At 41.0% G+C, this 103,942-nt stretch overlaps 4 protein-coding genes and 1 long non-coding RNA gene across 23 annotated transcripts in view; 2 read left to right on the top strand and 3 right to left on the bottom strand.

Moving 5' to 3' along the window:
* Window positions 1-3,615: 3,615 nt before the first annotated feature.
* Window positions 3,616-29,881, bottom strand: git2a (G protein-coupled receptor kinase interacting ArfGAP 2a). 13 transcript variants are annotated; one of them, XM_031818149.1, is made up of 22 exons: window positions 29,690-29,881; window positions 20,550-20,683; window positions 20,313-20,425; window positions 19,893-19,998; window positions 19,715-19,801; window positions 19,255-19,385; window positions 19,003-19,097; window positions 18,731-18,776; window positions 18,238-18,243; window positions 18,099-18,150; window positions 17,889-17,961; window positions 17,532-17,629; window positions 17,127-17,238; window positions 16,836-16,975; window positions 16,564-16,713; window positions 13,593-13,865; window positions 10,195-10,281; window positions 6,486-6,568; window positions 6,090-6,281; window positions 5,589-5,714; window positions 4,650-4,713; window positions 3,616-4,449 (listed from the first exon to the last, which is right to left on the bottom strand). In XM_031818149.1, exons 3-22 carry the CDS (start codon window positions 20,423-20,425, stop codon window positions 4,237-4,239), a joined length of 2,247 nt encoding a protein of 748 aa, XP_031674009.1. In that variant the 5' UTR covers window positions 20,550-20,683; window positions 29,690-29,881; the 3' UTR covers window positions 3,616-4,236. The 13 variants fall into 13 exon arrangements, 12 of the variants coding, with proteins under 12 accessions (XP_031674009.1, XP_031673987.1, XP_020324363.1 ...); XM_031818127.1 differs by lacking the exon at window positions 29,690-29,881 and adding an exon at window positions 28,335-28,954; XM_020468774.2 differs by lacking the exons at window positions 18,238-18,243; window positions 29,690-29,881 and adding an exon at window positions 28,335-28,969.
* LOC109876399 (ankyrin repeat domain-containing protein 13A-like) lies at window positions 29,188-63,058 on the top strand. Of its 3 annotated transcripts, none has more exons than XM_020468823.2 (15): window positions 29,188-29,647; window positions 39,125-39,260; window positions 51,448-51,572; window positions 51,686-51,731; window positions 51,825-51,968; window positions 52,109-52,298; window positions 54,996-55,062; window positions 57,074-57,155; window positions 57,460-57,521; window positions 57,726-57,856; window positions 58,267-58,424; window positions 58,784-58,921; window positions 59,309-59,481; window positions 59,736-59,800; window positions 60,476-63,058. In XM_020468823.2, exons 1-15 carry the CDS (start codon window positions 29,549-29,551, stop codon window positions 60,678-60,680), a joined length of 1,821 nt encoding a protein of 606 aa, XP_020324412.1. In that variant the 5' UTR covers window positions 29,188-29,548; the 3' UTR covers window positions 60,681-63,058. The 3 variants fall into 3 exon arrangements, with proteins under 3 accessions (XP_020324412.1, XP_020324417.1, XP_031674027.1); XM_020468828.2 differs by having other exon boundaries at window positions 29,375-29,647; window positions 60,479-63,058; XM_031818167.1 differs by lacking the exon at window positions 29,188-29,647 and adding an exon at window positions 35,798-35,821.
* A 1,754-nt stretch (window positions 63,059-64,812) lies between these two features.
* Window positions 64,813-68,113, bottom strand: LOC116365707 (uncharacterized). The gene is made up of 2 exons (XR_004208147.1): window positions 65,878-68,113; window positions 64,813-65,581 (listed from the first exon to the last, which is right to left on the bottom strand). It is a non-coding gene; the product is annotated as an uncharacterized LOC116365707 (long non-coding RNA).
* Window positions 68,114-69,951: 1,838 nt separating this feature from the next.
* Window positions 69,952-88,054, bottom strand: LOC109871524 (sodium-dependent serotonin transporter). Its single transcript, XM_020462415.2, has 13 exons — window positions 87,753-88,054; window positions 86,142-86,276; window positions 85,589-85,808; window positions 84,793-84,931; window positions 84,384-84,518; window positions 78,498-78,601; window positions 76,946-77,073; window positions 76,636-76,748; window positions 76,393-76,524; window positions 76,051-76,150; window positions 75,510-75,610; window positions 72,714-72,881; window positions 69,952-70,280 (listed from the first exon to the last, which is right to left on the bottom strand). Exons 1-13 carry the CDS (start codon window positions 87,973-87,975, stop codon window positions 70,197-70,199), a joined length of 1,782 nt encoding a protein of 593 aa, XP_020318004.1. The 5' UTR covers window positions 87,976-88,054; the 3' UTR covers window positions 69,952-70,196.
* Window positions 88,055-98,066: 10,012 nt separating this feature from the next.
* The window catches only part of LOC109876418 (small G protein signaling modulator 1), a 71,996-nt gene continuing 66,120 nt past the window's right edge, over window positions 98,067-103,942 (top strand). For 3 of the 5 annotated variants that reach the window (XM_031818168.1, XM_031818169.1, XM_031818170.1), the window contains exons 1-2: window positions 98,067-98,180; window positions 98,307-98,347. In XM_031818168.1, the coding sequence (XP_031674028.1) occupies window positions 98,174-98,180; window positions 98,307-98,347 (48 nt within the window). In that variant the 5' untranslated portion in view covers window positions 98,067-98,173. The remainder of the gene's footprint in view (window positions 98,181-98,306; window positions 98,348-103,942) is intronic. The other 2 variants (XM_020468838.2, XM_020468845.2) reach the window with 1 other exon arrangement.

Genomic DNA, 103,942 nt, shown 5'->3' on the forward strand with positions numbered 1-103,942 from the left:
TGACCATGTCTTAAAGTAATAATGGACTGTCGTTTCTCTTTGCTTATTTGAGCTGTTCTTGCCATAATATGGACTTGGTCTTTTACCAAATAGGGTTATCTTCTGTATACCACTCCTACCTTGTCACAATACAACTGATTGGCTCAAACGCATTGAGGAAATAAATTGCACAAATTAACTTAACAAAGCACACCTGTTAATTGAAATATATTCCAGGTGACCTCATGAAGCTGGTTGAGAGAATGCCAAGTGTGCACAAAGCTGTAAACAAGGCAAAGGGTGGCTACTTTGAAGAATCTCAAATATAAAATATATTTTGATTTGTTTAACACTTTTTTGGTTACATGATTCCATATGTGTTATTTCATAGTTGATGTCATCACTATTATTCTACAATGTAGAAAATAGTAAAAATAAAGGAAAACCGTGTAATTAGTTGTGTCCAAACGTTTGACTGGTAGTGTGTGTATATATTCCCCAGAGCAAAATAAATATCTAAAAAAGAAACGTCCTCTCACTGTCAACTGTGTTTATTTTCAGCAAACTTAACATTGGTAAATATTTGTATGAACATAACAAGCTTCAACAACTGAGACAAACTGAACAAATTCCACAGAAATTGAATAATGTGTCCCTGGGGGGGGGGGGGGGTCAAAATCAAAGTAACAGTCAGTATTTGGTGTGGCCACCAGCTGCATTAAGGACTGCACCAGATTTGCCCGTTCTTGCTGTGAGATGTTACCCCACTTGCCCACCAAGGCATCTGCAAGTTCCCAAGTTCACATTTCTGGGTGGAATGGCCCTAGCCCTCACCCTCCGATCCAACAGGTCCCAGACGTGCTCAATGGTATTGAGATCTGGGCTCTTTGCTAGCCATGGCAGAACACTGACATTCCTGTCTTGCAGGAAATCACACACAGTATGGCTGGTGGCATTGTCATGCTGGAGGGTCATGTCAGGATGAGCCTGCAGGAAGGGTAACACATGAGGGAGGATGTCTTCCTTGTAACACACAGCGTTAAGATGACAAGAAGATGCTGACCCTCCACCTCCAAATCGATCCCGCTCCAGAGTACAGGCCTCGGTGTAGCGCTTCTACAATAAACGCAAATCCGACCATCATCCCTGGTGAGACAAAACCGCGACACGTCAGAGAAGAGCACTTCTTGCCAGTCCTGTCTGGTCCAGCGACGGTGGGCTTGTGCCCATAGGCGACGATGTTGCCGGTGATGTCTGGTGAGGACCTGCCTTACTACAGGCCTACAAGCCCTCAGTCCAGTCTCAGCCTATTGTGGACAGTCTGAGCACCGATGGGATTGTGCGTTCCTAGTGTAACTCGGGCAGTTGTTGTTGCCATCCTGTACCTGTTCCGCAGGTGTGCTGTTCGGATGTATTGCTCCGGTGCAGGTGTTGCACGTGGTCTGCCACTGCGAGGACGATCAGCTGTCCGTCCTGTCTCCCTGTAGCGCTGTCTTAGGCGTCTCACAGTAAGGACATTGCAATTTATTGCCCTGGCCACATCTGCAGTCCTCATGCCTCCTTGCAGCATGCCTAAGGCACGTTCACGCAGATGAGCAGGGACTCTGGGCATCTTTCTTTTTGTGTTTTTCCAGAGTCAGTAGAAAGGCCTCTTTAGTGTCGTTAGTTTTTGTAACTGTGACCTTCATTGCCTACCGTCTGTAAGCTGTTAGTGTCTTAACGACCATTCCACAGGTGCATGTTCATTCATTGTTTATGGTTCATTGAACAAGCATGGGAAACAAGAGTTTAAACCCTTGAAGAGCTGTGAAGTTATTTGGATTTTTACAAATTATCTTTGAAAGACAGGGTCCTGAAAAAGGGATGTTTCTTTTTTTGCTGAGTTTATATACAGTACCAGTCAAAGGTTTGGACACAACTACTCATTACAGGGTTTTTCTGGAGTGGGGGGGGGGGGGAAATTAAACCACCCATGGGCCACCAGTTGGGGAACCCTTTGTTACAGTATAATGATATTACGTAGCGCCAATGTGTGTAACATATGTCATTCACTAATAACAGCATTATGGCTTAATCATAGCTTTCACAACATTCTCAACCACGTGCAATACTACACTGCTCAAAAAAATAAAGGGAACACTCCAAGTCAATCACACTTCTGTGAAATCAAACTGTCCACTTAGGAAGCAACACTGATTGACAATAAATTTCACATGCTGTTGTGCAAATGGAATAGACAACAGGTGGAAATTATAGCAAGACACCACCAATAAAGGAGTGGATCTGCAGGTGGTGACCACAGACCACTTCTCAGTTCCTATGCTTCCTGGCTGATGTTTTGGTCACTTTTGAATGCTGGCGGTGCTTTCACTCTAGTGGTAGCATGAGACGGAGTCTACAACCCACACAAGTGGCTCAGGTAGTGCAGCTCATCCAGGATGGCACATCAATGCGAGCTGTGTGGCAAGAAGGTTTGCTGTGTCTGTCAGCGTAGTGTCCAGAGCATGGAGGCGCTACCAGGAGACAGGCCAGTACATCAGGAGACGTGGAGGAGGCCGTAGGAGGGCAACAACCCAGCAGCAGGATCGCTACCTCCACCTTTGTGCAAGGAGGAGCAGGAGGAGCACTGCCAGAGCCCTGCAAAATGACCTCCAGCAGGCCACAAATGTGCATGTCTGCTCAAACGGTCAGAAACAGACTCCATGAGGGTGGTATGAGGGCCCGACGTCCACAGGTGGGGGTTGTGCTTACAGCCCAACACCATGCAGGACGTTTGGCATTTGCCAGAGAACACCAAGATTGGCAAATTCGCCACTGGCGCCCTGTGCTCTTCACAGATGAAAGCAGGTTCACACTGAGCACATGTGACAGACATGACAGTCTGGAGATGCCGTGGAGAACGTTCTGCTGCCTGCAACATCCTCCAGCATGACCGGGTTGGCGGTGGGTCAGTCATGGTGTGGGGTGGCATTTCTTTGGGGGGGCCGCACAGCCCTCCATGTGCTCGCCAGAGGTAGCCTGACTGCCATTAGGTACCGAGATGAGTTCCTCAGACCCCTTGTGAGACCATATGCTGGTGCGGTTGGCCCTGGGTTCCTCCTAATGCAAGACAATGCTAGACCTCATGTGGCTGGAGTGTGTCAGCAGTTCCTGCAAGAGGAAGGCATTGATGCTATGGACTGGCCCGCCCGTTCCCCAGACCTGAATCCAATTGAGCACATCTGGGACATCATGTCTCACTCCATCCACCAACGCTACGTTGCACCACAGACTGTCCAGGAGTTGGCGGATGCTTTAGTCCAGGTCTGGGAGGAGATCCCTCAGGAGACCATCCGCCACCTCATCAGGAGCATGCCCAGGCGTTGTAGGGAGGTCATACAGGCACGTGGAGGCCACACACACACTACTGAGCCTCATTTTGACTTGTTTTAAGGACATTACATCAAAGTTGGATCAGCCTGTAGTGTGGTTTTCCACATTAATTTTGAGTGTGACTCCAAATCCAGACCTCCATGGGTTGATAAATCTGATTTCCATTGATAATTTGTGTGTGATTTTGTTGTCAGCGCATTCAACTATGTAAAGAAAAAAGTATTTAATAAGAATATTTCATTCATTCAGATCTAGGATGTGTTCTTTTAGTGTTCCCTTTATTTTTTTTGAGCAGTGTATAGCTGGACTGGGGACCGCCGGTTTGACACTCCTGGTTCAGATAAGGAGCATCAAAGTGGATGACAAGCCTTTTTTAAGGAGGGTATAGGCGATAGTTGGGAGTAAAACATTTCTTTGTGGGCGAGGAAGACATATCTAGAACCACAAAAAAAAAAATATATCAAGAAGTGCGGTTTAGAAACTGCACATTAGCGACGAAGGATCTCCACAATCATCTTGTCAGTATCTGGCTGTACTGTAGATTCCTGAAGTAGCTCACGACAAATCAAGTCCATAGAAATAAATCTACTAGTACAGCCTCTCCCTTGCAGTTAGTAGAGCTCCGGACACTTTCCCATAGCTCAAGTTAAGTTGTCTTTTTGTCCCAATGTTTTAACTTCAACACTCTTTATAATTGCGTACATTTGTCTTTAAATAAAAAATGACATGCAAATATCACATACACATTAAAAACAGGAAATAAAAGATTTTTTTTTTTTTATGTATCATTTTTTACAACAAAGTTAAAGGATGAACAATACGTGGAGACATTTCGGGCCTTCAGATATCTAAAAGGCCTGCGACAGGCGGCAGTGGTTAGAATGGTCAGTTGCTGTTCTCCTTGGTGGTAATGGTGACAAGCTGCTTGGCCGCCTTGGCGATGTCATAGGCACACTGGATAACCTGCTGGGTGACCAGCTGCATGTCAGGCCCTGGACCTCCCTCTGGGGGCACTGCCTTCTGACACTCTCCCTGGAGCCGGAAGGCGCTGGACGTCAACAGGCGCAGGGGACCTCGCACTGTCTCCGAACGTGGTCTCTGAAAGTTGAGATGAGGTTACAGGTAACCAATACAGGGTTCATCACAACACACAATCAAACTTTATTTCTATACCACATTTCTTAGAGGATTCAATTCAAATTGATAAACATAAAATACAAGGTGAGGGGAAAAAAGGGTTGAAAGGCCTTTGCGTGTGTGTGTGTGTGATGGTACCATGGACCGTTCAGTGAGCTTACCTTGGGAAAGAGGGCAGCCATTTCCGTCACAGCCACATGTATTCTTTCAGAGCAGGGTATAAAGCTTTAAGAGGGAAGCATCAGGAGGAGAGAGGTTAATAAGACAGACTTTTCATGTCATTATTTCATAGAGAGAAAAAAGAAAAAAACTTATATTAAAATGTTTTGCAATCCCAAAACAACCATTTTCAAAACAAGACAGATCTGAGTTTTTAGTCTAGGTGAAGAGGCAAAACACAATTCAACACTCAGAGCTACATGCTGAAAAGCAAACTGCAGTCCATTCTCCGTGCTTGGCTAATCTATTATGCTATTCCAAATATTGCATTCTGACACGGTCAAACTGCAGCTGCCATAATTACCGTAGCCTGGGTGCCAATCAGTTTCTGCACTGAGTAGTTGGCAAGAGAGCAGAAACAGATTGGTACCCAGGCTATAAATCATGGGTAATATAGACAGGAATGAGGGATTAGAGCTGATTATGTGTGATGAACTATCAGCTATGACAAAAAATATATATATATATATATAATTGCTCATTTGGATATTACACCATTCCCTAACATAAACACATATAGAAATAATCGTATAAAGTTGATTAGCCCTCTTATCTAATTTAGATGGACTACTAAATATTCAACGGAATACCAACTAAACACATCATTGGTACCTTGAATATCAAAAGTTTAGTTTTGAGGTAGTGGTGTTTGTACTGATGTTTGCAATGGAAGAAATGAAGAGAGTAGGTGAGTGAGTTCTTTAGGATCAGCCTTACACACTAACGCCTAGCAGGCCACACATAGCAAAAGGAGAGAATCAGTCAGAATTGGGCAACGGAGCAGGGGTAGGCAAGACAGAGAAGGTGTGTAAGAGAAGGTGTGAGGGAGAGGGAAATGAGACACTGTGCCTGAGAAGCAGGGGCAGAGGCCAGTAAAGTACCAGGCGGCAGGATCAAGGGAGCGCAGGTTGAGGGGCTGCAGGGGAGAGGGGGCCTTCTCGGCCCAGGGCACCAGGCTGCTGAAACAGCCTAGACTGTGCCTGAGCCGGCGGACACCCTCACAAGGTCTGCTTACAGGAATGGAGGGGGAGAGACCAGAGGACCACAACACCCTCGAAATAATGACACGCAAGAGAGGACACGGAGTGGGAGAACACAGAAAAAGACAGAGGTGAAATCATAGAGGGAATAATAAAAACACTGAACTGAGAACACACAAAATGCAGAGCTCCAGTAAACAAATCAGTGACAGTGGCGGAACTCAATAATCTAGGAAGTGGAGGTACTTTGATGAATACACAATAGAGAATTGGTGAAGCTGTGATGAATTCTGTTAGACAGAAAAAGCCTAGTTTTATCTCAATAAAGATAGTTACAACATAGGAGTTATATTTAATTAGTTTTTTCGGTGTTGAGCTCATGACCTGCCACTTCTTCCTCACCTGTCGTGCTTGTTCTCCTGTGCAGCGCGGAGCAGATCCTGGATGTTCTTGGTGATCTGCTCTGTCTTGCGAATGACATCCTCGGTGCTGGGGAGCGCAGAGTCTGGCTCGGCTTCAAGATCATCCAGTTCAGGGATGGAGCTGCCCTCCCCAAGCCAGCCACTGCTCCTAAGCCTCCCCCTCCTGCCCACACTGCCAGGGGGGGGAGAGACAGGGAAATTAATGATGTTACTACAATCTCTGCACCCTTACATCCAGACCTAACTTTCACCACCTGATGTGTAACACTGGAAGCAGTGGCAACTTTGAAGGGACAATTTAAAATCTGACAGTGCTTTGTGTGGCTTGTATCAGTGAATTCGCTGTCTGTGCACACAGAAGTGTGTGTGTTCCTACCCTGAGTCCTCCAACTCAGAGTCATTGGTTGTGTTGTCATAGTCACCGTCTGACATGCTGCTCTGTTTCTCCATCTTGGAGGCCTAACATGAGAGGGAGAGAAAGGAGAGTAAAACAAATTGTCACTGTGACAAATACCAATGAAATTGCAAGCAAGAAATGCCAATACATCATACAAAATAGTTACATCATACCTAGGCCTAAATGTAAATAGAAACTTTGAGAGAAATTTTCTTAAACAGTTTCACTAACAACTTACAGTATAGTATGTATGGCAGTGACAAATTGAATGAACTAAAACCATGGGAAAGAAACAAAGACGACAATGCATAAAACAAGTCAACATCGAAAGCAAAACAGAGCAGCCTTTTGAATTTCATTGCCAGGGTTAGTAAAAAGAGGTTATCCGGGGTTCAAAACTGTTTTAGGTTTCATATTGAGGGCAAAAAAACTATCCAAATTGGTAACATTTGCAAATTCAATGTCGATAGGCTACTGTAATAGAAACCACACTGGACAAATGGAATGGTTGGTTGATTGATTGGTACCATGCCAAGTTGGGATGCTAGGCTTGACCAATGTCAATGAAAACCTTTGAACTGCTGCTGGTAAAAGTCGGAGACTCGTAGACAATATTAAAACTAACAAAGTAATAGCCTAAACCATGGCAGGGAATGAAGGGCCAAATGTAGTCCAGGAAAAGCTTCAAACACTGCCGTGCTGGCTGCACCCTTTTTAAAATGCACACTCCAAGACAGATGAAGTCAGGGAATGACTGGATATCTATCAGACAAACAACCTCCAATGAATTACATCAGAACCATGATCCATTCTTTTCCAGAGCTCCGATCCAAGACTTTCATTCAGAGTCATAACTTTCATGACATCATGACATCATGGAATCAAGGTTCTGATTAATTTGGGTCAAAAGCTTAAAAGCTGCACTGTGTCATCGACTGAGGCGATGCTGATGGAGGTACTGGTTAACAAATGTATCTGACCATTTAAAGTCAACTGTGCTCAATACTCGATACTACGTGCTCCATCCAGCCTGTAAGCATTGTGTGCTGCGTCACAAGACTGGTGGATAATAGCTTTACTCTAGTATCAGATTGGAAGCTTGGGCGCACAGCACTGATCCTGCACGTCGCGTCCTTGCACATTCCTCGCTCTTTCAGCAGAGAAGAGAAACTATGTAGAAGCAGTGAGTTTCAAAGAAAAGAGCAGAGACAAACACCCAAAGGGGGACACAGGCCACATACAATAGTTACATACCCTTTCCAGCCTAGCCCAATAGACCCGATCAAAAAACATCCTCTTCCTGTCTGCAGGGCAAGATGCCACAGCCCACACAAACACAATACAGCAAACTGCTGAAAGTGGGGTTAGCTTGTACAAGTGTTTTGTCAATTTCTTTACCACTGGGTTTGAAGTTTTGCACATTGGTCAGTCAAAGGCCCTGTCCAGAAATAACCCCTAGCCCTTATGCACCTGTGGAGATCTGAGAGCTTCCCCTTGCCCACTGATAGGTTAGATAGAATTGTTAACATATTGCTTAAACCTTCACCAGATCTCCACAAGTGTCTAGGGGGTAGGGGCTAAGGGCTGTTTGCTTCTGAACAGGTCCCACCTCTTGGTGCGGGACAGACTCCTGGATAACCGGTGAGTTTAGATGTTACTAGAGGCGAGGGAGGGCATGCTGGATGACGTTTACTGGGCAACGGCCATGTGCTGGTTAGAGGGAGAAAAGAGGTCATCAAGTTTAAAAGTATTGCAAAATATTAGCTTGGAATGTGGAAGGAATTTGCATTAGGAATGAGGAATTTGGGAAAATTCTCAATAGGCTGACTTCAACTGGCAACTGGTCTCACAAACCTTTGCATTGAGATGGGTGTGTGATCTTGGCACATAGTGCTGCTTCATTGAAAACCCTCTAGCTGATTGTAACAGGCATGATGAGGACAGTGATCGTGGAGATGTATGGGTGGTTGTGGTGGAGATTATATATACACACACACAAAAGTATGTGGACACCCCTTCAAATTAGTGATTTCTGATATTTCAGCCACACCAGTTGCTGAATCGAGCACACAGCCACATTTTCTCCATAGACAAAAAAAATTGGCAGTACAATGGCCTTACTGAAGAGCTCAGTGACTTCAACGTGGTACAGTCATAAGATGCTACATTTCCAACAAATCAGTTTGTCAAATTTCTGCCCTGTGAGAGCTGTCCTGGTCAACTGTATGGGCTGTTATTGTGAAGTGGAAATGTCTAGAAGCAACAACGGCTCAGACGGAAAGTGGTAGGCCACACAAGCTAACAGAATGGGAACGCAGAGTCCTGAAGCTCGTAAAAAACTATCCGTCTTCGGTTGCAACACTCACTACCGAGTTCCAAACTGCCTCTGGAAGCAAAGACAGCTGTTTGTCGGGAGCTTCATGAAATGGGTTTTCATGGCCGAGCAGCCGCACACAAGCCTAAGATCACCATGCACAACGCCAAGCGTTGGCTGGAATGGTGTAAAGCCTGACGCCATTGGACTCTGGAGCAGTGGAAACACGTTCAGTGATGAATCACGCTTCATCATCTGGCAGTCCGACGGACGAATCTGGGTTTAGCGGATGCCAGGAGAACGCTACTTGCCTAATGCATAGTGCCAACTGTAAAGTGGAGGTGGAATAATGGAATAATGGTCTGGGGATATTTTTCATGGTTCAGGCTAGGCCCCTTAGTTCCAGTGAAGGGAAATCTTAAAGCTACAGCATACAATGACATTCTAGACGATTCTGTGCTTCCAATTTTGTGTCAACAGTTTGGAGAAGGCCCTTTCCTGTTCCAGCGTGCACAAAGCGAGGTTCATATATAAATGGTTTGTCAAGATCGGTGTGGAAGAACTTGACTGGCCTGCATAGAACCCTGACCTCCACCCCATCGAACACCTTTGGGATGAATTGGAACGCTGACTGCGAGAAAGACCTAACCGCCCAACATCAGTTCCCGACCTCACTAATGCTCGTGGCTGAATGGAAGCAAGTCCCCACAGCAATGTTCCAACATCTAGTTTTTTTAAATGTTATTTTACCTTTATTTAACTAGGCAAGTCAGTTAAGAACAAATTCTTATTTTCAATGACGGCCTAGGAACAGTGGGTTAACTGCCTGTTCAGGGGCAGAACGACAGATTTGTACCTTGTCAGCTCGGGGGTTTGAACTTGCAACCTTCCGGTTACTAGTCCAATGCTCTAACCACTAGGCTACCCTTCACAGAAGAGTGGAGGCTGTATAGCAGCAAATGGGGGACCAACTCCATATTAATGCCCATGATTTTGGAATGAGATGTTCGACAAGCAGGTGTCCACATACTTTTGATCATGTAGTGTGGTGGTGGTAGAGATACTTCACACAAGCTCTGTGAAGCACAAGAAGTAAGAATGCTCTGACTTCTGCAGTGGCGGGCATCGTAGACGTCACCAGGACCCTGAAAGCCAGGTCCTGGTGACGTCCCTGGAGACCTATGGGTGGTGGTGGTGCTAGAGATATGTATGAGTGGTGAAACGAAGGCAGCCCATGGGGTGGTGGCTTGGCTCATGCAACAGGACAGGTAGGGAGGAAGCAGCATATGAAGGACAAAAGGAGGGAGGGAGGACAAGGGCTCCCAATGGATTTGCTGTGTCAAGAGGCATGGACCAAGTGAGGAGGTACTTAACCCTTTGAGCACTTTCGTCTCGTGACCAGGACAGGGTGGATGGGAAGGAGGGGAGGGATGAAGAGGTCACAAAAGCACCCCTTCCCATCTAGAAAGGGGTTCAAATTATATGTAAAAATTAAAATAAGAATTGTTAGTGCTCCCATGAACAAAGACTTCATGCAAGTAACAGTGTTTGGGAGTACTAAAATACATTTTTAATAAAAACAATCTTTAAGAAACCAAAATCAAAGTAAGAATGAAGAAAACCATAAAATGTGATGATAAACGAGAATGCATGACAAGAAATGTGACTTGAATAACTGCATTACAATCATTGCCATGTTGGATCTGGGAATACTGGACCTCATCCCATACCTAGAACATTTTAAACATCTAGACAATGAACATATTCTACCTTTTGTACTATGCAGTATCAGATTGTTTCATAGCAATATTGAAAGGGGCATTCCGGGATTCGAAAAACAACAAGGCAGTCACTCCACCACTTGTTTTTGTAAACACCTGAGTGGTGGGGCTAGATAAATGCAACCATTATAAAATCCATAGACAGAAGAGGTAAAAAGTATAGTTTTAACCATGTTCTGCAGCTACAGGCTACAGCAGGGGTATTCAAATCTTACCCTACGAAGTCTGGAGTACTGCTGGTTTTCTGTTCTACCTAAACATTACAATTGCACCCACCAGGTGTCCCAGGTCTAAATCAGTCCCTGATTACAAGGGATGAATGGAAAAAAGCAGTGGAACTGGCTTCGAGGGGTAGATTTATAATTACATTGTTCACAAACAATGGAGGAAAGCAAACTTATATTTTGGGTTCTGATAGAGTAGGACACGAAAATTTGCTCCTACAGACAGTGAGTCACGTGGCTGTGGCTCGCTATATAAAGCAGGCAGACCGGCATCAACACTTTCAATTACTATTCGATTGAATGTTAGAATGACAAAAACGAGTGACCTAAGCGACCGAGCTTGATATGATCGTTGGTGCCAGAGGCGCCGGATCCAGTTTCTCATAAACAGCCGTCCTCCTGAGCTTGTTATGCACGACAGTGTCTAGGGTTTACAGAGAATGGTGCAACAAATAAAAAACATCCAGTCAGCGGCAGTCCTGTGGGCGAAAACAGCTCGTTGATGAGATCGAAAGGAGAATGGCAAGAACCAGGCGGGCCACAAACCAACAAATAACCGCGCAGTACAACAGTCGTGTGCAGAAACGGCATCTCAGAACGCACAACTCGTCGATCCTTGTCACGGATGGGCTATTGCATCAGACGACCACACCGGGTTCCACACCTATCAGCTAGAAACAAGAAAAAGCGTCTCCAGTGGGCAAGCGATCACCAACACCAGACAATTGAGGAGTGGAAAAACATTGCCTGGAACATGACAGTGAGTAGAGCATCTTTAGGATGAGATGGAACAGGCTGTTCACAGCATGAATGTACCGTTGTCGAATCTGCAGCAACTGCATGATGCCATCCCGTCAGCATGGACCAACATCCCTGTGGAACGTTCCAGACACCTTGTAGAATGCCCCAAAGAATTCAGTCTGTTCTGGAGGCAAAGGGGGGTTTGACCTGGTACTAGATGGGTGTACCTAAAATCATCCAGTGAGTGTAGATGTACCAATCCCGGAATGCCCCTCAAAATACCAGAACAGTTTAGTTCAATTACAAAAACACCAAATTCCTTTTGTTTAAAAATGAATTTATACACACCAGGATTTAGAACCATTAATTGATGTTAGTTCAAGGGTTCAAACTTGTTATTGCCCGCCGACCCCATTTCAATATAAATAAAGTGTTGTAACCAACGGCCAATGTGAATTTCATTTATTTATTGGGGGTATGACAATCTATTGCAAATCTGTCTGACACTATTTTTGACAGTATCTCAAGCTGAAGGTTTGAAGAGACTGAAATGCATCAGAAAGGTAGTTCAGAAGATCATAATGATTTTTTAATGGTCTTCTGTGTAGAAAAGAACACCATCATTGATGACGTTCTTCTCCCCCCTTCTGTTTTAGTGCTTGGTCTTGTGCACTTGTTTTAATAAAGATTGTGGGCATTGTAGAGGGAAACAGAAGACATGAGTTTTATCTTTCAGTGACAGGGTCATAATATATTGTAGCTTAAACAGTTCAAACGGGAGGGCCATATTTGTAGGCAGAAAACAAAAACCGCTCTGTTTATTACAACCATATCTAGCGACTACTGGAGGTTACTGACGTAAACCCAGTTCTATCAACCAAGCGCGAGTTTCTCTCACGACCCCATTTTCAAATCACCACATGAGGTCACGAGCCTAGTTTGGGAAATTCTGTGTTAGTTTGTCATGGAGACATAAAAAAATAAAAAAACTCTGAACATTTTTTTATGGGATGTTAATGTTTAATGCTTATTTGAAATGACATACAAACCTTCCAAATATTTCAGATTGAAATTAAAATAACAAGTGTGATTCTGACATCTTTCATATTGTCTGAGACAATGTTTGAACAGAGAGTACTCCAATGGTCCTGTTCGAATACCTTAAAATGCACCCACCACAGATCTAACGCACTAAGATTTCTGAAAGCAATTGAGTGGAAATGTTTTCACATATCTACGCACCTATAGATCTGTGATTATCTTAAAGGGATAGTTCACCCAAATTACAAAATTATACATTAGTTTCCTTACCCTGTAAGCAGTCTATGGACAAGGTATGACAGCAATCCATGCTTTGTTTTTGATTTGTTATGGTACCAATATCAGCATTTTTTTTGCACCATTTTCAAATCTATGAGCTTCACAATCAATTTTAGATTATTTCGGATGATACAGATATGTTAATACCGGTACCATGACTTGAATAAGATTTGTGACACAAATGCTAACACATTAGCATTTGGAAACAGTGCCAGGGAAACTAAACCAAAGCATTGATTGCTGTCATACATTGTCCATAGACTGCTTATAGGTAAGAAAACCAATATATAATTTTGGTGAACTATCCCTTTAAGGAAGGGAGAAGATGGATGCATTCTAAAAGGTCTTGGAACACGGCCCAGGAAACACTGTGTAAACCAACAGCCCAGAGAAGAATCGTATGAGACTGCAGGCATTCAGAGCAGACACAGAGTTGAGACTAGCTGCCTGTGACCTGTGTGCTTGACATTGTATTGGCTGATTATCACTATCAGGTTCAAGATGCCAAATAACTGCTACCAGCAAACACTACAGTACACCAAAGAAAAACAGAAAAATAAATTAAAAGCAGAAATGAAAACGGAAGAGAAAACATTTTTTTAAAAGGCTGCAGGAAAAGAGAATGAGAAATGGTTGAGGAAACGACAAGAAGATGGAGATGGGAGAGCGAATGGCAAAGGAGGCTGGCTGCGGGATATTTACTTACATGAGGTGGGAGGAAGGGTTGCAGGGTGGGGATACCCTCCTCTGGGTAGGGGGTCTCCCCCTTGGGGAGGTAGGGCTTCAGGCCCGAGCCAGTCTCATAAATAGACATGGACATGGGCCGGCTGGCCCGCGCTGACTGCCGGCGCTTCATGGCCGAGGGGCTGGAGGAAGGAGGGTCAGTGTACTCTGACCCACTGCTGATGGGGACCTGATAGATATGGGTGGTTGGGCCCTGTCGCCTGAGAGACGTGTTCTCGCTTTGCAGAGAATGCAGCTGGAAGAGACGGGTCAGCAAATACACTAAAAGGGCGCTTTTCTTATCAGCAAGCAAGGTGTTTAAGTTTTCTAGCTTTAACGCATGCTTTATTCTCCACGGGGCAAATCCTAACTTTCACTTAAGTTGAATTTCACTTGTCATGAATTGATGTCAATGGGAGACTAAGTGAAAGTTAAGATTGCCCCCATTTCTCTACTTCTAAATGGTTGATTTCCGGTGTTGGGAACCGTCAGCATCAATCTGTACTAAGCGAAGTCCAATGTTATATGCTACTAATGTCTTTATAACATGCTAATTAACATAGTTAATCTTCTTGTTAATCATGTCCCCCCCTGGTGTTACCCATGCTAGGCATTCAAAAAACTCCACTCAAATCACAGCAAGAGGTAAGAGAAAGCAGAAAGGGCACCAGGCAAGCCAGACAGTTCAGATAGCTTCAGTCTCTGTCTGAGATGATTGATAGATAAGATATGAGAACCAGGGACAAACATTGTGTGTCAGGGATGCCCAGACATTGGCAGAGAGGCATCCAGAAAATACAAAGACCCTGTTAGATCTTGATAGTCAAAGAGATATGACCCCATCAGTGTTCTCCATCTTGTGCAATTGCATTATCTGGTTCATAGAGTTGGAAAGAGGGCACCCCCCCACTTTTCCATTATTGCTCCTGTGACAGCACGAGGAGCATCACTTACTGGTTGATTCTGAATGGTCCGATAGCTAGCAACAATGACAAGAATTTGACTTGTGGGGAAACGTAGGTGTCTCATTTCAGCTTGTATCTGGTTAGTGATACCATGTCTTGCTTTTAGGTGTTTTGACTGATATCATGGCTATGCGAATATGGATAGAATTTGCTAGCTAGCTAACCAACAACTGTAACAATGTATTTGCGAGACAACAAGTGCTCATTGTGCAAAAGTATTTATGTTTTCAATAAACATTTGGAGACTAAATATTAGTTTACATGTTGTCAACAGTCTAAGCCAACCCCATCTGTTTTGCCCCATAGTTGCACACGCATGGGTATTGTTGCTAAACAACCAACCCGTCTACAGTGGGCTCTCAATTTTAAAGTAGTACATTTCTTATTCTTCTACTTCTATGAGTTTACTAGTGGCTCATAAACAAAATGAAGAGATGCATACCGCCACCTACCGTGCTGGAATTTATATAGTCTGAACAGGCATAAACCCAAGTTTGGTGATTTACTGCCACCTGCCGTGCTGGAATGTTTTCTCAGGAGTAAAATTCATTGGCTGATCCCTCCTACTGACCTGGATGGAATTCTGTGATCCAATTGAACCCATAGGAAGTCCCACCCAGTTGACTAGTTTAAAACAGTGTAAGACCTCAATGACGCTGCACATTCCAAAACAGGCTTTTGCAAGTGCGCGCTCTATCCAACTCTATGGTCTGGTTGAAATCTAATGCAGGGTGAAGTGTGCCATTTCATTCATAGAGGGCAAGGGGGAAGTTCTCTGACAGCTAAGACAGAGTATCCAATCAGTTAAAACAATGCCAGCCCACATAGCTAAATCACATACTGTACACGTCCACCACTGAGGAATACCAGTTTGGCTTGTACCGTTTGTCCCATAGAACAATAGTATTCACGACCCAGGGCAAAGTAGTTCAAAGCCACGATCCGGAGCCTGTATGGCTGCTGTGGCTACAAAAACAGCTATTCAAAACAGCTCACTACCTTGTAAAGGCATTTCCCATCTTTCTATGGTTTCTCAAATCGCTCCTTTTAAAGGCCGTTTGTCACACCATCTACACTTTTTAGGTCGACAGGCGGCTGTTGATTAGAGGAAATTATAGTTTGGTCTATTCCAAATCAAGTGGTGGGACTGCTGTTGAGCTGAAACAAACTCCGGATTGTGGGATTTAGTATGATACATTATTGGGGTCATAGAGGTAGGGAAGACTCCAGGTTAGAGCAAAACATTCTGTTAACACCCACTATGGAGCTGAACTCTGGCAGTGACTGTACTCCTGGGCTGTAAATAATATTTACCACAGAGGAACAATGGGACCTTTTCGTTTGACAAGGTAAATGTTGCACCCGTGTAAAAGTAAGACCGGTGTGATCTCACACCTTCAAGTGGACAATTCTGATGAGCAAACTTTTTTTTTTAAAGTGTAAAAACAAAAACCCTTATTAAAAATGACCAATGCTATGCTTACTATGTTAGTCACTGTGGGAATGACGAGGGGATGGAAACTCACAGTGCGAGTGATGTCATGCTGATTACTTGAGCATGCCTGTTAGTCATACCATATGAAATAACATGGGTTTTACTGTATCATACACTGTATCCAGGGGAGGAGGGATATGGTTTTCCACAATGCAGTGGCGCAAGAATGCATCTCTTTAACACAAGTTAAAAAATAAAAATAATATGTCAAGCTATAGAAGCCATTGTCTGAACATGGACTGAAACATGCTGTCCCAAACGGTGGAGCAAGAGGGAGAGTCTTGCCTTGCAGGAGAACCTCCCCAGCAGTCTGGTGGTTACTGGTTAGGACCCTCATAAGAAGGGTGGGCAGGTTACTGCATGGGGGAGGGACCAGAGCTCGGCTGACCAACCACAGTGCCGCCCCGAGTCCAGCCCTCCATCTCATCGGCCAAGAGGTGGACGGACCGGTGGTGTTAGTGATCTGATTGGTGGATCTCTGCAGTGGGTGGTACCTTTTTCTGCATCAGTCGCAGTTCGCCACTTAAGTTGCTGTTGACCTTCATCAGCTGCTTGATCTTGGCCTCCGAGGCAGACAGGGCGTGCTTCACCTCCAGGAACTCCTGCACCGTGACAGGTCCGTCTGACAGGTCCGAGTCCAGACTCTGTAGAGGAAAAAGTCAGCGATTGAAAAGCCAGACTGCAGGTGCTCAATTTCAGTATTACATACAGTCCTGTACTTGAAATCCTTTACTTGGTTTGCGTGCAATGCCATCGCGTTAGTTACCTTGGTCCGGTCCTTGCCCGAGGGTGGCTCCTGATCCGTGTCCTCGTCAGAGGCCACACTGTCGTAGTCCGGCTGGTCATTGTCCAGACCCTCACTGCCGCGCCGGATGCTCACGCTTTTTAGGATAAGTTCAACGTTTTCTGTAACCACAAAGCAGCAAATGAGAAAATAAATAAATAAATGGGGCACCTTTCTCATTTCATCAAAATAACACAATTTTGATTGCATGCGTGTGTGAGCCATGTGCGTGTGAGAGAGAGGTAGTAGATCCATTATTGTCCAGTACTCTACCTTTGGGACTCATCGTAGAGTTTCCCAGCTGTCGACGCTTCGCGTCACTTAATATGTCGATGACAAGTGTTGCAAATTCATGTGCATTGAATCTCGCAAGTTTTTGCCGTCCCTGGAGAAAGAAATATTATACATAATGTATCCTTTCCTATTGCATCTGATGACATTTCCTGATTTATTTATTTTATTTACTTACTTGTTTGACATCTTACTGTATTGTTAGGACCTGGTAATATAAGCATTTTGCTGCACCCACTATAACATCTGCTAAACGGTGTACGCGAACAATAAACTTTCATTTGAAACTGAGAGAACCGGTCATATTTAAAGGGAGGGAGAAAAACAGAGGGGAGAATATACAGTTGAAACAAAAGTATCTATATCCACAGTATGCAGCAGGCTTGCCTGGTTTCGTGTTGATGAGTACTCTGGGTTCACAGGAAGGAAAGGCACGACGGTGGTGTCTGTCACCAGCGTGCTGTGGTTCTGTGTCGCCAGCCATACTGTGCAGAACATAGGGGTGTTGCATCAGGGCCATGTTTATTAGGAAACGTAAACAGAAAACTTTTTGCAACAGGAAACAAAAAATGCCTGTTTCTTATTGGATAAGTCAAGGTAGTCCCTCCCAGTTTCAGTCGGTTTTCTTCAGTTTGTTGCCTAATGAACACCATCAAGATGTTTAACTGGACATGGTGGACTAAATGCTAAGAAACATGCACCGATGTTACTCCACATCACTGTCGGTCCCTCAGTGTGTCTTACCTGCATCCGTCTCCCGTCTGTCCACCTCGTCATACACGTCCATTGCCAGCTCCTCAAACAAATGATTACTGAGCTGAAATGAAATTTGTGTTATGTGAGAACTTGTTCTGGTTTGATTTCTATGATATGCTTTGGTTACATTATATGAGTCTCTATGCATTATGTACTGTATGATATTACAATCAAAACCTGAATGACTAGAACACTTACAGACTGGAGTTTCTTCTTGGCTGCCTTTGCCAGTTCTGATAATTCTAAACTGCTATAGATGGAACAAAATACATCTGCTTAGCCTCTGATTTAGAATGGGAGGGAAAATGGTCAAACCTCATTATGATCAAATACTTACATGTTCCTTATCCATCAAACGAGAGCAATACAAAAAGAGAACATGCTTCATTTGAGTTCAAATACCAGAACTATGCTATGCTATTTTTCTCATGTATGCATTATTATAACAATGATTTTGTTGTTTTAACTATGAAACAACTGCTTTAACCTATTTCCTGTCATGCTTGTTACAAAAAGCCACAGAACATGTCCTGGCAGGCCCAAGAGTTGGATTGCACGGTCAAAGAAACAGCTCATGGTTTCTTAATATTATTTATATATATATATCAAATAAAAAAAATATATATATATTTAAATGTATTTTTTATCTAAGAATGATCCCCATAAATTGATATATTTCATTAGTCTGGTCCCAGATCTGTTTAAGCTTTTTTGACAAATCCTCTGGTTGTCATTTGGCATGACAACAAACATAGGGGTTGGCTATACAGCACAAACAGTCTGGGACCAGAATAGTATATTATGCATTGACCTACACAATGCTTCCTTACCTGTCGGCCATCTGTGGGACGATGAAGTGTTGGCCATTTTTATGATCTGAAAGCAAGCACGGACATAATATGGATTGTTGTGATTTGAACTCATGGGAGTTACCGTATGTGATGTTGAGTAACCCCCGAAACTAGGCTGCAAACATTGAGTGTGTTGATTTAGCAGGCAAAAAACAATGCTATGTTTTAACTGAAGCTGACAGAGGTTTGGAAAAATGGACACACAAGGCTTGCAGCCTAGCTTGAGAAGGCGAAGGACTCTCGTCACTTACCAGGCTTTCTTCCACAGAGATAGAAAGCCAGTCTGTCGGTAAGTTCATACTGAATCTCCACCAGCCTATCAGCCAGGTCATGGTAGCCAGCTTGCCTGAGAAACACACGAGAGAAACCAGTTATGCCTCTTCTTACCCATAACAGCCAGCCTGGTAGCAAAGCCACACTCTTTTTTATTTATGACTTGGATAAAATAAGTTTGATATTCTGAATGGTGAACTATCCCTTTAAAAGGCTGGATGCTGCAGTACCTTGCATAGTCAATGGGAGTCTTGGCGCTGGTGTCGGGGGCGCCGGGGTCGGCCCCGTAGACTGTCAGCAGCTCGGCCTGAAACACCTGGCCTGCCTTGGCAGCCACATGCAGCGGCGTATTCCCTTTTTCCTGAAGGAAAGGTAAGACACCACCCATATGTGAACAATTAAAACTAGGAAGAAAGAAAGACTTCAACACATAGATAGGGTGTGAGAAAGGGTAAGGGCCTGTTCACACTGCTTGTGGCATAAACACTACGCCACAAAAGGTTAAACCTATGAAAATAATTCCTTTTTGGAATGTTTTTTTTTTCCACAAGCAGTGTTCTATTAAGTTGCTCTTGTACCTGTGAGCAAAACAGTAATACTGGTAGTAAACATGTAGTATTAACATGCTGTTAAGGATATGTTTAGAAGCGGGATAGGGGAGAAATGAGATGAGTGATCAGAGAGTCTTACTGGGTGAAAGAAGTTGGCCTGGGCTCCCAGAGAGAGTAACCTCAGACATGTCTCCAAGTTACCAGTTCGGACACTGGAGTGAAGTTGCTGAGAGAAAATAAAATCAACATCTATTAGTAAAATATTGCTCATTCAAGCCAAATAAACCTTCATTAGCACAGAGTGGCCGAGATCTCACCTTGCTTAAGTCCTTGGCAGTGAAGCTGTCGTCATCTCGACAAGGCATCCGGTGGACAAAAGCCAGCATTTGGTATTTGGCCTTTATGAACTCTGTCTTATTTGGGCTATGGGAATGACAAAAAGAAGAGGGGGTAAACAGCAGAGAAATGGAATTAAGAGCCTCGTGGGAGGATATCCAGCACTTCAATTTCAAGCAACACTCACTCTTAGGTTCCCAATACCCTTGTCACGCTATCGTGCTGACCCAAACCAGCACTTTGGGGAATGTGTAACCAGGTCAATGCAGTTTAGCATGGTTCGTATCAGCTCAGTAGTGTGAAAAGGGTACTAGGGCAACTGGGCCAAATGCCCCTCCTTCACTTGTGAATAAGTGTACACTCCTGGCTCACTAAGCAGCCATCAAACACTCATGACTCACTGCACTTTGTCCTGAGGGTTGGCCTTGCGTTTCCCACTCATCACAGACGCTGGGTCCAGTAGAGAGTGTTCCCATATCGAATTTGCACTGTTGTTGTATAACATCTGAACCATCTGAATAAAAGACAAAGATATGATCAATTAAACAAAACATACCAACAGTCTGTTCTATCACAAAAGCAGAAAAGGGGATAGCTTGGACCACAGTAAAGGGGTGTGTGTGTGTTGGGGATCTTACCTGTAACTGTGTAGGAGCCCATGGTGTGTGGGTCAGGTGACGCACTTGGGAGCTGTGTCTGCCCAGACTCCTATGAACACTACAGCACTCGTCGCAGATCAACACGCCCCTGTTCACAGAAGCCCAACGAGGCTCTAAGCATAAAGGAAACAAATACATACCTACAGTAAATACATACATACATACAGTGGGGAGAACAAGTATTTGATAACCTGCAAAATCGGCAGTGTTTCCTACTTACAAAGCATGTAGAGGTCTGTAATTTTTATCATAGGTACACTTCAACTGTTAGAATCTAAAGAAAAAACCCAGAAAATCACATTGTATGATTTTAAGTCATTAATTTGCATTTTATTGGATGACATAAGTATTTGATCACCTACCAACCAGTAAAAATTCCGGCTCTCACAGACCTGTTAGTTTTTCTTTAAGAAGCCCTCCTGTTCTCCACTCATTACCTGTATTAATTGCACCTGTTTGAACTCATTACCTGTATAAAAAGACACCTATACACACACTCAATCAAACAGACTCCAACCTCTCCACAATGGCCAAGACCAGAGGGCTGTGTAAGGACATCAGGGATAAAATTGTAGACCTGCACATGGCTGGGATGGGCTACAGGACAATAGGCAAGCAGCTTGGTGAGAAGGCAACAACTGTTGGCGCAATTATTAGAAAATTGCTGAAGTTCAAGACGACGGTCAATCACCCTCGGTCTGGGGCTCCATGCAAGATCTCACCTCGTGGGGCATCAATGATCATGAGGAAGGTGAGGGATCAGCCCAGAACTACACGGCAGGACCTGGTCAATGACCTGAAGAGAGCTGGGACCACAGTCTCAAAGAAAACCATTAGTAACACACTACGCCGTCATGGATTAAAATCCTGCAGCGCACGCAAGGTCCCCCTGCTCAAACCAGCGCATGTCCAGGCCCGTCTGAAGTTTGCCAATGACCATCTGGATGATCCAGAGGAGGAATGGGAGAAGGTCATGTGGTCTGATGAGACAAAAATAGAGCTTTTTGGTCTAAACTCCACTCGCCGTGTTTGGAAGAAGAAGGATGAGTACAACCCCATTAATTACTTAAAAATCATACAATGTGATTTTCTGGATTTTTGTTTTTGATTCCGTCTCTCACAGTTGAAGTGTACCTATGATAAAAATTACAAACCTCTAGATGCTTTGCAAGTAGGAAAACCTGCAAAATAGGCAGTGTATCAAATACTTGTTGACCCCACTATACATACACCTGAATATTTCACCAACTCAATTGCAAAGCCTCATTTGACTTTTGTTCATTCATTTGTAATACCATGTAGTTGAATACACTGAGAAGGACCTGTGGGTGAAAATGCACTGACACAGTGCTTGTCTGATTCTCATCCTAGCCTACAGCTTAATGATCACTCATTACAACTGCCACTTTTCATATCATCTAGAGGCTACATCAGCAGTCACTGTTTGAAATCAAGCCAACACTTACACGGCTTTCCTTGGTTACTGGCACCTTCCTCATGACTGGGCTTTTCCATTGCTCCTCACATTCATTATTCAAATCTCTGGCATGCTGCCTTTGGCAGCCAGGCCACTTCACTTTTCACTCAGCTGCAAACACACTCTGGCCCCAGCCTCTCCATTCTGGTGGCATCCCAGTTGGGCTACACTGACAAGACAGCCGGCCCAGATACACCCTTGGAATCTATATGCCTGAACTGATCCTGCCTGAACGGATCCTGCCTGTAGATAAAGGAAACCCTATTGAGGCTAACATGGAGACAACTTCAGGGCCCATTATTCTGATAGCACTAACTTCTATTGACAGACTTTTTTCAAAGCTGTCACATAATTACAACGCAAGTCATATAAGAAATAGCAAATAGCTCCTACAGGCTAAACTGTCCATTTAGGTAGTGAAGTTATGCAGAGCGCAAAGTGGAAGTTGAACCACACATGTCCTCTTTCACTAGCTAACGTCCGTCTAAACAGCCACAAAATATGTGCACATTACAGGATTGTGCACTCCACCGAGCAACGTCTTGGGATGGTAGTCTCATTCTAGGCTCATGATGGGGGTGAGCATGAGAGATTCATCATAGATCACGCAGACCTTCAAAGAGAACCGCTAACTGCAGAGAGAACTGAAACTTATTTGAACTTGCACACCGTGCTGCTGGTAAAGTAACAGCAAACACCCAGAGAGAGGAAGGGACAGGCCTACTGAGACAGACTGTATACAAACCATGGAGCAAGACATCACTCACTTTGTCTCATCAAAACACAACAACGGCAGTATTAAGGGATGTTAGATTTCTGTATTTTCAGCAGCAGTCTCTTCCCTAGTTTAATTTCAAGGTGTGATGCAAATTACACCAAAACATAGGCTAATCTGAACCCACTTTGTCAATTGAAACCAACAGGCCAGCTCTTAAGGCAGGGGGCAACAGATGTACCATGAGGACTGCCTTAATGCCCCTGACCTGCATTCTCCTCACCATGTGACCCGATAAGCACAAGGAGAGAAGTGATCTGCTGATCATTATTTCCAGTCAGAGAATACTCTGTTTTCAACAACTGAGCCCTGGAGTCAGAACTAAGTAGGCTAGGCTGTGTTCTTCTAAACCCTCATTTATAATGTTTGAGTTGGTTGAGACTTGAGTAGATGTTCACGCCCCCTGGGTAACTTGCTCTTTCACTTCAAAATAGATATATGCAGAACCTTCAGTCAAGAATTCTGGCGAGTACTGCAATGAATGTCTAAATACAGTATCGGTGTCAACAGTGTGTTAGCTTAAACACTATGTGGCATTTCATTGAGATGCATGCTGCTAGCTCATGTTACTGACCAACTTACAATTACTCACTATTGGACGGGAGCGTCATAACATCTAAAATGACTACATTTCACTGACAAACTTACCAACATATAGGTTAACTAACAAACAAAATTGCAACTCATCAGAGAAGCAAATTGCAAAACTGGTCGACTGGGTGACTGCCACTCTGAAATGATGAGTGACAGTGGGGTTGTCACGTCTCTCTGGCGACAGCTGAAATGTGTGTTGGGGCTGCAGACCAGTCAGGCTCCTGCACCTGGTGTACCGTTCTGCGTCTCTTCCTCTTCCTGCCGAGTGAGATCTGGGTGCTGAGAAGCCCACCCTTTCGTCAACAAGTGTAAAGTGCTGCTAAATTAAAACGCACGTCTGTACCCGCTAAAAATATTCAGACCCCAACAACAACTGGTAACAGCCCCACAGAGGGGCAGTCCAGGCCAACTGGTGTCAGGAGGGAGGGACATTAACACATTTTTAGTAGGACTGAAAGGGAAAGGGATATAGGAAAATGCAGAAATGGATATAATGAAGTACAATGAGTGGTAAGATACATTGGGTATGGGCTAGCCTACTTCAGAATGGCTCTAGGCTACTACAGGGCAATTCCATGATAAGAGAATGATACTTAGACTCCGATTTGTCACTTTAAAATGTGTGTCAAACAAAAATCAATGATTGCAAAGTTAAACAAACCGTACAACTTTATGCACATGGACAACTTTGAACAATTTCAACTGAACATTTTACAAAAACAGATTTCCTTGAAGAATAGTGTAGGTACACGGTCTCAGCATAATTCTGTAACTGTAGAATTGCCCTACAGCTTAACCATCGTTCCCAAGTTTAATTGCTAGAGAGCCGGCTGGAGGACGAGATTACATACAGCTAGGCCTACTTATTGTCACAATAAATTAGGCTAGGCCTATTTACTAAGTAGGCTTTTCAATATTATTCTAACCAAGCAGCATTCTTCTTTTAACTTGGCACATCAACAACTGACAAAATGACAATAGAAAGCCCCATCTACCACTATTTGTTTGAGAAACATTTCAGGAAAAAGTGCACATGCTTTAAGCCTAAACAGATTTAAAACTGTGAGAGAGTCTAATGTGTACTATGTACTGATAGAACTTAAATCAGCAGTGGAGGAAGAGGCACAATAAAGATGTGGAACATTTTATACAAAATCAAATACAATAGCCACAATTCTCACTGCATCCTCAGCAACTAGTCAATTCAGTCAACATCCTGTTTTTCTTCCTATGCTAATTGGACAACATCATTCCAGTACGAAACGGACTAAACATTATCCAAAACGGCCCCTCACGACGCAGCACTGAAGCCATTACTCTCTCACAGAGAAACAGCATGGTACATGTTTTCTACTCCATTTCGGATGAGCTCTAAGGGTGTTTTCACATATAGTCCTCCAAAATAACAGATCTCAGTCCTCTTTAAAAAGAGAACTCTGGAGTAAAAAAAAAAATTAAAAGCAAAAATAACTTCGTTATTGTTGTATTCACACTGCCCATGCCATTGAATGAGGACTCAACTCTTCTGCCAGTTCACTTCACCCATTTTGTGGTCTCAGTCCTCTTTGCATTCACAATGCTACATTCAGAAAGGAACCAAGATCATTTTACAACATTCACTCAATGCACTCTGGGTTTTCACAAACTGCAGGACAAGCCATTCCATCAGAACATGTTATCTAGACACCTACTTACATTTTGGAAGTTAATAGATTGCATTTAGTTAAAATATGACATAATAATTGTAATCAGAAGATACCAATAATATTTACATTTTGATAGTAACAAAATAAAATAGGCCTATCAGAAGAATAACTGCAGATTAAATAATGCTGTAATTGAAAATTGTACACCCAATGTAGACTACTGCCCCTAACATAGAATTCAGCTAGAATTGATTTTGTACCCAATGGTATGATTCTCACCAAATATGTTGTCGTCCTCACACTATTCAAACCCCACAATCCAATAAACAATTTATGAAGCTCTCTTAGCCGATAGAACAAATATTGAAAACAATGAATCTGAACTGAAAACACTACAAATATTTGTTATTTATTTCTGTGCATCCAAAAAGGGGACACATTTTTTCCCACAAACCTGCACATCTTCTCTCGTTTGAGGAACCAATGTGAGGGGTTATGGCAGGGGAAACGGTGTTGCATTGGGGAGCGGTGTGTTCACATTGCCCTAAAAAAAGGAAACCGGACTACTAAATTCAAGTGAACTAAACTCAGACCACCTCTCAAGATGGTCTCAGTTCAGTTTGCTTTGTGGCCTCTTGAGGGATCTGAGTTCCTTTAGAGTGCTCACACACTGCACAGAAAATTAATAGAACTGCACAGAGTTCACAAAAATGATTTGAAAGGGACCAAGTGTGAAAGCACCCTAAATTGTTAGGATATTGTAATTATTCTATAAGATAACAATGTATGGTATTTGTAATGGATTGTTTTGTTTACTAACCACTGATAAAGAGAGCCTCTGAGTGAAGAGACAACACCATCAATCTTAATTTTTTAAATAAAAATGTCACCTTTATTTACCTAGGCAAGCCAGTTAAGAACAAATTCATATTTACAACGACGGCATACATCGGCCAAACCCTGACGATGCTGAGCCAATTGTGTGCCGCCCTCTGGGACTCACAAACACAGCAGGTTGTTATACAACCTTGTAATCTCAGGTTGACAGTTGGTTAATTTCCCCCAAAATGAACAGCAGAGATTGTAACTATAGGACCCAACCAGTTCAGATGTGGAAGAAGCGCACACCTGGTCTGATCTTCTACTCATCATCATGAGTTTTGACAACTTAAAAAGGTATTCAGCGATATGATGTAAATGCAGAAAATAAACAGCATAGTGTGTCAACTTCCGCAACAGAGTTGAGGCTCAACTTCTCCCCTGTGTTGGTCCAGTGGCTACCACGCTGTAACAGCATGTGTGTGAGTGAAGTCTTGCATCTCGCTCAGCTCAATAACTGCAGTGCTGCTTGTGACAACATCCTTTTGTGGAGTCTACCTTTAAGTTGTCAAAACTCATTCCGGAAAGGCAATAAAAACAGAAGCACCTCTATCCAGGATTTCCCAAACTCAGTCCCTCAGCTTTTTCAGTTCAGCCCACACATATTCTAAAGAATTGAGGTCAGGGCTTTGTGATGGCCACTACAATACCTTGACTTTGTTGTCCTTAAGCCATTTTGCCACAACTTTGGAAGTACACTTGGGGTCATTGTCCATTTGGAAGACCCATTTGCGACCCATCTTCAACTTCCTGACTGATGTTCTGAGATGTAGCTTCAATACATCTACATAATTTTCTTACGTCATGATGCCATCTATTTTGTGAAGTGCACCAGTCCCGCCTGCAGCAAAGCACCCCCACAACATGATGCTGCCACCCCTGTGCTTCACGGCGGGATGTTGTTCTTCGGCTTGCAAGCCTCCCCCTTTTTCCTCCAAACATAAAGATGGTCATTATGGCCAAACAGTTATATTTTTGTTTCATCACACCAGAAGTCATTTCCCCAAAAAATTATCTTTGTCCTCATGTGCAGTTGCAAACCGTAGTCTGTCTTTTTTATGGCAGTTTTGGAGCAGGCTAACCTTTCAGGTTATGTCGACATTGGACTCGTTTTACTGTGGATGTTTCCTCCAACATCTTCACAAGGTCCTTTGCTGTCATTTTGGGATTGATTTGCACTTTTCCCACCAAACTATGTTCAACTCTAGGAGACAAAACGCGTCTCCATCCTGAGCGGTATGACGACTGCGTGGCCCCATGGTGTTTATACTTGCGTACTATTGTTTGTACAGATGAACGTGGTACCTTCAGGCATTTGGAAATTGCTCTCATGGATGAACCAAACGTGTGGAGGTCTACGTTTTTTTTCTTTCTGAGGTCTTGGCTGATTTCTTTTGATTTTCTCATGATGTCAAGCAAAGAGGCACAGAGTTTGAAGGTAGGCCTTGAAATACATCCACAGGTACACCTCTAAATTACTCAAATGATGTCAATTAGCCTATCAGAAGCTTCTAAAGCCATGAATCCTTTCTGGAATTTTCCAAGCTGTTTAAAAGGCACAGTCAACTTAGTGTATGTAAACTTCTGACCCACTGGAATTGTGACACAGTGAATTATAAGTGAAATAATATGTCTGTAAGCAATAGTTGGAAAAATTATTTGTGTCATGCTCAAGGTAGATGTCCTAACAAACTTGCCAAAACTATAGTTTGTTAACAAAGACATTTGTAGAGTGGTTCTAAAACGAGTTTTAATGACTCCAACCTAAGTGTATGTAAACTTCCAACTTCAACTGTACCTTGGCAGATGATCAAAAAAGAGGTCTATATTCAAATTTACACAGACTAAAGACAATGGTCTGTGTGACACTTAAAACTTCAACTGATAATCACATCAAATACATTGTCATTGCAGCAACACTTTGATATGATATCCTCTTTGAAATGATTATGCCTGTAAAATAAAAAATAAAAATTGCATTGGAATAACCACACCATGATGACATCATGCAAAGACTTGCATGACTCATGCACGGACTCAGGAGATGGCTCTGTGCATTATTGTACATCCAATGAACCAGCAGTAACTACATGTTACACTGTAGTTGACAACGTTGGCTACATAGGGGAAGACACTGCTTGTAACAAAACTGAAGGCCACAGCTGCCAACAACTCAACTGTCCTAGGTACCTAGTTTATCTGACCTAATATCACGCTTAATTTGAGCTCATATACGTGCCAGCTACATAAACCAACACATCAGTCTATGTAACTAGTTATAGCTAAATCTATTAGCCATATTAATACTTGACAGGTATTCTGCCTGGATTATGTATGGTTTGGCTAACCACAGCTAGCTACTCACATTTGATCAGTAACGTTAAGTGACTTACCTGGCACACTGCAATCCGCGCATAGCTCACTATTCCTTAATCGTTTAGACATCCTTGCAGAGATAAAAATGTCAATGAAATCGGTGAGTCTGTTTATTTACTCATTAAAAAATATATACAGATCAGTTTGGCAAGGAGCAAATAGGAAGTACAAAGACAAGCTGGTTCCTCTATTTAGTTTCTTGCTCCAACAACGCTACCGTACCGCTAAATTAATTATGTTAGCAGCTTGCACACAACAAGCAGCTGCGATTGTCACGACGGAAACTCTTGCCACTAGTCTGTAACAGCTAGAGAGGTAGAGGCGAGATGCTCTTTGCGTTAGCCGAGCCAGCTCGTCAAAGTCACTCTGGAATTACGAAATGTATCCAACGTGGACAGCAGCAATACACTACGTAAAAATTATGTCTAATTCGGTGGCTGACAGAACGCAAACCGCTAGTGGATGGTGTAGCTACGGGGTGAACTACCTGTACACAATGTAAAATGGTCAGCCAAACGACTAGCTAGGTAGCTAGCTACTGACATCACTTTAATTAAACAAGTTGAGCAAACTAGCCAGCCGTCTGCCAGATATGTGCGCTAGCTACACTGAGCTATAATAAGAAGGCTAACGAGTTGTTGTTGTGTGAAAGGGATGTGACGTCTATGGTAAACGAGATTGGGGGAATTGTGTAATTGATTTGCAGTTTAATTACGCAACATGCAACACTTACAATATTAAAGTATATTTCTATATTTACCATACTAAATCAAATTATATTTACGAAAAATGATTTGGCACAAATGAGTAAAGACCTGCTTGCCCTGGCCATAGCGTAAATGGTCACGTCCTTGCTTGGAACAATCCATTTTTCAAGAAGGGGACTATATTATTAGTAAATATTGAACTTAACTTTTTTTTATTTCAGAAATATATACCTGTACTTATATTTATTCTGAAAAATAGTTAAATATTGGTATTTATCCTCTGCCAAAATTGGTTTGTAGAACAAAGTTTATTTCAAACACCCCTATCACAATAGTCTCAACTTGACACTTCCTTGTTTTTCGAAAGTTTTATTTTGTAGAAGTTGGCTAGCAAAATTTGACATGAGTCCTGACGGAATATGGAGATGACTTGATTCATATTTCTTCAACTTGAACGTTTAGCTTAGGTTGTCCATGGCTGTAAATATACGCTAGCTACATTTAGAAGTTCGAAGTAGGGGAAGATGTTATCCGCGGTCAACGAAGATTTTAGGATGAAGTTTCCACTACATTCATTGGTCTGGGAAAATGATTACAGGAATTTGGAAAACGAGTCAACAAAGGTATGTCAACATGTGGACACTGAGCTAGCTACAACTACTCACCTTTTTCTAGCTACATCTCTATCTGCTTCAAAATGGCTGAAACCAGCGTTAGCTACTTGGCTAACTTCTTGCTAGTTACCGGCGTTAGCTGCTTGGCTTGACATGCATGACCATACCATTTGACTGGTCTAATTCCAATTATATCCGTTCACAGAATGCCATGTTGCAACAATGATCGAGATGATACACGTGTATTTTAACATAACTAACTAGTCAGCCTTCTAGCGAATACGTTCCACTTTGCATGGGCTATTAACTGGTGTTCGACACGACACCAGGGGTGTGTTCATTAGTCGCAGACCGTTAACGGAAACCGTTTAATTTAGGATCCAAAGATTATGGAAATACTGACAAGATACATGTCTCTCCGCACTAACAATCGGAGTCGTTGTCCACAAAGCGGCACGGTGGGCTGTCTGTCTCTCCTTTATTTGGATTGGTGGATACATCTCATTATTGTAATCTGTTTATGAATATTCGATGGGGTTGTTGACGTCAACTGCCTGTATTGAATGGAGAGAGATGCTATGCTACAGGGAGGTACCGGCTTCCTTAAAGCAAGGTGTAATATCTTTGATTCCCGACGCTAATAAGGATAGTCTTTATATAGACAACTGGAGGCCCATAGCATTTCAATAATGATGAAAAATGATTTGTATTTGCTAAGAGGATGAAACAAGGCTTATATCATATAATTGATGAAGAACAATCTGGTTTTATGCATGGTCGACACATTAGTCATAACATCAGGTTGATCTTAGATATGATTGACTATAATGACCTCATCCTTGATGATAGTTTTCTTATGTTTGTTGATTTTTATAAAGCCTTTGACACTGTAGAACATGAGTTTATGGTCAAAGCAATAACTTTTTTGCGGTTTGGTAATTTTTTTTAAGCACTCCCAACTTTATATAGTGCTTGTACTAGCTCTGTGAAATTAGCTCACGGGACATCCCGTGGCATTAGGCAGGGCTGCCCAATTAGTCCATTTTTTTTATTGGTTACTCAAATCATGGCTCTTCATATCAAGAAAGGGAATTTTCAAGGTGTTTCACCACTTGGCAAGGAATTTAAACTATGTCAACTGGCTCATGACACCACCATTTTTTTGGAGAGACAGGAATGAGGTTTCTAAAGCAGTTTCCTGTATTGAAGACTTTTCCATAGTTTCAGGTTTGAAAATTAATATCAATAAATCAGTCTTATTTCCACTCCAAGGACTGTGTTTTACAGGAAGTATATGGTATCCCAATTAAAGATAAGGTGACTTATCTTGTAATTGTTGTATGCAAGGATGAAAAACAAAGGAGTGAATTAAACTTTAACCCCATTATTGAGAAAACAAAGAAGAAATTGAACCTCTGGTTAATGAGAGATATGTCAAAAATTGTAAAGGACTGAGAAGATTGTTTTATAATTTTATTTGGAGGAACAAGCCTCACTATCTACGGAAAGATATTCTCAGTATTACCCAAGAACAAGGAGGTCTTGAGGTTTTATATTTCAAATTTTCCGGGATGTCATGTGTCCCACTTTTTATTTAACCTTTATTTAACTAGGCATGTCAGTTAAGAACAAATTGTTATTTACAATGATGGCCTAGCCCGGCCAAACCCTCCCCTAACCTGGACGACGCTGGGCCAATTGTGCGCCATGGAGTGGCCCACTGGCTTAGACCGATGCGCCACTCGGTCCCACTTATATCGGTACAGTCGTAAAAACATAATTTGATTGACATCCATACAAAACTTATTGCTTGGTTGGCAAAAGAATGAAAAAAAAGCCACATGCTGGACGGAGACAGATTCTGTCAAGTTGGTCCTTTCTTTTCCTCTTCCTCTCCTGGTGTAATGATAACACCAAAAACTTACAAAACGTTTCTATTGGACAGGTTTAGCAAAGAGGGCGGGACCTACCTGAATGTGTCCAATATAAACACTTGTTTTTGTTGCTTGGGCTAATGATTACACCCCAGAACTTGTCCAATAGTAGGCAGGGCAAACTCATTTTTGTGATCTCGGGTCTACACTGAACAAAAATTTGAAAGCAATATGTGAAGTGTTGGTCCCATGTTTCATTAGCTGTTCCATATGCACAAAAGTCTTCTTTCTCTTAATTTGTTGATAATCCTCTTAGTGAGCATTGCCAAAATATTCCATCCACCCGACAGCTGTGGCATATCAAGAAGCTGATTAAACAGCATGATCATTACACATCTTGTTCTGGGGACAATAAAAGGTCACTCTAAAATGTGCAGTTTTGTCACACATCACAATGCCTGCCACATATGTCTCAAGTTTTGAGGGAGTGTGTAATTGGCATGCTGACTGCAGCCATATCCACCAGAGCTGTTGCCAAATAAATGAATGTTAATTCAGTAAAATCTTTGAAATTGTTCACTGTTCACCAAAATAAATAACTAGCAGCATGTTTTTAGACTCATTCAGTAGTTTTGACCTGATTTAAGTACAATACAATTGGAAATTAATGTTGAAAGTTCAATTTATATTCCTAAAATGTAATAAAAAATGTATGCCGTCTCCTTCCTGTTGACAAGACATTTGGATAAATAGCCCAATGTCAACTGTTTTAAAGTGCCCAAATTAATGACTAATATGCAGAAACGAATTGTTTTATATATTGAAAACCTTTTTGTATATTGAAAACATAAACATAAAATGTACTATCTACACATACAGTGCCTTCAGAAAGTATTCATATCCCTTGACTTATTACACATTTTGTTGTTACAACCTGAAATCAAAATGGATTAAATCAACAGACAAAAAAATTCACCTGTTATATAATACACAATACCCCATAATGTCAAAGTGAAAACTTGTTTTTAGACATTTTTGCAAATGTATTGAAAAATTAATTGCAAAAATAACTCATCTTCATAACTATTCACATCCTGAGTCAATGCATGTTAAAATCATATTTGGCAGCGATTACAGCGGTGAGTCTTTTGGGGTAAGTCTCCAAAAGCTTTGCACACCTGGATTGTACAATATTTGCCCATTATTCTTCAAATTATTATTCCAGTTCTGTCAAGTTGGTTTTTGATCATTGCAAGATATTCTCTTTCAAGTCTTGCCATAGATTTTCATGCAGATTTAAGTCAAAACTGTAACTCGGCCACTTAGGAACATTCACTGTCTTCTTGGTAAGCAACTCCAGTGTAGATTTGGCCTTGTGTTTTAGGCAATTGTCCTGCTGAAAGGACTTGCCCAGTGTCTGGTGGAAAGCAGACTGAAACGATTTTATCCTGGAAAAACTCCCCAGTCCTTAACTATTAAAAGCATACCCATAACATGGTGCACTATGCTTGAAAATATGGAGAGTGGTACTCAGTAATGTGTTGTGTTGTATTAGATATGACCCAAACATAACACTTTGTATTCGGGACAAAAAGTTAATTGCTTTGCAAGATTTTTTTGCATTATTAACTTGCCTTGCTCCAAACAGGATAAATATTTTTTGAAATATTCTGTACAGGCTTCCTTCTCTTCGCTCTGTCAATTAAGGTTAGTATTGTGGAGTAACAACAATGTTGTTGATCCATCCTCAGTTTTATCCTATCACAGCCATTAACCTATGTACAGTACCAGTCAACAGTTTGGACACACCTTCTAATTCAAAGGTTTTTCTTAATTTTTTATATTTTCTACATTGTAGAATAATAGTGAAGACATCAACACTATGAAATAACACCTATGGAATCATGTAGTAACCAAATAAGTGTTAAACAAATCTAAATATATTTTATATTTTTCAAAGTAGCCACCCTTCCTTGATGACAGCTTTACACAATCTTGGCATTCTCTCAACCAGCTTCACCTGGAATGATTTTTCAACAGTGTTGAAGGAGTTCCCACATATGCTGAGCAATTGATGGCTGCTTTTCATTCACTCTGCGGTCCAACACATCCCTAACCATCACAATTGGGTTGAGGTTGGGTGATTGTGGAGGCCAGGTCATCTGATGCAGCACTCCATCACTCTCCTTCTTTGTCAAATAGCCCTTACACAGCCTGGAGGTGTGTTGGGTCATTGACCTGTTGAAAAACAAATGATAGTTCCACTAAACGCAAACCAGATGGGATGGCTTATTGCTGCAGAATGCTGTGGTAGCCATGCTTGTTAAGTGTGCCTTGAATTCTAAATAAAGCACTGACAGTGTCACCAGCAAAGCACCCCAACACCATCACACCTCCTCCTCCACCTCCTCCAGATATCATCTGTTCACCTTCTCTGCGTCTCACTAAGACACTGCGGTTGGAACCAAAAATCTCAAATTTGGACAAATGTCCATTGCTCGTGTTTCTTGGCCCAAGCAATTCTCTTCTTATTGGTGTCCTTTAGTAGTGGTTTCTTTTCAGCAATTCAACCATGAATGCGAGATTCACACAGTCTCTTCTGAACAGTTGATGTTGAGATCTGTCTGTTGCTTGAACTCTGTGAATCATTCATTTGGGCTGCAATTTCTGAGGTTAGTAACTCTAATGAATTATCCTATGCAGCAGAGGTAACTCAGAGTCTTTCCTGTGGTGGTCCTCATGAGAGCCAGTTTCATCATAAAGCTTGATGGTTTTTGCGACTGCACTTGAAGAAACTTTAAAAGTTCTTGGAATGTTCCGGATTGACTGACCTTCATGTCTTAAAGTAATGATGGACTACTTAAAGTAATGTTGTTTCTCTTTGCTTATTTGAGCTGTTCTTGCCATAATATGGACTTGGTATTTTACCAAATAGGGCTATCTTCTGTGTACCACCCCTACCTAGTCACAACATAACTGATTGGCTCGATCTCATTAAAAAGGAAAGAAATTCCACAAATGAACTTTTAACAAGGCACACCTGTTAATTGAAATGCATTCCAGGTGACTACCTCATGAAGCTGGTTGAGAGAATGCCAATCATGTGCAAAGCTTTCATCAAGGCAAAGGATGGCTACTTTGAAGAATCTCAAATTTAAAATATTTGATTTGGATAACACTTTTTTTTGGTTACTACATGTTTCCATATGTGTTATTTCATAGTTTTGCTGTCTTCACTATTATTCTAGAATGTAGAAAATAGTACAAATAAAGGAAAAACCCTTAAGTGAGTAGGCGTGTCCAAACTTTTGACTGATACTGTAACTGTTTTAAAGTCCCCATTGGTCTCATGGTGAAATCCCTGAGCGTGTCCTTTCTCCCTGGCAACTGAGTTAGGAAGTATGCCTGTAACTTTTTAGTGGCTGGGTTTTATTGATCCGCCATCCAAAGTCTATTTAATAACTTCACCATGCTCAAAGGGATATTCAGTGTCTGCTTTTTTTATTTTAACCCATCTACCAATATGTGCCCTTCTTTGCGAGCCATTGGCAAACCTCCCTAGTCATTGTGGTTGAATCTGTGTTTGAAATTCACTGCTCGACTGAGAGACCTTACAGGTAATTGTGTGTGTGTGTGGGGGGTACAGAGTTGAGGTAGTCATTCAAAAATCATGTTAAACACTATTATTGCACACAGAGTGAGTCCATGCAATGTAATAAGTGACTTGTTAAGCACAATTTTTACTCCAGAACTTATTTAGGTTTGCCATAACAAAAGGGTTGGATACTTATTGACTGAAGACATTTCAGATTTGTATTTTTAATTCATTTGTATTAATAAAAAAAAAAACATAATTCCACTTTGACATTATGGGGTGTTGTGTGTAGGCCAGTGACCAAAAATCTGAATATAACCCATTTTAAATTTGGGCTATTTTTTTAAAGTTACGCCGACAGCGTCATTGCGTTTTGGTACACCAGAATTACATTCATTTCCAATGAAACGTTGCGTTTGCCTTGCAGCATTGCATTGCAGAGGCAGTTGCAGTGCGTTCGGTGTTGTGCAAACAGATGGGCTGTGTACAGCTGCAGTGATCGGTTAGCTGCTCAGATAGCTGATATTTAAAGTTAGTGAGGGAAATGTAAGTGTCCAGCTTCAGCGATTTTTGCAATTCGTTCCAGTCACTCACAGCAGAGAACTGGAAGGAAAGGCGGCCAAAAGAGGTGCTGGCTTTGGGGATGACCAGTGAGATATACCTGCTGGAGCGCGTGCTACGGATGGGTGTTGTTATCGTGACCAGTGAGCTGAGGTAAGGCGGAGCTTTACCTAGCATAGACTTATAGATAACATGGAGCCAGTGAGTCTGACGACGAATATGTAGCGAGGGCCAGCCGACTAGAGCATACAGTTCGCAGTGGTGGGTGGTATAAGGGGCTTTGGTAACAAAATGGATGACATTGTGATAGGCTGCATCCAGTTTGCTGAGTAGAGTATTGGAAGCTATTTTGTAGATGACATCGCTGAAGTCGAGGATCGGTAGGATAGTCAGTTTTACTAGGGTAAGTTTGGCGGCGTGAGTGAAGGAGGCTTTGTTGCGAAATAGAAAGTCAATTCTAGATTTGATTTTGGATTGGAGATGTTTGATATGAGTCTGGAAAGAGAGTTTACAGTCTAGCCAGACACCTAGGTATTTGTAGTTGTCCACATATTCTAGGTCAGAACCGTCCAGAGTAAAATAACTATTTTATGATTTTGAAGTTTAAAATATTGGGAAGTTTTCCTTTAAGTGACAGTTGGACTGTCAAATCTGTGTATTGGTGTGTGGCCAGCGACTTTTATAGACCACTTTCTGTGTTTGCAAACATTGCCGCACAGGGGCGATGCTCGCAAGTTGGTGGCAGAGCACTGGGGAGTTCTTATAGAATGGCAGCAAAAAAAGCCTCTATTTGCATGTTGCTTTTGAGTGCATTTCACACATTTTGGATTAAAATAGGATTTTAAGGCTTGATATAATGTAATATAATGTCTGTCATCGCAAATCAACTGCATTATACTTTTTTTTAAACTTCAGCTTCAACCAGTAAAATGCTACAGCCTGTGTCAATGAGCGTTAGCATTCTAGCTAACAATGGCTGCATCCAAAATAGTTATTTTGCTAGATCACAACCTAGTATAATAGCGACTGTTCAAGCAAGAATCAAAACATAGTTGTAAGCATATGAGAACCCAAAATACACTACTGTTCAGAAGTTTGGGGTCACTTAGAAATGTCCTTGTTTTTGAAAGAAAGGCAAAAAAAAAAGTCCAATAAAATTACGTTTCTTGGCAATTTCTCACATGGAATAGCCTTCATTTCTCAGAACAAGAACAGACTGACGAGTTTCAGAAGAAAGTCCTTTGTTTCTGGCCATTTTGAGCCTCTAATCGAACCCACAAATGCTGATGCTCCAGATACTCAACTAGTCTAAAGAATGCCAGTTTTATTGCTTATTTAACAGCACAACAGTTTCAGCTGTGCTAACATAATTGCAAAAGACCTCTACTCCTATGTAGATATTCCATAAACAAATCAGTCGTTTCCAGCTACAATAGTCAAAACAAGGACATTTCTAAGTGGCCCCAAACCTTTGAATGGTAGTGTAGTTATTTTGTTTAGAAGTAATACAATCGTAAATCTAGGTTGTTGAATGGGCGCAGATGGCGATGGCTATCTTACTGCAGCCAAGAGTCTGTGCGTGACGTCAGTGTGTTGTATACTGGAAAGGGGTCCATAAAGAGTTCGCCCCGAATTGTCCGTGCCATTTGAGAGTTAGAACCCATAGTTAATTTTCTATTTCTATTATTTTTGGGAAGTATAGAAATAGTGCACATAGAATATATATATATACCCCTTCCTAGACTTGCTTTCAATGAGTGACAGATCTATAACTAATTTTTCTATGTGAATTTGGTGGGTCGCCCAAAAAGTTACATATTGCAGCTAATGAGAGACTCAGCGAAATGATGTTAGCAAGAGAACCACAAATATCGAGATGAGTGAAATGCAAGACTTAGCTCTCACAGTCACATGGTATCTGTGCATGTGCAAGGGATCACATCACGCTGTTCACAGCAAGGTAGACAGGGCCCAAAAACGACAGAGAAGTTGAGCCTTGTGTTTCAATGCTCTTAGTTGTTGCGGAAATTGACCCACTATGCTGTTTACTTTCTGCATTTATGTCATAACACGGAGTCCTTTAAGCACTCAATCTTATGTCATCTTGATGAGTAATTCCTCTAAATGTTTCAACCGGACACTCTAGACTAAAGCCTCCATAGTGTCTGTGCAGCAACTTGAATGTTTGACGTCCCTACCAATAGAAACTCTCGATCTCATTGCAAAATATTTTCCATTTGGTGTAGGGATGGGCATTTTTAAATGATTTCAGTATTCAAATAATATGATATTTTTTCGGATAACCGGATAGTTGAAATACTTGGGGTAAACTTCAATGGAGCCTTGCTCACACAACTGAGAGATGGAGTCGGTGCGCTGGTGGGGGAGGGGCGAGAGAGGAGCAGGGGCCTGTGTGTGACAGTATGTGTGTGGCACAGCACGAGAGAAAGTAGCCAAACTGACTCGCTACTTAGACAAACTTGTTGCTGCCATAGATTATCTATCATACCATCAGGTAGTGCCTGTCTTGACTGCATCAAATAATTTGTAAAGCAGCTAGTTAACTACAGTAGCCAGCTAAGTTAGCCAGCTAGCTAAAATAATAAAGCTAATTGAGACTATTTTGCAGCGCTCCCCAGTCCTTGTCCACAACAACTCAATCAGTGGAGGCTGGTGGGAAGAGCTATAGGATGACAGGAATGTAGTGGTATCAAACATATGGAAATCACATGTTTGAATCAGTTCCGCTTATCCCATTCCAGCTATTACAATGAGCCCATCCTTCAATTGCTCCGCCCACCAGCCTCCACTGAACTCCATTCATATGAAACAACAGCCTATCTGTTGGTTGATCATTGTAGCATACCGACATAGGCTCACTTATAAAACGGTCATAAGGCTGTTTTATTAAAATATTGAATGTAATGGTCTATTGCTGTAAACTGTGTAGCAATATCACATAGATCATTTAATTTTAGACAAATCCTTTAAAAAATATATATTATAGGCCTTTCTTTTCACAAAATGAATACTCTTCCAAGTAATCAAATATTAATATCCATTCAGATATTCCAATAAGCGTGCCCATCCCTAGTTTAGAGTAAACCATTTCCGTTGCAAAACATTTTGCTACCGACTAATGAATACACCCCAGGTACCCACTGATTCTTGAAGAATAGAAACGCCTCAAGCTTATAACTGTCTTTCCCTATCATAACCCAAATATATGGTGGTTTTACTCCATTGGAATGGTTTGTTTTTGTTGGCAGTTGAGTCTTTAACAGGCATTGTATCTATAGCTTCCAGCATAGAATTAGGAATGAGAAAGCTAGCTAATCATTTTAAAGGATCTCTATGGCTTCCAGTGTGTATGATGTCGATCTGATGTGCAATTCTCTTTAGGTAGCTAGGCTATTTGTTTTTGAAGGCATTGCAGTGTTTGTTTCTTTCTTTCAGAATGACATTGAGGCTGTGGATCCCAGGGGAAGGACACCACTCCACTTGGCTGTGTCGCTGGGACACCTGGAGTCAGTGAGAGTGCTTCTAAGACATGGTGCAGAAGTTACCAAAGAGAACAACAATAATTGGACAGGTTAGGCTGTTCTCCATCACAAGCTACAATTGTCCAAATGTAATTGTGTATTGTTAATATTATGAATTCTGCATGCTATTTACATTTCCTTCAGAAAGTATTCACACACCTTGACTTTGTCAACATTTTGTTGTGTTACAGCCTAAATTTAAAATTGATTAAATTGAGATTTGTGTCACTGACCTACCCACAATACCCCATAATGTCTAAATGGAATTATATTTGTAGACATTTTTTACATTTATTTTAAATTGAATATTCGAAACATACAATATACTTGCAGTGAAGCCGCTCAATAACTACATCATACCAGTCATCCAACAGATTCCCATTCAGAGTGACACACTGAAGCATCCAGGGTCAATGCCCTGCTCAAGGGCATGTTGACCGATCTACCACCAGGCCAAAAAACGTGAACTCGAACCCTCCAAGATCGACTGACCCGGTCTTGGAGTAATTGACTGACCCGGTCTCTCCAGATCTCCTAACAGTACTATTTCTAGGGTCAATTTTAGATCAATGCTATGCATTTTCAGCCATTCCTGAACCTGAGACCAGAAACAGGCTACCTGTGGGCAATACCAAAATAAATGGTCTATTGATTCTGTATCCTCACACCAAAATCTGCAGAGCTTCGATGATTTTATGCCCCAAACATTTTGTTGGTGGCAAGAATTCTATATAATAATTTTAGCTGAAAATCACAAAGTCTTGAATCTTGCATTTTTATATATCAACTCATACACCCTGTACCAAGGAATTGGTACATCAAAAGTCTCTTCCCAACTATTTTGCAATCTGTATGGCACAGTTGTCAACATCCTGGTCCTGAAATTAAAGTGGTATACTTTCCTTTTTATGATATTTTTATTCCTCCGCCAGTTTTGATCCTTTATATTGGGCAGACAGACCAGTTCACTACCTCCTCCCGCTGCCACCCATCACCCAATGCTGTAGTCAATTGGTTATACTCTTGGATTGAGCAGACCTTTCCGTACAATTCTGATAAAGGACATATCTCTACCATTCCAATTTACAATGTCATTTAAGAACAAAATACTCTTTTCAAACATCTTTCCCATGAATACAGGCCATAATATTTGGTGTACTATTTGTTCTATCTTTTCAGGGTAATGAAATTGTACCCAGCTCTGCAATGCTTGTTTGAAAAAGAGAGATACTTTGAAAGAAGTATCATTTTCAATTAATCGAAAATGATACATGGCAATCTGCACAAAGGCAAAAAGGCCATTTTTAAACAATGGATGAGCTTTTCTTAGTAATCTACTTAACCATTTAGCGTTCAAATAAAACTTTTGAATGAGTGAAGCTTTTAGAGAGAGGTTTAGTGCTTTTTATAGTTAATAATCTCAACTCACCCAATTCATATTCATTATATAGATAGGCACGTTTTATTTTGTCTAGTTTAACGTCCCAGATAAAGCAAAATACTTTTTGCTCATATGATTTGCATGAAACTAATCAGGAGTAGGCTGTTGCTGGTATTTTCATGATCTATTATTTCTAGTAGTTGTCGTATATTATCTCTAATATATCGTCCATGTAAAACAAAACCTGTCTGATCAGGATGAACAATACCTGGTAAGACCCTTTTAATTCTGAGTGCTATGCATTTTGCTAGTATTTTTTTGCATCACAACATTTAAGCGTAAGGGGCCTCCAGTTTTTTAGATAGACTGGGTCTTTATATTTTCCATCTGGGTCTTGTTTTAATAATAGAGAAATCAGACCTTCCTGCTGAGTACCTGACAGACTACCATTTCTATAGGAGTAGTTAAAACAGTCTAACAATGGAGCTTTTAGTACAGTGGGGCAAAAAAGTATTTAGTCTGCCACCAATTGTGCAAGTTCTCCCACTTAAAAAGATGAGAGGCCTGTAATTTTGATCATAGGTAGTACACTTCAACTATGACAGACAAAATTAGAAAAAAAATCCAGAAAATCACATTGTAGGATTTTTTATGAATTTATTTGCAAATGATGGTGGAAAGTTAGTATTTGGTCAATAACAAAAGTTTCTCAATACTTTGTTATATACCCTTTGTTGGCAATGACAGAGGTCAAACACTTTCTGTAAGTCTTCACAAGGTTTTCAAACACTGTTGCTGGTATTTTGGCCCATTCCTCCATGCAGATCTCCTCTAGAGCAGTGATGTTTTGGGGCTGTTGCTGGGCAACACAGACTTTCAACTCCCTCCAAATATTTTCTATGGGGTTGAGATCTGGAGACTGGCTAGGCCACTCCAGGACCTTGAAATGCTTCTTACGAAGCCACTCCTTCGTTGCCCGGGCGGTGTGTTTGGGGATCATTGTCATGCTGAAAGACCCAGTCACGTTTCATCTTCAATGCCCTTGCTGATGGAAGGAGGTTTTCACTCAAAATCTCACGATACATGGCTCCATTCATTCTTTCCTTTACACGGATCAGTAGTCCTGGTCCCTTTGCAGAAAAACAGCCCTAAAAGATGATGTTTCCACCCCCATGCTTCACAGTAGGTATGGTGTTCTTTGGATGCAACTCGGCATTCTTTGTCCTCCAAACACGACAAGTTGAGTTTTTACCAAAAAGTTATATTTTGGTTTCATCTGACCATATGACATTCTCCCAATCTTCTTCTGGATCATCCAAATGCTCTCTATCTAGCAAACTTCAGACGGGCCTGGAAATGTACTGGCTTAAGCAGGGGGACATGTCTGGCACTGCAGGATTTGAGTCCCTGGCGGCGTAGTGTGTTAATGATGGTAGGCTTTGTTACTTTGGTCCCAGCTCTCTGTAGGTCATTCACTAGGTCCCCCGGTGTGATTCTTGGATCTTGTGATCATTTTGACCCCATGGGGTGAGATCTTGCGTGGAGCCCCAGATCGTGTGAGATTATCAGTGGTCTTGTATGTCTTCCATTTCCTAATAATTGCTCCCACAGTTGATTTATTCAAGCCAAGCTGCTTACCTATTGCAGATTCAGTCTTCCCAGCCTGGTGCAAGTCTACAATTTTGTTTCTGGTGTCCTTTGACAGCTCTTTGGTCTTGGCCATAGTGGAGTTTGGAGTGTGACTGTTTGAGGTTGTGGACAGGTGTCTTTTATACTGATAACAAGTTCAAACAGGTGCCATTTAATACAGGTAACGAGTGGAGGACAGGGGAGCCTCTTAAAGAAGAAGTTACAGGTCTGTGAGAGCCAGAAATGTTGCTTGTTTGTAGGTGACCAAATGCTTATTTTCCACCATAATTTGCTAATAAATTCATAAAAAAATCCTACAATGTGATTTTCTGGATTTTTTTATTTTAATTTTGTCTGTCATAGTTGAAGTGTACCTATGATGAAAATTACAGGCCTATCTCATCTTTTTAAGTGGGAGAACATGCACAATTGGTGGCTGACTAAATACTTTTTTCCCCCACTGTATATCAAAAAATACTAGTATATCAAGCCCTGGGGTTTTTCCAGACTGAAAGGATTTAATAGCCTCAAAGTTCTTCCTCTCTAATTTGGCCTTCGCACAGATCTTTCTGTACATGTTAATTTTCCATTTTTTTAATATTATTTGGAAATAATTCCTTACCATAATCTTCATTCAGTGAGAAAGGATGAGATGGAAAGAGAACATCTGCCTAAAATAATTAGCTTCCTCTTTTAAAATATAATTCAGAGAATCATAGATGACTCCGTCTTCAGTAACGTGTTTCTGCAAATTCTTTTTGCGTTCCTGTATTGGAGATTCAGGAAGAATTTTGCATTTATCTCCATATTCCATCCAGTTTGCTTTATTTTTGTAATAGATTACATTAGATCGTTCTTGAATAAATTCCTCAAGTTCTTTTTGTTTTTCCTCTAACTTATTTTGTATCTCTGTAATATTGTTTTTATTGCTATCTACCTGTACTATTAGTTCATGAATTTCCCTCCCTCTTTAGCCAGAAACTGCTTGTTTATTATTTATGAATATTCAATTGAATGACCCCTGAAGGTACATTTTAAAGGTATCCCAAACAATAAGGGGATTTGCTGAACCTATATTATACTGGAAAAATTCAGTTATAAATGATTTTGTCTTAGTTAAAAATAAGTTGTCCGCCAGTAAACTTTGATTCCATTTTCAATATCCCCGTCCATGTGGAAAATCTATAAGAGTTATGTGAATGCCAATTAGATGATGAGCCGATCACATTCTGTCTCCTATTAAAACTTTTTTAACCTTTGATGCATGAGAGAAAGAGACAAGAAAGTAGTCCAGATGACTAGCTTGATTAAGTCTCCTCCATGTATATCTCAATAGGTCGGATTTTTTTGTCTCCAAATATCCACTATTTCTAATGTGTCCATAATATTTGTGATTTCCTTAACCTCTTAGTGATCTTCTCAGTGAAATAGCAGTGCGCCAAATTCAAAAACAGAAATACTCATAATAATAATTCATAAATCATACAAGGATATACATGGATTTAAAGATAAACTTCTTGTTAATAACCTCTTAAAGCTAGGGGGCACTTTTTATTTTTTGAAAAATAATGTTCCCAAAGTAAACGGCCTATTTCTCAGGACCAGATGCTAGAATATGCATATAATTGACCGATTTAGGATAGAAAACTCTAAAGTTTCCAAAACTGTCAAAATATTGTCTTTGAGTATAACAGAACTGATATTGCAGGCGAAACCCAGAGAAAAATCAAAAAAGGAAGTGGCCCCTATTTTGAAAACTCCATGTCCATGTTCCATAGCCTCCCAATTGCTCCATTTAAAGGAATATCAACCAGATTCCTTTTCCTATCGCTTCCTCAAGGTGTCAACAGTCTTCAGACATAGTTTCAGGCTTTTATTTTGAAAAATTATCCAGAACGATAACATCGCGTCCAGTGGTCACATGAGTTTTGCTCACGCAACAGAGTTTGGATAGGTATTGCTTTTCCCTCTCCTACTGTGAAAGACATTTGTGGTTGATATATTATTGATTATATATTTTAAAAACAACCTGAGGATTGATTATAAAAAACGTTTGACATGTTTCTGTGGACATTACGAATATTATTTGGAATTTGTCTGCGTTGTCGTGACCGCTCTTTCCTGTGGATTTCTGAACATAATGCGCCACACAAACGGAGGTATTTTGGATATAAAAATAATCTTTATGGAAGAAAAGGAACGTTTGTTGTGTAACTGGGAGTCTCGTGAATGAAAACATCCGAAGATCAAAGGTAAACGATTAATTTGATTGCTTTTCTGATTTTCGTGACCAAGCGACCTGATGCTAAGTGTACTTAATGTTTTGTCATGCGATCGATAAACTTACAAACGCTTGGATTGCCTTCGCTGTAATGCATAATTTCAAAATCTGAGACGACAGGTGGATTAACATAAGGCTAAGCTGTGTTTTGCAATATTGCATATTATTTGACTGAGGCGCTATGCTATTCAACGGTTGCTGATGACAATTATCCCGCTTAACTTCTTGCCTCGAGCAATCCCGTATCTGGGAGCGTAATCATAGCCTCAAGCTCATTACCATAACGCAACGTTAACTATTCATGAAAATCGCAAATGAAATGAAATAAATATATTGGCTCACAAGCTTAGCCTTTTGTTAACAACACTGTCATCTCAGATTTTCAAAATATGCTTTTCAACCATAGCTACACAAGCATTTGTGTAAGAGTATTGATAGCTAGCATAGCATTAAGCCTAGCATTCAGCAGGCAACATTTTCACAAAAACAAGAAAAGCATTCAAATAAAATAATTTACCTTTGAAGAACTTCAGATGTTTTCAATGAGGAGACTCTCAGTTAGATAGCAAATGTTCAGTTTTTCCAAAAATATTATTTGTGTAGGAGAAATCGCTCCGTTTTGTTCATCACGTTTGGCTAAGAAAACCCCCTGAAAATTAATTCATTACAACGCCAAACTTTTTTTCCAAATTAACTCCATAATATCGACAGAAACATGGCAAACGTTGTTTAGAATCAATCCTCAAGGTGTTTTCACATATCTATTCGATGATAAATCATTCGTGGCAGTTTGGTTTCTCCTCTGAACCAAATGGAAAAATGCACGCAGCTGGAGATTACGCAATAATTTTGATGGAGGACACCAAGCGGGCACCTGGTAAATGTCTCTTATGGTCAATCTTCCAATGATATGCCTACAAATACGTCACAATGCTGCAGACACCTTGGGGAAACGACAGAAAGTGTAGGCTCATTCCTGGCGCATTCACAGCCATATAAGGAGACATTGGAACACAGCGCCTTCAAAATCTGGGACAATTCCTGTTTGAAATTTCATCTTGGTTTCGCCTGTAGCATCATTTCTGTGGCACTCACAGATAATATCTTTGCAGTTTTGGAAACATTGGAGTGTTTTCTTTCCAAAGCTGTCAATTATATGCATAGTCGAGCATCTTTTCGTGACAAAATATCTTGTTTAAAATGGGAATGTTTTTTTATCCAAAAATTAAAAGAGCGCCCCCTATATCGAAGAAGTTAAGGGATGGGTAGCGTCAAGAAGTTAATCCAGCCACAGTGTCAGATTTCAAAAAGGCTTTACGGTGAAAGCAAACCATGCTATTATCTGAGGATAGCACCCCATCAAACATACACATGAAAATCGTAATTCAACCCGCCAGGCACAACACAAAAGTCAGAAATAACATATAATGCATGCCTTACCTTTGAAGATCTTCTTCTGTTGGCACTCCAATATGTCCATTAAACATCACAAATGGTCCTTTTGTTCGATAAATTCTGCCGTTATATATCCAAAATGTCTATTTATTTGGCGCGTATGATTCAGAAAATACACCGGTTACAACTCCCACAACATTTCTACACATTATCTAATTAGTTACCTGTAAACTTGATCCAAACATTTCAAACAACTTTCCTAATCCAACTTTAGGTATTTTTAAACGTAAGTAATCGATAAAATTTAAGACGGAATAAATTGTGTTCAATACCGGAGGAAAACCACAACAGTACACTTCACCCGACCCTCGTTCTGGACAGCCCTACTTCTTCATTTCTCAAAGGAAAAACATCAACCAATTTCTAAAGACTGTTGACATCTTGTGGAAGTGATAGGATCTGCAAGCAACTGCCTTAGAATTCTAGATTTCCATTGAAAAGAGAATGACCCAAAAAAAAGATTCCTGGATGGTTTGTCCTCGGATTGCGAAATAAGTTCTGTTATACTCAGACATCATTCAAACAGTTTTAGAAACTTCAGAGTGTTTTCTATCCAAATCTACTAATAATATGCATATCCTAGTTTCTGGGCCTGAGTTGCAGGCAGTTTACTTTGGGCATCCGGATGGGGAAATAGTGCCCCCTAGCCTTAAGAAGTTTAAGGGCACGGTGATGATAGTTTGTAGAGTGATGACCTTTACAGTCCATTGAGGTACTTAACACTGTGTTATAGTCTCCTACCATAATGATTAGATAATTTGTTGCCTGTAAGTTCAATAAATTGTTATAAATGTTTTTGAAGAAGTGTGGATCATCCTGATTTGGACCATATAGATTAATGAGATAAATCTCTTTTTTGTCCACTTTCATATTCAAAAGGATCCAACTTCCTTGCGAATCATTCCTGACTATTTGCACATTCAGATCAACATTTTTCTTAATGAATATCACACCCTTCGAGTTCATTTGTCCATGACAGAAAATTATTTCACCACCCTATTCCTTTTTCCACGCTACTTCATCTAAGGATGTAGAGTGAGTTTCCTGTAAACAGTATATGCTATATTCCTTTTAGCCATGTAAAGACTGATCTTCTTTTTTTATAATCTGCTAAACCATTACATTTTATAACTGGCTATACTTATTTCACCCCTTACCATAACTAGATACTATTCTCAGTCTAAATGGACCATAATTAGTGCTTGTAAAGTTACTGCCATCAGAGGTATTATGAAGGTTAAACTAGAGCTTTCAAATATCTGATATTTAGAATTCAAGAAATAGGTTCTAGCTATATTTGTTTTATTCCCTTGCCTGTGAGCCAATGCCACAGATGTTAGAAAATTGAGACAAGATATTATGTGTGTAGCCAATCTGAGTAGGTTGAAGTGTATGATATTGGATGTGATATAGTGAGAGTGTATACGATGTCTGTATAAGAGTAAGACCATAATGTGTGATGCCCAAATAAATAATAACTCTGCCAATTTGCATGGTTGAGTGTCTGTGTGTAACATGTAGTGCATATAGCCTTAATATTCATAATGATAATTGTAATCCATATTGTATCACAATCATAGTTACATTATAATTACCTTTAACATAATTGAAAAAACATCCCAGTATTTCCATAGCAATTGACGTTTCACATGATCATGAGAGACCTTGCATTACTCTAGAGATGGCCTCACTACAGTACAAATGTATTCCGTACAATATGTTATTATTCCCCAATGCTCCTATTCTGATATCTTCCCCTTGCTTGTTGTAAACATATAGAAACTTGTAGACAAATACAAAAAAAGATAGACAAACAATAAACACGTTCAATTATCAAACAATTCTCGACAATAGAGAGTGAGAGAAGAGAGCGAGATTAGGTGTGTGTGTGTGTGTATGTATGTGTCCGTAAGTCCGTATGTGTAAGCAAGCATGTAATTGAGTGTATGTGTTCATATCCACTTCATAATGTTCAGATATTTTCACAGTTCCCATACCTTCTTTTCGTAACCTGAAGTCCCTGTAGAATTTAGTACAGCCACAGTGTTATGGAGCTGTCCCGGAATAGCTGTCCATCTCTAAAGAGTTTGTCCACAATAATAAAGGCACGCCTACCATCCTCCCTTTGTTGTCTTTGTACCGGATACAGTCTCTTACGACGTTCGTTTATCTCCCTTGGAAATTGGTCATTGAGACTAAATTTGGTCCCTTCAAGCTCCCTTCCCCTGCTTTTGATCAGCTCCTTTTGTTGGTAGTGTTCAAATTTTCCCAGCCGTAAAGGCTACCCGCATTGTGGAATCCTTAGCAACAAAATTTTGGTTCGGATTAAAATCGATTTAATGAAAATGTTTTAATATTAACAACAAAGTGTACAATGTTCTGTTGCGCGCTCTGATGATGTATCTAATTTTTTACAAATTAAGGAAAAGCTGAAATGTCTTGAGTCAATAAATATTAAACCCCTTTCTTATGGCAAGCCTAAATTAGTTCAGTAGTAAACATGTGCTTAACAAGTCACTTGATAAGTTGCATGGACTCACTCTATGTGCAATAATAGTGTTTAACCAGATTTTTGAATGACTACCTCAAATCTGTACCCCACACATACAATGATCTGTAAGGTGTGGTGGTTAATTTCTTTACTATCAAATGAGGAGAGACAAACGTATCACACAAGTCAGAGTTATACTTAAACTGAATCTTTTATTCACTTATTAATAAGGGAGCAGGTCAATACAACGGAGACATATAAAGTGAATCGATTGAGTGCTCTACGATAATGATGGCTAGTCGACAATACAAGATCAAATGACTTGTTGAGATCCCCGAGACAAAAGTACAAAGGTATTTTATAGCCAAGATACACCCCTTTCAACCTACTTACATGAAGAACAACAGATATATAGAATGAGTCACAAGGTTAAGATGTGTATGAAAGATGCCTGTAATACATATCAGACAGTATCTTTCATTGTATCGTGAACCAGTATCTGTCCCTCCGACTCCATACTGGAACCATCTCTCCCTGGTACGGTATAGAACAGAAACATTAACTCATGCTCTGGAATGCTCTTTAGGTTTTATCACTCAAAAGACATTGTAAATCTCTTGTCAGTGTTATCTCCCAGAGGCCCATCCTCAGTAGAACACACACACAATAGTTAAGAATACTCTATTCTGTTGCATAAAACAACCATTTGATGCAGTAAAAGTATTATAACATAGTCTTGCAATTTTGCTCTCACAAAGGTCCCTCAGTCGAGTAGTGAATTTCAAACACAGTTTCAACCACAAAGGCAAGGGGGGCTTTCTAGTGCCTCGCAAAGAAGGATACCTATTGGTAGATAGTTTTTTTAAACCTAAGAAAACAGACATTGAATATCCCTTTGAGCATGGTGAAGTTATTAATTACACTTTGGATGGTTTATCAATACACCCATTCACTACAAAGATACAGGCGTGATTCCTAACTCAGCTGCCAGAGAGGAATGAAACCGCTCTGGGATTTCAGAGGCCAATGACTTTAAAACAGTTATTTAGTTTAATGGCTATGATAGGAGTATCAACAACATTGTAGTTACTCAATAATACTAACCTAAATGACAGAGTGAAAAAAAGGAAGCCTATAGAGATTTTTTTTTAAAGAATAATGTGCAAATATTGTACAATCGAGGTGTATTTGTATTTATTGTGGGTCCCCATTAGCCAAGGGAGCAGCTACTCTTCCTGAGGTCCAGCAAAATTTAAAACATGACATTACATTTCACAACACATTAAGTGTGGGCCCTCAGGCCACTACTCTACTACCACTACTCTACAACACAAAATCCATGTGTACGTCTGTGTATAGTGCGTATGCTATTGTGTGTGCGTGTGTGTGTGTGTGTCTTTCACAGTCTCCACTGTATCAGAAGGTGTCTTTTTTTAATCTGTTTTTTAAATCTGATTTTACTGATTGCATGAGTTACTTTATGTGGAATAGAGTTCCATGTAGTCATGGCTCTATGTGGTACTGTGCACCTCCCATAGTCTGTTCTGGACTTGAGGATTGTGAAGAGACCTTTGGTGGCATGTCTTGTGGTGTATGCATAGGTGTCTGAGCTGTGGGCTAGTAGTTTGAACAGACAACTCAGTGCATTCAATATGGCAATACTTCTCACAAATACAAGTAGTGATTAAGTCGATCTCTCCTCTACTTTGAGCCAGGAGAGATTGACATACATATAATTTATGTTAGCGCTCCGTGTACATTTAAGGGTCCGCCGTGCTGCCCTGTTCTGGGACAATTGTCATTTTCTTAAGTCCCTCTTTGTGGCATCTGACCACACAATTAGACCGTAGTCCAGGTCCAGGCCTGTAGGACCTGCCTTGTTGATAGCGTTGTTAAGAAGATAAAGCAGCGCTTTATTATGGACAGACCTCTCCCCATTTTAGTTACTGTTGTATCATCATGTTTTGACCAGGACAGTTTACAATCCAGGGTTACTCCAAGTAGTTTAATTGCCTCAACTTGCTCAATTTCTACATTATTCATTACAAGATTTAGTTGAGGTTTAATGGAATGATTTGTCCGAAATACAATGCTTTTAGTTTTTGAAAAATGTAGGATTTATTTATTGCCATCCATCCTGAAACTGACTGAAGCTCTTTTAAGTGATTTCACTTGCTGTGGTAGCTGACGTATATAGTGTTGTGTCATCAGCATACATGGACAGACAGGCTTTACTCCGTGCTAGTGGCAGGTCGATAGTAAAGATTGAAAAAAGTAAGGGGCCTAGACAGCTTCCCTAGGGAATGCCTGACTCTACCTGGATTATGTTAGAGAAGCTTCCATTAAAGAACCTCTATGTTCTGTTAGACAGGTAACTCTCGATCCAAAATATAGCAGGGAATGTAAAGCCATAACACCTATGTTTTTCCAGCAGCAGATTATGATTGATAATGTCAAAAGCTGCACTGATGTCTAACAAAACAGCTCCCACAATATTTTTTATTATCAATTTCTCTCAGCCAATCAGTCATTTGTGTAAGTGTCGTACATGTTGAATGCCCTTCCCCATAAGCGTGCTAAAATCCTCTGTTATTCATTTGTTTACTGTGAAATAGCATTGTATCTGGTCAAACACAGTTTACTAAGGGTTGGTAATAGTCCGATTGGTCGGCTTTTTGAACCTGTAAAGGGTTCTTTGCTATTCTTGGGTAGCGGAATGACTTGCTTCCCTCCAGGCCTGAGGGCACACACTTTCCTATTAGGCTTAAATTGAAGAGATGGCGAATAGGAGTGGCAATATCGTCCGCTATCATCCTCAGTAATTTTTCATCTAAGTTGTCAGACCCAGGTGGCTTGTCATTGTTGATAGACAACAATAATTATTTCACCTCTTCCACACTCACTTGGCCAAAACAATTATTTGTTTTGAATACATTTGTCATCACAGAAGTGTGGTATATGTTTAAATTAACTTCTCATCATAAACATGTTTGTGTGTAGTGCTGCAGGAGGCGGTCAGCACTGGTGACCCAGAGATGGTTCAGCTTGTGCTCCAGAGGAGAGACTACCTCAAAGCCTCTACAGCCCTGGGAGGAGTACCTGAGCTTCTGAGCAAGATCCGTGAGGTGTTCTCTCTCTCTCTCTCTGTTTGCTCCCCTCTCTGAAATGTTTTTCACTCATGCATTTAAATTAAAAAAATGTAAAGCTGTAAACTCATGCCTCTTTCCAAATCCCCCAGTCCCCAGATTTCTACATGGAAATGAAATGGGAGTTCACAAGTTGGAGTAAGTTCTAGTTGATAAACCCCCCCATTTGAATGTGCCATGTGTGGATGTTTGAGACTTTGTTGTTTATGTTGCTTTCCCATCTGTTCCCAGTCCCCCTCGTATCCCGGGTTTGTCCTAGTGATGTGTGTCGGATCTGGAAGAGCGGAGCCAGCTTACGAGTGGACGCCACCCTGCTGGGCTTCGAGAACATGACTTGGATCAGAGGTCGTCGGAGCTACATCTTCAGAGGAGATGGTGAGTCCCCTTTTCCCTGAGTAAGGCTTTCCCACAACAGCGTTCTACTGACCACTATTTCAGCAGGCCGTCTCATCTTTTACCTCGTCTTTTACTCTGTTGGCGTATGTTTCACAGTGTGTGCTTGTGCCCATTGGCAGATACCTGGACTGAGTTGTTGGAGGTGAACCATGACGAAGAGGTGGTGGACACGGACCGCTTTGACATCTCCCGGGAAATAGAGGATGTAACACTGAACTCTATGCAACCTGCCGTACAGGAAGTGGCCAAGCGGCTAACCACGCCCATCGTCAACACTTTTCTGGACACCAGGCACATTGCTTTTGAGAGGTAAGATCCAAACCGTACTACACTTATCTTGTTTTTCTATTGTGTCATATTCAGTTGAAGTCGGAAGTTTACATACACTTAGGTTGGAGTCATTAAAACCTGTTTTTCAACCACTCCACAAATTGCTTGTTAACCTTTCTAGGGTAGAGGTGGAACGGTAGCGTCCCACCTGGCCAACATCCAGTGAAATTGCAGAGTGAGACATTCAAAAATACTAAATTCAAATATTTAACGTTCTTGAAAAGATATGTGTTATACATCAAAATAAAGCTTAACTTCTTGTTAATCCAGCCGCCGTAATAATTTATAGTTAAAACGAGAGGCTGCCTGGATCTTTAATTTAAAGACCCTTGCACCCTTCGGTCTCAACGTAGACTTTGATCTGAAGCCATTCTTGTGATTATTGTGACTTTTCCATTGTAATTGTTTGTAAACTTGTGTAGTCAAATTAATCTATGATCGTATGCTATTCATTTGTTGTTTGTATGCTGTTCTTTGTATGACATTTTAATATTTGATTATTAACCAATGATATTAGGCCACTCTTGGCCATGATTACAGACACCTGTGTCTTTTGACACTATATACACAAGTCATCCCGCAGTGTTTGTGATTATACCCTGATGAAGACAGCTTGGCTGTCGAAACGTTGGTAATGACATTTTTGCATCTGAGCTCCTAGAGCGGCTCTCTTTTATTTTCAAGGCACTCCAAAAGGTCCCAATTACATCACAAATGGTCCTTTTGTTCGATAATGTCCTTCTTTATATCCATAAAAACTCAGTTTAGCTGGCACGCTTCAGTCAATAATCCACCCATTTTCCCTCCATCAAAATGCATACAAAATTAATCCCAAACGTTACTAATAAACTTTTCCAAACAAGTCAAACAACGATGATAATCAAACCTTTAAGTATCCTAATATGCAAATAAACTATAAAATTTAAGACTGAGAATCGTTATTGTCTTCACCGGAGAAAAATACCAAAGAACGCGCATTCTTCCACGCGCTTGGAAACACTATAGCCAAAATGGAAGCCACCTAGAAAAACTACAATTTCTGGGTAATTTTTCCAAAAACCAGCCTGAAACTCTTTCTAAAGACTGTTGACATCTAGTAGAAGCCCTAGGAACTGCAATCTGGGAGGACTTGGCCTTATAATTAAAGTAATAGCCATTGAAAAAAGTGATAAGCTGACATTTTTTTTTAGGGAGGGGGGGGGTTGTCCTCGGGGTTTCGCCTGCCATATCAGTTCTGTTATACTCACAGACATTATTTTAACAGTTTTAGAGTGTTTTCTATCCAAATCTCCCAATTATATGCATATCCTAGCTTCTGGGCTTGTGTAACAGGCAGTTTACTTTGGGCACGCTTTTCATCCGGAGGTGAAAATAATGCCCCCTGCCCCAGAGAGGTTTAACAAACTATAGTTCTGGCAAGTCGGTTAAGACATCTACTTTGTGCATAACACAAGTCATTTTTCCAACAATTGTTTACAGACAGATTATTTCACTTATAATTCACTGTATTACAATTCCAGTGGGTCAGAAGTTGACATACACTAAGTTGGCTGTGCCTCTAAACAGCTTCCAGAAAGGATGTCATTGCTTTAGAAGCTTCTGATAGGCAAATTGACATCATTTGAGTCAATTGGAGGTGTCAATTGTAGACCTCCACAAGTCTGGTTCATCCTTGGGAGCAATTTCCAAAGGTACCACGTTCATCTGTACAAACAATAGTACACAAGTATAAACACCATGGGACCACGCAGCCGTCATACCTCTCAGGAAGGAGACGCATTCTGTCTCCTAGAGAAGAACGTACTTTGGTGCAAAAAGTGCAAATCAATCCCAGAACAACAGTAAAGGACCTTGTGAAGATGCTGGAGGAAACAGGTACAAAATACTATATCCACAGTAAAAGGAGTCCTATATCGACATAACCTGAAAGGCTGCTCAGCAAGGAAGAAGCCACTGCTCCAAAACCACCATAAAAAAGCCAGGCTACGGTTTGCAACTGCACATGGGGACAAAGATTGTACTTTTTGGAGAAATGTCCTCTGGTCTGATGAAACAAAAATAGAACTGTTTGGCCATAATGACCATCCTTATGTTTGTAGGAAAAAGGGGGAGGCTTGCAAGCCGAAGAACACCAACCCAACCGTGAAGCACTGGGGTGGCAGCATCATTTTGAGCTCTGACCTCAATCTCATAGAAGATGTGTGGGCGGAAATGAAAAAGTGTGTGCGAGCAAGGAGGCCTACAAGCCTGACTCAGTTACACCAGCTCTGTCAGTAGGAATGGGACAAAATTCAACCAACTTATTGTGGGAAGCTTGTGGAAGGCTACCCGAAACGTCTGACCCAAGTTAAACAATTTAAAGGCATTGCTACCAAATACTAATTGAGTGTATGTAAACTTCTGACCCACTGGGAATGTGATGAAAGAAATAAAAGCTGAAAATAATTAATCTCTCTACTAGTATTCTGACATTTTTTAAATAAAGTGGTGATCCTAACTGACCTAAGACAGGGAATTCTTACTAGGATTAAATGTCAGGAATTGTGAAAAACTGAGTTTAAGTGTATTTGGCTAAGGTGTATGTAAACTTTCGACTTCAACTGTAAGTCTTCGTTGAAGGACAAGTAAACTTGTACAGGGTTTTATAGTAACAGGACTCCAAATTGTTTTCCACAGAAATAAGTCTGGGATTTGGGGTTGGAGGAGTGACAAAACGGAAGTTGTCAGTGGTTTCGAGGCTAAGGTTCGTGCATTTATTATAACATTCTTGCCCTGTTAATGTTTAATTATTTTGTTGCTTGTCTAGGTTTACTGACCTTACACAAGTTCCTTTCTTTGAAGCTGCAATGAAATCAAATCAAACTATTTGTCACATGCCCCGAATACAACAAGTGTAGACTTTAACGTGAAATGCTTACTTACAAGCCCTTAACCAACAGTGCAGTTCAAGAAGAGTTAAATGATTTACCAAATAGACTAAAATAAAAAGTAATAATAAAAAGTAATACAATAAGAAAAACAATAACGAGGCTATATACAGGTGACACCGGTATCGAGTCAGTGTGCGCGGGTGTACCGGTTAGTTTAGGTAATTTGTACATGTAGGTGGGTGTGAAGTGAGTATGCATAGATAATGAACAGCGAGTAGCAGGAGTGTACAAAAGGGAGGGGGGTCAATGTAAATTGTCCAGTGCGATTTTGATTAATTGTTCAGCAGCTTCTTATGGGGATAGAAGCTGTTGAGGAGCCTTTTTGTCCTAGACTTGGCGCTCTGGTACCACTTGCAGTGCGGTAGCAGAGAAAACAGTCTATAACTTGGGTGACTGGAGTCTCTGACAATTTTATGGGCTTTCCTCTAACACCGCCTATTGTATAGGTCCTGGATGGTAGGAAGCTTGGCCCCAGTGATGTACTGGGCTGTTCGCACTACCCTCTGTAGTGCTTTACGGTCAGATGCTGAGCAGTTGCCATACCAGGCGGTGATGCAACCAGACAGGATGCTCTCGATGGTGCAGCTGTTGAACCTTTTGAGGATCTGGGAACCCATGACAAATCTTTTCAGTCTCCTGAGGGGGAGAAGGTTTTGTTGTACCCTCTTCATGATTGTCTTGGTATGTTTGGACCATGATAACTCGTTGGTGATGTGGACATCAAGGAACTTGAAACTCTTGACCCACTCCACTACAGCCCTGTCGATGTTAATGGCGGCCTGTTCGGCCTGCCTTTTCCTGTAGTACACAATCAGCTCCTTTGTCTTGCTCACATTGAGGGAGAGGTTGGTGTACTGGCACCACACTGTCAGTTCTCTGACCTCCTCCATATAGGGCCATCTCATCTTTGTCGGTGATCAGGCCTTCCACTGTTGTGTCATCAGCAAACTTAATGATGGTGTTGGAGTCGTGTTTGGCCACACAGTCGTGGGTGAACAGGGAATACAGGAGGGGATTAAGTACACACCCCTGAGGGGCCCCAGTGTTAAGGATCAGTGTGGCAGACGTGTTGTTGCCTACTCTTACCACCTGGGGGCAGCCCATCAGGAAGTCCAGGATCCAGATGCAGAGGGAGGTGTTTAGTCCCAGAGTCCTTAGCTTAGTGATGAGCTTCTTGGGCACTATGGTGTTGAATGCTGAGCTGTAGTCAATGAACAGCATTCTCACATAGGTGTTCCTTTTTTCCAGGTGAGAAAGGGCAGTGTGGAGTGCGATTGGGATTGCATCATCTGTGGATCTGTTGGGGCGGTATGCGAATTGGAGTGGGTCTAGGATGTCCGGGAGGATGCTGTTGATCAGCAGTAGAAACAATAACAAAGCATACTCCCCACCCCTGTTTTGGTAAAAGGCTGAGGGATGATGCTGGAGAAATGTAACTGGATCTCATATTCATAGACCAAGCTATAGATGTGTTGGACTGACCATCCATGATATCAAAATGATAGTTTTAACCATGTTTTGGGGCTATATAGTGTTTGTTTACATATAAATATTTGTGTAAAACAAGCTTATACTTTGGGTTCTGATGGGGTACGACAGTTGAACTATGCTCATTAGTAATTTTAAAGTTATATTCTTCAAGAATCAATGGGTACATATCATTCATTTACAAATCCCAAAATTGATGTAGCAACTGCTGATTGCCCCTTTAATTTGACAATATCTATAGTAGATTTAAAGGCTCAGTAGTGTTATTTCCTTGTAGCAGTAAAGGGAAGAATAGTATGCTGTATACTGCATGAGTTGTTTTTCTTTTCATTGCAGGTTTTCACTGTGAACAATGTAAATGTGGTGATCCGGACGAGGACGGAGCATCTCACCGATGAGGAGAAAGCTAGAATAAAAAGTAAACACTCTATAATTCCTCTAGGTGGAGGTAGAGAGACATAACAACAGTTAGATTGTGTCTGAAATGGCCCCCTATCCCTATATAATGCACTACTTCTGGTCTACGAGAGATGGTCCTCATCTCAATGTTTAATAAGCTGCGTCTTTAGTCCCTTTAGTCAGCTACACTGTCACAGTTATAATAACCCAGAGGTGGTACACAGACCCTAAATGGCCTGGCTCAGTTTAGGAGCAGACTTGTTGGAGACCAGCGCTGTGTCTGACACACAACGCATGGTCTCTTCTTTTTTTTTGTCTTCTAGGTGAGAGGAATGTTCTGGAGTCTCTTCTTGGGACTGTGGAGCAGCAGATCAGTGCTCAAGGGGTAAGAGATCAGTAGACCAGGATTTAAGGTTATGGAGGATTATCTAATTGTTTTATTACTTAGCTACATAAACAGAATTTTACTTGCCTTTTTGACTTCAATAAGAACGCTTCGTCTTGGTTCATGTTTGCTTCAATGAGAACACTCAACTTGGTTTGTAATGGGTTCAATAAAAACACTAAACTCTGTTCATATTGTGGATAGGACCTCACTCTGGAGTACGCAACACCCACCAACCCCACCGCTATCACACCAGAGGAGTACTTTGACCCTGAGTTTGACCTTGAAGACAGAGACATTGGCCGGCCCATTGAACTCACCATCCGAACCCAGAAGTAAGAAAATGATGCTGCTAAGCAAGGCTTTTTCATTAATATTCATGTCATCAGAAGTCTTGATTGTTTTTATAATGGTTTCCCTCAGTTCATATGAAGGTGTTGGTGTCTAGGTTTTAGCATAAGAGTGGTTGTATTGAGATGGGACTACATTGCAGTTCAGTTGAACTACAAAACATCAGATCTACAAATCACCCTGCATCCCAAATAACTACTCATGATGTGATTAAGATTAGTCATTCTTTACATCCCCTTGCGCAAACAGATTCTTAGGCATCAAAACAAAAAAAATTGACTGAAACAGGGAGAGACGACCTGAACTTGTCCAATAAGAAACACATGTTTTTGTTTTCCATTGCAAAAAGTATTGCTACGGTGTGCACTAATGAATATGACCCTGATATGTCCAGGTTCAAGGGCACATTGTGGATGAGCGAGGAACACCCTCTCTCCCTGGTGGAGCAGGTCACCCCTATCATCGATCTCATGGCCCGGACCAGCAGCCACTTCGCCCGGCTACGGGATTTTGTCACCCTCAAGTTCCCTCCGGGGTTCCCTGTAAAAATAGGTACAGTTAATCCTCTGTGGAAGAGTGAAGAAATTAGAATGTTTACACAAAATGCTTGTGCGACTTAGCTCATTCAAACACTAAAGATCTGGGGCTGACTGAATCGAGCATCTCAGAGGAGTGCTGATCTAGGATCAGGTACCCCTTTTCATGTAATCTTATTCTATGTGAACTATAAAGCAAAACTGACCCTAAATCAGCACTCATACTCTGACACGCTTGATAAATACGGCCCCTGATTGAGAAACTGCACACACATATACTCACCAAGTACCACTATGAAAGGCTCACCATAGAGGCATTTGCTTTTAAATAACGGGATGCATAAAGGTTATACGTCGTTGTTTCCTCTCACACAGAGATTCCCCTGTTCCACGTGCTCAATGCTCGCATTTCATTTGGTGGTGTCAACAAATGCAGTACGTGCGAACCCCTGGACACGCCACCCTTGGCTGCCACGCCCACACCCTCGGAGGAGGACGGCGGTGAAGCTGCAGGTAGGCACACTCATTCCGCTGACCTGGGTGAAGTGACCACGGCATTCATTCCCATGGGTTATTATGAACACATTTCTCAAATTAATTTCTTCAGTTGCTTCTGACAGCTGAACAACAAGTAGGAATGTTTGGCGGCGGGTAGCCTAGCGGTTAAGAGCGTTGGGCCAGTAACCGAAAGTTTGCTGGTTCGAATCCCAAAGCCGACTAGGTGAAAACTTTGTTGACGTGTCCTTGTACAATGCCCTTAACCCTAATTGCTTCTGCAAGTCGCTCTGGATAAGAGTGTCTGCTAAGTGTATGTAAATGTATCTATATCAATTTCATTAGAAATGTCGATATTGACAGCTTACCAATAATAACAACATTCTCTATTTCTGTTCCCTCCAGTTCCCCCTCTATTCCAGGTGTGTCCCTCTGTATTTGAGGTGCCTGCACACTACCGCCACAGAGGAGGAGGGGGCAGCAGCCGCCACATGCCCGTATCCAACCACGACGAGGAGCTACTGCAGTACGCCATCCACCAGAGTTTGCTGGAGTCCGGTGGTGGAGACCCGGAACAGGTCTGAGACGCCACACACACACACACGCCACACACACTCCTCGTCAGGTCCTCTTGCTCTCACGGACTCCTCCGCCTCACTTCTCATCTTTTTTTACCTGGGATCTGTGTCTGTTCAGGAGGCCACAATATTACAAAGCAGATTGTGTAGAACTGATATTATAGGGAATTATGTCCGTTACATTTATACCAGTTCTATCTGCGACGTGCCAAGCATTTTACCTTACCTACTCCACCCTTAATTTTGTCCTCTAGGAAGTGACCTGGGAAGATGCCAATGGGGACCTCACGGACCCTATTCTCAGTAGCCAGAGTGACAGGTAAATCAAATTGTATTGTGTGTGTGTGTGTGTGTGTGTGTGTGTGTGTGTGTGTGTGTGTGTGTGTGTGTGTGTGTGTGTGTGTGTGTGTGTGTGTGTGTGTGTGTGTGTGTGTGTGTGTGTGTGTGTGTGTGTGTGTCGTCGCCATATATATATGAGAGAAAGTATGGACAGTATATGAATAGAAAAGGTTAGTACAGCAGTAGTTATATAGGATGAGACATCACTAGAATAAAATATATACATATAAGGTGGGTAAAACAGTATGTAAACATTATTAAAGTGACCAGTGTTCCATGACTCTGTACATAGGACAGCGGTCTCTAAGGTGCAGGGTAGAGTACCGGGTTGTCGCCAGGTAGTAACAGTGACTAAGTTCAGGGCAGGTATTCACAAAGTATTCCTGCACATCACTGGCTACACTATTCACTTTTGCCCAAAGTGACTTTCAATTAGCACAAAACCCACAGACCTGGTATTGCAAGCACGTGTCCAAACAACTTAGCATTAAAAGCACAATTTTCTCAGCTTTGCTGAGGTATGGTCGGATGTGCAGTATGTGGATAGGTGCTTTTAAAAGGAGGTTGGTAGTTATTCACAATGGACAACTGTCGTCCAGGAAAGAAACATTCCAAGCCTTTCTTCTCTTTCTGATACCAACACCTGTTGTTCCAGAAGCATCACAGAGGGGGCGCTGGTGGACTTGGGAGACACCACATCGAGTCTGGCCAGCTCAAGCACCTCGACCTCCAGCCCTGACATGGACCTCCGCATGGCCATGGAGCTGTCGGCCCGGGCCCAAGCCGAGGAGGAGAGGAGGAGGAAAGAGGAAGTGGAGGAGCTGGAGAGGATATTGCAGCTCTCGCTCACAGAGAAGTAAAAAGAGGAAAATATGAGGGGGGAAAATGGTTATTAAGACCACGCCTTGCCATACCTGCATGAACTATTTATAAATCAAGAAGCAGCCACCATCACACCCCCTCCCAATCCAACCCCCATACCTGCCCTTCTCCAATGCAATCCACCATGACACCGGCAAAACCTCCATGTAACAACATTGTCATTAACATAACCATCTGTATTTAATACTTTGATACCTATTTTTGTTTAAAAAACATCAACAAATATGTTGCTATATTTGTATTTCTATATAACACTTAGGCTCTGTCTCAAAAGTGTACACGCTGTCAAATCCTTGATTCCTCCTGTCCTTTTAAGAGTCAGCCACTCTCCCGAAGAGGAATCCATGTATTCTTTGAGATTATTTTGGGAACTGTTTCATTTCACTGGAATGTCAGGGTTACAACCTGTGATTTGAATTAGTTGGGTGTTGCCAAGAGCCGGTTAAACCTGTGGCAGGTAGCACAGGAGGCTGGTGAGGGTAGGACAGATGACAATAATGGGGGAATGGAATCAAAGACAAGGAAACCATGTTTGTTGTGGTTAATACCGTTCCATTGATTCCATTCCAGCCATTTCTATGAGACCGTCCTCCCCAATTAAGGTGCCACCAGCCGCTTGTGGCTGTTAGCTGCTTTAGTTGTGGCTCTGGAAGGTTGTTCTTTCAGAGCTCTGGGTCGTGTCCACGAGGCACCAAACAGAAGCAAGCTGACTGAAACAGGTAGGGACTACCTGCCCTATTATGAATATGACTCTGGGAATGGAACTCCAGTGTTCACACAGCCATTTGACAGAGGTTCACAGCCAGACTGAAAGATTGAATATCTCAGGGTTCCATTCTTCTACAGTTCCTTTTCGTTGAAACTATAGTGAAAGTGCAGTATATTAGTTTATTGTAGACACATCGAATGCAGTTTTCTGGTCATCGATTAGGATTTGTTCTACTTTGAACAGGATGGCATCTAACAGTATGACTTGGTGGTGCTGCCCTCCCTTTTTCTTGTTTGCCTGACACTGCATAACTTTCAATCAAAACCTGTAATTCATGGGAAAAGACTAAAGTAAGATTCTTCTTGTGCTGCAGGAATTCATGTTTTGTATTCGTGTTGTAATTGACACAGTGTGAAAAGGAACATGATAATTCAAACATGCACAAGAAGACGGAGGTTCTTGACTTGCACCAGAAACCAGGTGTTATTAAATTGGTTGTTATTTCGGAGGTGGTCCGTCTTGTTGGCCATCACCGATGGTCCCTGAGCACCGTTAAGCATCAGCACCACAACTCAACAAAGCAATAGCAGAAGCCACTGTGCCTACCTGTGGTGGATGATAAAGTAGCATACACATGGTTCAGAGGCGCTCGCAAGCAACCAAGGTCCAAACATGGATCATTGTAGGCTATCTATTGGCGATGACATTTTTCGTCCCTTAAATGTAGAAGAATATGGCCATCAGACCTCAAACACAACAGGGTTCTAAGGACTGCTGTCTCTTTTTTTTATTTTTTATCTTGCAACTACAGACCGACCTGTGGGCTGAGTGACGTGCAAGAGATCTGAGATCAAACATGGATGCCAGCTCCGTGTAGCATCATTATTTTGTACTGAAGGGAGCATTTCCTAGTCTGGGTACCAGTCAATATCTTTGGCACATGACATAGAGTACAAAGAGTGGAATGTTAGCTAAACAGAGACTGGCAACCAGGCTAAGCATTCCTCTCTCACATGTCCAATTCTAAATGGATCCCTAGACCCTACCTATGCTCTTGTACAGATCTGATAAGATTTGACAGATGTATGCGATATGGTAATAATACCTTTTCCTCTGATGGGCCATTTTCACCATATTGCAGATCTCCCCAATAGGGCATAGTAGGGTCTAGGGATCCATTTGGGCTTAGGCCACAGACAGTGTTAGTGTTATAATGCCACTCAGGCCAGACCTACTAAAGACACCGGAGAACATTTGAAAGGTCTCATTTTTAAAGCTGTGATCAAGGGGCTTCAAAAAATTTTCCTATCCAGTGGTGTTGGTGGATAAAAAATGAATTAACCAATGTAGTTAATTACAGTGATAACCAACAGCACTTTGGACATGTTTCTGATGCTTCGCTTCGTCTGTTCTGTTTTCTGGGGGCTAGAGCTCTAAACAGCTAATGATCAAATCGCCAAACCGTAGGACAGTCTCTAATGTACCAGGGTTCGCTTTGATTAGATTTCTTGGGAAAAGTCTTTTTACTGCTTTATTTGCTAGCAGGTAAGCTTATTTTTTAACATGTTAATAAGAATTTGTGAAAACATTTGTAAACTGTGATGTTGGATTAAAAAACATTTCTTCAATAAATGCACTTTATTTCAATTCGGGTGAACTGCGGCTGATTCTGTTACAAGTAAGTCTTTTTGCTAAGATTAACAGCAGATGGCACAAACCTATTCATTGTTCAGATCACAAAAGCACAATCCTTCATTTGTTTAGTCAGACAAATGCCTGCTCTGATCATTAACCATTCAATGACTCTAAAATCTGTGAAATGGACAGCTAAACACTGGATTAATATGTCACAGCAATTTCCTGTGCATTGTTTCATCAATAATCATTGGTATATACTTTGTTGGATTACCCTATAGATCTATGAATTAATGGTATGTTTTGTTGGGCTAAATATTGTAACTGGCTTCATTCAAATCCTGACATCTGCTCCATGTATCCACACTGACAAATTAGAACGTCTGAACTGTTTGCAGTAATTAAATTGGATGCCATAAGAATATTATGGCGGATATACAGTACAGTACATGAGCACTATATTGTGTAGAAGGAATCAACTCCTGAAATGGAATTGAAAATTCTATTAGCCCTCTTCATGAACTAAGAGTGATTTCATAATCAAACATCCGTCATCTTTCCAGATTTCACATGAAAAACCAAAATTATAGACACAAAAAAAATTTGCGACAAGGGATAAACCAATTTTCCAATCGTTTTGGGTGTCTTTTCCAAATATTCTTATTCATTGTGGATTTTAGTACAATTTGACATTTCAGGCGAGGGATTTATGGTTTGGGGCAGATTTTCATTTTAGATGCTTATAGAAAAATGCTGTCACCTTTTCTGTCACGTAATGTGTTATTGATCCCTTCTAATTTTGACTGGCATGTGAGTGAGTGCCATTTGAGAATCTCTTTGAAACCAACAGCTACATCAGGACATCTTACGTGTTTTCAGCATTACAGCTTGGGGGCATGCCACTCAAAACAGCCTCTTCACGCATTTGATCACCACACGAATGTGTGTGTTGTGCATTAGCACTCTTGATGGGAACACTCATCAATGAGCATCAGACTTATATTTGTCATTACATTCACTAAACAACAGTTTAAAGAGGCTGATTGAACTTATCCCTTTAATCTATAGTCATGGAAACAGAGTGCTCTGCTGGATCTGGGCCCATATTTATAATGCTTGTCAGAGTAGGATCTAAGATCATGCCCCAATCAACTTGGTCTTGTACCTTACGCTAGGGAGGGATCTACTCCCCAGATCAAGGTATGATAACCAAAGCATGAAGAATTACTGTTGCTTCTACACTGATAAAGATTGATAATAAAGTTACTGGTCCCCTCCCCATGTCAAACACTTTGATTCAGGAGGCAGGACTATTGAGGGGATAGGGTGACATCTCCCTAACTCTTACCTCCATCGAACACCTTTGGGATGAATTGTAACGCCAACAGGGAGCCAGGTCTAATCGCCCAACCTCATGAATACTCTTGTGGCTGAATGGAGGCAATGTTCCAACATCTAGTGGAAAGCCTTCCCAGAAGATTGGAGGCTGTTGTAGAGGCAAAGGGGGACCAACTCATTATTAATGCCCAGGATTTTGGGATGAGATGTTCGACAAGCAGTTGTCCACATAGCTTTGGTTACGTATGGTTCAGTTGGTAGAGCATGGCACTTGCAACGCCAGGGTTGTGGGTTTGATTCCCACAGGGGAGTAGTAAGAATAAAACATGTATGCATTCACTGTCGCTTTGGATAAGAGCGTCTGCTTAATGACTAAAATGTCAACGTAGTATATCATTCATGTCACTCAACACACACAGTCAACCCAATGTATGTTCGTTTTTTTTATCATTTTTTTTTTTTTACTTCAGTAGTACCTTGTGGTGGGGCATTTTAATAATACTCCAATATATCAGGGTAAATAAGCAAAAATATAAATAATATTAGACAAATATAAACAATACATAAAAATTCCATTAAATGATGACAGCAGCAGGAATATTGTTACCTTCACAAAAAATATAAAATAATCATATCAATTAACATTTTATATGGCCTAATCAAGACACACGGGTGGCAGGTAGCCTAGTGGTTAGAGCGTTGGACTAGTAACCGAAAGGTTGCAAGCTCGAATCCCCGAGCTGACAAGGTAAAAAATCTGTCGTTCTATTCCTAGGCGTCATTGAAAATAAGAATTTGTTCTTAATTGACTTGCCTAGTTAAATAAAGTTTTTTTTTTTTAAACACAATAACATCCCACTGGGCACAGACATCAACATCTATTTCACTTGGAAACAACATTAATTCAACCAGTGTAGTCTATACTGGAGGGGGAAAAACTAAGATGAATAAGGTTTATATAAAAATGAGGGACCCAGTGCCTATTGTCTAACATTCCAGTTTATCAGACAGATATGTGTAGACAATGTTTTTTTTTTTATTGTTGATTCCCTTGATTGTTGATTCCCTTGGATCCAGTCCGACAGTAGGCATGACGTTGCTGTACACTGCTTCACCGGCGATGCAATGGTTTATACACACAAACTGCCATGACAATCATCACCACCAGCAGGATAGATAAGACGCTAATAAGTACAACTGCAATAGAAAAAAGCATATACATGAAAGAGATTTTAGACCATTCATTGCGGCTCCGCCCTCTCACGAGAACACATCGCAAATAAAGAACTACAGGTTAGGAGGACTTTGCTGAAAAAACATGGCACTAATAGCCTTCAATTAACATTAAAATAACAAAATCAAGGTTGCATACGTCTACACACGTTATTTAGAAGATAAGCCTACATTCTTATTTTATTGCCAACAGGTGCGCCCCTGTTGTCTAGGAACACGGGCCTGCAATAGGCTACACATTAACCCGCATAAAACCTTACCCAAATTTTGATTCTGTAGGACTACATACGGCCTTTCGTTTAGTTTAGAGTCACCTAGTTGTCCGTTCCCGTTCACAAACGCGCCAAAGGATAGAAAATACAGAATTAGGCTTTGTCGACTAGGATACAACATGATTATGCTAGAGGGAAAATAAGCTTCCACTTTCCCAGCATAATAATAGCAAAGACGATACAGTAGGAGGATAGACAGAAACTGCTTCTCCAATACAACATCCCCGATCACGCTTGTATGTGACGTCATGGTAACGTTGGCTAGCTAAGATCATGCGCAGAAACTCGTCATCGGGTCTAACGATCGTCTCGCGCAGAACTGCGTATGTGCAGACCGACAAATCGAAGGCAATCCTTTGATATAAAGTTTTTTTCACGAAAATGAAATCCTTTCAGTTTATCGCTTTCACAAGGTTGCAGTAAAAACATGTTCAGCTACTTAAGAAATTGTCTCGAATCTCGGTTGTGCCTTTAGATTTTGAGAAAATTATACTCCGGACTGGTCTGCCCATTGAGCTGAGTCTGTCTGCAGAGACCCAGTGGCCAAGTTTGATTCGCAAGCGTTCCCGGAAGTTTCGCGGAACCCTCGTGATATCACATTAGCCTACACTGGGTCCTAAAGCTGCCAGGTAGTACTAAAAATTAACCGTCTCTACGCCGCAGTATTTCAGTTTCATATCCAGTCTATCGCTCAATGTCATCTAGTCTAGTGATTGTACTCGGTTACTTATTTAATTGGGCCTACAGTGTGATTTGCGGATAATATATTTTTTAACTTCATTGTGATTTTAACTGGAACTGAATAGGGAATTATGTAGTGGTGGGTTATCGGATAGAATATAAAGGATGTGTTACTCTTTCGGTATTTTGTTCTCGGTTCTCTTATATTAGGAATTCTATAGCCTAATAAACATCTGGTAAGGAAAGAAAACAATTCAGTTCTTATAGTGCATATATGTCATTACTTTCCCTACATTCCTGAAATGTCAAAGAGCAATGGGGTAAAGTTATAAAGGTTAAGATGCTTGGGGTTATAGACTTACATCATTACTGTGCATGACTGATGTATTTGGCCTTTATCACATCATCTGTTGCCACGAGTAAAGCACATGTACCAGTACCAATACAAACACTATTTTCTTGTAATGAGCCCCAGAAGCATAATTGTTTCTGGAAAGTGTCTCTCTACCAAATGGGGATGAAAATACATTTGGTGTCTTCCTGGCCCCATAAATCATCACTGCAACAAGGAACCTGTAGGGAAACAGAAAACGAAGCTTGCTTGGGGTAAGATGGGAGAGAGAAGGTATTGTTCAGAGGCCAACGAGTTGGTGGGTTGATGTTTCATTTTGCAAGGATGGGTGATTGTGGCAATTATACATTATGCTTGCTCTCTCGCTCTCGATCTCTCCCTCTCTATGTTGTTCATTGTTGCTTAGGAGGTTTGACCGATGAGAAGACATGCAATCAGGCTCTGGACCAAATTATCAATTTCTAAGCAATCACGGGCACATGTAGTAGGTTCCATCAATTGACCGAACTCTGTTTTTGTTTTTAATGTTGTTATTTTTCTATCTTTGGAACATGAATTTAGATCCCAGGTTAATTAACGTTGTATCTCTCTTCTTCCCTAAACACCAGATGGTTCATCTACTCTGTATTTGCGCCTCATATTGATTGACACCCTTGAAATGAAACAAGACAGATTGCATAGTGGTAGCCTAGAGGTTAGAAAGGCAGGCCTGCAATTTGAGGGTTGCTACTTCGAATAGCAAAATCAAATCCCTGATCTGAAAATGACAAGACAAAATATTCCCCTTCTTGTTCGTCATGTTATACATTATACACTGAGGGTGTCTGCCTTTTGTCTAACATTGTGGCAAGCTGTGTAGTTCCTTTGGTGACAGTGTAGTCCTTAAATTTCTCTGCAGCGTTTCTTCACACAGTGAAGTAATAAGCAGATGGTAATATAGGAGCAGCCATTGAGCCAGTGCTCCTTTCATGTCTTTTCTGCAGGTCTGTTTGAGATACAACTCTACTGCAACGACCCACACAAAGGGGCTTTGATGTGTGGTGCTCAGCTCCCCTATGTAGAAATACCCAAATGAGGAATTGTGTAAACAAACCCATTGATATTCTGTTCTCCTCATACCAGAGGACCTTGACGCGATCAAGGTCTTCTGGGGCAGGGAGGAGTTGTTCTGTTTAATAAAACATTTCATTAAAACCATTTGAGGCTGTTCTATTCCGTTGTATGTTGATGATTTCTGGATATTGCAAATCAGGCTTTTAATTAGAATCGCTCATTAGGGTGTACAGCGACGGCAACCACAAAGACATGAGAGGGACAGCTATCTATAATGGACACCCCTGCCTCTGCACACGTTCAGCTCTGAACATTTACTTACGTTTACTGTTTCTGTCAAGATGAACAGCAGCAAGCCATCAAATCATGGTTTTGTTGTTATAAAAAAAAATACAATATATAGTAATGGTAAGAAGAAGAAGAAGACAAAGAAGAAGAAAGTAGACAAAACACAAGGATGTAATACATATGTTTATATATATATTTATTTTTTTACTTCTCATTACATGTATACGATAACATTTGCTGCCACATCCTACAAATACAGGGCCTCCATGCTTCCTTTTCTATTTAGAAAGACCGAAATCACAAAACATCCCAAATATTATATAGCATAATTAAAACGGCTCAACACATTATTCTCTGAAGATAAATTAAACGAAGGTCGAGAATAAATGGAAACATGTTACAATCTCTGATAGGCTTTGATTTGAGTAACAGTTCAAACAGTCTTATCAAATAGAGAGACAATAAAAGTTTTAGTTTTTTGTCTGGAGAGGCGAAATATCAATCCATATTATATAAAGCTTTGACCTATCTACAATATTTAGGCAGATTTAAGGCAGAAAACACTGGAAGTTGTTTATCCCAACAACAAACACTTAGGAGAAAATATTTTGTAGTCCCTTTGCAACTGGTATTTACTAAGAAACTGGTCAAATGGGTACCAACTGGTTCAAAACAATTGGGAAAGGCCCAGAAACCAAATGCATAACAATAATTATGTTATTATCATTTCACCTACATTTCCAAGTAAATTCCAGGTAAATAAAGGACTATGAAATAAAGCATAACCAAAAATGAAATACTTTTAGCAGCTTATTTGGTCTCATCTGCTAACTGCATTATTTGAGGTAGGCCTAATCCTTTTAACTTGCATGTTGGTGAGGAACTATTGTTAGTAAAAATCCATTGAAAAAACATTTAAGACATCAACCATTTGTCAGCCACACAGTATAACTTGTTTTACTTATCACACATAACAAATTACATTATCTGTATGAAAAACAGTTATTGACATGTATATTAATACATATTGGTTATTCATCTTATTGAACCAATACTCTTAAAAATATCCCCTGCATTTTATGTTTTGGGATGTTGATGAGATTTTTTCCAGAACTGCTTCTCACTGTGGTTGCTTAAAAGGGTACGCCACAAAAAAACAAAACACAATAGTAATTTAATGTGACTGGGTCATGTTTTTGAACTCTTAATAATAACCTAGCAAAAATAAGTCATTGATGAGAAGTGACTGCATTGTGTCCTTCAGTCTTACAACCTTATCTTATTATGACAGTCTTAGTAAGATGCTCTTTGTGATTGTGTGGTTGTCTCAAGCCGTAGAAACCTGTCTTGGGATCAGCCATGCATTTTCTGTCCAAAATAAAAATGTATTTTAAGGATACTTTCAGACTGAATATTCATTCGTATTTCATTTTATTCTCTTTACATTAAAGTCCCCTGTTACACTTTACTTGGATAGTCATACTATCAACAAACTATCTGTTGATAAGCAACTGCTTGCTAAGGTTACAGTTAGGGTTAGGTTTAGAATAAGGGTTAGGGTAAGGGTGAAGGTTAGAGTTAGAGCTAGGGTTAGGATAAGGGTTAAGGTTAAGGTTAGGGTTAGGTTTAGAATAAGGGTTAGGGTAAGGGTGAAGGTTAGCGTTAGAGCTAGGGTTAGGATAAGGGTTAAAGTTAGGGTTAGGATTAGTAGATAGTTAGTTGAAATGTTACCGATAGTCTGTAGATATTCTGTAGAGCATCTACAGATGTACTAACAGACTATTTGTGTTTATTGTACTCATTGAGCTACAGAAAAAAAGATTTGTCGAATGCTCCATGAGATTGATCTGTGTCTGCTGATTTGGCTCTCGTTCAGGAGTCTGTTGGTAGCAACATAATGTGCCTGCCTGGGTTCTTGGCAACGTGGGTGCTTCTATGGAACAGTACTCATGTTGAGGGAGTCTGTGTGGATCTCTGGCATAATGGTCCTCTCAGGTCTCAGACACACAGCTAGGCGCTGGGGACAACAACAGGTAGACACAAAGGATGTGGAACAATATATAGTTAAACCATGTGTCATCCACTTATCACATATTGATACTGTATACAGTATATAAGATATATGCTTCTTTTAGACCACACATACCACACTACTCATCTATGTCTTGTCAATAGCCAGCACAGTGCATGACTGTACATACAGTTGAAGTCGGAAGTTTACATACACTTTGGAGTCAGTAAAACTCTTTTTTCAACGACTCCACAAATTTCTTGTTAACAAACAATAGTTTTGGCAAGTCGGTTAGGACATCTACTTTGTGCAGGACACAAGTCATTTTTCCAACAATTGTTTACAGACACATTATTTCACTTATAATTCACTGTATCACAATTCCAGTGGGTCAGAAGTTGACATGCACTAAGTTGACTGTGCCTTTAAAGAGCTTGGACAATTCCAGAAAATGATGTCATGGCTTTAGAAGCTTCTGATCGGCTAATTGACATCATTTGAGTCAATTTTAGGTGTACCTGTGGATGTATTTTAAGGCCTATCTTCAAACTCAGTGCCTCTTTGCTTGACATCACAGGAAAATCTAAATAAATCAGCCAAGACCTCAGACAAAAAATCATAGACCTCCACAAATCTGGTTAAATCTTGGGAGCAATTTCCAAATGCCTAAAGTTACCACATTCATCTGTACAAAAAATAGTATGCAACTATAAACACCACGGAACCACGCAGCCATCATACCACTCAGGAAGGAGACGCGTTCTGTCTTCTTGAGATGAACGTACTTTGGTGCGAAAAGTGCAAATCAATCCCAGAACAACAGCAAAGAACCTTGTGAAGATGTTGGAGGAAACAGGTACAAAAGTATCTATATCCACAGTAAAACAAGTCCTATATCGACATAACCTGAAAGGCCGCTCAGCAAGGAAGAAGCCACTGCTCCAAAACCGCCATACAACGGTTTGCAACTGCACATGGGGACAAAGCTCGTACTTTTTGGAGAAATGTCCTCTGGTCTGATGAAACAAAAATAGAACTGTTTGGCCATAATGACCGTTGTTAAGTTTGGAGGGAAAAGGCGGAGGCTTGTAAGCTGAAGAACACCATCCCAACCGTGAAGCACAGGGGTGGCAGCATCATGTTGTGAGGGTACTTTGCTGCAGGAGGGACGGGTGCACTTCACAAAATAGATGGTATCATGAGGAGGGAAAATTATGTGGATATATTGACGCAACATCTCAAGACATCAGTCAGGAAGTTAAAGCTTGGTCGCAAATGGGTCTTCCAAAGGGACAATGACCCCAAGCATACTTCCAAAGTTGTGGCAAAATGGCTTAAGGACAACAAAGTCAAGGTATTGGAGTGGCCATCACAAAGTCCTGACCTCAATCCTATAGAATATTTGTGGGCAGAACTGAAAAAGCGTGTGCGAGCAAGGAGGCCTACAAACCTGACTCAGTTACACCAGCTCTGTCAGGAGGAATGGGCCAAAATTCACCCAACTTATTGTGGGAAGCTTGTGGAAGGCTACCCGAAACGTTTGACCCAAGTTAAACTATTTAAAGACAATGCTACCAAATACTAATTGAGTGTATGTAAACTTCTGACCCACTGGGAATGTGATGAAAGAAATTAAAGCTGAAATAAATAATTATCTTTACTATCCTTCTGACATTTCACATTCTTAAAATAAAGTGGTGATCCTAACTGACCTAAGACAGGGAATTTTTACTATGATTAACTGTCATGAATTGTGAAAAACTGAGTTTAAATGTATTTGGCTAAGGTGTATGTAAACTTCAACTGTACAACACCAGGCTGTATCAAGTCTTGTAGATTACATTGGAGCAGTGCTTCTCAGCTGGTTTACTCTCGGCACCCAAACTGAACCAGGTTGTCTTAGTCGCGACCCAATATTGGCATTGCGAAAAATAATTGCCAAAATACAATTTGGGAAACTACTTGTAATGTAGTAAATGTAGCAATTATATGACAAGGGAACAGCATTCCAACTTCTTTCGACGTCAATAATAACATTTTGTCCATATTCTTGATGAAGAATGTTAATAAACTCACTGGTTTGAGACACAAACCAAAATAGCGCTGCTAATAGCTCTATATTGAAAATACTGTGATTGAAGAAAAACATTTCAGAGATGTTTCAAAATGTAAGTTCATTGTCATTTCTACCACAGGAGGTTGGTGGCACCTTAACTGGAGCGGTATCAGTGGAATGGTATCAAATACATCAAAAACATGGTTTCCATTTGTTTGATGCCATTTCATTTACTCCATTCCAGCCTTTATTATGAGCCATCCTCCCCTCAACAGCCTCCACTAATTTCTACACACTTTCTACCTGGTTTAAGCCGTTTAAGTTCAGACTGGAGTCCCAGGTCGTGACCCACCAGTTGAGAATCGCTGCATTAGAGGCCTGACCTGTTTCAGTGATCCGGGGGTCCACACCAGCTTGTAGACCATATAGATGGGGATCCACATGAAGGATGAGGCACCGATGATGTAGCCCACCGTAATGCTCCAGTCTGGGTACTTGTAGTCAAAGAGTTGGAGGGGCGCTGGCTTGAGCAGGGAGCTCACTATTATATACTGTGAAAGCAGAGCGACAAAGACAAACAGTAAAGTCTCACACGCCACACTCATATTTTTCTCAATTCGAATTTACATGTGACAATGACATGCACCCTATTAGATGCCCGTTGGGCCTCTACAAATGTTTCTCTTTATTTTGTGAGATGATCACAGACCATCTAGGGAGATGAGGGCAGAAACAATTTAGCCCATACCAAAAAGGGAGAATAATAAAGAAAGCTAGCTCGATGTAAATGTCAGCTCTTTCAGCAGTGGAAGGCTAAGAGAGATTAAAGGAGATGTATGCAAAGTGAAGGCAGGGATATTAAGTTATGCAGGTGAATGAAATGGACATTTACAGGGAAAATATTGTAGAATATAAACAGGAGAAAACAAGATTTGGATAAGACATTGATGCAGGAGGGAGATGTGTGTCCCCTACTTCAGATTGAATAATTGAAGGTGGAGAAGGGTTCTATGCTGAAATGCTTAAATTCTGCAGGTATAACCCATAATGGTGCAGTTATAATACATTGTAATTCTTGCCATGTGCATTTATGACCCTTTTATAATGTCTTACAATCAACTCATAATGAGCCTGATTAAATAACAACCATTTTGAGTCAGTTGAAATTAGGATCGTTTTTAGATACATAGCATTTTACAAACGGTATTTTAAGCCACTTTAAAGACTTATACATGTCTACTACAAGTTATAAAGCATTATACCTGTAGGATTTAAGCAAAGTGTAACCATGCAGTCTCTGGCAAAGTCCAAATGAAATGTTAGCACATCTGATCCTACACTAACCATCCACCCATGTCATTTAACCTGCCATGACGATTGGCATGTTAGGGCAAGTTACCCAAAGATTTGACGTTTGAGATCTTTGAGAGGTTGACAAAAAACTGATGGGGCGCTGTAGGTCAATCAGATTGAGTCAGATTTGTGAACTAATGGATGGCTAACAATGTTAAATCCGTTTTAATTGTTACAGTATGAGGACAATGCTTGCTTGAATGTGAAACCAGTAGTTCATTGAGCAGACGGCAGACTCAGGAGCCTCGGTTTTTCGGATGACTGCCTTGCCTGGTTCACCAATTACTTTGCAGACAGAGTTCAGTGCGTCAAATCGGAGGGCATGCTGTCTGGTCCTCTGGCAGTCTCTATGGGGGTGCCACAGGGTTCAATTCTCGGGCCGACTCTTTTCTCTGTGTATATCAATGATGTTGCTCTTGCTGCGGGCGATTCCCTGATCCACCTCTACGCAGACGACACCATTCTATATACCTTCGGCCCGTCTTTGGACACTGTGCTATCTAACCTCCAAACAAGCTTCAATGCCATACAACACTCCTTCCGTGGCCTCCAACTGCTCTTAAACGCTAGTAAAACCAAATGCATGCTTTTCAACCGGTCGCTGCCTGCACCCGCATGCCCGACTAGCATCACCACCCTGGATGGTTCCGACCTAGAATATGTGGACGTCTATAAGTACCTAGGTGTCTGGCTAGACTGCAAACTCTCCTTCCAGACTCATATCAAACATCTCCAATCGAAAATCAAATCAAGAGTCGGCTTTCTATTCCGCAACAAAGCCTCCTTCACTCACGCCGCCAAGCTTACCCTAGTAAAACTGACTATCCTACCGATCCTCGACTTCGGCGATGTCATCTACAAAATGGCTTCCAACACTCTACTCAGCAAACTGGATGCAGTCTATCACAGTGCCATCCGTTTCGTCACTAAAGCACCTTATACCACCCACCACTGCGACTTGTATGCTCTAGTCGGCTGGCCCTCGCTACATATTCGTCGCCAGACCCACTGGCTCCAGGTCATCTACAAGTCCATGCTAGGTAAAGCTCCGCCTTATCTCAGCTCACTGGTCACGATGGCAACACCCATCCGTAGCACGCGCTCCAGCAGGTGTATCTCACTGATCATCCCTAAAGCCAACACCTCATTTGGCCGCCTTTCGTTCCAGTACTCTGCTGCCTGTGACTGGAACGAATTGCAAAAATCGCTGAAGTTGGAGACTTTTATCTCCCTCACCAACTTCAAACATCAGCTATCTGAGCAGCTAACCGATCGCTGCAGCGGTACATAGTCTATTGGTAAATAGCCCACCCTTTTTCACCTACCTCATCCCCATACTGTTTTTATTTATTTACTTTTCTGCTCTTTTGCACACCAATATCTCTACCTGTACATGACCATCTGATCATTCATCACTCCAGTGTTAATCTGCAAAATTGTAATTATTTGCCTACCTCCTCATGCCTTTTGCACACATTGTATATAGACTCCCCCTTTGGTTTCTACTGTGTTATTGACTTGTTAATTGTTTACTCCATGTGTAACTCTTTGTTGTCTGCTCACACTGCTATGCTTTATCTTGGCCAGGTCGCAGTTGCAAATGAGAACTTGTTCTCAACTAGCCTACCTGGTTAAATAAAGGTGTTCTCAACTAGCCTACCTGGTTAAATAAAGGTGTTCTCAACTAGCCTACCTGGTTAAATAAAGGTGTTCTCAACTAGCCTACCTGGTTAAATAAAGGTGAAATAAAAAAATAACTAATAAATTGTACAATATATTCCATCATTTCAAATCTTATCGGTTGGTTGCCCTACGGTTGTGCTTACCGCTAGAAATGCAGGACTAATAGCCACCCAGCACACCTTCCAGAATAATCCAGGATAATAGCCTAACATGGATTTAATGTCATTGCTGAATCTTGTGATACCTGAAACAAATGAAAATTGAAGAGAGAGGGTTAAACAACACTATGACAACAACTTGAAAAAAAATATTCTAAAAATAACTTTGTCATGTGCAATCTGAAAAATGTATTGTTAACAGGATCCATAATGCACTTCTTCAGCTTTTACAACCACAACAAAATATGGAATTACATGTTAGTCATTTTAGCAGACACTCTTATCCAGAGCAATTTACAGTAGTAATTAGGGTTAAGTGCCTTGCTCAAGGGCACATTGTCCGATTTTTCATCTGATCGGGGATTCAAACCAGCGACCGTTTGGTTACTGACCCAGCGCTTTTAAACGCTGGGATACCTGCAGTATAAATGAGGCAGTATGAATTAAAATGTCTTTCTAATGCAAGATACTACTAGGAGTATAGGAAGCGTAAACTGTAATATCACCATTAGTTCACCATTCTTACCATAGAACCAGGAAACAGCGATGGCCTCAAGAAAACCAACAGCAATGATGGAGGAACCCACCCCAAATTCCTCCAGCAGTTTCACCACATAGGCCCCACCCTGAGAGAAACACATGCTTGTCACTCGTGTGGCAAATGTATCATTCTAATCAAGTTACTCAAAATAGAACGGATTGTTCATTTACTATTCATTTATATTCTATTATTTAGCCTGTCTACAGTGCCATCTTGAAATGACAACTGTAGCATCAGCCGCTTCCACATTCTAGTCCTCAAGTGCTCTAAAAAAACATTTTCTTAACCTGTTGTAGTCTGTCTTCAAAGTGCTAAATTCTTATTTACATTGGTAAGAGTGCTGAGGGAGCCCAAAAAGCACACAACGACCAAGCCCAGTACAAACAGCTCCCGTCTGTGTGCCAGGTATTCAGGGTATTCATCCATCACAGCAGTAATGATAGCCTCCAGTCCTCCGAACTTAGACAGAAATTAGAGCGGGCTACGTCAATGAGAGTGATTACATACAACAATTAAAGATCACTTAATTTAGAGATAATCTGATACATCAAATTAGGCAAGTCTTCATACCGTGCTGTCAAGCCCAAGAGTGATCATCATCACGAAGAAGATAATGGCGAAGAACGTTGATCCTGTCATGTTGGCTATGGCCTCTGGATATGTGATGAAGAGTAGGCTTGGACCTGGGGGGTAAATCCCAGGCTGAGAACAATCTCAAAGCTACAATGTCCTATTCTTGTTGTAGATATAGAAATACATTCTTATTGAACAAGTACAGTCAGTTACAGCAGTGTATCAAAAACATATAAATACACCAAAAACAGGTATTGGGAAAACTCTTTAAGTGGTTTTAGAGAGTTAGAGAGTTTTGGCCACTTACCTTTGTCTCTGGCCACATCCTCCACATTCACATTTCTCTTCTCTGCCATGTACCCCAGCATAGTGAAGATCACAAACCCAGACATGAAGCTGGTCAGGCAGTTCACCAGGCTGGTCACTATGGCGTCACTACAGCGTCACAACATAGAGGCAAACATGGTGCCTGTCTGATCATCTCAAGTATTGTCATTCAGATACCTTACTCTGGTTTGTTTGTGAACAGTTGTTACATTGGGATTTTGTAAATGTGGCAACTGCCCCCCAAAATGGATTACCCTTGTAAGACATGTTCTCCAAGCTCGCTAGCCAGCAAGCAAACATAGACAGTGGACCATTGACATACACAGTATTCTAAATGCCATTTTTTCATTTCTATGGGGTGGGCATTCACTTTCTTTTCATTAGGATAACCCTGTCAGTAAGAGTAAGTCCATTCACATTCTGTGTGATTCATGAATGTCTCTGAGAAGCAGCAGTGCCACCGTTTCCTCACCTGTACCACTGTTACACTACTAACCACATTAACCATGTCCACGCCAGCCATCTTACAGGGAGCTTACAATTCAATTTGTCCTTCAGGTGAGCCCCGTCACCCATTCATCTCCCACCACGCTGGACTCACCACTCCCTCTTTCTAATTATAATTACATTGTCTTAAAGAGTTGCTGTGGGACATCCGTTTAAGCCTATCAATTCAAAACATGGTAAATAAATCCCTGTGATTGGCCGATGCTTCCTCCCTCCCCTCCTACATGGGGCTGATGTGTATGAAAGTGAAAGCTATAGTTAGCCTGCCCGAGACACATGTTTCTGCCACTGGATGTCAATGCATGATGGCTTTTTGTGAGAGAGATTGGAAACGCTATTGTGGAGATCCAGCCTCACTTCTACCTACCTCACTGGTTGTGGGGCATTCAGGACGAGGAGCAACTTCCTTTTCCACCCTGGACAAGCTTACCTCCTCTAAGTCATACTGGGTTTGACTTTTTAATTGTTTGGAAGTGATTGATTGATTGATGTGGTTCACAGTTTCAGAAATGGAAGGTTTGTGGGTTTGATTCCCACTGGGGCCACCCTTAGTGTAAGTCGCTTCGAATATAAGTGTCTACTAAATGGCATATGTGAATACAGGCAGATATACTGTAGCTTAATTGATCAAAGTCTCCCATTTCTCCAGGTGTGTTGTGTGCAAGTGACCCAAAAGATTGAGTAAGACTTTATAATACATTTAATGAATAACCCATTATACATGTTTATAAGTGGTTTATATATTTGAAATGCTTATGAATATGAATGTTAATAAAGCTTAGGCTATATGTTTCTAAATGCTACCAACCAAATAATTAAAGTTATTTAATAATAGTTTATAAATAGTTAATTTAATGCTTTTTCATGAAGATTATCACAAAGAGTTAGGCATAATTGAGCCAAATCATTTGGGATAAAACTTCTGCCAAATTGCATACCTTTAAAAAAAAGTTACTTCTGTAAAAATGGATAATCAGAAGTGTGTATTTACTATTATTCAAAGGAGTTTTAGTATCAGCTCTTACCGATAACAGTTGTTGGTGAAGGGGTTGTAGCTGGAGAGGGCAAGGAGTACCCCAAAGCCTGGCCCCAAGGAGAAGAAGATCTGAGCCGCAGCATCTACCCACACCTACAAAACACATGGAGATGAATTACACTCACATGACCGAACCTGTGGAATTCTATCTCACCATATTCACTAAATAAGCACTTAGGAAATTTACCTGAACTCTCATAATGTCAGACTTGGTGCTTTGACCTGTATTGTCTCCGTGCATTACTCAACAGAATAAAGACCTGTTTTAAGCTACTGAAGCCTAACTGTTCCTGTCTGTCTGTCTTTCTGTTTGTCTCTCTACCCGTCTGTCTGTCCAACCTCGACTCAGGGATCGACTAAACATAGTAAATGAACATTTGTATGTTACGTTTCATATGGTATGTATTCATTTGTGGACGTCCATCATCCATTTCGTATGATATGTTAAGTACTGAATTTCATACAATATGTTCCGAATTTGCAATATGCATGATATAACTAATTCCAATTTGTTGTGGCTAACATTAGCTAGGTGCAGGCCCGTGCACAAACCTTTGGTGGAGTAGGTGCTTAAAGTGAAAAAAGGGCACACCCCCAAATACACTGAGTGTAAAAAACATTAAGGACACCTGATCTTTCCATGTCATAGACCGACCAGGTGAATCCAGGTGAAAGCTATGATCCCTTATTGATGTCACTTGTTAAATCCACTTTAATCAGTGCATATGAAGGGGAGGAGACAGGTTAAAGAATGCTTTTAAGCCTTGAGAAAATGGAGACATGGATTGTGTGTGTGTTCCATTCAGAGGGTGAATGGGCAAGACAACATACTTAGGTGCCTTTGAACGGGGTATGGTAGCAGGTGCCAGGCGCACCGGTTTGTGTCAAGAGCTGCTGGGTTTTCCACACTCAAGAGTTTCCTGTGTGTATCAAGAATGGTCCACCACCCAAAGGACATTCAGCCAACTTGACACAACTGTGGGAAACATTGAAGCTAGCATTGGCCAGAATCGATGCAGCGCGACATATTTCCTTCCGTCGCATAGAGTTGATCAGGTTGTTGATTTGTGGCCTGTGGAATGTTGTCCCAATCCTCTTCAATGTTCAATGGCTGTGCAAAGTTGCTGGATATTGGCGAGATATCCTCAATGGGTGACATGTCTGGTTAATTTGCAGGCCATTTAAGAACAGCTTCAAGGAATTGTGTACAGATCCTTGTGACATGGGGCAGTGCATTATCATGCTGAAACATCAGATGAATGGCGGTGGATGAATGGTATGACAATGGACCTCAGGATCTTGTCACGGCATCTCTGTGCATTAAAATTGCCATGGATAAAATGCAATTGTGTTCGCCTGCCCATACCATAAACCCACCGCCACCATGGGGCGCTCTGTTCACAATGTTGACATCAGCAAACCGCTCGCCCACACGACGCTATACATGTTGTGAGGCTGGTTGAGGTACTGCCAATTTCTCTAAAATGATGTAGGAGATGGCTTATGGTAGAGAAATTAACATTCAATCATTCAACAGCTCTGGTGGACATTCCTGCAGTCAGAATGCCATTTGCATGCTCCCTCAAAACTTGAGACATCTGTGGTATTGTGTTGTGTGACAAAACTGCACATTTTAGAGTGGCCTTTTATTGTCCCCAGCACAAGGTGCACCTGTGTAATGATCATGTTGTTGAATCAGCTTCTTGATATGCCACACCAGTGAGGTGGATGGATTATCTTGGCAAAGGAGACATGCTCACTAACAGGGATGTAACCAAAATTGTGCACAAAATTTGACATAAATTATATTTTTGTGCATATGGAAAATTTCTGGAATCTTTTATTTCAGCTCATGAAACATGGGACCAGAACTTTACATGTGACATTACTATTTTTGTTCAGCATATATCTATACAGTACCAGTCAAACTCATTCATGGGTTTTTCTTTATTTTTACAATTTTCTATATTGTAGAATAATCCAAACTATGAAATAATACATATGGAATCATGTAGTAACCAAAAAAGTGTTCAACAAATCTAAATATGTGTTATATTTGCGATTCTTCAAATAGCCACCCTTTGCCTTGATGACAGCTTTGGACGCTCTTCGCATTCTCTCAACCAGATTCACCTGGAATGATTTTCCAACAGTCTTGAAGGAGTTCCCACATACGCTGAGCACTAGTTGGCTACTTTTCCTTCACTCTGCGGTCCAACTCATCCCAAACCATCTCCATTTGGTTGAGGTCGGGGGATTGTGGAGGCCAGGTCATCTGATGCAGCACTTGTCACTCTCCTTCTTGGTAAAATAGCCCTTACACAGCCTGGAGGTGTGTTGGGTCATTGTCCTGTTGAAAAACAAATGATAGTCCCACTAAACCCAAACCAGATGGGATAGAGTTCTAAATAAATCCCAGACAGTGTCACCAGCAAAGCACCCACACACCATAACACCGCCTCCTGCATGCTTTACGGTGGGAACCACACATGCGGAGATCATCCGTTCACCCACACTCCAATTTGGACTTCAGACCAAACAACAAATTTCCACCAGTCTAATGTCCATTGGTCGTGTTTCTTTTCCCAAGCAAGTCTCTTGGTATGATTGGTGTCCTTTAGTAGTGGTTTCTTTGCAGCAAGTCGACCATGAAGGCCTGATTCACATAGTCTCCTCTGAAAAGTTTATGTTCAGATGTGTCTGTTACTTGAACTCTGTGAAGCATTTATTTGGGCTGAAATTTCTGAGGCTGGTAACTCTAATGAACTCATCCTCTGCAGCAGAGGTAACTCTGGGTCTTCCATTCTTGTGGCGGTCCTCATGAGAGTCAGTTTCATCATAGCGCTTGATGGTTTTCGCGACTGCACTTGAAGAAACTTTAAAAGTTCTTGAAATGTTCCTTATTGACTGACCTTGATGTCTTAAAGTAACGATGGACTGTCGTTTCTCATTGCTTATTTCAGCTGTTCTTGCCATAATATGTACTTGGTATTTTACCAAATAGGGCTATCTTCTGTTTACCCCCCTACCTTGTCACAACACAACTGATTGGCTCAAACGCATTAAGAAGGAAAGAAATTCCACAAATTAACTTTTAAGAAGGAACACCTATTAATTTAAATGCATTCCAGATGACTACCTCATGAAGCTGCTTGAGAGAATGTCAAGTGTGTGCAAAGCTGTCATCAAGGCAAAGTGTGGCTATTTGAAAAATCTCAAATATAAAATATATTTTGATTTTATTAACACTTTTCTGGTTACTACATGATTCCATATGTGTTATTTCATAGTTTTGATGTCTTCACTATTATTCTACAATGTAGAAAATAGTAAAAATAAAGAAAAACACTTGAATGAGTAGGAGTTCAAAAACGTTTGACCAGTAGTGCTTCTACACCTGCATTGCTTGCTGTTTGGGGTTTTAGGCTGGGTTTCTGTACAGCACTTTGAGATATCAGCTGATGTACGAAGGGCTATATAAATAAATTTGATTAGATTAGTGTATAAACAGTGCATTTGGAAAGTATTCAGACCTCTTCACTTTTTCCACATTTTGTTACGTCACTGCCTTATTCTAAAATGGATTAAATAAAATAAATCCCATCATTCTACACACAATACCCCATAATGACAACGTGAAAACAGGTTGATAGAAATGTTTGCAAATGTATAATTTAAAAAAACTTAAATCCATTATTCACATAAGTATTCAGACTCTTTGCTATGAGACTCGAAATTGAGCTCGGTGCATCCCTTTTCCATTGATCATCCTTGAGATGTTTCTACAACTTGATTAGAGTCCTGCTGTGCTGAATTCTATTGATTGGACATGATTTGGAAGGGCACACACCTGTCTATATAAAGTCCTACAGTTGACAGTGCATGTCAGAGCAAAAACCAAGCCATGAGGTTGAAGGAATTGTCCGTAGCGCTCCAAGACAGAATTGGAAGAAGTTTGGAACCACCAAGACTCTTCCTAGAGCTGACCGCCCAACCTAACTGAGCAATCGGGGGAGAAGGGCCTTGGTCAGGGAGGTGACCAAGAACCCAAAGGTCACTCTGACAGGGCTCCAGAGTTCCTCTGTGGAGCTGGGAGAATCTTCCAGAAGGACAACCATCTGTGCAGCCCTCCACCAATCAGGTCTTTATTGTAGAGTGAGATATGTAGATGTAAATGTAGATAACACTTTTATTTCCCTTTTGACCCCCCATTTTAATTGCATAGAGAATCAGGGGAAATCCAGATGATCAAATGTGTCACACAAGCATGAGGATGTCGTGCTCGAAGGGGGTGTTCATGAATGCACCTATGGGATGCTCGGGGGGGGGGGGGGGGGTTTATGCCGCAACCCATGGGATATGCCAACGGGACAAGTGCATTAGCGCATTGCTCTGCATTCGCGGTGACAGAAGGGCAGAGGAGGGGGCTTTTTTCAAGATTTATGAGTTTATGAGAAATGATCTAATTTGATGGGCAATTTGTTGCATTTAAAGTTACAAGGCCACCAATCAAAAGGGCACTTTTTTCACAGGAGGGCAAAAGGGCAGGCGCTCCAGCATCCCTATGGCTCTATCTGTGCACGTGCCTGGCTAGGTGGCTAGGTGGCTAACATTAGCTAGGCTAGGGTTTAGGGTTAGGGTTAGGGGTTAAGGTTATGTCTTTGAGGCCAGGCTGGTCTGCCTGCCTGCCTGCCTGTCTATCTGTGATAATCCTCTGCTATTCTAGAGATTTAAATGCTATGCAATTTATGTTCTCATTTTAAAATTGTTCCATTTCGGACAGCTGATTCCATCCAAGCATCAAATCATATCAAATCAAATCAAGCACAGTGTTTCTTGCTGAATACATAATAAATACCATGTAACACTTCAAATGAAAGTCTGCACATAATAATATATAACTTTTTATTAGCATGTATGCACCTTTATGTCTATGCACATTTTGCTGTTTTGTAGTCAGGATAATAGTAAGCTATTATAAAGGGGGTCATACATGCTGATGTCAAGTCTTGTAATGCATTGCACATCATAATGCATTATACCTGCAGCGTAAGCACAAATTAAAGGGTGTTCATTGAATTGAATTCCAAAATTGTAATTTTCTGTATTTTCCGATGGATTTCTGTGACCTGTTGTGTCCAATGACAGTTGTGCTGAATGATAGCCTCATACAGATCCTATTTCACAGCTGTACTGAGTGATCTGAAGAGGAGCATGCATTTGGAGAGGGAGAGGAGGACGAAAAGAGAAAGTATATGTGTGATTGCGAGAGAATGGAGTGGGGGGCTTTGTTAATGTAAAAAACATCTAAACCAATTACGCATCTCATTATCACATGCTGTGGCTTATTTATGCATCTCATCTCATCATTATTCCCTTGAACCAAAGCACTCACTCATACTGAGCCAACAACACAGCACTGGACCATGAGACACTAGAAATTAAAGGACATATGATAGACTGTTCCCAATATACTGGTTGCAATGAACTCAGTCTGCCATCCCCATCACCAGAAAGGCAAGTTTACACGTCCTCTTCATCACCAGGGAAATAACATTATTTTGTATGGGATTGACTGTGTTTGACCACTGCTGTGCACTTCCTTTCTTTGATGGATTTTGACACAGGCGGGTGCAGAATGCTGTGCTGTGACGTGCAAAAAAAAACTACTGTGTATGTACAACCAAATAATGACATCATTCTAACATCCCATGCCAAGTTTTTGCCCGCTCAGTCTACTATACCAACTCCCATTTGGTACCAAAATTATCAGACAATTACGCGAAATTCTTCAAGCTATTTGACAGTGTTTCCTGCTCCAAACAGATGATCATATGGAATTGATGTGATCATGTGGAATCTTATCATAACTCACACTGGTCTCGAAGAGTTTCTCCCACTTGGGCTGGAGGTAGAAGACCACTCCCTTCCATGCACCTGGTAGGGTGGCACCACGAATCAACAGGATGAAGAGCACCACATAGGGCAAGGTGGCTGTCACCCACACTACCTGGCACGGTACGGGCAAAGCAGCAGACAGAGAGAGAGAGAGATGAGAAGGGAAGAGAAATTGAGATTATAGCCTTGTGAATCACACTGGACAAGGTATTGTAATGACCCTAGTTTATGAACATCCCCAACTGAAATATCTCTCTGGGGCCAGTGTGTTTGCCTTTGGGTCGAATGAGCTGGTATTAACCACCACCATTTTGCTATAATATGCTCAGGTAATTTCCCCCACACACTGACACCCCTTTCCTGGAAGAGTGGCTTGGACTTGTTACCTTCCCTGATGTCTTCACTCCCTTCCAGAGACTGAAGTAAACGATAGTGAAGATGAGGAAGAGGCAGAGCATCAGCTGCCAGCGAACACCCCCCACGTTACTCAGCCCATCGGACTTGTGGATTTCCAGAACATTCCTCCTAAGGTGGAACAATATATGAGTTGTTTACATGTACTTCCTTTGTCTGTAAGCCTCTGCCTACATACACTGCTAAAACTAAGGATGCTTTGTGGTTCGATATAGATCCTTTTTGAGGGCCATATAATACAGATAGATGATCTTAATTTGATCACCCTGTTGCAGGAGGAAATGTAACATTTGTAGTGTATTTGAGGTTTAAAAAGGCTTTCCACTTTCCACTTTGAAATTACAGACTTAATTTACCAAACCCTACAAAAATATAAATGAATTATAATCCACATAATAATTTACATCCTATTGCTGCAGGATTATTTTCCTGCTGTAGCAAATTGGCTCAAATTAAGATGCTACATCTGTGTAAGCGAGCCATTGAACTATCATTGGTTAGCTAAATAGAGCACCAGTTCTTCTTGCAGTGTGCTAAGTTCATTTCCTGTTTTCTATATAGCTTTACATAATCACAGCATGTTTCAACACTTGTAAGCAAGTGTTTGATGAAAAAACGAAAATGACAATGCACTATTGTGAAATGTAAAAGATGTCTAAATATTTTAATGCAATGAAATGATAAAAATGATGTCAACCCATTGACGTGGTTTTTCGAGATGATGGTAACAGTATTTCACCGTGCTGTCTGCCACTTACATGCACTTACGTGTAAAATTCCTCAGCAGGTGACCTGGAGTAGTTATTCCAGGTCACGTTGTCTTTCAGGAAGTAGTTGGTGCAGTTTTCAGTGTTCCAGGCATTGTCACAGTTGGTCCAGGGCAGGACGCTGGCGAAGGACGAGTAGAAGTAGAAGAGTGCCCAGGCGATGATGGTGTTGTAGTAGAATGAGACGTAGAGCGAGATGACACAGATCGCATACCCAATGCCTGAAACCATGGACAGATGGATCAATGTCATCAGAGAGTAGAGGTGTGTGCCTCAGTGTAAATATGCCTATTATGCCATTTTGAAATGACCAATTAATTTGTAGTAGGCCTAGTGTAAATTGAATTGTACTGTACTTCAATTGACCCACTGTACAAATGATTCCACAGTCACCTTGTACTGTAAATACACTGTTGAATTGTCAACAGTAAGGGTCACCACGTGAACGTGATAAGAAGATGTGTAGTATGCAGGTAATGTAAAGATGTGCAATAGTGTAGGGTCAGTAAGTTGTGAGGTGGGTTGTGTATGAAGGTAGATGATTCCAGTCCTACCTTTGAAGATGGGGCATATGTGTTTCCATATGGATATGGCACCAGTTCTGTGGAACTGTCCCAGTGCCAGTTCCATGTAAAAGAGTGGCACCCCTCCAAAAATCGCCATGACAATGTAGGGGATTAGGAAAGCCCCTGTACACAGATGTAGAGGCAAAATCACAGGTCTGACTCATCACTTTAAGAGGATCACATTGTGTAGATGAAGATGTAGGCCTAACCTCCTCCTCGGGCTATTGCCACAGCGCATAAAGTGTCTGGTGTGCAAGCTAAGATGTGAGACATATTAGGAAGGACAGGCCCTTTACAAATAGTTACTTCTACTACTTCATAGTTTAATATCTGAGTAAGAAAATCATCCATGTCATGCATTATGATGATGATGATTATGATGCAATTATAATGCATTGTAAGACTTTTAAGTCGTATATGAGGCCCTATATTATGTATTATAATAATAAGATGTTATGCATAGAGATACTTAACATATTATTTATAAGCCTTGCTAAAAGACATTATAAAGGCTCATACATTTTTATTAAACAGGTTATAAAGCATTATTTATCTTTAGATACACTTAATCGACTTTTTTGTATTTTATTCGAAAGGAAATCTTATTGCGCACATGTTTGGGTAACGTTATAGCGTCTACGTTTTGGTGACAGTTATTTTAATTGAAAGGAATTACATTATTAAAAGATGTGAAATGTCTTTACTTTTCAAACTGACCATCCGTTAAATGATTGGTAGTTAAAAAAAAATATATATATATATATATAAACTGTATATCCCTACACATGTTATAACTTTAATTTTTTAAATATTCTGAACAGTTATACATGCAAATGGCTACATGCGCTACTTTTAGAGAAGCAGTTCTGTCACTATGGTGGATAAAATCAGTGCATCAAGAAATACTCCCTCGAGTTAAATTGCAAACGATAGCCTTCTACAAATGTGGTGTAAATATAACGGTAAATACAGATGACAGACAAAATAACACAAAAAAATACATTAATCACAGACTGTTTCATTCGTTTATAGCCTATAACCTCGATAGGATATACATTTTCCACTTTCCGTTTTCCGTTTTCAATAATAGTGATTAGATTAGAGGTAGGCCTATGCTTTGTAGCCTCATTCAGCGTCCAACAACATTTGGGACATCGAAACTCGTCTCTTTCGAACTAATCTTGGCGGATGAACTCTCCTAGCTAATATTCTAGGCTATATTACAATCATAAACAGTAAAAACTATGGTACTGTATACGTAGTTCAATGTTTTAATTTGAAGATTAACTAAAAAAAAATATTTAAGTGTGTTTCAGTGAGTTTATTATTGTGGGTTGCAGGCTATACAGCCTGTGAAGCTTATTTCAGCACCATGGACAGCACAAGGTATAGCCTGTCTACCCTGGTGCGCGCATAAGAGCAACTATCATTTTCAAAATCTTTATTACGAACAGGTTGTGTAAAGAATAATATTTATTAATGGCAGCCTACTATCATATCTACTATCAAGAAAGACGGGACCACATAAATGTAACTAAGGGCATAGATTAGCCCACTAAAATATAAAGCAAATAAATCAGTAATTAGAAAAACTCTTACCGCCTCCGTTTTGGTAACAAATGTATGGAAATCTCCACACATTTCCCAAGTCTACCGCGAAGCCAATGACTGATAAAAGAAAATCCATCTTTTTGCTCCATTTGTCTCGTGTGTCCGTCTGTGTGATCACAGGTACCGGCACAGGGTTGGTGTTGTAACCGGGGTTTGAGGGGCCCTGGACGCTCAAGCTTCCCGCTGGGGCCGCTGAGTCTTGGCGGGTCATGGTTGGCAGACTATCAAAACTCAGTCCGCCGTCTGAGCAGGTAAGTTTTAAAAAACTGACAAGCTTCAGAGGCACTGAAGATTCTCGTATTGTGGGCGATGATAGGTCAGACTGGGAGGAGTAAATTGCCAATCACTAGGCTAGTGGAGTAGAACTCCCTCTGCGCACACTAATCAACAAAATGAGCTCCACTCCAACGTCGACGAGTTTTAGGTTTCCTACTTTTTAATAGGTAACATTTTAGACATCCTGCCGTTTTAATGTTGAATTTAGAAGGCTTACAGCCTATTCAAGAGTAGGCCTACTAGGTTATTTGATAAGCAGTTATGTTCAATTGATGTTTTGTTTTAGGTTACCAATATCATTGTTAGGTCACAACAGGTGTCATGATGTATCTTGTCAAGATTAAATTGAGAATGAATTTGCCTGGCTCTGGATCTAAATGGTAACTGGCTATAGAGGGAAGGAGGAACCATCTGGCTACTCAAACTCAATGTAAGCAAATGTTCTAATCTAAAACATCTTTGAAGAGGTTTTGATGTTATGGTTCAGGTGGTAGTGTGTTTGCCCATGCAATGTCCCCTGACAAAAGATGAATAAAGATGGCTAAAGAAGGTTGTGTGTGTGTGTGCGTGTGTGTGTGTGCGTGCGTGTGTGTGAGAAATAAACCTTGACCATTTTGACCCCTTTAAGTAGACAAAGTCTCAAAGGGTCTTTGCTTCTTGAGTATAGGGAAATGCTTTTGGTGAGGAGACAACAGCTTAACTGAACCTAGTTAGGGAATCCACCGCTTTTAGCACAGGCCAATTTCAAAAGTCCTAAAGAGTCCTAAACCAAATATATATACGGTTGTAATCTTGCAGGTCATTGAGTCGAGAGTGCACCAAATGAGGTTAGTTTGGAAAATGGATATGACAACGAGATAGGACCCGCAGCATTTAAAGACATCATGAACTTTACACTTAATGCGGTCTGACCTGTCGTGAAGAGTTCTAAATGTAGGCTTCTGATGATACACTATTGTTTTATACCATTTATAAAGAAAATTATTTAATTAGAACATTTTGTAAATCACCTTTTAGAGCTGAAAATACAATAATAATTCCAAGGTAACACAAATATTTACAGCAGCCTACTGTACAGTGGGGCAAAAAAGTATTTAGTCAGCCACCAATTATGGTGGAAAATAAGTATTTGGTCAAAAACAAAAGTTTATCTCAATACTTTGTTATATACCCTTTATTGGCAATGACAGAGGTCAAACGTTTTCTGTAAGTCTTCACAAGGTTTTCACACACTGTTACTGGTATTTTGGCCCATTCCTCCATGCAGATCTCCTCTAGAGCAGTGATGTTTTGGGACTGTTGCTGGGCAACACAGACCTTCAACTCCCTCCAAAGATGTTCTATGGGGTTGAGATCTGGAGACTGGCTAGGCCACTCCAGGACCTTGAAATGCTTCTTACGAAGCCACTCCTTCGTTGCCCGGGCGGTGTGTTTGGGATCATTGTCATGCTGAAAGACCCAGCCACGTTTCATCTTCAATGCCCTTGCTGATGGAAGGAGGTTTTCACTCAAAATCTCACGATACATGGCCCCATTCATTCTTTCCTTTACACGGATCAGTCGTCCTGGTCACTTTGCAGAAAAACAGCCCCAAAGCATGATGTTTCCACCCCCATGCTTCACAGTAGGTATGGTGTTCTTTGGATGCAACTCAGCATTATTTGTCCTCCAAACACAACGAGTTGAGTTTTTACCAAAAAGTTATATTTTGGTTTCATCTGACCATATGACATTCTCCCAATCTTCTTCTGGATCATCCAAATGCTCTCTAGCAAACTTCAGACGGGCCTGGACATGTACTGGCTTAAGCAGGGGGACACGTCTGGCACTGCAGGATTTGAGTCCCTGGCGGCGTAGTGTGTTACTGATGGTAGGCTTTGTTACTTTGGTCCCAGCTCTCTGCAGGTCATTCACTACGTCCCCCCGTGTGGTTCTGGGATTTTTGCTCACCGTTCTTGTGATCATTTTGACCCCACGGGGTGAGATCTTGCGTGGAGCCCCAGATCGAGGGAGATGATCAGTGGTCTTGTATGTCTTCCATTTCCTAATAATTGCTCCCACAGTTGATTTATTCAAACCAAGCTGCTTACCTATTGCAGATTCAGTCTTCCCAGCCTGGTGCAGGTCTACAATTTTGTTTCTGGTGTCCTTTGACAGCTCTTTGGTCTTGGCCATAGTGGAGTTTGGAGTGTGACTGTTTGAGGTTGTGGACAGGTGTGGACAGGTGTATTTTATACTGATAACAAGTTCAAACAGGTGCCATTAATACAGGTAACGGGTGGAGGACAGAGGAGCCTCTTAAAGAAGAAAATACTTATTTTCCACCATCATTTGGAAATAAATTAATGAAAAATCCTACAATGTGATTTTTTTTCTCATTTTGTCTGTCATAGTTGAAGTGTACCTATGATGAAAATTACAGGCCTCTCTCATCTTTTTAAGTGGGAGAACTTGCACAATTGGTGGCTGACTAAATACTTTTTTGCCGCACTGTATGTGTCAAAAGCTGTCTTGTTTTTTTTATAATCATTCATATCTCATGATGAGGACCTTGTCAACGGCTCCTGTAGCTCAAACCTTAATATATTTAAAACGTCAACTCGATACCAACGCTGTGACTGGAGACTGAGGATAGGGTAAGGAGCTAGTCAAGGGGAAACGTCATGGCTATTCAGGCAAAGACTGCGGGGCCCTGAGGGTCAAACCACTACAGTCACAGATCCTGCACTATATGGCACCGGCCATCTTCCACATACAGGCCTGTCAATCTGCGTTGGCACATGGTCAAAAGAACATCGGACTGACAGGGCCTCCCTGCACATGCCCTGGTGCCCATTAGAGACTGTCGACTCTGATCACACATGGACGTGTGCATGATGGTGGCCTTACACTCAAATCTCAGGGGAGCTGTCACTGACATCGCCGCTCCCACATTTGGAGTGATATGGATATGCACCATTGTTGTTTCTTTCTTACTATTTTCTGCATTTGTGGTTGCTGGTCTTGTTCTTGTTGGTCTTGGTACTCTTTTACATGTATTACTTCTTCTTTTTCTTCTTGTTCTAATTCTTGTTCTTCTTGTTCTTCTTGTTCTTTTCTGTCCTATCCTCACTGGTGTCCACATTGTTTTTCTCCGGTGCATCAGAAGCCCAGATCTTTTTCATTGTCTTCTGTGAACTCATCCTTTCTGATTCAGAGGAATGCCCTAAGTGTTGTTATCAATCTGAGCAGAGATTTCCAGCCATCTACTGGTTCTGTAGTCAGCCTGGGTTTACAGGGGATTACAGACAGGTGAAGGCATCATTTGGCTGCATTCCTATGAGGTTTAAGGGCATTAGGTACCAAACAAAAGAAAACTGTCTGAAACATTGCTAAAAGATTTAAAACATTTTCCCTTGTGTGCCTAAAAGAATACAACCCTGTTGTGCTTTGTGTATTGTGCTGGTGTGAGCGCTGTGATGGCGTGATAATTGATGTGCCTCCCATCCATGAGTAAGCGAATGGGAGCTGGTACAATGTGTAGTCAGGCAGAAGTTCTGGCATGGCATTAAGGCTACTACATGATCTAAAGCAACAGTAATGAGTGAGTCAACCCAGGAAGGGAATCCCAGTTTTAAAGGCACACTACAGATGTTATGCTGTCGGTAGAAAAAAGCAATCACACAATAAGTAATTGTGATTACAACATGATAATAACTCTCATTAATATCTCATTAGCCAGAATTTAGTGGAAGAAGACCGCTGTCCTTTTGAGGCTGTGAAGAGGTATAATAATAATAATAGGGTAAGAAGAGGTATTACATTTCACCACCAGCATAGCCACTTTGACAGGAGCCATTCAATGTCTATTGGAATTGTGAAATTAGAGTACCTAGAAGTATGGCTATTTCACACTCTTAGTTTCCTAGTTATTTAATAAAGATAACTAGGAAGAGTTGGCAAATAGTGTCAGGCTTACCAGTGAAGAGGGTTGCAAAATCTGAGACAGTATCGCTTTCCCCTGGCTTTATTCCAGCTCAGTGTTCATTTCAAACTCAAGTGACCACACTTTGACCATCTTCAAAACGAGTATGTGAACATGTCTACATGTCATGATGTAAAGCATGTGTCTCCTCTTTGGTATTTTGACAGGCATCAGAGAGTAGAAAGCCCAAGTTTTAGTGGGGAAATCAAACATCCTCAGAGGACAGGATGGCAATGAGAGAGAATGGTCCAGGCCCACAGAGTAGGAGGCTTGTGTATGGCCTTGCTAAGCAATGTCCACGTCTTCCTCTGTCATCCTACATTACCTGCCTGCCCTTTCACCACTTGATCTAGCTGACAGGTTGGCCCCCCAGGGCCCCCCACCTGCAGCCAGGGGCCAGAGGGAACTCATGCTGTTTACACTCCAATGGGCTGCACCACCAAGGGTTTAGTCAAGTCCACAACCATCACATCTACTGTACTACCTGTCCTCGTCCTTAGACAAGCCCAAACACAGAGTTTCACTTACCATGCTGTCAGTAAATGATACACACTGAGTTCTTTAGGAACACCCCCCCCCCCCCCCCCCCCCCCCCCCCCCCCCCCCCTGCCCTCAGAACAACCTCAATTCATCGGAGAATGTACTCTATAAGGTATCGAAAGTGTTCCACAGGGATGCTGGCCCATGTTGACTCCAATGCTTCCCACAGTTGTGTTAAGTTGACTGGATGTCCTTTGGGTCCTACTACCATACACTGTTCAAAGGCACTTCAATCTTTTGTCTTGCCCATTCACCATCTGAATGACACACAAACACAATTCATGTCTCAATTGTCTCAAGACTTAAAAATCATTCTTTAACCTGTTTCCTCCTTTCATCTACACGGATTGAAGTGGATTTAGGGATCATAGCTTCCACCTTGATTCACCAGGTCAGCCTATGTCATGGAAAGAGCAGGTGTTCTTAATGTTTTGTATACTCAGTGTAATTATGGGCCCACCAAACAGAAGAAACTACTGTTTGGTGCAATCTAAAATGATGCAGTAGGAAATCATTGTAACGTTAATGACTTAAGAATGACTCTAGCATGAAATTTATGCATTCATGATCTATTTTGGTCTAGAAAAATTCTCACTTTCGTTCCTGAAGAAATAATTCCCAATGACACTGTCACCATCTACTGGACAATGCCAACTGTGAAATTTATTTCTCAAAAACGTCCATAAAATGTTTAAGGATTTCACCAATCAAAACGTAAATGTAAAAAAAAAAAATAGAATTATATATATATTTCTTTATAAAAACAAGGGTTTTTCAAGGGTTTTTCTTTATTTTTACTATTTTCTACATTGTAGAATAATAACACATGGAATCATGCAGTAACCAAAAAGTGTTAAACATATCAAAACATATTTTTTATTTGAGATTCTTCAAATAGCCACCCTTTGCCTTGATGACAGCTTTGCACGCTCTTAGAATTCTGCCTAGAAGGCCAGCATCCTGGAGTCGCCTGTTCACTGTTGACGTTGAGACTGGTGTTGTGCGGGTACTAAACTCAGCAAAAAAAGAAACATCCCTTTTTCAGGACCCTGTCTTTCAAAAGGGAATCGGTAAATATCCAAATAACTTCACAGATTTTCATTGTATAGGGTTTAAATACTGTTTCCCATGCTTGTTCCATGAACCATAAACAATTAATGAACATGCACCTGTGGAAAGGTTGTTCAGACACTAACAGCTTACAGACGGTAGGCAATTAAGGTCAAAGTTATGAAAACTTAGGACACTTAAAGAGCCTTTCTACTGACTGAAAAACACCAACAGAAAGATGCCCAGGGTCCCTGTTCATCTGCAGGAATGTGCCTTAGGCATGCTGCAAGGAGGCACGAGGACTGCAGATGTGGCCAGGGCAATAAAATGCAATGTCCGTACTGTGAGACGCCTAAGACAGCGCTACAGAGAGACAGGACATATGAGAACTTCAGTTTCTTGGCAATTTCTCTTCATTTCTCAGAACAAGAATAGACTGACGAGTTTCAGAAAAAAGTGATTTGTTTCTGGCCATTTTGCGCCTGTAATCAAACTCACAAATGTTGTGTCATGCCCTGTCCATGGCAGGAGATCTCCTCTGCGCCGATGCCCAGTCCAGACACGGCGTCTAGTCCCGCTCCATGGCAGGAGTCTTCCTCTGCACCGATGTCCAGGCCAGGGCTGGTGTCCAGTCCCGCTCCATGGCAGGAGCCTTCCTCGGCATTGAGATCCAGTCCAGGCACAGTGTTCAGCCTGGGTACATGGCTGGATGAGCGGGTTCTTCGTTCCCGTACCAGAGTCTCCCCTGATGCTGGTGGATCCGCGGGATGAGCGGGTACTTCGTCCCGCACCAGAGCCGCTGCCGACACTAATCACCCCCCCTATTTGGTTTCGGGGTTTGAGGCCGGAGTCCGCACCTTTGGGGGGGTGGGGGTACTGTCACGCCCTGACTATAGGGAGCAATTGTTTCTCTATGGTGGAGTAGGTCGGGCGTGACTGGGAGTGATGTAGATGATATTTTTCTATGTGGTGTTCTAAGTTTATTTTCTATGTTGGTGATTTGTATGATTCCCAATTAGAGGCAGCTGGTAATCATTGTCTCTAATTGGGGATATTTAAGTAGCTGCTTTTCTCACCTGTTGTTTGTGGGATATTGTTTTGTGTTTCACGTTTCTTTCTTTCTTTCTTGTTTTGCTTAAGTTTCACTTAGAAATAAAGATTTGGAACTCAACCTCCGCTGCGCCTTGGTCCTTTTCTACACACGGTCGTGACATGCTGATGCTCCAGATACTCAACTAGTCGAAAGAAGGACAGTTTTATTGCTTCTTTAATCAGGACCACAGTTTTCAGCTGTGCTAACATAATTGCTAAAGGGTTTTCTAATGATCGATTAGCCTTTTAAATGATAAACTTGGGCTAGCTAACACAACGTGCCATTGGAACACAGGAGTGATGGTTGCTGATAATTGGCCTCTGTTCGCCTATGTAGATATTCCATAAAAAATAAGCCGTTTCCAACTACAATAGTCATTTACAACATTAACAATGTCTACACTGTATTCCTGATCAATTTGATGTTATTTTACCCTGTATATTACCCTTAGTGCACAGACAGTGCTGTAACCTACAAAAGGAACTGATCTTAAGGAAATGCAGAATGAATAATGTTTTTAGTATTCTTAGGTAGCATTTCAGTGCTTTTACATCCTGTATGTGAATAAGTGCAGTTCAGAGGAGGCTGGTGGGCGGAGCCAAAGGAGGACGGGCTCATTGTAAAGACTAGAATGGAATATCCATGTACTCTAGGACAGTGGTTTCCAAACTGAGGGATCGGCCGGGAGGTGCGGGGTCCCCCCCTAAAAAAAAAATTGGGTAGTGCATCATCAGTTTTCCTCTTGTCATGTCAGTCATTGCATACCTTAGAGAGATATTATTCACTTGTTAGAAATCAACAAGCCCATGCCAGCTAATGTTTTTTAGCTTATTTTTTAGCCCATAGATTTTGTTGTGTTTGAGTCACTCGAATATCACATGAATACACTTTAAACATGGCAAAATGTATAGAAGTGCAAGAAAATTAGCTTTAAAATGGCAACATTTTCTCTGCCCCATGATAAAATGTGTAGAATTTCAGGAAATAAGCTTTAAACTTACAACAACAACAAAAAATCTGCCAACAAGAGGGGTGTGAACAGTTTGTGTCATGAACAGTGCTTGTGCCCATAGAAATATATGTGGTGCGCGCAGGGAGAGGTGGGGAGGTTGCCCAAAACTGAAAGGGCAGCCTGAGTGAAAAAGTTTGGGAACCCCTGCATCTAAGTCTACCAGAATCACGGTACAACATTTTACCACAAGACGGAGTAATAATAAAAGGAGATGCTACTGAGTGTCTAAAACAAAATACATGTGGAAACCGCACAGTATAATTAAACAATAAGACCCGAGGGGGTGTGGTATATGGCCAATATACCACGGCTAAGGGCTGTTCTTAGGTACGAAGCAAACCCCCAATGTGCCTTATTGCTATTATAAACTGGTTACAAATGTAATTAGTAAAAATAGTACAAATAAATGTTTTGTCAAACCCATGGTATATGGTCTGAAATACCTTATTATAAACTGGGTGGTTCGAGCCCTGAATGCTGATTGGCTGACAGCAGTGGTATGTCAGACCGTATACCAAAAGGTATGACAAAAGAGTTATTTTTACTGCTCTAATTAAGTTGGTAAACAGTTTATAATAGCAATAAGGCACCTCAGGGTTTTGTGATATATGGGAAATATAACATGGCTAAGGGCTGTGTCCAGGCACTCCGCATGGTGTCGTGCATAAAACAGCTCTTAGCCGTGGTATATTGGCCATATACTACACCCCCTCATGCCTTATTGCTTAAATATACTCTGAGTACACAAAACACTAAGAATACCTGCTCTTTCCATGATTTAGACTGACCAGGTGAATCCAGGTGAAAGCTATGATCCCTTATGGATGTCACTTGTTAAATCCACTTCAATCAGTTTAGATGGAGGGAAGAAGACAGGTTAAAGATGGATTTTTAAGCCTTGAGACATTTGAGACATGGATTGTGTATGTGTGCCAGTCAGAGGGTGAATGGGCAAGACAAAATATGTAAGTGCCTTTGAACGGGGTATGGTAGTAGGTGCCAGATGCACTGATTTGTGTCAAGAACTGGTTTTTCATGCTTAACAGTTTTCTGTGTGTATCAAGAATGATCTACCACCCAAAAGACATCCAGCCAAATTGACACAACTGTGGAAAGCATTGGAGTCAACATGGGCCAGCATTCCAGTGGAATGCTTTCGACACCTTGTAGAGTCCAAGCCCTGATGAATTGAGGTTGTACTGAGGGGGGTCCAATTCAATATTAGGAAGTTGTTCCTATACACACACCTCAAGTGACATAATTTTTATTCACCAAGACTATATATATCCCTGTTGCATATTTAATTAATTATAATCTGTATGAAAGAATGTTGTGTCCCCACTCTGCAACCTGAAGGCAAATGGGATATGTGAATTTAGATATGATATCCCCAACGCACAAGATTCCATTCACACCACTATTATCCACAGCTTTTTTAACTCCTCCTGACCACCACGGCTTTATTCAAGTCTAGAATAAACAACATGGATAGGATGATTTTTATTGCAGTGTTTAATTCCCAGTGAGTCCAGATCAATGTCTTTAAACAGGAATATTGATTTCTCAGTATATGATAGTGTCATTTACCCCAGGGAAAGAGGCTGTAAGACCAGGACACCAAATCTACTGGATCTGCTCAATTAGCTCTGCTAATATGTTTCAGGGGGTTGCTTAGCAACACATCTTATTGGTGAGGGAAGGCTTTTGTGTATTTTGTAACAAAATGTGCTCTAGGCCAGGGCTCCGGATGTCTACTTCTCTGCAGGATATGGTGAGGATGGATACACGAAACATTTGAAAATGGTAGGCCTAGAATTCTGTGTCTAAACAACTAGACACACATGTAGGACAAATGTCTATGCAGAAAATACAGTATTTCCTGCTGTCTCTGGCTATTTTGTCTTCTCAGTTTTGTTATGAATGATGGTGCATCATCTGTAAAAACTGGCATACATGTGAAAATATGCATGAAGAATATGATGAAGCCATGATGAAAGTTATAGGAATGCTTCATTATTATGGAAATGATTCTAGAAATGAATGGTTAATGATTAGCTCCTGACTTTATAAGGCCTCGTGAAGAATACGTCACCTGTTTGGACAAAATCAGGCTATTCAATAACAAATAGGTTGCATTATGCCTAAATGGCACTGTCTTTGACTTGTACTCACAGACAATGCAGAACTAAATGTGTAACATCACGGCAAACATGTGTAAAAGAGTCACTTATTATTCTTGTGTATAATTTTTATCTTGCGTTTCTGGGAGAAGTCTATAGACTTAATCGAATTTAAGAGATTACTGTAGCTTTAAGAGGTGTGAGTAAAGTATCGAGTGCTGTCTATCTCTTTTGCTCCACACAGCCACATTGAACTGACCGGAGCAGTGTGAAGGAGCTACGTAAAGTGGACCCGATTCCATAGCAACATAAACAACAACGTAAACAACAACAACAACAACAACAGCAAACACAATGGCAGGTGAGAGAACACAGGACCGTATAGAACAACCAAATTCAATATCCATCATGTGCTGAAGATGTAAATGTGAAAGGAAATGTGTTATAAAAGAAATGACATGAAACCCTTTCTGTTATGTTTTACAAGCAGAGACGCGACAGAAGCTGCTGCGCACTGTCAAGAAGGAGGTGGGTGTTTTTGCCAGTCTGCAACAATTATCAAATAGGAGAAACAAACACTTTGGTTAAGCGTATGGGTAAAATACTCCCTCCCTGAGTAGATACGCTATGCTTGTTTTTTGTTCATTCATTTACTTTTACAGTAACTGTTACCATTTTCTTTTTGTGTGCACATATTATGAAAATAGTAGGCTACTACATCCACTCTTGTATTTGCTATCAATCTTTGCAAATAAGATGAACATTAGGGAAAGGTGTAATATATATTTTGAAGTTGACCATATTCTTATAACTAATTAAGTCTTTAATTATGGGTTAGGGTATATAGTTGAACTATAAATAATATATGTATAGGGAGGGTCCTGTCATGGACATCCAGCTAGCCTGTAGAATGCAGTCATGCAAGACTGCATTCACCCTCTAATGTCTTACTAGCATCTCATTATGATACTGACTAAATAAGCTATAGATGTTGAAGAATTGAAGAAGTGTTGCATATAAATGCTTGTCATTTTAAAGGTATAGTGCAGTTTTAGATCATTTTCGACTTCCCAAAACGTTTTTTAACACAGAGCTCTTTCCCGGTACATTTGAATGCACCGCTAACGGATACAATCCGTGTCAACAAGTATTGCTACATTCTCCAAACATGTCTAGCCAAAACGACTCGATAATTTTGAAAATGGTTAAGAAGAAGATTTGCTAAAACGGTAAAATAAATGATTATCACTTTAATAATAAGGGTTCATACATGTGATAACAAGTTTGAACAGTTTTAAGTAAACATGTATCAACCCATTTGGATTAAAGAGTCCACCCTAACCTCATCGCACAGTTGTGAAATCTTGTGAATAACGTTTTTGTTTTGTTCAACCTTTATTTAACTAGACAAGTCTGTTAAGAACAAATTCTTATGTACAATGAGGGCCTACCAAAAGGCAAAAGGCCTTTTGCGGGGACAGGCGCGGAGTATTGGTGGCAAATCTGATGGCCGAATGGTAAAGCACATTTTATCTGCCGATCTATGAATTACCTCTCCATAATCTAGCATGGGCAGGATGGTCATCTGAATCAGGGTTAGTTTGGCAGCTGGGGTGAAAGAGGAGCGATTACGATAGAGGAAACCAAGTCTAGATTGAACAGCTTTGATATGTGCTGAGACAAGGTCAGTGTACCGTCTAGCCATACTCCCAAGTACTTGTATGAGGTGACTAACTCAAGCTCTAAACCCTCAGAGGCAGTAATCACACCTGTGGGGAGAGGGGCATTATTCTTACCAAACCACATGACCTTTGTTTTGGAGATGTTCAGAACAAGGTTACGGGTAGAGAAAGCTTGTTGGACACTAAGAAAGCTTTGTTGTAGAGTGTTTAACACAAAATACGGGGAGGGGCCAGCTGAGTATAAGACCGTATCATCTGCATATAAATGGATGAGAGAGCTTCCTACTGCCTGAGCTAAATTGTTGATGTAAATTGAGAAGAGCATGGGGCTTAGGATCGAGCCTTGGGATGGCTGAGACAGCAGATGTTCTGACTTTATACACTGCACTCTTTGAGAAAGGTAGTTAGCAAACCAAGCCAAAAACCCCTCAGAGACATCAATACTCCTTGCAATCAACTCTGAAGTGGAGGCTGAGGTTTCCCCCACTCTATTTCTATTGTCATCATCAGCATCTTCTTCATCAAACAATTTCAATCTTTCCAGGATGTCTTTGGGTCAGATTGTTAAACGTCTCATACTTGGTGTAGTAGACCAATAATGGATCAGAGAAATAAAGTTATTTTCCTCTCCTGTCTTCAGGGAATATTTGTGAAGTGATTGTTCGGTTTTGTCGGAAGACTATATCTTTATTGGTCTCATAAAAGCGCAAGACCTTGTGTCAAGCACACAAAGACATCAAATTGTCCAAGTCTGGGTATGAATGAAAGAGAGATTTAATCTCCTGTCACTTACTCCTGATCTTCATAAATGCCTGTCACCAGCCGTATCAGCAGAGTACAGACCGACCCTGTATTTAAACCTGCCTGTGTCAAGAGAGACAACTGAGATTCACTTTCCTCAGGATCCTCCCCAGGTTTACCTCCCTAGTGCTCAGCGCTTACAATGTAGCTGATTTTTAAATAAACTGCAGTGGAGTGAAGATGGATCACATGACCAGAGCAGTCTGTGTTTCTCCAATTATACAATATGATTGCTAGACTCTCCAGCACACCTCTGAGGCACACAGAATAGTCTGAGTCAGTGATATGATTGCTAGACTCTCCAGCACACCTCTGAGGCACACAGAATAGTCTGAGTCAGTGATATGATTGCCCAGTGGCAACTATTGGAGTGAAAATGGAAGTAAACGGATTTAGATGATTATTGTATTTGTTTAAAGCACAGATGAAAATATATCTTTACGCCAGGGTGATATCCTCTGTAGAGAGTCTTTATGGTAAGAGGTAGAGCACCCTACACAAGAGGTTGCTGAAAGGAAATGGAACTTGAGTCACTAAAAGTGACTTAATAAAAGCTTCCTTTTTTGCCATTTCAATGCAAATAGTAGGCATAAAGGACAAAGGCAGTGGCCATCTGTTGAGCCTTTAGCTTAATGAACATTCAGCTGCTAGGCTACATGCATTGTAAGAAACTATGTCAAACAAAGGATACCACCAACAAATGTACATTTTAGTAATTTATCAGACACTCTTATCCAGAGCAACTTAGAGGAGCAATTAGGGTTAAGTGCTTTACTCAAGGCACATCAACAGATGTTTCCCTTAGTCATCTCAGGAATTCGAACCACCAACCTTTCAGTTACTGGCCCAACCGCTAGGCTACCTGCCCCATCACAAATACGATGCAGTAGGGAATGTTCACCCGGACATATACGCCAGTAATGATAGTGATTCAGATGTATTCACCTTGTTTGTATTCATTCATTATTTCTCTAATTTCTTAGCTTGGGTACTGTTTGTTTGGTGGCTTGGCAGTGAATGCTGAAAAGCTCTCCCTTACTAACTGGTTACGTTCCACTTTGTCTACCTGGGTCTACACACAAGAAAAGTGCTATATAGAACCTAAAAGGGTTATACCTGGAACCAAAAAGCGTTTCCTACAGGCAAATAACCCTTTTTTATAAGAGTGTAGGCCAGAACAATATGCTTCAGTGACAGAAGCATGCTTAAGAATAGCCTATACTGGGTGTATCTTGGTGCTCTCTCTATCACTCTCTCTTTCCCTGTGTCTCTCTCTTCCCCTCTGCTACACACATACACACGTCACACACACCTGTGTTTATATAAGGAGAGAGCTACACACTCATGAAAGAGTAGGGCACAGAGGACAACGGCTCATGTTTCATTTTCTTTTCTCTATCAGTCACCTTTTTTAGCATGGCTGCTTACTTGGGGACATATGGAAATTGACTGGGGGAGAGGGGCTGGTCCAAATCAAGGTAGACTACGTTAATCTTGACAAACAGAAAATACATCCATTCCTACCCAGTATCGAAGGCTTCTTCGAATGTAATTCAACTTTTTGGTGTTCTGTAGCGGATGTCTTTTTCCATTCATCAATTGGCCATTGCACCGTTTGGATTGATTGACTTTATTTGTCAGTTAAAAAAATACATATATACAGAAAGATTTTTTCAAGTGACCCGGGATTGCACAATAAAATCGGGGACTTATTTCCATTGACTGACCTTCATGTCTTAAAGTAATGATGGATTGTTGTTTCTCTTTGCTTATTTGAGCTGTTCTTGCCATAATATGAACTTGGTCTTTTACCAAATAGGGCTATCTTGTATACCACCCTAGCTTGTCACAACACAACTGATTGGCTCGAATGCATTAAGAAGGAAAGAAATTCCACAAATTAACTTCCGCTACCTCATGAAGCTGGTTGAGAGCATGCCAAGATTATGCAAAGCTGTAATCAAGTCATTGGGTGGCTACTTTGAAGAATCTCAAATATAAAATATATTTAGTTTTGTTTAACACTTCTTTGGTTACTACATGATTCCATATGTGTTATTTCATAGTTTTGATGTCTACACTATTAATCTACAATGTAGAAAATGGTATAAATAAAGAAAAACCCTTGAATGAGTAGGAGTTCAAATACTTTTGACCAGTAGTGTATAAACAGTGCACTAGGAAAGTATTCAGACCCATTCACCTTTTCCTCATTTTGTTACAGCCTTATTCTAAAATTGGTTAAATAAAATGAAAACATAATTCGACACACAATACCCCATAATGACGTGAAAACAGGTTGTTAGAAATGTTTGCAAAATTATTATTTAAAAAAAACTTAAATACCTTATTCACATAAGTATTCAGACTTTTGACTGGTACTGTATATATTTTCAAATAACTGCCCTTTTTCTGGCCTCGCAATAGATTTTGAAAAATGGTCAAAAACAAATCTGTGTGGCGCTCGAAAAACCGATGTAGCCCTTGAGCCAAAAAGTGTGTTATTACCTGGGTGAGACACATGATGGATCACAGGAAAGGGAATCCTCTGTTGTCATTGATAATGAGGTAATCACCCGGGTTCCCATAGCTACATGGTTTTGCATATTTAACCTGTTTTACTCAGGGGAATGTGTTATCAAGCTTTGTGAATAAACAATGGTTATTACTAGTGTTGGCAGATTCATAATATATACTACAAAATAGTAATTAGTTAAACTACCTTTTTACCCTATTCTTTTTAATGTGAATGAATTCATCAGTCTTGTCTCAAGACTATCACTTCTCAGTATGATGTGAGTCATTCACTCTAAACATGCACGGTAGGAACTGTCAGATGTTAGCCACCTACAACCATTTTCTGTCATATAAAATCTGGAACAGTCCATGCAGGAGTATGCCTGAGTAATAGGTCGCTCTGGATAAGAGCGGCTGCGAATTAAAATGTATTCTTGGTAAGGCTGACATGATTGTGCAAGTTGTTTTTCACTATAATTGTAACGATTCTCTTGTGGTGAAGGAGAGTCGGACCAAAATGCAGCGTTGTGATGATTCATGTTATTTTAATAAAGGAAAAACCTATACATGAAAAACTACCAAAATAATGAAATGTGAAAACCGAAACAGTCCTATCTGGTGCAAACACAGAGACAGGAACAATCACCCACAAACACACAGTGAAACCCAGGCTACCTAAATATGGTTCCCAATCAGAGACAATGACTAACACCTGCCTCTGATTGAGAACCATATCAGGCCAGACATAGAAATAGACAAACTAGACATGAAACATAGAATGCCCACTCAGCTCACACCCTGACCAACCAAAACATAGAAACATACAAAGCAAACTATGGTCAGGGTGTGACAATAATAGCCCATGGGGATGAGGAATGGTGTGTCTTCCCTCTGTTCTGATTGTGGCTGTAGACGAGGAGTTCATGTGAAGACTGTGTAAATCCTGCTTCTGCTCTATCCAAGCCCCATTACACGGTAGTGGAGGGTTGCCAGGTTTGATATGATATTGTCCCCACTGTGACAGCAGAGATGTAGAGTGATACTTGAGTGAGAACATACTGAATGCTCCTCATCTAATGATGCCAGCCCTTGAGGAACGCAACAGTAAAGATTCACATTGTTT

The sequence above is a fragment of the Oncorhynchus kisutch genome, linkage group LG3 (genome assembly GCF_002021735.2).
Source record: "Oncorhynchus kisutch isolate 150728-3 linkage group LG3, Okis_V2, whole genome shotgun sequence".
NCBI lineage: Eukaryota > Metazoa > Chordata > Actinopteri > Salmoniformes > Salmonidae > Oncorhynchus > Oncorhynchus kisutch.

Bases quoted from the DNA above. Each gene is read 5' to 3' on its own strand.
- LOC109876399 (XM_020468823.2), top strand. From the start codon at position 29,549: ATGTTATCCGCGGTCAACGAAGATTTTAGGATGAAGTTTCCACTACAT. The intron at 58,425-58,783 runs GTACAGTTAATC...CCTCTCACACAG, and splicing joins GGGGTTCCCTGTAAAAATAG to AGATTCCCCTGTTCCACGTG. The intron at 58,922-59,308 runs GTAGGCACACTC...TGTTCCCTCCAG, and splicing joins GGACGGCGGTGAAGCTGCAG to TTCCCCCTCTATTCCAGGTG.
- git2a (XM_031818127.1), bottom strand. From the start codon at position 28,386: ATGTCTAAACGATTAAGGAATAGTGAGCTATGCGCGGATTGCAGTGTG. The intron at 20,684-28,334 runs GTAAGTCACTTA...CTTTATGCTTAG, and splicing joins CGCGGATTGCAGTGTGCCAG to AGCCTCGTTGGGCTTCTGTG. The intron at 5,715-6,089 runs GTGAGGAAGAAG...TCCTGTAAGCAG, and splicing joins CAGGAGAACAAGCACGACAG to ACCTTGTGAGGGTGTCCGCC.
- LOC109871524 (XM_020462415.2), bottom strand. From the start codon at position 87,975: ATGACCCGCCAAGACTCAGCGGCCCCAGCGGGAAGCTTGAGCGTCCAG. The intron at 75,611-76,050 runs GTAAGAATGGTG...CATTTGTTTCAG, and splicing joins CGCTGTTTCCTGGTTCTATG to GTATCACAAGATTCAGCAAT. The intron at 70,281-72,713 runs GTCAGGCCTCTA...TGTTGTCCCCAG, and splicing joins CCCCCGGATCACTGAAACAG to CGCCTAGCTGTGTGTCTGAG.